Source organism: Varroa jacobsoni, unplaced genomic scaffold, assembly GCF_002532875.2.
Source record: "Varroa jacobsoni isolate VJ856 unplaced genomic scaffold, vjacob_1.0 contig00580, whole genome shotgun sequence".
Taxonomy (NCBI): domain Eukaryota; kingdom Metazoa; phylum Arthropoda; class Arachnida; order Mesostigmata; family Varroidae; genus Varroa; species Varroa jacobsoni.
The window spans coordinates 1-138,896 of record NW_019214493.1 but is presented as its reverse complement, the minus strand read 5'-3'; the positions used below and the strand labels follow the sequence as shown (position 1 = coordinate 138,896).

General features: G+C 40.5%; 7 protein-coding genes, 5 long non-coding RNA genes and 1 other non-coding gene across 22 annotated transcripts; 6 read left to right on the top strand and 7 right to left on the bottom strand.

Annotated features, from left to right (window-relative positions):
- Positions 1-5,393: 5,393 nt before the first annotated feature.
- On the bottom strand, positions 5,394-17,035 carry LOC111271406 (protein RER1). Of its 2 annotated transcripts, none has more exons than XM_022852156.2 (6): positions 16,079-17,035; positions 13,262-13,400; positions 12,774-12,978; positions 12,225-12,442; positions 11,005-11,099; positions 5,394-8,952 (listed from the first exon to the last, which is right to left on the bottom strand). In XM_022852156.2, exons 2-6 carry the CDS (start codon positions 13,331-13,333, stop codon positions 8,811-8,813), a joined length of 732 nt encoding a protein of 243 aa, XP_022707891.1. In that variant the 5' UTR covers positions 13,334-13,400; positions 16,079-17,035; the 3' UTR covers positions 5,394-8,810. The 2 variants fall into 2 exon arrangements, with proteins under 2 accessions (XP_022707891.1, XP_022707892.1); XM_022852157.2 differs by having other exon boundaries at positions 16,259-17,035.
- A 702-nt stretch (positions 17,036-17,737) lies between these two features.
- Positions 17,738-44,963, bottom strand: LOC111271398 (tyrosine-protein phosphatase non-receptor type 11). Of its 2 annotated transcripts, none has more exons than XM_086972906.1 (12): positions 39,722-44,963; positions 28,388-28,452; positions 28,155-28,254; positions 27,610-27,728; positions 27,060-27,238; positions 26,693-26,833; positions 26,225-26,352; positions 25,784-25,930; positions 25,334-25,430; positions 24,882-24,994; positions 24,519-24,687; positions 17,738-23,856 (listed from the first exon to the last, which is right to left on the bottom strand). In XM_086972906.1, exons 1-12 carry the CDS (start codon positions 39,733-39,735, stop codon positions 22,846-22,848), a joined length of 2,283 nt encoding a protein of 760 aa, XP_086829032.1. In that variant the 5' UTR covers positions 39,736-44,963; the 3' UTR covers positions 17,738-22,845. The 2 variants fall into 2 exon arrangements, with proteins under 2 accessions (XP_086829032.1, XP_022707887.1); XM_022852152.2 differs by having other exon boundaries at positions 27,060-27,265; positions 39,722-44,962.
- LOC111271397 (neural cell adhesion molecule L1.1-like) lies at positions 30,594-35,839 on the bottom strand. Its single transcript, XM_022852151.2, has one exon. It carries the CDS (start codon positions 35,042-35,044, stop codon positions 31,352-31,354), a length of 3,693 nt encoding a protein of 1,230 aa, XP_022707886.1. The 5' UTR covers positions 35,045-35,839; the 3' UTR covers positions 30,594-31,351.
- A 7,001-nt stretch (positions 44,964-51,964) lies between the features above and the next one.
- Positions 51,965-53,331, top strand: LOC111271408 (uncharacterized). Its single transcript, XR_002686854.1, has 2 exons — positions 51,965-52,497; positions 53,165-53,331. It is a non-coding gene; the product is annotated as an uncharacterized LOC111271408 (long non-coding RNA).
- A 3,788-nt stretch (positions 53,332-57,119) lies between these two features.
- On the top strand, positions 57,120-59,017 carry LOC147751999 (uncharacterized). Its single transcript, XR_015315304.1, has 2 exons — positions 57,120-58,447; positions 58,797-59,017. It is a non-coding gene; the product is annotated as an uncharacterized LOC147751999 (long non-coding RNA).
- Positions 59,018-68,642: 9,625 nt separating this feature from the next.
- Positions 68,643-69,838, top strand: LOC111271403 (uncharacterized). Its single transcript, XM_022852154.2, has 2 exons — positions 68,643-69,081; positions 69,612-69,838. Exons 1-2 carry the CDS (start codon positions 68,883-68,885, stop codon positions 69,836-69,838), a joined length of 426 nt encoding a protein of 141 aa, XP_022707889.1. The 5' UTR covers positions 68,643-68,882.
- Positions 69,839-73,718: 3,880 nt separating this feature from the next.
- LOC111271402 (uncharacterized) lies at positions 73,719-76,410 on the bottom strand. 2 transcript variants are annotated; one of them, XR_002686851.2, is made up of 2 exons: positions 75,996-76,410; positions 73,719-75,085 (listed from the first exon to the last, which is right to left on the bottom strand). It is a non-coding gene; the product is annotated as an uncharacterized LOC111271402 (long non-coding RNA). The 2 variants fall into 2 exon arrangements; XR_015315309.1 differs by having other exon boundaries at positions 76,104-76,410.
- Positions 76,411-76,519: 109 nt separating this feature from the next.
- LOC111271399 (uncharacterized) lies at positions 76,520-99,254 on the top strand. Its single transcript, XM_022852153.2, has 9 exons — positions 76,520-77,211; positions 90,379-93,034; positions 93,257-93,514; positions 95,018-95,088; positions 95,853-96,033; positions 96,435-96,556; positions 96,753-96,903; positions 97,260-97,550; positions 97,963-99,254. Exons 2-9 carry the CDS (start codon positions 92,893-92,895, stop codon positions 98,421-98,423), a joined length of 1,677 nt encoding a protein of 558 aa, XP_022707888.1. The 5' UTR covers positions 76,520-77,211; positions 90,379-92,892; the 3' UTR covers positions 98,424-99,254.
- LOC111271401 (uncharacterized) lies at positions 79,405-93,357 on the bottom strand. 3 transcript variants are annotated; one of them, XR_015315308.1, is made up of 3 exons: positions 93,230-93,357; positions 80,149-85,574; positions 79,405-79,844 (listed from the first exon to the last, which is right to left on the bottom strand). It is a non-coding gene; the product is annotated as an uncharacterized LOC111271401 (long non-coding RNA). The 3 variants fall into 3 exon arrangements; XR_015315306.1 differs by having other exon boundaries at positions 79,405-85,574; XR_015315307.1 differs by lacking the exon at positions 93,230-93,357 and adding an exon at positions 88,249-88,543 and having other exon boundaries at positions 79,405-85,574.
- On the bottom strand, positions 93,467-103,449 carry LOC111271400 (uncharacterized). Of its 4 annotated transcripts, XR_002686846.2 has the most exons (4): positions 101,378-103,449; positions 99,250-99,583; positions 93,824-93,895; positions 93,489-93,580 (listed from the first exon to the last, which is right to left on the bottom strand). It is a non-coding gene; the product is annotated as an uncharacterized LOC111271400 (long non-coding RNA). The 4 variants fall into 4 exon arrangements; XR_002686843.2 differs by lacking the exon at positions 93,824-93,895 and having other exon boundaries at positions 93,467-93,580; positions 101,378-103,424; XR_002686842.2 differs by lacking the exon at positions 93,824-93,895 and having other exon boundaries at positions 93,474-93,575; positions 101,378-103,428.
- A 1,217-nt stretch (positions 103,450-104,666) lies between these two features.
- TRNAG-GCC (transfer RNA glycine (anticodon GCC)) lies at positions 104,667-104,737 on the top strand. Its single transcript has one exon. It is a non-coding gene; the product is annotated as a tRNA-Gly (tRNA).
- Positions 104,738-105,623: 886 nt separating this feature from the next.
- On the top strand, positions 105,624-116,924 carry LOC111271407 (coatomer subunit beta). Of its 2 annotated transcripts, none has more exons than XM_022852158.2 (17): positions 105,624-106,185; positions 107,246-107,368; positions 108,138-108,313; positions 108,699-108,770; positions 109,410-109,623; positions 110,083-110,290; positions 110,415-110,646; positions 111,001-111,255; positions 111,363-111,605; positions 111,687-112,062; positions 112,199-112,395; positions 112,696-112,968; positions 113,246-113,341; positions 113,551-113,713; positions 114,832-114,965; positions 115,105-115,236; positions 115,428-116,924. In XM_022852158.2, the coding sequence occupies exons 2-17, from the start codon at positions 107,257-107,259 to the stop codon at positions 115,734-115,736; spliced, it is 3,192 nt and encodes a 1,063-aa protein (XP_022707893.1). In that variant the 5' UTR covers positions 105,624-106,185; positions 107,246-107,256; the 3' UTR covers positions 115,737-116,924. The 2 variants fall into 2 exon arrangements, with proteins under 2 accessions (XP_022707893.1, XP_022707894.1); XM_022852159.2 differs by having other exon boundaries at positions 105,630-106,185; positions 112,226-112,395.
- Positions 116,925-117,340: 416 nt separating this feature from the next.
- Sf3b6 (splicing factor 3b subunit 6) lies at positions 117,341-118,671 on the bottom strand. The gene is made up of 3 exons (XM_022852155.2): positions 118,516-118,671; positions 118,097-118,215; positions 117,341-117,690 (listed from the first exon to the last, which is right to left on the bottom strand). Exons 1-3 carry the CDS (start codon positions 118,537-118,539, stop codon positions 117,477-117,479), a joined length of 357 nt encoding a protein of 118 aa, XP_022707890.1. The 5' UTR covers positions 118,540-118,671; the 3' UTR covers positions 117,341-117,476.
- Positions 118,672-138,896: the final 20,225 nt, after the last annotated feature.

The window sequence follows — 138,896 nt, the reverse complement described above, 5'->3', positions numbered from 1 at the left end:
ATAGATCTATATATATTGGGAAGACTGTCGAGTTATTTATTATTGCGCGCACGGGTTGGCCCGCCATTTTCAGTACGGAAAAATAAGCAGCTTTTTCTTTAACGGAACGGTAGAATATATTGCGTCCTTTATGCAATTTGCAACTGATATACAATCTCTTTAAACTGGACGAACACCTTATTATTACCAAATATTTTTTTTGCCTCAAGATGACGGTCTTTGCTATTGTTGGTTTTCACACGGCCTCTAAAAAATCTGAGGAAGATTTCTATGAAACAAAGTCAAAGATTTAAACGGCTCAAAAAATGATCAAAAAGCCATTTTTAATACGCCTTGATCTTTGACATAAAAAAAATTTACGGCCTTTCTAGAGAAGAAAATCTCAATTGTCAATTATGTTATCCAGATAAGTTCCAAGGATTAGACTTTTTGGCAGTTCCTAGGCTTTTTTGCACCTCTTGGACATTTTTGGCCGTTCTGAGACGTTACGTTCTTAGGATTTTTGGCTTCTATCGGCCCAAAACTTAGTCTCGTTGTATGTAGCATATTTGAGCGTAGGGGAATGTACATTTACCAATCGTGCTAAGGATTACCATAAAAAAAAAAAGCTATGAGTGAATTAAAAAATAATATTCTGAAAATAATTAACCAGTAGTTAGGTCCTCAATTCAGGCTGTAATGACAGTGAATAACTATAACTGTAAGGAATGACACTTGTAGTGCATGTAAGAAAATCATTAAAATATCTTTTTTTTTTTTAAATTTAGATACATTCATAAAAACAAAACTATGAAAAAATCCCAATTTGAAGGCTGTGTCCTGTATATTTATGTGGTAGGCTAATCCGACGGAAGTTAGAATACTTTTGATCTACGTACCGTTAACAGACAAAACCTGGCTAGTAAATACCCCGGTCTATTATAAAGTTATGAGTGAAAAACCAGGTGATTTTTTTACTTTAGAAAAAATTATTTCAAAAATAAAAACATCTTTTAGTCTCAAGTATCAAATTTAGCGCTCCAGAAATTCATCGAAGATCGGTTAAGACATCAGGCAAGGAAGCTTTAAGCGGAAGCACTGTACGCGAATGGCGCAAACGTCCCACGAACGGAAATTGGGGTATTGAAAACTAAAGAAACGAAATTTTGCGACCCAAAGGATAAAGACGCATTGCCGCAATTGAGGAGGCTTTTCACGAAAGCAGAGCTTGAAGTCTAAGCTTTTGGCCAATACTGGCACTTCGTATGTGTCATATTATAGAATTATAATCCAGATACTCAAAATGTGACGATCGAACAGCTCGTCTTAATTAAATTAAAGACACGTTATGTATTCGATGTGGAATTCGCGAAACTTTAATCATCAGAAAATCGCCTGGAACTTACGGTGGTCGTAGACGAAACAGTTCGATTTCTACCGCCAACCAGACAGACAGAGACCAGTGGCGTCGCCCGAAGAGAAGCTGAGCTCGAACTTAATGTGATGGTATTATATGCAATGGACATCTGGAATAAGTACTACCATACGACGTTTGCCAAAAATTAATCAATGAATACTGCTTGTTATCTCGAATTTTTCAAAGGACGGTTTCCCGAACGATTGGTACGATAGCAACCTGGTTACCTAACAACTCGGTTATACCTCATTGCCATGTCTCTGTTACCTTCTGGATTGAGCAAAAATATATTCAACGTTAGCCTTAACCTGCTTGTTCTCCTGATCTAAGTGCGCATCATTATAAGGCTTTCTATACCCTAAAAAAATAACTGGTGGGAAAGCGTATATCGCTATCCATTTACTTTGACAAGCCATAAATAAAGAATCTGCATAGAAATCACACGTAGGAACGTGAATGGAAGATATATGACTGTCCAGAACATGCTAGTGTGCTAGAAAAGTGTGCAAAAGATAAAAGAAAGTACCTCTAACATATTAAGCATCATCATTCTAGCACAAGTAGTTCAAAAGTTATTAAGTTTCAAACTACACTAGGTTCGGCTATAACAGCATAACAGATACGTACAATTTTCATCACATCTATCTAAGTAGAAAGAAATATGTAAACAAACACAGTAAAAATGGAGATTTAATGTTACATTTAGGATAAATGTATCCTAGTACCATTTCTATAATCCTATGGTTGTGCTAATGGATTCAATGCAATATTACACGCAAGTGACTATCGGTAAACCATCTTATCCAACGAAACGACAGTTTCTTATGACACGAGTGAATTATGTCGCACATGTCATTATACATTTATATAAAAGGATATTTTCTTAGATTCGGCCCCAACAAGGTTTTCGGATCAAGTCGCAAATTTCTCGCTCATCGCAAAAAGCTCCCTTTAACCAGTCACAACTTGTCGTTGAACATGTCCTATATAATGTATTAACATGTTTGACAATATATATCCACGGAGTTCGAAAACCAAGTTTCTAGCTATTCAAGACAAAAAACATACACAAATGGTTTGTATCAACAAGTTCTTGGAAACTACAATTTCAGAGCAAAGAAGGCCAAGCAGTGTTTCGAACGACGAGCGCCAGTTTTCACTCGACGACTGCCACCTGAAGTCGATGCCTATTCCCTTTTCGTTGTATCCTGTTGGATATATTTGCTTTACTTAATTGGATTTGTCATGAAGTATGTAGTGGTGTTGTTAGAGTTTGAGCCGGCTACCCTGGCGCTTTCAGTCAAAATTTCAACTGTTCAAGCCGACATAAACATAAACGTCAGCGGCAGACAATATTCACGAAGTCAAAGGAAACTGGAATGAGAGAAGTGGAGAACAACATACTGTAAACAACAGTTTTTCACGCGCCATCTGTTAATTCTGCATTATTTTTTAAATTTTTTATAACAGTTTTATGCGAACAATGTTCTTTCTATGTGAACAGACCCTCGGAATAACCTCTTTCAAATATAACGTCAAAAATGTATCCCCTTCTACTTTAGGAATCTAACCGGAGCGGATCTTGCCAAACCTAACTGGAGTTTTTTTTAACTTATTTAACTATGAAACGGCATAGCTGCCACATCTGCAGTTGTCGACCTTGAGAATAGTTCTTCATATTCCTTAAATACATTATTTTTCCTTGATTATTTATCTTGATCTCTTTGATTTTGCTGAAAAACTAAAACTTGCCATCATCCTAACGCACCTTCCTCAAAGACTTCCATGATAGAAGCTCATATAATCGCATGTCCCACAAACCAAACGTTTCGTACTGATCATCTAGTTTGACTACTATGTGCTATTGTAGGTTTTATACGCCGATATTTCAACGTGGTTCTAAACAAAGGTTTATGGTGCATCATCAACCGATAATGGTGGACAGAAAACGCAGAGCAGAGTCCCCGTCGGAGCTTAGTGGGTCTTTGCTTGCTAATGTTAGACACGTTGTGGAACACCGGTGTAGACAGGCTTCGTTTTGTGCTGGAAGCCAGCCAACCGTTTGATAGATTGCCTAACGATGATACCAGAAGTAAAACTCGAAACATAGAAATTCAGCAAAAGTAAATTCGACTTTGGAAGCACGCCATCATCACTAAAATGAAACCCGCGCCATATGCGACGCCTTTGAAGTCACCAGCCCGTCTCCGATACCCTAATAAGTGGCAGGCCGAAAACGGCTACCTATCAGAAGATAACAAATGTTAGAAAGTTATTTATTAAGAACTCCGAGAAATTCACAGGAAGAATTTCTCCCGAGCTAGATATAGCCCAGGGATCTTTGAGGCATATAACGCAAAAATTAGTTTTGAGAATGTATCAGCTGACATTGCTTCATGATTTGCTGTATGCACATTTGTTTTGAATAAAAAAAGATCGCAGAATTATAGTGTGTTTGATACGGTACTTTTTTCGTGCAGTTATGTTAGGTTCTATTCGTTATATATGGAATCACTCCAAACATTTACCATGAGAAATTACTATGGGGTTTATCTAGAAGGGGTCCACGTCATGACTGAGGCCGCTTCAGTTTCCCGCTGAAATTTGTGAAAACAGGGCTTGTAGTGTGGACTGACAGTCCCGATGTAAAATACTATATGCGATCTTTCTTTTCATCGACGGTTGGCTATTTTCATTGCTATTTCTGTTGCTTCAGATAAGAGATAAGGACTTACAATGTATGTACTCCCTATGACCAAAGAAACGTGCAGGATGTGTTGCTTGTTACACTACTTACGCCGGCCACCTCGATCCACGTCTTCTTGTTATGGTTACGGCCTTTGCTGCCACTACTGTGCTACAGTAGGACGAAGAAACCAAGAGACTTTTTAAAAGAAAATCTCTTTAATGGTTAAATTGAGCACGCATCAGTATGAGACTAATATATTAAATATATCGCATAGATGGTGCGATCTGATGAAGCTCATTTCAAATTCTCAGGTGCTCAAAATCGATGATATAATGCCTATTGGGCAACAAAAAATCCTCATCAGAGTAGTGAAGGTTAGAGCAGCAGCTGAATTGGCCGAAATCAATCGCTGTCATTTCACCAGTTGTTGGCTATGTTTCTTTTTCTTGCAGTATTTACGATTTGCACCTGAGTGCGCTACCAGACATCATTCTGTCACCATTTAGACTGCAATACGGTAGCTTGTCTCTTTTTTTCTAACTAGTCGAAGCGCTACTGCGTTGCGCATCAAACGTGTTCAAATTCCTGGACGAAGTTGCCAAATAGATAAATAGATCAACGAGGTTTACTGGAATAGCTGCCGCGATTATCGGATCGCACGTCAATGGACTTTCGCGGCTCCTAGAGTCTGGTTACTGCTAAGCTCTTTGCGTAGAAATCATTGATCGTAGACATGACGCAAGTGTTCGTTTAAATCTAAAAAGCAGACCTTATGTATAATGTATAAATAGTGAAAAGCGTTAAATTGAGTAGTTATAACGCAGTGTCAAGATTGCCCTGCTACAATTATCTTACGCAGTTAAATATGGTTTTTATTCCATTTATTCACGTATCTTTTACTACTGTAACAAATGTAACGTAAAACTCTCCAACTAAGACTTTTGCCTCACCCTATCCATATGCATTTGTGCAATGATGCGCATTAGAGTTCTCCTCGAGTTCAATAAATGACCATTATCAAGAAAAGCAGGCAGTCGTAAATATTTTAATGAATGATAAGCCTAGCTCACTATGGTTAGGTAAACCTTTGTACATTTTGTCAAAAGCTTATTTATGGGCCAATGGTGTTCAATCACAGATTATAAACACCAGACCGCTTAAAAACTTTTCTAAAAATGAACAAATTTGCACTATACTATATACATGAATATATGTACGCTTGTTTTTAATGCAGCCGGATGAGTGCCTTATACTACTCATACATCAGGCACTGTTGAGCATCGAACGCAAGCTAAGCAATAGACGAAATTCAGGTAGAAAAATGTTAATTTATTTCATCTTGTTGCTACCTTTATCTATTTGGTTTCATTATTTTATTACGCTTTTGGTTTTTCATATAGCGTTATCGATCTGGTATACGCATTCTACGGTGCCAGTGTTCTTCTAAAATTTATTTTCTATACATGATTGCGTTTCGGCCGCCCAGTCGTTGGCTCAGCCGAATCAGGAAGTTATTTTTCCTCCTCATACCGCCATGGCCTAGCCATGACCGTTCGAAGACGTCATTTATTTAACGCGGCAATGAATGACCATTTCTTTCCATTATTCGCAGGGCCATACGCCTATTAATAGTATGTGGCCTACAGCACGCGGTGCTCCACCTTTTTCAAAAAAAGTCGCTCCACTAAACCAGTTCTCTTCCGGCGATTCTATGACAACCTTACACATATACGTAACTTCTAGATAAAAAGCCCTGAACTCCGCAGACACAGTGACCATTAGTATTATTCTTAAACTCGTTATCCTCTGATTGATAAAATTTATGTTACTTAAAGCGCAGAGCACGCTTTGCGTGCAATTCGTCCGTATTTGCCTGTGACGTAACCTAAGACCTGGTGCGATATAAATACAATCTGTTGTTCCACTAAAATGTTTTCCTTTAAAGCATAAGACACTTAAATAAGTACAAAATACTTCTATAGCTGTTGCCTGGACGTTATAATCTTTGACTGTTTGGTTTGAAGTAGTTTGTCTGTAACAGAGCATTTTGTGCAAGAATGTTCGTTGTTTGTTAGAATTCGCAGCAGCAGCATAGACCTATTTAGGTCGGTCTAAACAATAATAATTTGTCCGCAGTTTTTCGTCTTATTATTAACCTTCATATGCCTTTATTCACTTTTTATTAATCATCTTCCTATACAATTAGCAAATAATTACTTTACGGAATTTGTGTTAAAAACAGATTGTTTCAGCACTCTAGAAGTAGCGAATTTATGCGGATACTAGGGTGTTCACTAAACTTCTTTGTTATTAATTCATTTGTTAATTATTTGTTTACCTGAATGTTACCAGAATAAATGATCGTGGCTGAATTGCTTACGACGCGCAATAATCACAGTTACAGCGTCTATTTCCTCACCGCCGAAATTTGCGAAGATTCGGCCTGCATTGCGGAGTGTTAGCTAGTCACCGGAATTGCGGTTCAAGGAATTTGCAACCGCAATTTGTACATTTACTAAAAAACATTGTCGCCATCGAGAAACTTGTGACCCGGTATGAGTTTCACGCGCCGTAAATTCCAAACTACCAGGAAATTCGGTCTATCTATGCGCAATGATTAAAACACCGCTCGAAGATCTTTAGTTCAAGAAAGAATAAATCATTTTGATTCGGTAGAGATAAAAAGAACTATGTCAAAGGCAGTGTAGAAAGAACAAGTATGTATGGATTAAAACACGTGCAGCAGCGCGGACCTAAATTTTTGTCGAAATCTCACTACGACAGTGGACACCACGCAAAAGCTAACTGGAGATCTCTCAAGGGCTCAGCTTACTTCGTTTGAATGAGTCTTCCTCCATGAACCGGACAGCAGCGGCTGTCTTAGCCGTTTTGGCCATAATATGTGTGCATTTAATAGAGACATGTGAGATGATGTAGATTTGAATCAAAACGTAGATATCGTTCGGTCTGAAGCAACGTTGTACGGCAGCACCGGAAACGTGGATGGTTTGTATATATATATATATATATATATATATATAGTTTGGCTTCGTCGTTTATCCTCATTCTTATCCTTATTGTCGTCGCCACTAGAAAGGAAATTGCTACAATGACTGCTAAACGCGTTGCTTGACATTAAAGGTCTAGATCGGTCTTAAAAATGCTAACAGTACTTTAATTCAACAATAATATGTGTATGCGCTAAGATACTTCGACACTAATCATTAAACATGGAAACAATGTTCTAATTATTGGACTCACTGGCTCATTCCTCTGTCCTAATTCAGGTCCGTATTATTACCAGAACACACCAAGATGGGATAAATCCCTCAATTCTTGACTTCCTCAGCAAATTCATTGTGCACCATTACTAATTGCGAGTGACCGTAATGAAGTAATAGGAAACTCGTTCTACTGTTGTGGCCTAAAAAATCTGTATCTCGTATATTGGAAACAAGATTCAATATGAGCAGCTCTAATGCAATATGTTACCAATTTGTTGAATATTTCAGTGTTTGTGATTTCTAAGCGCCGGGCATACCCGCAAGAACACGTCATTTGCCTCTCCCTACGAGGCATGTGAAGATCATGATTTTTGCAATTTTATCAACAATTGGAAGTACTATTGGATTTGATATATAAAATTGCTTAGTTGGACTAGTTGTACGACGTTTAATTTGTACCTGCGTGTCCTCTGCCTACCCCTGTAATCTTCTCTGCCGGTTATATGCAGGTTCAGGAAGCTGCAGATGTCCTCTCAGATCGCATTCGAGATTATAAGAGTAGCACATAGTGCCATTTGTTATAACTATTATTATAACTAGTCATAAAGCATTAATGACATTTACCTCTCTCGCCCTCTCCCTCTGGCATATTTATTCCCCTTTTTGATCTCGTATCATCGTTTCATTTTTATATTATTTATTTTTTTTTTTTATTTATCGGCTAAAGACCAGCATCGTTGTCGTTGTATTATTGTCATGGACGACAGTAAGGGACGTGTTGGTAAATAACATGTGAACACATTATTCACAGGTTATGACGCATGCGAATCGTGTCTCTTTTTTGCTAAGACGGACACCTATTTACCCTGCCCTCAGCTTCTCCAAGAAAAAAAATTGACTTTTTTCTTATTTAAAAAATAGTACTACTAGCAGTAATTGTACAACTAACAATAGAGTATGCAGCATGCATACCTGTGGACCATCCGAAGTATGTGATTATCTACGTGTTTGTTTTGTTTAAAAAAGAAAAAGCATAGTAATGCCTTTGCTCAATTAGGCGCAAAATCTTTGTGGTCTGCCATTTCCCCGTCGAATACTTATTTGTGTTGCGCCACTCACGCATTGCATTACCTGCTAAAATAATATTGCACCGCATCGAATCACTGATACAAATAAACGATGTTATTATGGTCAGAAGGTCAAACGCTGCACGCTCTACTTTGCGCCAAATGAACAACTAACCTTATTGAACTATATAACTATATCTATTTGCTTTACTTGTCTTTCTTCCTCCCACAGAAATCTGTTCGAATCACCTCACTATAACAAACTTTATATTTCCCGATTTTTCTTATTCGAACCTTCAGCAAACCGACTTAACAATAATTCACCCTAACAGTAAGAATAGTCTATTATTATTTCAAAAATAATTCTCATAATGTTTCCTATTTTCCCTTTCTTACATTTGTGGTATTGGTCTCTATCAAATTATACTATTATATTAAAGATTCTCATGCTGCCGTTGATGCTGCACTTGTTGTGGCGCGTGTTGTGGCGACCCAGCCTGGATAACTGGGAAGAGGAGAGCAGTGTTGTGTTGTGGGAGAAGGTTTGATGTCCCTCGCGGCCCGGACGAATCGGCACTGAAACAACAATGCACACCCACAACACAGCATCGAATATAATAATTACGGCTACAGCCTACGACGACAATATTGCCACAACACACAGTGTTAAGGGTGGGTAATCGATAGGTAAATCAATGTGGATAATACGCAAAACATTATAGGTTAGTAAGTTTACACGTTCTTATTTTCTATAGAGGCTCTTTACCACAGTAATCGTGACAACGTCAACAAACCACCACGCAATAGCAGCAGTACTAAGCAATGACGAACGGTAGAGACAGAAAATGGCCTAAACAACAAGAGTCCCATAAGAACAGTTGCGTGTAATGGTATAACATAGTGAAATGTGAAGTCGTGGTAATGAAGGAAAAGCGACATTTTACCAAAACTAATGTCTTTGAGTATATATATACCACTAATATGTACAATAAAGGCATGCCAAGGAGGCGTATACAAATGGTGGACTGTACCTATTGAATTCCAAAGATATCAAAATAAAAGGCCGAAAGCTGGTGGGAAGTCTGTCATGTATTCGGCAATAGAGTGTTGACTTACTCGCTGGCTGAGTACCGGTTCCGAAAAAATGATCGAGTATTGAAGAAAGATGTTCATATAGTAGTAACCCTCTGACTATCTGAATTTTTCTCTAAAGTTCTCCAACATCACCGAAAGCGCCTCTCTAGAGTATAGACACCTGATATTTGAAATGATCACCCACTTATCTAATAATTTAAAGAAAGCTAATAACATTCCAATGAAGTAAAGGTAATAATAAAGAGAAGATGCACTTACTAAATAACACAAACTTTATATGTCCAATATATAGACACATGATTATTATTAATATTATTATTCAATCATCATTATTATTATTATTATTACAGTACTGTACAGAACTACTTTCTACTGTCGTTTAATCTTACACCTGATTTGAGGCAATATTTAATGTGGTTCAAGTTTCCGGCACACACTTCACAAACTAAGCATGAAAAGAGTACATCAATACTATCAACTAGCATCAAACAACGTCAACTAGCTCTGACAAAGTGTCTAAGCTAGCTTACAGAACACATACGGATGATAGCTGATCTCAAAAGTCCTCGACAATTGTTATATTCACATTTGATTCTTTATTTAACGGGACCCGGGATCTGTTTGTGCTTTTTTCCTAAAAATTTAGTAAATTCTGAAACTATCGCCTGACTTGCATACGCTTTATTCTGCCGCCGAGATAGCTCAGTAACTGACACAAAAGGTTAGCCCGCAAAAGACACAGCTTATGTTGTTTTTGACAGGTGCTTCACCTTTGACACAGGATCTTGTCCACTTTGTTCACTGCTAATTTTTTGCTCTCTTTTTGCCACTTATGCAGACATTCAGCTCATATTTTTGTATTAAATATAATTTTATATAATATTATCATTAAATGTTTCTTCTTTCTTAGTTTGTTGTAGGTGTCGTACGCACTCGAGCAGTCCATAAAGATTTGCTGCAATACTCGAACCTCGGCCAGTATCAGCAGCAAATGAAAACTCGGGCCATTTCGTCTTTGTTACCAGTACATTGTCCAGCATAATATTATGCTTGTGGCCAAGCTCAATGGGTCTAAGCTTAGAAGAGAAAATCTAGCAATATCCGAGGTATTCTCCGTCATAGGCTTCGGGCGTTTATTTATAACAGATAATAAAGGAAGCGCGGTTTTTTAAAACCCTTGTGACGGTTTCTCACATTTTGTTAAGGTGCCCGCGTCTTTGGATGGGTTGAGTGTAGGACTAAAAACTTCAGTTCATGCAGCGGTCAGTGCATATGGAAGAGATGATGACGTCAGCGGGCAGAAAACCAGTGGTGGACGTTTGGTGCATAATAACAGGTCTGGTTCATGTTGGTGGGAGCAATTTTGAAGTGCTGACGATACAGAGATGGTTTATGGGAGATACCCGCCCCCCTCCCCTCCCCTGGCGCTAAGTCTCACTACTAGTCTCGCCGCGTTTAGTGTTAGTTCAACTTAGGTTTCTCTGTGATGGTTCTATTGTAATTGTTGGTTTTTGTTGCTGTTGTTGACCTCACTTGCTAAGGAAGCTCGTTGCCGACTCTGGCTGCTGACGGGGCTTGTACTTCTGTTTGCCCACCGAGAACGGAATGTAACGATACTTGATCATGTGCTGAAATGAAAAAGTAGAAACCCAAAAAAAGGACAAGGCAGCATTTAGTACTGGATAGCCTAAGTAAAATGTATAAATGAATTAATTGACCAATGTTATCTATATGTCTACAAGTAGCACACATACATATAAATCGATTAAATTTTCATACAAAGATAGAAGTGGATCCGAATAATTTCAAAGATAGATTTTTACAATTTGTTTGTTAGTCTAGTAAGCTAAAGATTAATAAGTCTTATGCATTATATCTAGGAACGCGCTTTATTACGGTTAAAAAAACAATTGGTTTCAGTTCTGTGAAGCATGAGGCTTCAGTAAATTGCAGTTCAGGTTTGTTAAACCGAGCCATTACGCTCATGTCTGGCGGTGGGACTTTCTATAATCAGCTGCTGAATTTATATAACTAGTCATCAAGCAAGCAAATACCCTGGTCAGGGTACGTGAAGGCGACTTAATATCAATATTAGCTTTATTTAAGATAAACCTTATGACGTTTATTGCAGGTTTTGCTAATATGGTAATCAATAATTAAAACGATTTACTACCGTTTTACTATCGGTGACCCGCTTCCCGATGGCGGACTACTGTCCTTCAAGCAGTGGGAATCATTTCAATTTTTTTGCAATTAATAGTCCGTCTATAAAGATAGCTGAAGTTCGCACACTTGAACAGAAACCAGAACAGCATAAAAGATTTTTCCCAATTAAATTACACATTAGTTAGGCTCAATTACTTTAAGAGATATTGCAAATTCTGTCCCCGTATTATCGCAGAGAATAAAGTGTTTGCCTGCTAAACATAGGTACATGTGGTAGTTAAATTTGAATTCGGACATAGACACTTTTTCGCGCTGGTAGAAACCAGCCTCCTGAAATAATGCCAAACGGCTGAAGTACCGAACGCGAAATACGCAAAACACGCATCGCAAATATCTTTCTATTCGTGGTGCGTTATCATGTAGTACATAATCACAACAACCATCGCAAAGCCGGAATTATTGTTCTCATAATATGGACGACTAAAATACAACGCATAATTTGTGGTGCAGGCGAATGAGGTGCAAATATTTATATTTGCATTGCGATAAGTGCAGGTCGACTGCTACACATTGACATTATTGCTTACCTTTATCTGTTTCTTCATTGTCAATACAAATAAGGTGATGAAGTAAAGTAGAAGTATGGGCCAGAACACGGGAATGTTGAACGCCTCGAAGAAGGTACAAAAACTAGCGATGAGTGTCGCCTTCGTTGCCGAATACCAGAAATGAAATTCAGGTAGCCGACGAATAAAAGGACGAAACTCCTCATTGGTTCTTGTTGGTAAGCCCGGATCCCCGTCATCTATTCACGAAATATCAAAGAAACATTGAAGATATAATACTAAATAACTCCATAAATAATTCTATCATCATTGGTCTAAAATACTAAGTCAACGAAGATTAATTGTGCACTGTGTTTTATTGGGTATTATTACTGAGTACTGCCGCAGCTGAATAAATAATTTGTACCTGCGCGCATGTTGCTGGCAACTAAATTGTTTTCTTCTCCAAGCCTTGAGACACTTATAATCCTCCCAATATACACTACAAGATTATGATATACACATAGGACTTTACTGTGGGCTCAAGTCGAGTTGGTCAAGGGGATGAGTGACTTTATGCGGTCCACGTACCGTAGTCATCTGCTAGCGCTGGATCCATTTTAGGTGTAAGAAATGCGATGAACAGATTTAGGTGATAAATTCCTAAAGCGTACGTTACGATGTACCAGCCCTGAAGCAAAAATATGCGCAACAAGAAGGCGACTATCAGGAGGACACAGAAGAACCATCTTCCCACAGCGTATGGTGTTACGAAATCTAGTATACGCTGATACCTCTGAAATAATCGTAATAGCAACGTCAGATTTCAACCTAGGCGAATTAGAGTAAAATCAAAACGAGTACTTATTAGTTGAAACATAGAAATCTTAATGAAAAGAGGAACAAATTGTATATACTACTATACGTACTGGCGATTTCTCCATTCATTTTCACATAGGCATTTAGGTAGAACGACGACTGAAATGAACTTCGGGTGCTTCTATACTGAAAAAAATTACATCTTGCATACGATCACGAAGCGGTGATATACATTATCATGAGTGTGTTTACAATTGTACCTGTGCAAGGCCTCGAAAGAGCAGCGCGACTACTGGAGGCTGGGGCCTCGTAACATCGGCTGTATGTTCCATTCTGTTTCAAATCTGTTGAATTTTTTCACCAGTTGCTACCGTATGTTCTATCCGTTAGATCATACGCCTGTATGAAAGCCACAAAGAAATCAATGATAGCTTCTTAGTGAATAATCCTTTTAAAGTGAATCATTCCTAGCGTATCTGTCTGTATACAATATGTGCCCACTTGTATTTGAGCCAACCTGTTATTATTAGATACACCACAGTTATAACATAAAAAAAAAACAAACATAGCGACTCTTTTTGGATTCTCTTTGTTGCATGGTATAAAATTCAGGATGCTCCCAGAATTTTGCGTGGCAAAATGTGTGCCATTCGCTACTAAAACTAGATTCTGGGAAACCACATGAAAGACTTTTAGAAAGACAACTAACAATGCATACAGATGAAGCAGTTTCTGCAGAGCTTAAAAAACATGTCTTACCTGAGTACTAACGCAGCTTTTGATATGGTGGCAACAAACGTGAACATAAATATTTGTTTTTGATTTAAAAAAAAACTCCAATTTTTAAAAAATCGGTTTTGCGCAATGAAGGTGCATCTGTTTCAGCCTAAAAATAACACACTGCGCTGCTTCAACATTCATTATTAGTATTGTCAGAAAAGAAAATTATGAACGCTTAAATGGATGATCGCGGATTCTGCAACGTACGTGACTTTTCACTTTTGTCTTAAACGATGTGCCATAAGATAAAGCAGATTCCTGCCTGAAAATTAGCGCTCGATTCAAAATAAATGCCTATGAGACCCCGCAATTCTAGAAAATATAAACTAAAAACAATTCTTTTAATGCCAATAAATTTCATCTAATGAGGATATAAGACACATTAATTGATAAATAGTTAACTGTGCAGTTTTACTTTGTCATCACTGAGTCTATGGCAATTCAGCTAGCAAACAAATATGTAATTTACCAAGAAATAAAACATGAACACTTTCAAGGTTCCCTAAGAACGGAAAAACTTTGTAACTATATTATAGATTAGTTCTAGTTATTCCTCTGGTACCATGGAGATAACTTCAGTAATCACATATTTCAGCATTAAGCAAGCTCGGGCGCACAATTTGAAAAATCTATCGTTGGCAGTTGCCGGGATACATTTTAGCCCACTTCAATTGCACTGAAGTAGAACAGCACTAACATTTCAAGTATCCAGAACTGGTCACGCGGCCTGAGTCAGCGACCCACAACTTTTTCAGTCGGAGATTAGATCGCCCAAACAATTGCGCCGGCGGCAAATTTCCGTAAATGATTTTTCTTAGCTTAGTCTCCCTTAACTACATATGGAATCCTACATGGACATCGGATGCTCAAATTTAATGCTTGTTCGAACCAAAGATATATATGAGCAGATAAATCAACCGAATATGCAAAAGAGCTACGTCACAGCTCAGCTTCAAAAACTTCCACACCTTTTAACCCAAATCGCGGAGAGATTTGATTCTGGTGCCATACCTTATTTTCAACTTTATAACGGCAACGCGTTACAAAGAGTACATATTATTCGTTTTCCACCAATGAAGCCTGAAGGAAAAGTACATTTTAATACAGCCACATTTGCAGAAGAATTAATACCACAATGGGAGCCAAAAATAACCAAATATATCAGAAAAATGGTCGTCATCCAATAGCAAGCCAATTAAAATTTACCCACTGTCTGCTGACCCAGCATCACTAGCAAAGTGCTATCAAATCCTGTCGATGCATTCGTTAACGAAACATTTCACACAGCAGCTGATCTACCAACATCCAATAATCTTCAAGAGCTTTTTGAAATCTAATAATCTTAATAACATTATACAAACTGAGAACAGGGTACAGCCAGGCTGCCTATACGGTGCCTGCCAAGGGCTTAAGAACCTGTTCAATCAACTTGGTGGAACACATTTGACAGAATTTCGAACGCGTTTCGAGTTTGTCATGAGTAGAGTCGGATAACAACATAATACGAACGACTGTCACCATAGGGAAAGATGTGGATCCGAATGTTTCGCCCCTATCACTAACCAGCAATCGTAGTACCATAGTCATAAAAATACACAAATAGCAAATGAGCCACAACGGGTGTAGCAGCAACTGAAATCCTACGGGAACAATCACATAAGCCGTCTGGCGTCTACAAAAACGCCACCCAACAATAGCAACGAGCAAGTAACATGCCTATTCCAAAACAGATCAAGCTACAGTAAACCCAAAATAATGCAACCGTGAGACATAACTCTGAGCATGAAACGCTGCTTCGAGGGGACAAAAGTTCGTGTAGGAAATTCTGCCCATATTGCCTGCTATCTGTTTAGCACAAATTTACATACTTGGCATCCGCTATTTCAGCCGGTAATTCTCGTTCTGATTTCCAATAGCGGTCCCCGTGATAGAGCAGTAGCAACCTGTTTTGCCTACTAAAGTTATAGATACATGAGGTAATCCAGGTTTGAAACCTTTCGTAGTCGCAGTTCTTTGTGCTGGAAGGCAGCCGTCTGAAGCGGTGTTTAGAGGCAGTAAAGCTGGGAACTTACAAGTTTCTAGTTACAGAATTCTTGAAAGTGAATGTAAAACTAAGCTCGCATGAGTTTGCGGTTGTGTATGGCACTTAATGACCCAAGCAGGTTGGGCTACAACCTTCAAAGCGAACTTTTTCTTTTGAATTCGTTTGGTACTCCAGATGTTAACATATACTCTTTATCTATCCATAGATACTTCCCGTAGTTTTCTTAATCTTTCTACATCAATGTCATACTTACGTTCTGCGCGCGGTGATCGTAAATGTGTTACGAGGATAAACACGACGTCCACAGCTGATAACACCTTGATATGTTATACTATATTACACTCTTTATATATTCGCTTTTGTTCGAGTCAAGACTGTCCTGTGCTAGCGATAATTAGGGGACAAACATACGCATTCACACACACACGCATACCTCACTAACTGCGCTGACTACCAAACGTTTCTCGGCGAAAAAACGGACCAGTGACATGAATTCCAACTCGAATCAAATTCCAATTCACCATCTGCTTTTGAGAATCACTTGAGCCGACTACACTTGCATAGGGAGTTAACCTCTGATCCAGCACTTAGCGTTTTCTAATTTTTTCGCTGGCTCAAACTTGCCTACACTTGCAGCCAAAAACACTGCTCACCCCCCAAAAGCTTTGGTTTTTGTTTTCTTAAACCAATGGGACAGTCGTTATTTCTATAAGGGTAGCGACAGGCAATGTTTCTGTTCGAGGGATAGACAACTGAACCCGGTTGATTTGCACACCAACCACGGTCGCGGTGCAGCAGCCGGACTGCCACAGGGATAGGGACAACGAAGATAGTCGGAGAAGTCAAGTCGTTCTTCTCTTGAAGTCACTATCTGCGGTAATAGTACTAATACTGATAGTTTTATCTGTAGTTACAACTTCACACGAACGCCAGTCGTTGAATCCGTCAGGGCCAGCCACTTCACTTTTTTTTACTTTCAGTACGATCAGCTGCTTACTTTTGATAGCTGAGACAACACCTAAGGTTATGTGTTGATGTGTACACGGTGACTGGACTTTGGATGTCTGTTGGAGGTTTGTGCTGATGAAGGCACACCACTGGTGAGCAGTAATAGTCGTATACTGATCGAAACACACATATACAGAAAGCCACACTTCATATAGCTAGTTGCTCATTAGTGAGCCACGTACGAGAACCTACTTGACTGACTGCACAAAAGGTAAACAATAAAGGATGAATGCATTCGCCGGTCGAAAGTGCTGCCTGTCTAGGGGCGGGCGGTTGTTACGGGCAGCAAGTTGTCGCAGTAATAACAATCTCAATCAAAACAATGGCTAAGTATACGAGATTTTTTTTCTAAAAAAACACTGTGTAAGGTTGTTAGATGTTTCAAGAACCTCAACGCCTGGATCGACGCGGTACGCTTTTTATTGAAGCTGCAAAATAAGCTGGAAACTTGAAATAGAATACTTGCGATGATTTGTCACAGTATTCTCGATTAATGTGAAAGACTTTAGCGTATTATTTGACCCTGCAATCATTCTTGACTTCAATATATAGCATAGTATTAGCGAATGTATATTTGTTCGTACCTTAGTCTACTGTCTGTATCCAGATCCTGTTCCTGAAAGGAAATTACATGTCAAATAGCACCAAGCCAGCTATAAATCAATCTTTTTATTTCAAAATAATTAGGGCTAGAACAAAGTTCCCATTTATGATGGTATGAACCTTTTTAGCGATACTTTTGAACTTTCTAGAAAACATTAACAACGCCCTGTTGATAGGCTAATGTTCTAATTTTTAATATTTGCTTGATCGGCTGATTTGTATAAAAAAACGTTACCTATGAAAAATCCACCTTGGTTAGCCCTAATAAAAAAACCCTTAAAGGGAGCGAGAAAACGAAATGTCGACACAACAACAACCAGCTGATTTATTATGTTGCTTTTATTCTCTCAACTCTTTTTGTCCATCTTCGCCCAACAATATGCAGTCTCGATACTGGTGCAGGATTTAGCGAAAACACTACTTTCTTCCTATACATCCTATTAGTTTTTTTACTCCTCCACTGTACCTTAGTTTCGTTTATTTCATTTGCATGAACAATATTTTTTAATGGCGGATTTGTATAACTACTATCCACTTATAATCGATATTATGCATTCGCCATCGCTGTTATGATGTATATATACTTACAGTACTTATCCTATCCATAATTTTAGATTACTGTCCGCTTCATAACCTAAAACACATACATTTTTTATTATTTTTAAGTGTTTGTTTTTCCTGTCCCTGCTCTGCATCGCACGTTCGTTGTTTGTAACAAATTTCAGGGTGATTCTTTCTGAGCAAATTTTGAATGTGATCAAAACGACGAAATAACAGACAATCTTTAACGTTTAGGACACAGAAACGAATAATGTTTTCCTAAATCGATAAAAAAGGGGCACACGAGATCGAGCAAGTCGGCTACAAAGATGGTCGATTTGTGAATTTTTCGCCAAAATCTAATCTAAAATGATATCACTATCCAAGCAATGTTTGGACGGATCTAGAAAATCAGGATATGATGTAGACACACATAATTTACCATTTCTCTTAGGTTTACTTAGCATTGCAGGCATAAATTTAAAGAAAGGAAAACCTCTACGTTGCCAACGGGTTATTTAATACACGACTAACATTTTTACACTCGTGCCTCTTACGACACTACCTATGACACTACAGATTAAATATACATAAACAACTGAAAATTGTTTCGTCTTCTAAAAAAGGCACGGGACCTTAATAATGTAACTTAATAATGTATAGAAATATAGTGTCGTAATAAAACCTAGCTTATAAAAAACAGCAGACCGTGTTTGGTCAACGAAATAGGTGTAAGTACAGCGTGGGAAGCACAGCAGCCTGCATCCCTTGTGCGCAAGCTTGTATCACTAAGAAAAATAACACAGCGCAATTTACTGAAATTGAAAGAGGGTCCAGTAAATATCACACCTACCACAATTAAATCTTGTTTCTGATATAATTTTCTAAATCTAATCGAGAACTTTCTCGCACACTCTGTATATTCACCAGTTGAGACTATTATTTCTATTCTTTTTATTATTAACCCGATATTGTTCTAACAAAATTGAAATTGAACAGAACCCTGATGCAGTTTCTACGTATTCAATCAGATAAGCAAAATTTTGTTTTTCTTGCTGCCCACTGGAACTCGCTCGTTCTCGCGGCCCTTAGCCTTGCGCCTGTATTCTGTACAGTAAGTCTGAACCTTCGGTAATTCGTTTTGATATTAATAGTATTAAATTTTACTTTTATTATGATTATATTGTAATAGCATTCCCTCACTCTCTAGACCTGTCTTGCTTGATATTTTATTAAGATCTACTGCTCTTGGCACCAGAAAAGCTGAGTGAAACATCATTGGGGTGTCTTCTATCAGCTGGAAAAACAGTTTCAATAAAATATTTGTGTATACTACGCTACATTATTGTTATTTCTTGTCATGATGCCTCTGCATATATATATATATATATATATATATACAAAGATAGTAAAAATTGTTAAGAAACGTGATCCAACCCCTACTTCTATATATATATATATATATATATATATATATATATATTCACCGCTTTTCCCGTGGAAACACATTGAAGTTAGAGTACAATTTGGATTACGTTTCGTAGCAATTTTTACCATTTTTGTTGCCTTGCATTAGCAGAAACAATGCTGTCTTTTCAGCTTGCATATTTGCAGCTTGTATATTTTTTCTTCTATATAATATTGAAATGGATTCATCAGTAATGTATATATATGGTTGTCAAAATAAGGCCATCGCTAAATTATCCCTGCTCATTACGCATTCGTAGTTGTTAATAAAGCCGTCATCGTTGATTATGAATTGTCGAGAGTTGATCAATTAATGATTGAGTGCCTGTTTCTTTCTGTATATTATCACACTCGAAAGTCGAGATGTAGTTGACCAAAATAGTCGATGTTACCGGGCTCATATTAGACAAATCTTAAGGCTCAGGCAGGTGCATTGCGGGTGTGATTAAAGGTACTATATATATATATATATATATATATATATATATATATGGAGAGAGCGAGAGATAAATTGACGGTTATTAATAATAGTGGTGCTAATAATTCAAACCCATTCCGTTATACATTCTATGGTTTTTGTAAGATTTATATTGTATGAAAAAAAAGATAACATGTAGTACTTTGGGCATTTCATAGGGTGCACATCTGTGGTCAAATAGAATTCATGCCACACTGGCGAGGCGAGCGTTGCACTCCACGGGAAATCTATCGATAGAGTTATTTCAAATAACATCGAGGATTTTTGAACTGCATATTTTTGTAGCCAGTTAATTACATTAGACAAGTGAAATGAGAATAATAGAAAAAAGTTCGTTTTTTTTTTCACTCAGACAATCTGAAAGGCAAACTCAACTTAGACCAATTTGGCGACTTACTCTAGACATACGTATCCGCCTTAGGCCCGTGAAAACAGTGTGAGGGAATTAAGTGGAGGAAAGATAACTCTACATAGCACAGCATCTTCTTGGTAGACAAAAAATCCATAGATTGCCTGGTAATCCGCCACCGCTCGACCGATGCTTTTTCTCATTGCTAACCAGATATTCATCTACATCTAATAGTTAACCCAGCTTATGCTCTAACGTTTTTTTAAACTCATTACCCGTCTTTCCTTCCAAATAATTTGTAGAATTTAATTTCTGACGAAACTACTAGCAGACAACACGCGCGATTTCAATTATTTGATTTCATACCACAGCTGTCGTGTTGGATCTACACATTTTATGATGTATCTCTACATGACATTCAATGTTTAGCGCTACAATATTGTATATTGTACGTAAGAACCAGTTATATTATTATGTTATATATGCATTGTTTCTAATGATGGCTCTATGCTGGTCTGGAAATCGGGCCCGTTTTCGATCCACGTATGCCTAATTTAATTTCGCTCGGTTTCCGACTTACTCTGGAGATGACTCGGGAACAAAGTCAATATGCAGGCCACAGTTCACGGCTAAGATTCTGATCTACACTTATCTTTAAAACAAGCCAGGCGGTCGATTCCGTCTGCGTACGTCGTTGAGACGCCTGGCTGAAGGCCGCTTCGAACTCGGCGTGAGAGACGGATTTATTTGTTATTATTGTTCTGTTTCTTTGTATATGTGTATACTAAGATTCGTTTCTTTTACTTTTACAGATATTCCGTTGTTTCATTTCTATCTATAACTGCAGTCGGTTATGTAGTTTTTATAGAATATAATAGCCAACTTGAATTTATTATTATGCGTTTTCCTCCTAAAGTGAGGAAAGATCGCCTTTAAATATGTGTAGGATGATGTCAACTTTATTTTTTAATAGTAAGTGTTACCCGGCATTGCTCTTATATCAGTACAACTGTCCTCGGCCAGTCTGTCGGTAAGCGATTCAGTGTCGACCTGGTGGGTATACGACCACATCTATTTGTTTCTGCTAGATTATCACCACAACAATAATGATAATAGTTACTCGTCGTTATTTTAATAAAATAGCAATAATAATCATTCTTATATTATCATTATTATCCACTAGTATTTTTTGTACACTTTGTTTCTAAGTATCATCTATCCGGCCCTCTTCTTATTAGTTGTCTATTATTGTTATATGCTTTGAAGCACTCTCACACTTGTGCACAGCGCAATGTCTTTTTTTGCGCTTCTCCTATACACTACTTAAGCCATCGTCAACTGTATGATGACTTTTCATGTACCTTTATGAAAACAGTAAGAACAGCCATGACCTTCCAAAACCATCGTCTAGATTGTGTTTTTGCTTAGCGAAAATCAAAACCTCTCAAAAGCTTGTCTCTTTTTTCAGCACTGCGGTCACTTTCTGTTACTCATCGAGGAAGATCTCCCACAAATAGCGCTAATACATCGTGTTCACTTTTCTTTGTACGCCAGTGGCTATTTGCTAGCACTCCAAATTGCCGTATGTTATTTCGTCACGAGTATTAACCGTTGCGTTCTCTTGTTTATTAGAGACGAGCAAAGATCTTCGACCGCACGCCCCTAGCACCTTCCCCGTTAAGATCTAGCGGACAATGATATCGCAATGATCATTTACTACAATCAATAGTAGACCGTACAGCATAGGCACCAAAAAAGAACTCATCTGGACTTAGCATCCTTTTTAGTAGTACTAGTGTACCGTTATGTTTTAGTATTATTGTTTTTTTATATAGATATATTTTTGTTGTTTTTAATACGCTATACGGAGACGCTGAAAACCTGAGACGGGCGTTGAGATGTCAAAGCACCGGGATGTGTGCTACGTTTCTATACTTAACAGATAAAAGTCTAGGCATGCTCAGCCAATAAGCTCGCAACAAACGCAGCATCCATTTCGATTAGCATTTACAATAATAATGGTAATATTATTAGAACACCGAATAAAAAAGCAAAACCACCACGGGATCGTCCAAATTTCATTTACTCGACATCGTACCAACAGCTTCAATATGCCGTATTGCTTGGAATTATTATGATTACAGTAGTAATAATTATTAAGATCTCACACGTCATCCTTTTCTGGTATTATTTGTTTCTCTCTTATAGAAGTATACGCGTAGTAATAACATTACCAGTAACCACAGTCGCTCTTATGACAGCCATTTTTCTATCTGTATTTAAAGAGAATATACAATTCAACGAAAAACATGCATTAGCTACTATACAACAGCGGCCATCAGTTTAGTTAGTAATAATGGCGTTACTGCCATGAATAATCGTCAGCATCGTTCCCAGCGAATCGCCTTGATGATTTTTCTTTTTTGTAAGCCAGTGATAATCAAGTGATCCCTGGCGTACTGGGTTGACAATAGACATGGCAGAATGCTCTGCGATAATGCGAAGACCATCATAACGTCGCAAGCTTAAGTTTTCACACTTAAGACTTGAAGATCGCCCGCCATAAGACGACAGTCTAACTGCCCGTGGTACTGGTACCGCCCGCTGTTGTCGTGGTCGTCGCGGCTACTTTTGAAATTGGCGCCGCTTCCGTCATAGTGTGCCCTGTCGACGAAGATGACAGCGATTGAAGACCTGCGAGAGGAGACCTTGAAGCTGGTAGGCCGCCAGCGGCCCCGCCAGCTGTAATATTAAGCGGAATGTTCTCGTAGAGAGTAGATGCGGGCATTGATGGAGGTGGAAGAAGCGGTTTATGCCCCACTCCGCCACCTAATAAACAACCGGAACCTGCTAGGGTTCCAGCTCCAACCATGGGGTTCACTGACGTTGAAGACTTTGCTGGCGCCGGTTTAGGCGGAAATGACTGCGTGTCGTAGAGAGGGTTCGTGCGTGGGTTCGATACCACCGTATCAAAAGCTGGCGGTGGGACACCGGGCGATGGTGGTGGATACAAGGGATACAGGGGGTAAATTGGCAACGGCGACAGCGGCGGCGGCATGCCCATCGACCCCAGTGCTGTCGTACCCCCAACAAACGCGGCTGCCACAGGACCCACAGACCCCGCACCGGGAATTCCGCCGACAGGCGGGATTGGGCCGGCATACTTGATGTTGCTGTAGTCCCTGCCCAGCAGGGCGTATTTGTGCTCGGCTGCGAGACGCTGTTGTTGCGTGTCAACGAAATGCTGGACGGCTAGATAGACGAATTTGTACTGTGCTTCCGTCTGTACCATTCCCGAGCGCTGGCGACGAAGCATTCGAATCGTCCGCAGGATATCAATATCCACAGCAAGACCTCGACGTTTCACCTCGTCGACGATTAGATCTATCACAATGAACGTGCCTGTTCGGCCGATACCGGCACTACAGTGCACCACGATTGGACCCGCGCCATTTGTCAAGCTCAAAGATGAGTTGTTCGATGACGAGTTTGTTGACATTGGCACAATAGGTGTAGGCTCGGAGGCGGTAATGGCAGATTCGATGCCGTTCATTGAAGCATTTGCTTCTTCTTGTTTAGCGTTGACCTAAAGAAAAATGAATAGGTAATGGTATAGAAGCAATTAAAAAAGATGTAGTCCAAAAACGGAAGTTTACCATGGCCAACGTTATTGTGTCTTTTGAAGGTGAAAGTGCTTTTGACAGAAAAACCTGTCACTCCAGATTACTGTGGTATATTCATCAAGCAAATTAGGCAGGATATGAATAAATTAATATTACAAGGAAGCAATAGTGTTATAATGTTATTTAATTATTGAATAAAGACATATATTTTAAAACTAATGATAAAAATCTCACTAGCCTTTACATATGGTAAATATACTATTATTGGTTTGCCTTAGCTCCAGTAACTTTTCACCTTTATCTACAGTCACCGGCTAACCACATGAGGTCACCTAGAAACTAGCACATTGTCGAGATTGATGTCCGCACCCAACCTAAGCACCTGTGTACGTTTTTATATGCGAGTGTTTTCTTCGCTCCTTTTTTTACGACACTGTCGCACTTTTAAAATTGCTGTAGAAACAAAGGAGTTTACTGAAACCAACATTTGGTCCCCTATTCCCAACCGCGATCTTGCAACTCGCTTTTGCATTAGAAATTAAAATTAGAAGTTAAGATTGTAAAATTTAGACCGCAGTCTTCTGCACTACGAAACATACATGCTATATGTTACGTATATACCAACCTGTTCTAGGAAATTAAGGACGCATCCCGGGTCGGAGGGAACGCCATGGTCAGGCCAGGCCGTAAAGTGAAAATGGTAGATTCGACGACGCTCCCCGCTCGCTACCTCGGTTAGCTCTAGCTCTCGTAACGTGTAGTCGCCAGTAGACGTTTCGGCTGCAGTCTCTACGCTGAAGAGGAAAACGCAAGTTCTTATTACGATGAAAATCGCGACAAAAGCTCGTTGAGTAAAAGGCTTACGATGCAATTATTAGGTCAAACTGCGAAGCATGCATCGGCAGACTGCGATAACATTTGGTTATTCATGCCGATTTTGGTGTATACCTATGAAATATTATTGACATCTATCCTGAGCTACACCAACCTGTAGCTGCCGTAGTCGACAGGTTCACGTTTTTTTTCTGGCCAATATCGAACACATTTCGATTTTCCACGTTCAGTCTCCTTGGTCGTCATCACCACTACGCGGCAGTTTTCCTATGCGGAAAAAAAGCAAACGTAAGTAACGCCTGGAAAAATCTGTAGGTTCCTTAAGGGAAAATCTATGGTCCGGTACTTATGATTGCGCACAAGTTTTAGCTGACGACTGACGAGGGGCATTTGGTTTCAAAAAATACCCCGGCGTAGCGTGTCACAGCCAAAAACATCTTGAAAAAACTTGGCACCTAAATAAATAAACCTATAGAAATCTCCATTAATAAGATCAAAGGTTTTCCTCGGTTACATTCTAAACAATTACCTCTTAGGCTGTATGCAATTTTTGCTGAAAATCTGGAAATGAGGTAAGCAAACAAAGCAAAAATCTTCACCACTTACCTGCCACACCATTTGCCAAAAATCTTCAATCGTGTTAGCTAAAGGGCCTTGAGTTGCAATATAAACCTTGCACGCTGTTGGATCAGTATCAAATAATCTGCAGTAGACAAACCGATCGGCAAATTCAGGTACGGCAGTCAGTCAGTGAGAACCGAACGTGTTTAGATAAACACGTTTATAGCTACTCACGTACGTTTCTCCATTTTATAGTAAAAACAATTTATTGAAAAGAGCTGGTGAAAGGCGATTATATATATGACGTAAATTTACAAGAAACAATCATTTTTGGATTAATAAGTATGAAACGCTAATCATTAGAAAGCTGATTATTACGGCCTTGCAAAACAGAAGTTCGGAAGTCCAAGAAACAGAAGTTATTGTTGTTCATAGTCGTAATAGTAATTTTCGTTGTTAATAGTCAGGTTTGTTTTCGTAATCTGCTTTACTCACCCCTGTTCATCGACTCGAATGTAATTGGCATTGATGTAACCGTTTGGCTGTCCTGGCCTTTTGAGTATAACCCGAGTATCGTCAAACGGTAGAATGTTTTTATATCGATTGCGAGATCGGTTTTCCGGCTTTTGACCTTCTTTTCGACTGGATGATTCGTTGAACACAAAATTGAAATGAGAACAAAAGAAGCTATGGACAACGATAATCGTGCGAACGTCATAGCATATTCAATAGACAACGGGCCCATACTTGGAGACCTTAGCTCGGTTGCTCAGAACACTAAATGCCTCAGTTATATAAAAATAGACTGCTTTAATATTGAAATTTCTAATCGTTACTACGTATCTATATTTTGTTCGAAGCCACGTTGTTATTTCAATATCACCTGATACGTATAAAAAGCTAAAATGATCATTATTATTATCACTATTATTCTACCTGTACAAATGTTTGCACTCTTGTTGTTGAATTTGTTCAAACTCCTCCCAAAAACCTGCTTTACAATTGCCGCCCCCTCCTGTATTTTCTCGCGATAACTGTTTTACGCGTTCGTCAATGGTTGACGCCTATTTTGGGGACGGAAAATAAAAAACGACGCTTAGTGCTTTGTGTTTGATCTTAGTGCGAGACGCACGTTTCCTCTTGCCATCTTTTTCAATTAAAGCAGCCTTATGGCAGCCCAAAATATATTTTACTCTTTCCGATAGTTAAGTTTCAAAATATAATAAAATGTATATGTAACTTTTATCTATAGCACTAGAACACATTTTGAGCTATCATAAGGTTGCTTTAACATATATGTACATATATTATAAACGACTTCTCATTTAGTAAACTTACATGATATAAAGATATTATCTTGCCCACTAAAGTGAAATCTAAATTCATACTTTCCTAACTTATTACCTGTATTCTCGTCGCATTAAGAGGCTGTTTGAGGTGCACAACCGTTCCGGACGTTTCAACCATAGGATTCTTGCGGTAGAAATCGACCAGCTCCGAAAGTGAACTAAATTTTTCCCCTCCTCCAGCATCATAAGCACCGTTCTGAAAGAGTCAATGATACAAATTACATGAATGGTTTGAATAAATTGAGTAAATTAATTGATTACAGGAGATTTGTACGTAATACAGAGCCCCACACAACAATCCAGAAGCGGTCAGCGTCTTTTCTATGAAGTAGATTTCTACGTTCACGACTTGAATAAATATCTTCACACATTTAATAGAAGATAAACGCATAACCTCAGTAACAACACAGGGTGATGCTTACGAGACAGCGCACAATGAAGTGCGTGACTTTGTCCTCAGTTCGCACACTAAGGACATAGTCTCCAGGTTTCGACTGTGATTCTCGGACAAGGAAGCCGCCGTTTCGAGCTTTGTCAAGTAAGAGGCGTTCGGCATCACGACCTAATAACGGCCCATGAAACCATCGTTCGGTTGTCGGATCTGCGCAGATCAAAGGATAACGCAGTTCTGCAATTGAAATCCAGTAAAAACAGAATAGTCTGATAAGTACCAAAGAAATAACAAATGTCTGCTAAGGATGTGCAGCACTAATTTTCCACGCAACAAGCTCACACTGTTAGTTTACGCTGTGGTGTAAATATCGACCGCAAGTCTGGGTACGGTTACCTCCAGGCGCCCAACATCAATTCACTTGCACTTCAAAATGGCCCAGCGATTTTATGACGTATAGCGTAGACATTACTGACGATGATTTGATGAAGGGGTGTCGCGAACGCAGCACGCAGATAAACGACGTATTCAGCATAAACAGGTACTACTGGCGTGAGTGAAGAGTGCTAAATCATACAAACCAATGACCTCTCCGTTGCGCTCTTTGAGATGGTCTTGATTTTCCATGTAGTACTGGACAAGTTCGGCAAGTGTCGCAAAATTTTCCCCTCCATACAAATCGTAATAGTCACCAGAGTTCCTAGGGACACGAGCAAAAATAAGGAAATGAGTCGGGGTGCACCTTCAAACAATTTCCTGACAATATTTGTAATGCATACATTGGCTATCCTAGCTTTTTACGTACTTTATCGTACCATGCTCGATACACGCGTGTGACCTGTAAGAACTAAGAGATAGTGAGCTTCCTATAACTTTCTAGGCTGTTTGAAATCGAGTCTCATCGATACATATTAGGCACCGACTCAGAGCCCAACGGGAAGCAATGCACTCTATTCAGATCCAGGTGAACACTAGACCTAGCGAATTAGATCATTCAATAATCGGTGATACAACCGCTTCATTGTAACAAAAACAAAAAAACATCGATGCCTCTTTACAAATTTCAAAATTTTAGAAGACTTCCAAAATACGCAGGTCACATCCTGAAAAATCAACAAGGCCGAACCTGATTTTTATGTGTGTCACTTTGCCGTTTCGGCGAACAGAAAGGGTGAAATCGCCTTCTTTCGACTTTGACGGTCGCGCCAGAAACGAGCCGTCCATCCCTGAAACACAAAAAAAAAAACACGTATTGAGCTGCGTCTATTTGCTAGTAAGTTTGTAGTAAATCAATGTTATCAAAAAAATACAGCATTAAAAAAATTGTAACAGTAATAATACCGGTCATTGACAACTTACCCTGTTCGAGAAGAATCCGTTCGGCATCGAACCCCGAGATATTCGGATGGAACCAGCGGCCATGACTGAAATACACAAAATACGACAATGAATGTAATAATTTGCACGTATCAATCTACTCGATAGATAAATATCGTCGTGTAATCAGTCGTCTATATATGGGATATTCGCTATTAAATAAATCCACACACGGTCTACATGTTTGAACTACAACTATTTAGATCACTTGGTTATCATCGAACGTTTTCGGAGTGGTCCAGTGGTAACGTGATCGCATGCGATTCAGGCTCAAGGTGGCGTGCTACCCAAACGAAAAATGTTTAACATAGGTTTGCCTAAGTTAGGTTAGTGTTTATCCAACGTAAAGGTTATATATTACAAAGAATTGTTAAGTTTGCACTGCTCAAGTTTTCTATTTCACATGTAAAGCCACATGACCTTACAAAATTAAGATGAATGTGGGATAAAGGTTAAAGACAGGGTACTCGCATCGTGGACCAGAAGATAATCTTATTAAGCATAAACTTTTTTAAGTGCGGGAACTTCCTTTCCAACGTATATATATATATATTCAACTTTTAAGTTGAACGTATCAATTAGACACCACACGTTTAGAACCTCTGAAACGATAATCATACAATTTAAAGATAATTCATAGAGCTGTAGAGAAAAATCTAGAACAGAAAAGTTTGCTAGTCTCGTGATTGAACAGCTACTAGTGAGATCTATTCACTTATTTGAAGGAGTCTCGACCAATGGGACAGGGTCCTCATTACTATTATGCTGACGTTTTTTTTATTCAGTCAATTATCAACGGAGCATGCTCCCATATCTTACTAAGCAAAAAGGTCGTCCACTACCGACATAGTAGGCTCAGAAAAGGGTGCCAGCAGTTTGAAACAGCTTGGTGAAATGACCTTCCAAAACAGAAGGTGCCCTTACACCCTGCGCTACGTTAGCAGTTAGTCATCCCATTTAGATATATGCATTTTCCGACAAACTATTAGTAACGCACTAATCGAACAGCAGTAAATAGCATGGAATACCGACAAGGGAGACTCAGTTTCCGTCCCGAAACCTAGTGGCATAAAATTCTCTTTGTTGGATATAGTCTATGCGGTTTTAAACGGACTTGGATGTGAGGCGGTGGTGACGGAGCTGTTGGTGTGGTTGGCGTAAGAATCATTAATTTTTTTGTGATGACCTTTATTGAAACGTATCATTTTATATTAACCGAAACATAGATCCACGCAAATAGATACTTTTTTTTTAACCATCATATCAAAAACTAAATGCAAGCAATTTCGTTAAATTAGCCAAAACTCTGGACTAATTGACGATGATATTTTCCGAGCCAAAAATGTATGCCTGCGAACTGATAGGAGTATAGGAATCTCATTTATTCTATTTATAAAGCAAGAAGGATCGATTGCGTCTGGATACCTCGAACTTTCAGAAACTGAGCCAATGGCTGATTCGCAATCGGTGCTGCTAATGACAGCGTTGCGCCCACTAACAATTAGCTTTGTTGTACCTCGTATTTCATTATGTTATGAATGAGTTCCACAGCTGCTGACTATCGATTATTTACAAAGCTAGGTGCAAGCCTTCTCACAAACAAAGAGTACTAATAAATTTCACTTAATAGATCCGGCTATAGCGAAACAAGTTCTCATTGGGGTGAGTGCCTGAAATATCGCGCTTAGGGTATTCCTTGTGGTACATTCTCCTCAAGAGAAGACTACATGGTATATGAGCACCATTCTTGATCAAACATGTTGGTTTAGCGTTGTCGATACACATAAAGCCTAGCCTTCAAGTAAAATCAAGCGTCGTCCTGTATGATACAACTATCCGCAATTAAATACTAGACGTTCATGCTGAGTGAAATTTTTGAGGGAAAACTGCAGTTGCGAAAAAATTTGATTATTATGAAGTCATCTTATCACCCTTCCATGTCGATCGATGTCGCATCCACGGTAGCATCTGTCGATGTTAGATAAAGATAGTACATGAATCACAGACAGAGCGTACAAAATCAAAGTCCTACCTTAAAAAAGAAAACATTTTTATTCCGAAAATTAGCTGATAAAGCTATCTCGCTTTTGTCTTCAGTCATCTAATATATATATATATATATATATATATATATATATATATAGTTGACTGAAGATACGATAGAGAAATAGTGAAAAAGACAAGCAAAGAGGATAAAATTGGATTTATATGAGCCCTGAACCATGAGTAGAAGTTCAGAGCAAATAATCAGTTTGATAGTATATCGCAAGTGAAATTTGATATACATTATTGTAAGAACACCTCAGATGATAAAGGTCAAGGCCGGTGATCGATTTTCAAACGATAAGTTCATTTATAAAAATGGAAATTGATAGTTGGCCTTGCCAACGCATCAAATACTAGTTGACCTTTGTTTCAGAGAAATAATATTAGGTGCAATCCATTTGATGCAGTTACCTAAGGACATAATAATTGCTTTTTATTGGATTTTATTTAGTGTATATTTACAAGAAACAAGTCGACCATTGACCACATATAATATATTATTTCGCTTATAAACACAAACCAATAGAGATATAAGAATGATCGTATCGCCTATCGAACATATAGGCTAACCACACGTTAGAAAAACAATATATTACTTATATAAAAGTGGTCGAAAAGAAAAAAATCCAAATCTCTCTTTTTAGATTGTTTTTGCTTCGTTTCCTGAATTGAGAATTCCCGGCGTATATGAACCGAGAGTGTAGCATATAATTACCGTAAACATGGGACGCATATTAAAAGAACACTTGTTAATTATTCATATACCCTTTAACTATCAATAGTATCATAAATTAAAAAAAGCGACCAATTCACAACTGGAATTGCCCAATAAGTGAGTTCCGAACAATGCTCACAATTTTCACTAGAATCTTTCAAATCCTACCCTAGTTTAATAGCGCTCTAGTTATTATTACTCTCGCTTATTGTTACGAATATATTTTCATCACCATCAAGTAGTTCACCCGTTTGCATACTGTTATTGAGTGTCGTCTGCTTAGTCCCCTCAGGATTATCTTCTTCATGGAAAAATTCCATGCCACTACTTTTACGAAACAGCAAAACCAACGTGATGAACACCATGAGCAAAAGACCTATGGATCCGCCGAACCACAACAGCCATAAGGATGGATCGCTTCGTGGGCGAAGCGTCACGATAGGCGACAATCGGCAAACCCGTTCACTGAAAGTGGAAGCCCCGTTTGAAGTCGAGGCAAAAACAGCTGCACCTATTGCGCGATCATCGACTTCTAGTGGTGGTGGTGACGTCGATGTAGGCGGGACCTCGCTGTCGTCCCAGCCGCGGTCAGTAACAGCCCCTTTTGCTGTGGGACTAAATATCGCTGTGCTAGCTGACGTGAGGTTCACTGCGGTGCCCCCCAGCGCCCTTTCAGAAGTTAGCTGAACTAACCGCACAGAGTAGGTGTGATCTAGTAAAAGTTGAACGCTTGTGTTGCTACGTAGCCACTGCGGCGAAGTTAGCGTTTGCTCTCCGACATCGCTGTTTTCGTTGGCATCAATATCGTAGTCGACGCCCCTGTGCTGATTCTTGTTCTTAACGTTCTTTTCCGCCGAATGCTGGTGGTAGAAAAGTTCAGTATTGGGAGGCGGCTCTAGAAGGCGCGCGACGCCGTTCCTCAATTCTAGCACAGGTGAAACCGGCATCTCCTCGAAGACGACGCTCGGATAGAAGCATACCTCGTCGCCGGAACTTTCCCACGTTCGGTTACACCATCCGGTTGATGGATAAGCGGAGCAGCGGTGCTCGCCGTAATTGCTGCTAGGAGCAGCAGCTGAACTAATGTTCATAGTATTATTCGTAGAAAAATCTGGCCTAAACCAGGCGCGCAAGTGCACACAATATAGCCTCTGATCGTCGAGCTGGTTTAGCAAGTGTTGTTCCTGTTTTAGCTGAACTAAGACCTCGCTCTCAGGTAAAGTTGGCATCGATTGGCCGCTTTGCGCAACGATTTTATCATAAATATTATATTCGTGGATGTTACTGTCGTAGCTGAATTGGCGTATCACAAGAGCTCCACTGAACGCTCCGTCAGCGCAGCCCTCCTCGTCGGCTTTCCACGCCCAACGAAGGCGGACCGATGTTGAGCTTACATGTTCGACGCTAAGATTTGACATTGAAACAGCACAATCATAAACAAATTGTTCGAGACTGGACTCTGCATACTCATTAACGCTCTGTATCGTAAATTCAGTAGTACCGATTTCCGAAATTTGCTCGATTATGTAGCTGAACAAAGGTTCGCTTACAGTAAATGAGGTAGCTTTCCCATCCTTCTTTTGCACAGAGACACTATAGTAGAACTGGGCTCCGTTGCGCTCATGTGGCTGTAGCGGGTTCCAGTTAACGTGAACCAGATTGCCATTTCTTGTTATCCTAATCCCATCAGGGCTTCGTAGAGGCGGATATCCGGTTGAAGCTTTGCAGAGTTCCGTGTGAGTTGAAGAATTCGATCCCGCGCGGTTGTGTGCTATGACTCTAAACGTATAGCTCTCCCTAACTTTTGGCAGCTCAGCTTTAAACTGTAGCATCTTATCGCCGTTATCTGCGTTTGCTTCGACAGAGCCGATCGACTGCCAACTTCTATTCCTCTGTGGCCTGCGCTGAATTTCGTACCACAAAACAGATTCTTCTTGTGCTTTCGATACCCAGCCTAATTTAACTTCGCCCGATCTACACTGCTCATTAAGTTTTGGCACAGACGGCCGTTTCAGGACTCGTAACTCAGCTTCCCATAAATCCGCTCCCAATTTGGTTCCGTTATTCAGTTCACATGAGTATGTTCCCTGTTTCAGGGGTTCTTCGATGTCGTATGTTTCACCTTCGTGAACAAACGTACCATTGACCTTCCACCGGATCTTATTACCAGAGGGATGACGACCCCTCACCACACATCTGAGTTTTAAATGATCCCCTTCTAGTGCTTCGAGTGGTTTAGGTGGCATTTTTTCAAGCTTAGCTGGAAGTACATCTAAAGTAACGTCAAATTCAGCACATACGTCTCCACAGGCATGACAAGTATACACTCCGTTATCCACATGACGAACATTTATGAGCTCGAGGGTGTGATTAAGATTATCCACCTTCAACTGAGATCCGTTATGGGACCACCTCAGGTTAGGCTGTGGATGACCGCGAGCCGTGCACGGAATAGTTACGTTATCTCCTTCCACTGCAATAAAACATCGGTGTTCAGCTATGATTTGAGGCATGGCACTGTACACCATAACTTGTACCTCCCGATAGATGGTGCCATGGACGTTAGTTGCTACACAACGCAAAACTCCTTGGTGGCGTAAATGAGCCTTGTCTACAGCAATTCGATTTTTCTTTTCAATCCTCATCCCAGACGGGAGGACATCTTCTCCATTGAAGCTCCATTCAATTTTAGGCGCTGGAATACCTGTCGCTTCACAATCGACAGAGAATGTGTCACCCTCATTAACATCCTCTCTTTTCGGTAGGTAAATAATTGTAGGTGCTGCCTTAATCGAAAGAATAATACTGCTCGTAAGACCATTACTGGAACAGGTGAGGTGGAAACGTGTCCTTCCCGTTGTGGCCACTGCAGACGAGTCGATTCGAAGTGGCATCGAGCTGTTACCGTGAACAGCTGCTTTCAGAGCACTATCAATATCCCATCGTGGAGCTAGCCAGTCTGGACCAGAGGTCACGCAGAACAGCTCAGCATTTTCGCCCTTTTTCATAACAACCTGTTTGTTGAGGTAAAGCCAACGAGGTTTTGCAGCGCATTCGACGGGCCGTGGGCGAATCTCCAGCGTAACTATTTGAAATACTTTTTTTGTCTCAAGCTGACTAACGACGCAATGCCATACGGATCCGTTATCCTTTTCGACGCTGACAAACGGTATGTGTAAGGTTCCTGTAGGATCCACGACAGAGCAAGGTTTTTCACACGGTTTCCCCGACACTAATTGCCAATGCACTTTCGGCGCTGGGATTCCATCGGGCGTCGGACAATGGAGTGACACAAATTGGCCAGCGAAAAGCGTAAATCGCAAGCGTTTCGGTGCCCCGTCCGGAATTTTTGTGTGCGTCACGTTCCGTACGTGCAGTACATTCGAGCGCGAGACGCCAATTTTGTTCCTAGCTTCACACACGAACTCTCCAATGTGAGAACTTTTTAATGGTGTAAAAGCGAGTTCCATACCATCGCTAAATTTTTTGCGTACGGTGGGGCTCGAGCTGTCCGTGAACCACCAACTTATTTCCGTGTCCTCATCATTAGCGGTCATTTGCTCAACGGGACACCGTATGATCTCATGACGGGGGCGAGCCGAAGAGTCATAGAAGATTACCTGCTCGACTTGGCGATGTATCCTAGGTGGATGTGGAATTATCTGTGAGGTTCCGTCAATTAAACAGGTTTCCGCAGGCACAGCGGTCGGTAATAGTGAAAAAACTTGCGCAAAAATGCATACAAGCAGATTCACGCCAAACCATCTGCCATCACTGCTAGGATGCAACGACATCGTTTCCTTCCAATTACGTGAACTACTTTTCAAAAGCAGACCTAGATTAAGCAAGGACCCACCGACCCAATGTCGAGGGTACATTCAGTTAATTACAACTGATTGAACAACACCATATCAACATACTAGATGGAGCTGAGACAGGAAGACAATAATACCAGCACGCAGCATGGCGGCGAGATTGGCATCCTCCTACACAACGCGGATCGTTATCACATCATGTGTCGGATATCGAGAACGTGTACGATCAAAACAACGTCTACAAGCTTGGTGAGCCGGTAGCGTTTGCTCTAGCTCTCATGTTTCGTAAATGCTGTTATCGTTAGCGATCTTGACACTGCTAGCAGAACTGCACGGGAGACACAAGAAATTGAGAAAGCAAACGCTGTCATTGATGTGTCAGACTCAAAAACGAACCTTAAGTTCGACCACGTGATCATAGCCTGTCTCGCGCTACCGCTACGAATCTAGTCCGTAGTGCCGAACTGGATATAAATGTACATATGTATCAAACGATAAAAAGTGAATATATGCATGCACATATTCGCTTTTTGTCGTTTGATTAGCTACATTTGTCTTGGAGATGGAACGTGCCTCATTACATCCCGTCGGGCATAGCGGGATCCATTAGCGAATCACTCATTGCCTGTACCATTATAATGATTCGCATGTCAAATAATTTGATACACAGAAAAGTACCGTCATAACCACGAAGCAAATATACTTACCCAAAATTCGAAAGAGTGTCGTGCTTCGGTTTGAACAATTCGTTTTTTCGTTAAACCAATATAAAGTGAATGGTTTACTGAATAAATTCTAGACAAATCGCCGGATCGAAGCTGTAGCCAATACATTTCAGTATTTAAAAGACCGTGTCAGCTCCACGCAGCTTTCACATACGTATGCTTTGTATTGTCCATAGAAAACGTACGCACGTAAAACACACTGCTTCGGGCACCTTGGTAAATATAGTACTACCAGGGCAGAGCAGCAGTGTTTACAAAATTTCGAAATTCTATTATAGAAAGGGTACACTGGCAGAGTCGTTAAAAAAACCAGTAATACGCATACATAAGGCTTATTATAAATTACTGTTTGGACCATTATTCGGTACACTTCCTTACAGATCGGCTTTCAACTGTTACTTCTAGCATGAAAATCATAAGCTGAATACTAGATAAAAAATTGTTACCTTGTATTGTGTAACAGTTTTTTTAAGATACTAGATTGAAGGAAGTCATTGAGGAAGAGCTTTTAAGAATAAGTTATAGCTATAACTGAACTATTTAGAACTTCAGTTCTTTCAGTTAATCGAAAGGTAGTTTCTTCGTATTGATTATCATATTGATAAGCTTTATAAACGAATCGGCTTCTAGCTGAAACAGTAAATCAGCACAGTAATCCTCTACTGGTTAGGAATTGATGAACATGGATAACATTGTACGTATTAGAGCGATCAGTGACCATGAACCTTTCAATTATTATTTTCCCTTTAGGCGAAGTGGGTAAGCTCTCAGTCATCACAGTCGGAACGCACATTGTAGTTTTCAACGAATGAAGGTCCGGGAAGATCTGGCTTGCATTGACAACAACACTTCTGTGCAACAAATCGGTCGCCAATTTTTCCCACAGATTCAATCGCTTAAACTCGAGACACAGTTCAGCTGCTTTCCCAGGTTAGGCAAATGTAGTACCCATTCCATGTTCTGCTTACTCGATGTCGTCACCTTGTCAAAACGCATATTTTCAAGTTTTACAAGTTCTCAAATGACCTGAATAAGGTTGTCTATAGTAGTGGGCCGTACAGTTCAAATAAATAAAACTGTTTAGTCCGCAACTGGGTCAAAAAAATCGATTACACGCCTGGCTTTTGTCGACTGACCGCCGGCCTATGATCTGGCCTATGGCGCCACACTTACCTGTCCGTCTTCCTTGGACTCACCATATTTCGGAGCATTTGAACGTGTCTTGTAGCTTGCAAGGGCTTTGAAGCGTATCAAGTTCGGTTGTGTTCCGTTTTTTAAAAACAAAAATCGTTTATGAAATAGCGTGCATTATCTTCTTCCTTAAAAATGAAATCATACTTTCAGAGGTAGCATCAGTGTTGTGGAAGACTTTTTGAAAGCAAGCTATTAGCTAAGACAGTCTCCGTGATAGCGCAGCGAATACCGAGTTCGTCTGCTGAGCTTGGAGACACGTGGTAGTATATGTTTAAATCCGGACATCATTTCGTGCTGGCAGGAACTAACTATCTGAAGTAATACTTAGCGGCTTAAGTACTGGGTGTGAAATACAAAAAACATTTTTATGCGCCGATAGCGAGTGCATCAGTAATATCAATGGTTTGGCGACGAACGAGAAACAATTTTCGTTTTAAGCATACCTGCTTCAAGCTCTAGTCCGTACAACAGTACGGCAATGCCATTCACGCTGAAAAATCACCAAAGCACATTCACAGAGCTTATAGCCACTAAGGAAGACGTTTCAAACGAATCACGTTCATTCATTGTGAAAGATCATTTGGAAGGGGTTTACAGCAAGGACTGTGCCAAGCAGCCAAAATTTCGAGCAAATGCAGGTGCATCAAAAACTGTCTTAGACCACCTTAGCGCACTGAAATCAGAGTCGCAAACAATTTTGTTCGAAATTTGTTTCATTGTATTATAGTAGGCATAAGTATAACATGGGCATAAAAACGCAATAGTCTAAGCAAAATCACTTCAAAAGCGGGCTCAGCCTTAGCAAAGGTGTAAGATTAAAGTAAACAATTAAGAATTATAAACTATAGTTTTCGTTCTGTTTCGCATAGTTTTCACTTTATATCAGTATGAAATGTTGGTTTCTGCCAATATAGACCTAATCTCTAGCAGAAAACCCATCTCCACTTGGATCGCGTTTTTTGCAATTCACATCGATCCTCATGTTGCCTCTACTAACGAATTCATCAGATCTAGTTCCTGTGACTTTTACCCTCCAATAAAAAGATACCTGGGCTAAGCTAGGCCTTATAGTGGTCAAGGACATTTAAAAGCTAATAGATTGCAAAGCTGGTTCTTACTTTAACGACTAGAAAAAACAGACACTACTTTGTAGGAGACACATTGGATTTGAGCGATAAGGCATAGAGAGACTAAGGTAAAAATTATTAATTGAATAAAAAATGAAGGCCAACACGTTGTGATACTGGCATTCATTTATTTATATACAAAGGACTTTTGGCTTATTTTGTTAAACAATCATAGCTGGTTTCATGCAACTCGGGCGTAATGCCTTTCTCGATAGCTGCAAAATCGCTGATAATGATGTGTTGTACCACCAAGCCTTGCCCAAGTGGATGAAACCCGCCATTACGAATAGATTAAACATATAATTTCTCAACACTTTCCAAGTCATTTAAGAAACAAACTACTAAACAATTCAAGGAACAAATCACTAAAAATTTTATTTACCGTTTTTTACGGAATAGCAAAATGGGTGAGACGCCCTTGCCGTACCAAAGTGATAATTTCATTAAATATTCAACACTGGACATTCACAAGCACTGAAGACAAAAGTATTACCCGAATTTCTGTTTCCATATAGTACACTGTTTGATTGGTGCGATACGTAAAACTGCAAGAATGCAGATAGACCTTAAGTAAACCGCATATAATTCACCATACTCAATTTTGTTGAACTTTTGCGTCCAGTTTAAACTCGCCTATAGACGGGTGTCATATGGTGACGTACATTTATTGCAGCTAAACTAACCATGTCGCATGTACAATGCGCTATTGATGAAGACGATAATCCACGTATCGTTATTTAATATTCTTTTCCTGCAGGTTTGTCCACCTCGGTCTATGCAATTCTAGTGGAGGTTTGCTTAGCATCTACAGCTGTTAATCGCTGCTAAACCTTTATACAAAATCGACTCAACCCGATAAGGCAAAGCCTATTGCTCTTTCCAGCTAATGGTAAATACCGCTAGGTAAGTCTTGCCGCAGGGACCGCTTCACGTGAACAATCATTTTTATAAAGTGAGAAACTATCTATATGATTAGTAAGGGATGAATTAATGATAAGCATAATGCGGCACCTTAGATACAAGCCCGGGGGGTCAGCAAGCGGAAAAATCTCCCGTGTATGCCGAAAGGCATGATAGTTCTTTCCAAAAAGTTCAAAAGATCATCTACCCAGTCCGAAGTTGCGCAAATAAAGAAAATACAATATCAGGAGGAGAAACATACACATTTTACACAACTATGAACCAAGCCGCTTCAGTCATTATGTTTTAAGTATGGTCCTAAAGACTGCGCGCAAATATTAACTATCTTTTGACTAGCCGCTTAATTTATCATTAATCGTTTCCTAGATATAGATTAATTTTATCTTGTGATTAAATTTCAACATTTGTTTACTTCCCTTACAAAGTTGTCGTACGTTTCTATGATCATATGCCACAGTCATAACTTCAGCATACAGCTCTGGTATTCATACTGAGTGCTGGATTAATTTATACTTCAATATGATAGAGTTAAATTAGGCGTCATTGCCTTTAAATTTTAAATATATATTTTTGGTAATCGTCACTGTTTAACGTTCGTTGTCCATTAATAAAAAAAACTGTAGGGTTTCGGTCTTCTAAGTAATACAGTACCCCTACTACATCATCCATATCTCCTTGCAATCTGCTTCACAGCTCTGACAATGATTACTGGATATAAATACTTATGTGAACATCCCTCAGCTTAGTTAAACGCATTGTACATGTTCGCTTACCTTCGACTAGCCATATCGTTGTCTTCGTCGTCACCGCCGTCACCGTCGCCGCCGTCGTCGTCGCCGCCGCCGCCGCCGCCGTCGTCGTCGTCGCCTTCGTCGTCGTCGCCTTCGTCGTTGTCGTCGTCGTCGTCGCCTTCGTCGTCGTCTTGGAAAGTTCTCTGCTCTCAACTGTAGCAGCAATTCAATATGCAGGTGCGAAGATCTTTGCGTGTTGTCCTTGCCTACCTCAATCTAATTCTTTTGTCGCCGACCGTTTCTTTATTACTTCTCAGTGACGAACGCAGCTTTGCGGCCTTCTCAGATATGATTCACCTTTTGATATTCTACTTTTGTCAGAATCAACCAATTAAACAATATTATACAGCGTGTTCTCTTCTCTATAGGGACTGACGCTCGAGTACCGCGCAGTATTCAGTCAATGAGTTTGGCAGGCCTGCTGTTGACGGGGCCGAGAAGAGCAGCGTAATGCACACATACCTACGCACACTGTAAACACTTCTATGGACTTCTTTATATATTAGAGGTTTTGAGCTTCCGAGGAGGCGATCGAAATGAAACCATTGCCGTGCAGCACAATCAAACGAAGATACTGACTGGCCAACGATAACAATTCGAACGGCAATATCTTAGTATTTGTAGCACTAACTAAATAATAACAACAGAAACACCACGACTTGACCAGTAGCGACGCGCCATTTTTGAGCCACGGGGCATTCGAAATGGAAACAACCGAAGACGTAGTTCTTCACTGAAAACAGGTGCAGTCTACAGATGACTAGTACAATGCGTTATGAGACGATGAATTAAGTATTTTTGTGTAGTATTGCAGTTGTAGAAGCCACTGTACTTGTAGCGTTGTAGTACATGGCAAAAGTAGACACTACAAACAGGCCATTTTTCACTTTCTATGTCGTATACGCCGCAGTCTATATAGAATCGATTATATCGTATAATTTTCGATAATACGAAGGTACCTGCAAAATTGAGCAATGTGATAATTGACTTACGGCTAACACAGCGAGCTTTTTCACGCCCGTCACGTCTCGAGTAAGAACGGGGTGCCGGGCTCTAACGGCCGTATCGACGACTTCTCTCTGTCTGTTAATATTGTTATAGAGTAGGCTATATCGGCAAATAGTGGCCATGCAGCGTAGTAGTGATTCACGTCGTGAGTTTGTATGTGTAGTTTTTATATGCAGTTTTTGTCGGGGGTTCGAATCAGAGATATAATAACAATTGCATTTGATAGGTACAGTCAAGTTCAGCTGATTAACGAAATCTGCGGCAACAGTTTCAGCCAAGTCTTTTCATCTCTGCAATTCTGTCTCGTAGGATTGAGTCAGCTGCATTAATGTTTTCCTAGTAACGTGGAGAAAATGTCAACATCTGGTGGCATATTTCTGGCTGTCTAGGTTGTATACGAGTGGTATGGCATTGGTCAACATTTCAAGGTCTACTACGACAATCAAAGTCCAAATCCGTGTGTTTTTGATCACGGCCGCATCTTCTTCTATTCTGTGTGCTTCTTCCGTCAAAGTGACCACGACCTTTTCCAACTTTTTGTTCTTCCAAGCAAAATAGCACCTCGTAGGCTTATTCACGCTGCGTACTGTAACGTGGACAGAATAGAGCGGCAGGACAGGATCAAACCATGGTGTGGAGGAACGACAGCCGCTAGGCAGTGCAAGAATTACTTCTCGGGAGGGCAATTAGTGACTAACACGCACGGTTTTGTAGCGATTCCATGATGGTTCGATCCTAGCTTGGCGTTTAGCACGGGGTATGGTCTGCTTTCTTTACTCACACCTAAAGAAGAGTTTCTTTCACTGTCAACTCCCCTTACTAGTTAACTGATACGTACGTACATCGAATAGCTGCAAAAGTAGAGCAAACAGCCGTTATACGTCGAGATATTAGCAGAAACACCGAGTCGTAAGTGGATTGTTGCCCCCCCCCCCCTTCCCGTTTATTAGAGAAGCGACTTCGTACGGACAGGTTACAGTCTCTTCACAGAGACACGGATAGATCAGACAAGTTTTCCTGTTCGCTCTGGCGTTGTTGTATCAATGAGAAACCCTATTGCTATCGGTGCCTATCTCGTATTTGCCACTGGCATTCGCCTTTGTTTTTTTGCGTCGTTGTTGATCCTGTTGCTCCAATCGCAATTTAATTGTTTCTTATTCAATCAAAATGCCGATTGGTACTGGCCATGGTAAGTCGCTGGGCAGATGCTTTCGCGGCGATCTTTTACGTTCCACAAGAACGACAACAACTGTCAACAGGAATAATGGCAATAATAACGCCGCCGATAATACGACGACGCTGGGTACAAGAAATATAACCCTCGGCCACCTCCTCGAATCTCTACTTGGATGTCAAATGCCACCACTGCCCGTATAGTGAAACCCACTATCCACTACACCATCACCAGTCCACTGCCAAATACCGCATCAGATCACTCTAACGGGGAAAAAAACTCTTTCGTCCCAGCACTGAGAGGATTCCAATCATCTTCCGTCGTGGCTACCTGCACTAGTTCCAACACCTGTTATAAATACCACTGTGATGCCACTCCATCGATGCGCTACTCTACAATCTAAAGGTGATGATGACGATTCAACTACGGCTACTGGCAACCCACGAAAGTCTGTCTTTCGTTCTGCTTCGCTTCCCGAATCTTCCCGTGTCCTATTATATTTTCTTCTTTCTAACACCAGTCCCTTCTCATCTAGCCTTCGTTCATTTTGTTGTCTGCGTTTTATCGCTTTACCATACTTCGATGTGTGATCAGATGTTTCCCTTCCGGTTCCGTGCCTTTTCCCTTTGTTGGCGTTGTGACTGTTGCTGGACGCTTTCCTTCTCAGCGGCCGCAGCCAATGTAATGTCACTTCACACGGCACAACACACAATACCGAGGCGAACCATCTGCATCAACGACGACGACGACAACCACAGCAACAACAACAATTCTTATACGGGGTTCTTCTCTACTTTTACTATATTATATAACAATCTAATTGTGAGCGTTTGTGAACACAATCTATGTACGATTGTCGACAGGCCCACAACGACAGAGCGAGACCCAGCCGCCGCCGCCGCCGCCGCCGCCGCCGCCGCCGCCGCCGCTGCTAGGTTTGGCTGCCACTAATCCGACCGACAGCAGCTTTAATAAACCAGTTTATCTATGAGAGCTAATAGAAGTGAGGCTATACAACAGCAGCGACAGCACAAAGTTTATTGGCCGGATTTCGCTGGCGTTGGCGTTGGCCACACGACGGTGGCGATGACGACGACACGAAGCGACAAACCAGCGAAACGGCGGCACGTTCCCGTCTGTACGTCGGCGACTGCTACGCAAGCAGCCGCCCATCACACTGGGACTACCGAGGAGGAAAAGATCGCTGCTACATCCGCCAATACTAGTAGTATTACTGCGGCCTGCTCTCACATGCCAGTGCCAGACACACAGAGCAGCATGCCAACCAGCAGGCCGACGGACGAACGCTGTTCAAAGGTTGAACTGACTTACGCCCTGTCTCGCTGTCGGAGTGTTTGGCTGTTCGACCCCGGCGGCCCGCCGCTTTTCACTCACTGTTTCCTACAGCATCGAGTCTTACAAGACCATTCGTTTGTCGTCAGTAGGACGTCACGGCTGCCGTGTTATGTTCTGTTCTGCTCTGCTCTGCCGTTATCATCACGCAATACACTGCGTAGTTAGCAAGCAGCAGGGGTAACAATAGCGACGGCGGCAGTTGTGGCCACGGTAAGCAGAGTGGTCAGTTGTCGATGTCGTTATCGTCAGTCGCTGGATGGAGAGTTGGTCTGCTAAGATTTTTGTGGATCAGAACAGCACACGACAGAACGGCAACAGCCATAGCACAGTAGTACTGCAGATTTTGCAGCGGCTGTATCGGTCTTCGTGCCCGTATTTTTGTCAGTCGGTATCTGGCATAATAGGTGGCTCGGTAGTCTGTGTCTAGGAATAAGCACATGTGACGGTCTGCCTGTGTCCCGCCTATATGTGGTGTTCGAGTTGTAATATGACGAACAGCCGTGCGAACGCCAGCGGCCGAGGTGGACAAACCGAGCAAAATAAACAAACATACAGACAGACAGGCAGGTCAAGCGATTGGCTACAGGCTAACAGGATTATGGAAAATAACAACAAAAAAGCAGACGACGCTACTGCTGCGGGACCTAACCAGCGCAGTGCGAGGCAACGGATCGGAAAGAGATGTACAGGTTATAGAGAAGAGCGAAACCGCATAGAAAAAATGACGACAATATCGGCGATCTGTTTCTCTGATTTTTCGATTTCAGTGGGGTCAGAACTTCTTTTATGCGTCGAAATTAGAATTGACACTGAGTAGACCTTAATATACATTAATAGTTTCAACACGCATATGCACTTTAACTCTACGTACCTATTATAATTCACATGAATCTATTTATGTTAGTCCTCGATGTTTTCGCTGTACGGAACAGCGGGTCCTACAGCTTTCCCCATCATACATATGGTGCTAATGAATGTTACAAGCATAGGATCATGTTGAGCAGCGAAACACACAGTACATGAATGAATTTCTACTCAATGAAAGAACACTGCGTAGAATTAGAGAGCTGAAAAATTAGAAAGGCTGGTTACGGCAACGACACCGCTGGTACATTAGGCTAGCTCGAGGCAAAAGTTGATAATAGACTCGCACAGTCGTGACGTTGGGTAGTTAAGAGATGCAGCAAAAGCGAGCGTCTGGCTAGCACGATAGTTACTGTTCCGTGAAAAGATCATGTTCGCAAGCTGGTTGATGTCTGGTAAACTTAAAAGGATAGAGTCATAAAAAAGAATGAAAAAGAGAACGAATAACGATATATTGAGAGGTAATAAAGATCTGTTCAAACGCAATAATAACCGTTTACACTTGTAAGCATATTGAAAACGACTCTGTTCATTTTGTCATAATAGTAATAAAAAAAAGGTGACAACTAGGCTATTTTGAAAAATGAAGCTATAAGTGATCCAGAGGCCCACTAATGATTACTTCATATACTGTATGTTATAGATTAAAACATATATGTTGTACTTGAACTGTTATATTGCATGATGCTTCCTGTGCTTGAATTTATAGAGAATTATGCTTCCATAAACTGTTGCGACAACACAAAAAAATGTGGGTGTATATAAAAATATACGAAGCTACTCTAAATCACTAAAAGTACTTTTCATCGTGTAGCCTGACGTACTATACCTGTTAAAGATCAAATCTTCACAATTAATTTACAAATTATACATTTCTCGCTAGGCTAAGTACAAAATACGCATTTATATAGGTCGTTATATAGAGATATGAGTCTGATGATTGTTCCGCAAAGAACGCAATATAATACATATATGCAAACAGAAGCACTAATAGGTTTCCGAAGGGTTTCTGAATGCCACATTTCTTGATGGCACCAGGTACACTGAAGTCAACAGTAATTCTTTAAGATCGTTATGCAATACATACGGTGATAATCAATAATTATATATGATCATACTGTCCCATAATAATCCGGACGACAGCTCTATAGTGAAGTAAACTGGTCCTACCTGCAACTACAATGGGACATATCGACCAGCCCTAATCCTAAAACCTCGTCGCTACAAGGGTTGCACGAAACTGACGTATTTTCATTCGAGATCGAGTCAAGGGGCAACGACTTTCTCGAGGATGGTTATCGTACAGTTGCAATGCTAGGATTATAGATAAAGGCCTATTAATTAAATTAGTGTTATCCGAAAAAAAAATTACTTTTGAATGTTGAATGAAACGTTTGAATGACCAGCTGTTTATACTATAGGCTTTACAAATGGCTGTATCATGTTAATTAGTAATTAACTGCTACTAATTCTGTCAAGGATCTCATTCAGTTGTCCCTTGTTGATAAATAGCAAATTATACTTTTTATCATTTATATCTTAGCAATTTTCTACACAATTTTAAGCGTACTCACTTAATGGGCCTAGAACACTCGAAACGCTCGAAAATGTTTCTCCAAATGACGACTAAAAATGTACGCTTCTATCTTTCGAAATACTTCTAAGCAAGTACTTGGAAAGAGAATAAATTATACCTTCACAACAGGCAGTAGTTTGAGTAGCTAGCCTAGAGAGATGCTTAATTTTTATTGCTGGGTAACTTACTTATTGAAGATCAGAGAGGACTATACACTTTTAACCATGCTTTCCCGTAAACAAATGTATATTCGTACTGTTCCCAATAGAAGCAATATCACCTACGTGATTTGGTCACACGCCACTGGAAAAAAACTGGTTAGAGGGGCTCGACTTTGTCGCGGACAAAGGCACAGACACAGCTATGTTTATCGAATACAACAATATGCTAATTTTTAAAATTTACTTTTTTCTCGAAAAATAAAGAACGATCTTTTCTTTTAGAGAAACACGACAATATTTTCCACGAGTAGGCTTGAAACCGCAGCTTCTTTTGCAGCTAGAAACTACAGGCCGCTTGAACGTACGCTTAAGTTCAGCTTAATATAAACATGATACCGCTTGTGCCATTTCTGGTATTTGCTTTATCAGAGTGCGGTTTTAGCTTTACTTAACCGAAATTCAAATTAGCGTGTGTACGCTAGCTGACGAAGCCCGTGTGATGGACGATTTTTACGAATCATGCGAATAATTCAATTTTTCTTTCCAGCTCACCTAGTTTTTGGGTCAGAATGGAAGACTGGGTTGTGAGCGATCTTTTGAAAGCTCCTTCTGAGAAGTTGCACTTCTCTAGTGCTTGGGCGTTTCCATGCAGTTGGTCGTGGTTTGCTTTCAAAAAATGCCGCTCTCTGATAAGGACGATGTTGGCAGATCTGACGCAACAGTTCGTACGTGATCACTCAACAACAGGGTTTTAGGTTTTGATGTTGTGCGTAGGTGATGGAGGCGCCGAGGAACGTTTAGGATGTGCTTTCGTAGCCGGGGATAAAGAACATAGTTCCGAAAGTGGTAACCTAAGACTCTGAAAAGCCAGTGATGGCTGAGATGGCGATGAAGATCTTATTTCAGCTCAGAAAATAGTACCGTGTTCTGATATCATTCGTAGTGCATGCAAATAGTACATAGTAACAGCAAGCACGTTGATGTAAACAAAGAGAGTATGAACTGGAATACGGTGATCGAATGATTGCAAGTTCTAACAACCTTAAAACCTTGTACGCCAAATGTTAATTTCCATTAAAAGTTATCTAGCTAGATTTTTCACGTTTGGGCAAAAAGATAACAACAATATCATTTCATACACCTGCTTCATTTGTATACCCGTCTTCGAGAAACGCTGGCGAGATATCGAGCTGCCATTGCAAAGCTTTAGGATCATTTGAAGCGGCATTGGGCTTCGCTGAGCATCTTGAGAGATAGACTGGTGCCAACAGGCCTTTGCTGGGTCTGGCAGTGTATCTCCAGGAACGTGTGGTGGCGCTGACGTCTCAGCAGCCTGTTTATGGCGGTCTGTTTTAGAAATGAACTCAGAGAAATATCTACGTCATTTGAAAAGGGTGCATCATTATGCAGAAAAATGCTGGCATAAGTAAATTATAACCGCGATTTGGAGGACAAATGATACTTCAATGAAAAATCAATATTAACCAATAATATGATACACCTGTCGACAGATATGAGGCGCTCTGCTTCTCTTGTCAGCTAATGTGGAGCACCTGAAGTAAAAATAATTAAGCGAGAATATACTCAAGTATATTTTATGCATAACAGATCATGAAGTTCACGGCCGTTCTCTCTATAAATGTCGGCACGTCCAATTGCTAAGAATAGTAATACGCAGATACAATGATGCATTTATAAATACTTAGCTATATATTATGCAAGTCCCCACTATTGAAAACAGTAGGGCGTGGCGCCCGTGATTTGGCCGATTAAATGTCTGGGGCCCAGAGAGCTAAAAGTCTTATGTCCTTAAAGAACCGCCAATGCCATAGACTTCACGTTAATGCGTGTGACAAAACATAAGAGAAAGTAGTGTTCCCGTAGTGATACAAACCAGAAAATCTCGTTAAGGATAGACTCTGGCGATCAACGCATTGTAGAATCGAATAAACACGTGGGTCGGGTTCCCGATTCGTCTAACTACCCTATTTCGAACGTCAGTTCAGTACGAATTACACGTCTAGAACACGAGGCGAAAAACTAAGTGGCTTTCGGCAACGAGACTGAATGTACTATAAGCACAAACAAAGTATACGGGTCACGTCGAATGCGGCGTTGGTGTACCTTCGATGCGTCCGCCATTGACAAACTGAGGCTGCCGCCCGAAGCATCACCGTAGGGTCGGTTGAACGCACACACCATTTTCTTGTACCATTGAAGAGGGTACTTTAACAGCCGCTTCAATTTGCAGAACTTCCGGATCGTTAATCGAGCGAACTGTAACCTCCAATGAGAACATCCTACATAAAAAAACACTGATGAATGATAAAGTAATTTATTGAGACTGCTCGAATAGTAGAATTGCTTCTAGCTTTTTTTTTGCTAGCTAGATTTGATCTAGATTCCAGCTCTACCACGCGACACGTGTATAGGCTTAAGCCAAAGTGATTGTTTTACTTTATGGTACAAGCGAGAGGGCACAGTATGATTGCAAAGGCTTGTATATCGGGCTCTTTAAAGGAAACGATATCCAAGAGAGAAACGTTAGCATCACCGATAGGGTAGTCGTCATTGTTGAAACGCGTGGGTTTAGCATTTGCTGTAACAGTGTGAAAAAAAAGTTACTAACTTATTAACCTACAACATACTGTGCTTACCGTATAGCCAAGAGAATGGATAAGGTCGCGAATTTGACCTACGTAAGCTCTTACACCACACTCCTAAACAAGTGTATATGTTACGGTTGGTGTCATCGGTTTTGCAAAATCAATTTCATCACAATCAATTTCATGTACACTGTTCTATCAGATCTTAGTTGAAATTCATTATTGGTCTATAATTGTATTCGGATATTTAAAAAGGGGGTCTTGAAAACTGAATCAGCGCAACAACGCGTTAATGCTGTTTGCTTCTTTTTGATACTTTTCAGCACCAGGCGTCTATGGACTTGTTTCACTCCTGTGTTACAGCAGGACCATTTGATAAACATAGAAAATAGATTATAAAGGCAAAGAAGAGGTATATATTTTTTTTTATTTGCGGAGCTTTCTTTCACGCTTTTTCCTCTTTTGCTGGGTAAGGCATACTGCTGGCATACTCGAACGACTTCGGCTATGGCTACGGGTCTCAGCACCACCGCAACCTCCTGATCGTCTGCAGTTGGTTGACGCTATATATATGCCGCATTAACGTTATATTATATTTGATATTAAAATGTGCCTTAACGAATGTATTTTTACTATTTAAAGAAGGAAGAATAAATTACTAGCTACATGGATATTTCGTCTTGCTAAATACTGTTACTAAGAAAAAGCGTGAGGGACTTAAAGGGAAATCTTTCTATAAAAAAAAAAAGAAAAAACAATAAATTAATTATTTAGCGTTTTTCATAATCCAATGGTCGGAAATCATTTTCTCCGTTACAATGATCGGTTAGCTTAATACACTATGTTTATGAGGACTTGATATAAATCTCTTGTTAAGAGATCTTTTCTTACGTCATAGCTAAAAAAATTATCAAGTTATTTTACTTTACCAACGAGAAAAAGTGTACTGATTATAAAGTCAGAGCAATCGTTGCTTAGACTCTACTTCAACATACGTAGTTCCAGCCCATAACTCTGACCATGCGAATCGTCTGCCATTTTCTCTGATATTTATCGTAAAAATTAGCGCAAGTTGTCGCATACATTTCTAGATACGGTTTAGTCGTACACGGCAGCGTAGTTTTTCGTCTTGAATATTGCTAGAAGGCCATACCTGCTGTAAAGGGGTGAGAGACCTCGCCTTCGTTCGAAATCGGGCAGAAGCAACCGATGCTTATGACCGTGCATAACGAGCAGAGTATGACTGTCGAACAATCGGCCGTCCCCAATCAGCGCTCCCTTGGCTATCGACTCATCAACGAACTCAATGTGAGATAACCATTTTGAGTCGACCGAAATCGCTTCGCATACACAGGTATTGACAACCGAACAAATTCACTTTATTCGAAAATTAATTAGAAAACATCAAATGGCCTCTGAAAATGTCCTGCCGAGCGGCGAGTAATGTGTGATTTTAAACAGAAGGACTTATGGAGAAAATCGCTGACAGCTATTGTAGGTACGCAAGGGTCAATCAGTTACTTTACTTTCTAATTATCTAATCTCATCGGCGAACCCTATTCACGAAATACAGTGACTTACTAACGCAGCTTCGAAGTTCGACCTAAATAACGTCTACCTTAATCTTAAGAAAAGATCAACAAGTCGAACCTTTAGTGTCCATAAAGAGCAAACTGGACGAATTAGTTGCTCTATTGATTTATTTGCTGATGATCTATTTATTGATTGAAACGTTTTCAAGTCATGTAAGGTTCTAAGCGCTTAGTACCGATGGGGACCCAAAGACACTTTAAAAAAGTGTCGATATTTCACGCAGGTAAATTCACTAACTTCCGTGATATAAAAGCCGATTCTTTTTTTGGGAAGTACCTTCACAACCTTATATATATATATATATATATATATATATATATATATAAACGTGTATATAATGAGAAATCGTCATTGACAGTACTATAACAATTTTTCGTTCGTCTATTCTATTATCACCAAAAAGCAGTCCTAGCAAATCTCAAAAAACTGCTTGACTGCACTTAGCGTAAACAGCGACCACTTTATGAGAGCGCCTTGTGAGTTTCAAGGACGACAGCGTGCCAGTCCATATTTCACTGTTAATAACGATTTCCCTGCTAAAGGATCAGTCGTTACGTTGCATCAACCGAGCATTGAATAAGGCCACTTTTAGTAATAAAAAATTAGAGATGAAATCTATACAAGTTGGCTCGATAGACGAAAATGAAAGAGAAACCGAAAAATTGTTTGGCTAAATACAGGAACTTGAGTTCGGTTATGCCTTTAGCAATGTAAATTAGTTCCGCAAGTGTATGCTTGTAAAAGACAACTTTGAAAGGATATAGACAATACATACGATACAGTCAAAAAAGTAATCCACGTTTATCCTTGGAATCAATTAATCCTAGGTATCGTTTCATCAAGCTTGCGCCATACAATTTGAATCTTTCGTTCTGAACAGATCTGTGCGACAAATTGCACGTTTTAATGAGAACCATGTGATGGAAGTTCTTCAAAAGTTGACGCTGATGAGAGAAAACTCCATAACTAATAGCCGCATGACGTAACGATTGCTGAGATTCAGTGTTCAATGCGTATGGGGCACTTAGTGAAACGCACGTTACTGAGGGGAATGATGCAGTTTTGTGCAGCATTTACTGACAGCAGATGCTGTGATAGTGTGAATGTAATAATAATAGATAACATGATTTTATTACTTTATTATATATTGAAAACTCTGTATGATTGTGGTTCGTATATTGTATATTAAATTGGTGCTGTTGTCGACCCCTTGTGATATCTGCAGTTACCTGTAATACCCCAACAAAATGATCGAGCAGGTCATAACCTTCAATAAAGATGTTAGATTGACGCAGGAAATATTTAGATCGTTTATGAATAATAGTACTTTTTTAACGGCCATTTAAACGGGAACGAAAATGATGTCGTTTGGGGCACATGACAGAATGAAGTTTCAAGGGTTCCATTGAAATGACGCTCCGATTAATTAATGACCCGCTGAAATCGGAACTAGTCCTTCGAAGCATGAAGTCAAGTCATGACAGCGTTTGCTAGCTAGAAATACTCTACAGAAGAAAAAAACCCGCGGAATTGATTAAATGTATCGCCGGTATAGAAATTCCGCGTTCAACTATTCCTCCCACAACGCTATAGACAAGGATCAAAATTATTATGGATCGTGTGCGCTCGAAAACGAATGTCTGACGGTGCTGCTCAGGTATTGGTTTATAGTAGTAAATGATTAATCGTATTTATCTATTTATTTATGATCTTATATGTTGACTAAAAGAATTAAGATCGCTAGTAGTAGAGAGCCAAGCCTCGTTACGTTGAGTCCCGACAACAATGCATGTTGCTATAGAATTTCTGAAGCCATGATTTATACATCGGTAAAGTTCAACGTGAATAGGCACAGGTGTTATAGAGTAAATGCCAACCTACCTGCATTGGCAAACACCACACCGCGTGAATCGAAGCAAATAATACATTGCTTCGAACTACTGCAGTGGCTAGAAAAACGACTGGAGAGAAGGATCTCGCGCTCAAGTTCGCGCCTGATCTATATGTGAACTAGTTTCAACGTGTTGACACGGCATCAAAAGGTTACAGCTGTCCTGAACCGACATGTGGATCATGCACTCGGTCCTGCGATCATTATATCTTGCAGACCTTATCGGATCTAGCTCACTATTGTTCTGTTCTAGTAAAGAATAAACATATTCAGGACGTTCGATCAACATATGTTCATAGCTAATGCGAGTACCTGTGCCGGTAGCTCTATTTTGTTGAGTCCACAGGCCCAAAAGGTGAATGAGAACTTGCTTAGCTATTATCTTTTCGACCGCATCGTTGCCCTCAACAGCACGCATGTCCATAAACAGCTCTCTTCAATGGGGTTTTACACCTCGTGGCAACAATTTTTTGTATCTGCCACCATTTAGAAGCGGAAGAAACGAGCTCACAACGCGCGCTCTGTATATGTACGTAAACATGAACGAATTTTATAAGAGAAGACAGCATCATCTTATCTTCAAAGAGCCAAATGTAATGTTGCGGTAGTGGCAGAACAAGAACGGATTAAAGTACTCGCATAACAAAAATAGTGCAGTAGCTGAATAACCTTACGAAGCTTCGTTATAGTATTTGTGCAATTGTAGGAAAATGTTTTATGTTCTTTGAACGGTTACTAACATATCCCGATTGATAAAACGAAAAGAATAAATTTCTATTATCTATTCAAATAGATATGCTTACCGAGTAGTACGAATCAACGTGTTTCTATAGGTTCAAATCAAATTAAAAAGTGTTAGTGACTGGACAATATTCTGCGGTTGTCGTCTTTGAGTTAGACCTTTGAAGAAGAAAGACAATTTTCTTATAGTCTATGACATCTTGGAATGAATGAAGTGTGTTGATGTTACATGAACCATTGTGTATGTTTTTCATGTACATCTATCTTCTTAAGTAAAGCAGTGAAGATTGGTCATGAAGTCAGACGCTCGCTAAAACGTCAGGTTTCGAATTTAATTCGACTTGACTATGAAGAGTCGTTGCCAATGGCAAATAATGTATAAAACCCTGAAAATTTACTGTTTTTTTTTTTAACCGACGGAACGTTAACCACTGATAAAATATGGTTACCTTCAGGCAAAAACAGGAAGACTGATAATACAGGTAGTCGCTTGATTTGTACCGAAGCGAGATTGATGCGTAATGGGCAAGTTTGTCTACTCAAATCCTTCCAACCCAGGTTCAAGAATATGAATGAAGTTGTGTCATCTCGAAAAGATTCAATAAATTTGTACTTTGCTGTTGCTAAAGTTATTTTTAACATATGAAACAAATGTAGCTTCTACTTAAAGACGAATCATGAGCGGTAATGTCATCTTCGCAGTCAGGGGCCTGACACGCCGATGTTTTGACAAAACGGTGTCATCTGTGGACCGTATTTCCCAGAGTGGCCAGGCGTTCCATTAGAGGTTTCACATTGATATATCATTTCAGTCGCATTACATTAGTAAATACACTTGGATCATTTCATAAATCTGTTTTGAACTCGTTGCAAGAACTGCATTAGTGTATAAGCGGTTAAACATAGAAGCGGCGCACTATTCACTGAGGTAGGGCGCGGGCTTGAAACAGCACGATGTACATACTTTCAGCTTTGTCTGTTCCGGCTTTATTTAAGAATCCTCATACTGAGGTTACATACACGAATTGGTAGGTTGGCCGCTTTCGCAATTTTCAGCTTCTGTAATAGCATAGAGCAGTGCAATCAAGACCTTTACTGCGGCAACATCTGGGTATAAATCTTATATGGGTTACTTTCTTCTTCTGCAAAATTGTTAAGTTTTATATGTGTTAAGGAGTTGTTAAAAACTACTTGTTTCATTACCAAAGTGGAAAGGATTAGACATCTAGATAACGTTGCATTGTCCTCGTGATAGCCTAGTGGGAAACGAATTTTAGGTACGGACTCGGCCACAGACAAACTTCATTTTATGCTGGAAGCGCGCGAACCGTCCGATGGAATTCCAGACGGCGAAACCGGACGTAAAACTCAAAATATGAAGACAATGTTGCGCAATTCCAGTTTATCGCTTTCATTGCATATAACTGTGCAGATTTACATCTTGTCAATATGTATTTTGTTTGCACTTACGAATATGCCAAGTTAAGGTAACTTTGGAAATAGTCCTAAAGAACATGGCTCTGAATCTAATGGGTTCTTCTGCAGTTAAAAATTTTATAGCAACTTTAGTCAAGGTTTTACATTGCCATGGAAAATACTAAAAAAAAAAGAGACGATGACTGTAAACGAGATTTACTGGTTAGCACCTTGAAAAAAATTAGTATATATTCCGTAAAGTAGTGACTATAGATGTCAGCCGTCGGCTAGCTCTAATATGAAAAGGCCTAGCCTTCAAGAGCGAACTGTCAGTCTTGAGAATGAGCGTTCGGGCAAGCAAATAATCATTACAGAAATTGAAAGGTCGTAGATTAGTTCCAATGGGCTACACTTTGTAATAGAATTGTATGGTTCGCACGAGCAAAGCACGTGAAGAACCGAAACAAACGGCAGGTTCAGGAGCCATTTTACGGTCTCAAGGCAGAGCGTGGTTATGTTCAGGCCCAAGTAGCTCTGGTAAATTTGATCTTCTTTTGGTGAAGCCATGCTAGCGTGCGTCAAGAAATTTACCACAGCGATGATGCTACCGTACGTAATTATCGAGTAGCCTTCGGGGGAGACTCCAAGATCCCTTCTTATGTCCTGATAAAACCGTACACTCTGCAAATCAAGGAAGTACCACACTACATGTTAAACGACAGCTTGAAATGATAGAAATAGGTTCAGCCAAGGCAGTCGATTAGTTTTCGGAATATTATAGGCGTCGGGCGTTTTATGCCCGTATCCTTTTTAGTCTGCAAAGTAAGTTTTATTGGCCCAGAACAGAAGTAAAACATTATTATGTACTCCGCGTAGTTTACACCCATAATGGACGACGAAGATCTAAGCGTAATCTTGCAAAGGGGCAATTACGTTTAGTGTATCTCTACAGTGCACATGGAAATGTGCAATCGAGTGTTTTGGGTACTCGTTATGTATTTCAGAAGGGCAGGTGCAACTTGCGGTGCTTTGGCATTTAATCTGATTTGTTAGTCTACTTTATTGAATTTAAATGCTTGTCAGATCGTAGTTTCCCTTTGAACGCTGATGAGAGCGGTGTAAGCTGAGGAAGGTCTATATATATATATATATATATATATATATATATAAAGTTATTTGAATTCGCAGTTAGGGGAAGTTATCAGGCCTTTTGCAGCGAGTTGTCCTATGGCGTTTACCGTGTAAGTGGTCATAGAGAAGGACATTTTCGAATAAAATGACGATAGTCCCAGTGAACTCCTAAAAACGAAACAAGAAAGAAAAAATCATTTTTAGAAAATATGAGAGTTTGTTTGGATACATCCGGTTTGTGTAAGCGTAGCAAACGATATGTGCATTACTTACATAAGAATAAGAATCTTCTTACTTAAGATTATTGCTTATGATATGAGTTGCAGTATTTTCACAGTTTAAGGTAGGTCATCTATTACAGTATTCAACTATAACGAACAATCTCTATAGCTTCGTTTAACCGCGAGGTTAAGTATTCACTGCTAAAAGATGGTCACACATTTTACCTGCTTGAACAAAATCATAGAAAAATTGCAACCGACGCGACCATCGCTGTTTGTCTTACCTGGCCTTAAAAGCTTGAAGCCTAATATCAATGCACGTTTGGTCGATAGTATGCATATATACATACCCCAAATGAGTCCAGAGAAAGTAGGAAATATTCGTACCTTGCTGTGTCTTCCTGTCCAGAAATAGGCATGTGATACCATGCCGTATACGTGCCATACAGACACTGAAATCTGCTATCACGATGCTTCTGCTCTTTTTGCATGAGCTGCTGACATAGTCGCTGCTATCACTATCGTACGCGCCGTCATCGTCATTAGCTCCGTTTTGGAAAATGCTATGTAGGCGTACATGTATCTGCTTACATGGCTGCTGAATAGCTTGTGTCTTACTGTAGGTGGAAGCGACGGGACTCTCTTCATCTGTGTGAACGGTGGAATAATAGAGGATGGGTGTCGGGAGCGGTCAGCGAAACTGATCACCAGAGGGAGATTTATCTTCACAGAAGGAATAGTTTGTAAATCCCTCCTTTTTTGCAGAGAGGAGCAAATGTGTTGGCGAACACGTGATAGCAGGGTTGCCATTATCGTCGGCGTCGCCTGCGTTTGCGTCTGTCGTCTTCATCATCTTCTAGCGACGGCAGACCAACGAGCTGCAAATTGCTGCTAGTGGGTTAATTGTGTGATACGGTTGGCGGTTTGGGTTGGTGTAAAACATGGGTCGAAAAAGGGATGGAAGTCAGGTGTCGTGGGGAAACTCTTTAGCGGGACTAGGCAAGGGTTTCCGGAGCCGTTTTCGTAGAGCAGTCAAAGGACATGAAACCTCGGGGAAAGATGAAACTGAGCAACCGAGCCAATGCGATTGGGTAAAGAAACTTAACAAGGAATGTTGTTCTGGCGTTGGGTCCTCTATTTATGGGGGGAGGGACGTAGTGAGATGCCATGGAACGGGGTAGCATCACTGTGATTCTGACTGCGTTACTTGGCCGCTTCTCGGTCGATGTGAGCTCTGTCTTGTTGTTCCCTTCGTCAAATTTTTCGCTGCTGGTGGCTGCCAACCTGAGTGGCTATGCCGGCCGCCTGTTAGGTGACAGGCGCCGGAAAAGGCAGGGACGTAATGGAAACGAATCGGGCCTAGGATGCGCCAAATTAAATACAGCTATCTGTAGATAGCGCGCGGTAGATTCTCATGCACGGCCGAAGGCAGTGCTAGTAGCGCACGTTAGGGTGAGGTGGGATTAAGGTTGGGCTTAGGGCCTGTTGCAGACCTGCGACTGCTACTCCTGCTGGTTGTTGCCTCCGCACAAGGGCCCTTTCCCTCTTAAGGGCGGCCCTGATTGGATGGGGGCCGCCTGCCCCGCCTGGATGGCTCTCCGCTAGCCAGGGCTTCCGACACTGTTAGCGGAACAGCCCCGACGCCCAATAGCGGCGGGTTCCAACATCCAGCACGCCGGATCTAATAAGGCAATTCACCACAACTGTGCCACAACTGCAGCCGCGCTCTCCTTTGTTCATATTCTCAGTAAAGAATAGACACCCACGATCATCCAAGAAACCGACGGCCATGGCTAGCAGGCAAGGAACCACAGTCTAGATTGCTACTAAGCAAGCAGAGCTAGTCATTTAGAGCTAGTGCTAGTGGGCGCCTTTGCCGCCGCCATCCACACCACCTTCAGTAAGAGCACCAATTTCACTCTTTCGAAAGTGCTGTGGGGGGTACCGGGTTGACGCTGGGTTAAGGGTCCTACCAAGACCGAACGACCGTCTGACAACCTTTAAGTGAAGGACGTCTTCAAGACACACAGACCAGCTAACCGTCTCTGTAGTCTGTGTCTAGGCGAGCGTGGGCTAGCTAACTAGTACCCAAGCTCTGGCAGCGAAAGAAAAGTCGGTGAGCTTTTGCTTTGAACCTGTGCTGTTCTTGTAGTTCGTCTCTCACTTGCCACTTCGATGCCGAAGAGCCATGTATGACTAGAGTTGATCATGCGATTTGTGTTACTAGTTCCTGTGTGCCTTCGCTTCTACTTCCAAGAAAAGAAGAACGTCTGAAAAGGCCAAACGCCTAGACGGCATGTTAAAGGCCCTCCTAAAGCCGACTAAGTCCATGTGATCTTCACCTTAAAAAGAAAAAAGAGGATTCGGTAGACTTCATGATCAAAATGTTTACATGGAAAGGTGGCTAACGGGAAGGACCATTAATCAGGTTGCTGAGGGCGTGTCCTTACCGGAGCCAGCTACGAAGTGTAACTACTGGCAATTTGCGGACGAGTGGATCGGCAGGGCAGCAGCTTTTCTCCATTTTTATTTGTACTGCCTGTACTGTGTGTCCAGCACGTGGAATACTTGTAGTTTACACTGTACATCGATAACCGGAACAATACATCTGACAATGAGAGTCGACTATGCGAAGCAATACATTCGGTAGTAGAAAAAATGCGGTAAATTCAACAACGAAACGGCAGCATCTGTTCGGTTCACGCTGACGATCGGCTTATCGGACATGACAGAGGATGTAACTATAGAATAATAATACGGTTCTACTTAGACTAAAATCTAATTGATCGGTGGGAGTCCCTATAATGATGGTGATTGTATTATAGTGTTGTTAGTTTTAAGGTGTATCATCTTTGTACCGCTGTGTGTTTGATATGTGAGGAACGCGCTTAGAAGCGCTGTCAAACATCCGGCACCTGCCTATGAGCAAAAGCTTCGGAGACGTCTGGGGGCCTAGCCCACGCCCCAGTGGTATGTGCACCAATTCGAGTTATTAAGATCAGCAAGACTGTAGACACAGATTATACACATTCTCACAAATATATGCACAAGCGCACCGCCTAATGATATTAGCACCAGATGGCCTGTTTTGTACGGTCGCATTAACTGGCAATAAAGCTTCTAGCAAACCCCTTTGGTTCATGCATTATCGGAGCGGCTAAATTCATCTAGATAGCAACATTTAGCATAACGATGACGACAGCGGCATCTTCTGAAAAAAAGTGCTCAAAATAACTATTATCTTCTTTCACTTTCTTCAACGATCCATCATTCTTTAACCCAAAAAGATAAAGGTTTCTGACTGCTTTATTTTAAGCAGAACAAACTCTATTCATCGGATGTCAAGACCTTCGCCAACTCGCCAATGGGACGTTTCGTCTTGACACCCGGGCCTGTCGGGATAGCTGGCTACAATCGGGTTACTCAAAAGCGTGTCAGCTGGCCATGTCACAATTAAGGCCAAACTACCCGAGATTAGTTTACGCGTGTAATCCTCATTCACTGAATAAATGCATTTGCCATAAAACTGGTGCCGCTTAACTTGGGAGTGGCGATAATTTATAAATAAACTATATGATAAATTCACGTTTTTATGCCGTTTGGTAAAAGTCGTTTTATCTTAATAAGCAGGCTAATACATTCGTTATGAAACAAACAGCATTAAAACGTAGCTTCTGAAGAAGGTTTCTCGCGCTTCGCCCAGCACGAGGCAACGATGAAGAAGGCGTAGCAGGTGCCTCAGCTAGAAAGAACCAGCGAGACCGGGAAGCCTGTAGTTGTTAACTAAAACGTAAAAAAATTGATAGTGACCTGATCGTGATCTGTCTAGTGGTTGAATACATTGTCAATTCAGGCAAAGTTCTTATTGTGTAGAAACTACGAATTATTTCTCGTTTTGTTGGAATATGTACAGTCGGAACATAAACAGAAACAGATTAGGGTAAAATAAACAAAAAACATATTTAACATCTTCGTATTGTAAGATAAAAGCATTAATTTATTCGAATAAACATTGCGTTAAAAGTCAAGCTGTCATTTCATAATTTAGTCACAAATGACGCAAAACCTCTGTTATACTTGACAGGCATATTATTTTTTAATGCTCGATTCATTTATTTTCTATAGTAGCCTTAAATAGTGAAAAGTGATAAAATATTGTTTTTAATATTAATTACTCTAATTAGCACTTCGTTTCGTAAATCAAGCGTGCTCTCCGAGCATGGAACAATTCCCAAAATTTCGAAAAGTTTCACTTGTAGTGTTTCTATTTTGTCACGAAATCCAACCTACTTACAACGAAATCCGTCTTAAACTACTCTACCAACCAAGTACCTTTACAGGAGATCAAGGTAAGGCCATCGCTTAACTTCGCTGCAAATCGAAGGTCGATGTGTTTGGTAACCTTTAGAAGTAGTTCCTGGCTCGGGCGTTTCGAAACGTTTAGCTTAGGTATGGTTATTTGGAAAGTTTTTGCATAAGTCCTGGGTTCTTCGAGCTTTACCTTTGGTGCTACTGCCCCTGAATATTTCTACGGTCAGCCTAAAAAAATTCACCTAAAGAGCATAAACTCTGCTAAAACTCATTATACTCTTTCAAACTGAAATTGACTAACCTAGACTAAGACACCTTTATAATTATTCTTGAAAATGATTTATGCATTCAATAAAATTCCCCTGTAGCCTTCCACCTATTGTTATCAAATACTTGATTCGTACATTTAGTATCAGATACTGGAAACATGGACGGCTGACATCAGTAGAAAAACTGATATCGTCTTCCAAACGAAGAAAAAAACAGGTTCGCTTTGCACAGTGCAATCTGATGCATATCTAAATGTTTGTCTACCGGTAATTGAAATTAGTTATCAACTCGATTCTTTAAGCCGCTGAACGTAGATCTTACCCTTCAGATTCAGTACACTCTTCGTATTTCACTGGTATCCTTTGTCCTACAGACTGAAAGAAAGTTTTTGTGCAAAGGTAAACCTTCAAATCGCAAAGCCAATGTTATTTGCTAAATAGCACGAAATCATAGGTCTACCTTGTAATAATTACTCCAATGTTTATACCGTTTGCAATGCTGCCCATGACATAGTATAGGATTTCAACAGTGGAGGCCTGTATATGCTAAACACCACAATTTTTCAATTCCAAGGATGCTGGATCTTCGACAAGTTAAACATTTTTAAAGTAGCATAAGATCTACCTTCTGGTTATAAAATTGAAAATTTCAATAGGCATCTGGCTTCCATTGAGCTTACGATGTCGAAGGAAAGTCAATATGTAAAAACCCTAGCTTGCTTTTAGAGGGTACGTACGCGTGCAGCTTCACATTGAATGAACAAGGTTGCACAAACGATTCTAATTTAGCCAGTCTGTATCTGTAACAATAAATATTTTTTTAAGTAAATGAACCATTTTAGGAGAGATACAGGGCAATCACGAAAAAGTATTGTTTTTAAGCCTGAACTTGTCTAGCAACGTACTCTGAATGAGCGAATTTTCAATTTTCAGGTTAGGTCGTATGGAAGAAGCCTTTTTAGTATACATTCAAATAAGTATATTCAATATTTGTCCTATGTGACGGATTTTTTAGAGATCATGCAGCATGAGGGCCCCCTCCGGCAGCAGCAGTCTAGCAACGGACCGACAGGTGATTTCGACAAAATGTCACATAAGGTGGTTCGAGAAACTTTATGTTACCTTGATCATTGTGGCCGCTTTTACACTTGATCAGTTAAAAATGTAACATGGACAAAAATGTACTAACATGTATTCATATCGATCCAAGGTTTATTTGTATCATAACATTTGGCCTGGATCGAATACTATAGGATGTTTCCAAACGTTGTTAATAGTGATCTTGTCACACATATGGATCATAAAGGTTTCTATCGTACACCCCTATTCTATCAACTAACAGGCAGAACGGGTTTATATGCGGAGAAGGAGAAGACCAGCTGTAGTCTGTTCAACCAACAGCCTTCAATATCCCTACAGCCTGACACCATACCATCTAGTATTAGCGTGTCTGGATTAAACGCTAAGCTGTCTTCTGTCGTCTACCTAAAACCAGCTAGACAATGATTTTCACCGAACGTAAATTAGCGACTATATAGCGACGATTTTTTCGACAGGCGCGACAGAAAATCATGGAAAACGTGCCTAATAAAGATCTTCTCTAGGTGCTTCATTGAATGCACCACAATTGGCAATTTGGTATCTAGTCGAATTAGCATTAGGAAAAGTATCTATAAGCTCTACTGTACGACAAACACCTGACAAACGACAAAAACGATCGTCGAAATTGATCCGTCGAATGTCAGTGCTAGTATTCAATGGTTAAGCTGGTACCTATGCCGTATGGGCAATATCTTTTGAACTTTTGCCCAAGATAACGCTCTATCTCATACGTGGTACTCATGTCGTAAAGCAAACATATGACAAACAACATCGGTGTCCTCGTTAAGTTGTGCTAATGCCTCTGAATTCTGTATTGTAATAATGTTATATAGTATTTGTGGCTCATGCTTGGGGATTTTTTTTCACGGAAAATGAAAATCTGTATAACATAGTCAGTTCGATGTATTATTTGTATACTTGTGCCGTAAGTTGCATTTATTGCATTACTTAATAACCAGGTGAGTTCACTGATATTGATAGGTTCCGCCTATTATTGGTAATATCGATCGACTTGGCTTTGTTTATTATTGTTGGATTCATCTGGAGCCAATTTAAATCGACCACCATATTCATATTCGTTATTTGCTTGCTTCTGCTTTTCAAGCCCAAGAATAGTGGATGTCTATCTGTGAGTTCAGTACGGAAAGCTTCTTTCATGCTTTAACAAATCGTCTACTTCAAACCCCCATCTTCGAAAGCCGAAAATTCAGCGTAGCGCCAAGCGTACCTTGACTGACTGATATAAACGTACATAGTGCTTGCTTGTAAAAAGTGTCGCTTCTCTGTTAGTACAAATGGTCAATGTTAAACTTCTGGAAGGCATCCAAGATGAACGTACTTCGTTCTCCTCGGACGGAAATGGCTGTGCTCAACGACTTAATAAAGTATATGCAATAAGCACAGCTGGCTATTTGCCGACATCTAGATGACTCATACCATAGCAAATATAGACACATTGTTTTTCACACGAAACATTGTGACAACTATTTTCAAAATCATTAATCACAAGCTAGGATCTAGTTATTCGAGACTTTAACGTTTGTGAACCCTGTAGTGCAGCTGAATGTAGAAGCTTTACGCTTCTTCGGTCAGCGTTGTATGTGTACTTCAGAGTCAGCAGAATAGCGCCATGATTGATTTTCGATAATAATAATAACAATATAAGGAGAGAATGTCTACGCAGTTGTGACTAGTTAGTTTGTTTATATTTAATTACAGACTGTGAAATTCGAAGAACCGTGCGAGGATAAAAGGTACGAAAAAGATATTGAGGGTCAAATAATTCACATAGACGTTTTGTCCATTCTTCAAAAACAACAGTTCCGCTATATTTCGTTTTATTATTACATGAGAAAATTCGGTCTGCATTGCCACACTTATAAGGCTAAGCTGACTTATGTGTCTGTCCTTCCACATTTCAATAAACGTGTTTTCATGAAATTCATTTTAAAAGATTGAATAAACATTGCATTTGACGGGATTCTCGCAAATATATCACTAAAATACTTTCAGTTCTTCAGGAAATCACCCACATTTAGAAACGCTTTGGAGGACAAAGTTCTCACGTTAAACTAAGCAGAAAAAAATATATATACCTGTCGTCGAGACAATTCTATGGATTTATATATATATATATATATATATATATATATATATATATGCGTAGAATTGCCTTAACGACTGGTTGCGTTTAATTATATACGCGCAGGCCATAAGATACATGAGAAAATTTGTCTCCGACAAATACCAGACCAGGCAGAGTTTCGAAATATTCGGTACAGAACACGTCTATTTGCTATGTTTTAAAATACGTTAGCTTTGCGTAAGACGAATTATTGCATTGTACTAGGACATAACAGATCTGTTAAGCCGAATTTTGGCTATTAAGGCTATAATGTAGCTTATGTTCAGGGAGCGCAGAACCAGCTTGTATCTGTCCGCTTCAACTCGGGGCTGCTCAGTATCTGAACTTACTCGTTCACTCCGAGCCCCATAACATTTTTTGGTCCATCTAATTAACTCTACCATATTTTGATCAGACTAGTTCATAGCCGTTAGTTCTTCTACAGCTCTTAAAACGTTGCTATCCTTTATCTTTTTTGGGGTAGAAAGCTATTTGGTATCCACCTGAGACCACGAAACGACGCTGGCAAACGTGCCGACAGCTCTTAATGAATATAAAATTCCCTTTTGGGTTAGGCCGTTTTTAAAGTGTTGCATTATTATGGATCACATACCCAAATTTCGCGTGTTTGCCTTGCTTGTTGGGAAAAGTATTGCTTTTATCATTCTCTCGGATCTACCCGGTAAATCATTTTTACGGCGGAACTACCTCATCGACCTGAGATGTCTTTTCTACCGCTTGTTTTGTAAATCAGCACAGCACTAGCTATTTGTTTGCATGGGTAGCGCCACTGCGGTTCGCCGCCGTGACAACAATTGAGCGAACACAATATAAGTCTCCTATCACTTGCCTGGTCGGGGGTTCCCCTCTTTTCTTTATTTCTGATTTCTGTTCTGAGCAGCCCTGGCGTTACGACTACTAAACTTGTTTGTTTAGTGCACTAAGGAACGTCTATGTTGCCCGCATGAACACCTTTTATCGATTACTAAACCCCTGGCATGAGACAAAGCGGTGCATCCATAAGGGTTTATCACTGTTACGCAGTTGTCATGCCGACGACCTGAATAACTATTTACTATTATTGAAAAAGTATCGAAAAGGATAAATCGAATACTACAAAATAACACAGGTAGAATTTCCAAAAAACCAAATCAGATTGTTGGAGAATTTTACCTTTACATACTTGTGGTAATCGAAAAGAAGTCTCATAACATATATATAGTTGATACTTACCTAGGCGACAAACAGCACTCGCATTGTAAAGCATTGCGTTACAATATTTCAATGCAAAAATCTGAGGTGTTGTCGGGCTCGTTGATGCCTCGATTATTTTCTAATAGTTAATCACTGTATGTGCGTATCACACACGTCTTGATTAGGAACATGTGTATAGTGCGCCGTTGGCTATGGAGAATTTTGCGCCTGTATTTGAGGGCAAGCGATTATCTCATATATATATATATATATATATGCACCAGTGAGCCCAAACTGTGTAGATGAAGGTACTAGAAGTGGAAGAACCTTAGAGTTGCCATACGGTCGTGGCTTCGATGTTAGTGTGGTTGAGGCAAACGCTGGCTATCATGCGTTAATACGTGTCTGATACGATGATAATTGCTCAGTAGAATAGAGTTCTTCGGCTGACCACTCTAAGACACACTGAAATAGGTTTCACTCGGCGGAGAACAGTACAACCCATTTCGCAAATCTGTGAAGCTGTACTGAAAGAGATCTTGATGTATTTTTGAAAATGTATTCTCTCAACTTTAACTATCACGTCTTTCTCTCCCATGATAGGTTTCAATCGTTTGGTTGCTGGCCAGCCTGCTCAGAAGCGCCCGTCATAGTATACTTCAAAGGCTAAACGCAACACATTATTATTACTATTATTAAAGCTAGGAAGATTTTTAAAAAAGGATTGATAACAAGGCAAATTGATAACTGTAGTTCATACAGTTAGGATCAATTTTTCGTATGTGGTCAATGACTTAGAAGATTTAAGTGATACAGCATGTGATTCTCGAAATTGATATAACCAATTTTTCAAATACGGATAACCTTCATCGGTCGCGCACAGACAAGTCCTGTCATTGTGGTTTATATGCCGGTATTAACAGACATAGAAATCATTTATAGTTTCTACGCTAAAAAACGATATTAGTCATTCCTGATTTACATTATTCGCATATTTCTATGGAGATAAGTCTTCATCAGGGCCTACATGGCTATTGTTTATTGAACAATTACTTTTCATATTTGATTTGACCGGTTCCCGCTTGGGTTTTGCAAAGCGAGAGATAGAAGCCTGAAGTATATAGCTATGTAACGAAACTATGGTCATAGTGAACCTAAATATTGGATGGGCCAGTTGTGCAAATAGGCTACGGAATCCGATCATACAAATAATTTCAAATGTAAATTAAGCCTATCCCGAAACCAGTTGCAACAGCAGCTATTGGGCTGAACTAGTTGAATGTCATATTGTAGTGGTTAAAAAAACTTTAAGGACACCTCGTTACCCACTCCGATTGATAGCAATGTCCATGATATGCTGAAGGCTTTAGAGCCCAAATTATTCGTGCATCAAAGTTAAAGCTATTCCAGTAACTGCTTTCGCTAATGTCAACTTTAGTGACAATGCACAGATTGGGAGTAATCAGCAAGCCAGTGAAGCCGTAACACCTGAGATTTGTAGTCTCTCAGACCTCTCAGTTAACCTGTACAAATTATTATCTTCTTGCATTTTCAAGTTCTGCCGCTAGGTTATACGTTACCCCTGTCATAACGTCTCGATTCTACTGTATTTCGTAACGTTAGCACCCAGTTTAAGATGGTCTCAAGTGGCCTACGTTAAACGTGTGCCGACTTGATAAGCAAAACGAGAACCTTACCAATGTGATAATAAACAGAACAAAAATAGTAATTTTATCGGTTTCTTAAGTTTGAAGGACGAGAATCCTGCAAAGCTTACCTATGTGGTTGGCTGAAAGCATCGGTCGCACAGAAAGAGTTGCTTTCAGCGACCGATTTCCCATTTCATTTTAGCAGGATTTAGCAGGTTCACCCTGAGATAAATCTACAGTTGTCGCTGGCCATTTTCATTCATCTCTGTCGTCATCAATTGAGACTTGGAACGCACTCCGGAACGGATGAGAAGTCGTAAATAAGTTCAAGTGTAGCGGAATTGAAGTAGCAAATTTCAGCACTCGCTCAGGTTGATCTGCCAGCTACTGAACACAGTTCGAACAAACGGATTCTTCTGAAGAACTGATGTCACAACGGCAATCTGCTGTGGGCTATGTAATCTTAAGCAAATTACGTACGGGGTAAAAGGATAATGCTTTTATTAGTTTTTGAATTCGATTGGTAGCTAAGTTCAAGACTTGACTTTGTTCGAAAATACTAGCCTAAGGAGTACATCGTTCGAAAGAGAGGGGCATCAATTGTTGTCAGTTGTATGCTCTGAAACGATCGAATAGGTTCTGTTTAATTTTAAAGCTCAATACTTGAATTTGATGGAAAAGATAGAAACTAACAATACGATTATGGTCCTGTTACTGACCGGAAATGGACATGTCCGACTTGAAGTTCCCAACCTGCGCCTGTCAAGCTATTACTGCGATACAAATGAGAGCATCGCTGGCAGTTTGATTCTCATCAGGGCTAACTGCTTGGCTTTAAGTCACTGATATAATTTCAGAGCGATTGAATCCCGCTTACTTCCTACGCAGAATTAGTCCTTGCTCTTTAGTCCACATTGTATTGTCTAGTATTACCTTATGTTTTCTTGCCAATAGCTAACGTTAGATCAGATCAGACATGGCTCATCTGGTCAGGACAGACGAACAGAATTTGTCATTAAGCTATCGAGTCATTGGGTGCCAAGCCAGACGTTTGATTTTCGACGCTAACAAACGTGTGTTATTTGGTATACACACAAAAACTGAGGAGGAAGCGCTAAAGTAGTTCGCATGGATACTGGCTAACATAAAGTTTCAAAGGGTGGCATCAAGATTTTACGATTTAGAAGATCATACATGTAGCAAAGGTTCAGTACCTAAACTGTGGCAATCGACTCTATCAGTTAGTACGCAATGTTGATCGTTAACATCATTGTAATAGTGCTCAGTGCCCAATTAATATAGGCCACCCTGTTCTCTTGAACATTTCCCCAAACATATTCAGCAGAGGTAAAGCAGCTGTCGTTAGCGGTTGTTTTTAATCCCGGATAGGCAGAGCTGTACATTAAACTATAGCGAGGTATTGAAAATTGAAGGGGTTTTGGCTTTAGGTTGACATTTAGCGATTGCAGGAGCGCGAGCCTATTGACATAAACAATAGGAAGCTTAGTAATAATTAGCCATCCACAATTACTGCATGCTTACGCTAAACATCGGTACGCAACTAACTGCACAGCTCAGAACGGTATTTTAAAAAAGGACGCTGTTTGGGGGGGGGGGAGGGGTCGAGTTCCCGATATAGAATACGAGTAAATTTCTGGTTGAAGGCATTTATGATTCAAGAGAACAGTAGCTTCAATTCAGACTTAGTTGATCTGAATAATAGTACCATTCATTTTGCAGCTCAAAAACTACCTTTACCTCTTTCCCATCTCGCCGTATACGTCCAATGCATCAATCTGCCACGAGCACCTATATCCAATATGTTCCATTTTTGCACGGAGAAATTATCATTATCAAGCTATTAATAAAAAAAGTAGGTAATTTTCGTTCTCATTACACTGATCTCACTACGCCTACATCTTGGTTGTGGGTCCGCTACCGGCGTTAAGCATTAGTTCAGACGGCTTTAGAAATAACTTCAGACAGCTACAGCTATACCTATCGTAGCTTCTACTTATGTATCGGTGTGATTACAGGGACTATTGCAGACGTTACGAACGCAGGGAGCGAACATCAGGGACGGCGAGCCTAAAGGAGCGTTTGAGGCAGGCCAGAGAACTTCAAAAGAGAATGCAAAATGGCTGACTCTCCACACCGCAAGGACTGTCGATAAGAACCAAATGCCGATGTGGCCTGACCTGACCTTATGCCATCGGGCAAAGTCAAAGCCAGACGCGGGCCAGCAGGGTCGGAAACCAAATCGGCGATGAAAAAATTTAGACAACATAAAACACAAAGGAACAATGGAACTTAAAATCACCTATGCACTGTACGACATGCTAGTCTCTTGATCTTCCCTTGTCCAACAAACTTCGACAAAGAACCATATCAACAACCGTTTTTGGCAACAAGCTTTGTTTAACGTTTACTGTTTATGATATAGTACAAATGATAAGACTAAACAAATATTACAATTGGTATTATAGGCGAGGTGCTCTCGGTAAAGAAGTTCTGCATAAGCACATGCAGATCGTCTAGGTGAGGTGTCGATAAAGTGGTCTCAAATGTCTTTTGCGGATATCATCATAAGGCACTCGAGGAAAAAGCTGAGAGCTTAGTAAAGAGAAGTATAGCCCTCGCTGAACGCTGAGACCAGACTCGGCTAGCTCTTTTTTTGTCTATCTGCTACGTTAAAAAAATTCTTATGAGTCGTGGATACCGGATACAAGAGCCGCTTAAGAACCAGAAAACTGGCGATGATTAATATGCCTAGGGACGACTGGTCTTCTGGGACCAGTAAAAAGGGACATCAGCATAAGAACATCCCCAAGAATCTGCGCCTTCGTCCTGATTCAATTTCTTCTCGGCTTGACGGTCAGGGGGGTCTAGGTGGACTAACACGGAGAAGTGCACTTGCCGATAGGCCCACGTCCCTAACACCTTCTTCCAACGATGGTGACCCTCCAATATAATACTTTATATATGTTTATTACTTTATATATATATATTTTATTTTAACTCATTACCTGAATTACAGAGCAGTCTTTCGGAAAGTTCAAGACGTACTAAGTAGAGCAATTTAACTAGAAAGTAATATCTATTATATATAATTATATTATATAATTAGTATTATACGTTAACATATGCTTCGGCATTTCCGAAACATAGCGTAAGAAAAGCTCTATTGCTTGCAACTAGAGTCAGCCGCGTAAACGGTAGAAATTTTACATTTGCAAACAAATATTTCAATGTCGCAATGCAGTCTGATCTGAGGACCCGTTTTCTTCTTCATTCATTCGTTCAGTATCTGCGTTTTACTACCACTTTTCTGTCAGACGAACTTGTGTTGGCTAACTTATTAAGACAAATGGCCCATATCAGTATTTTCAACATCCTTTTCTCACGAGATAATTTTTGCTCAACATCTTTTTTCGGTTCACTGGACCACCGGGCTTTTCGATTCATCTACGCGCACATTCACTTAGGAAGTACAGAGCACTCGGCGCCCCTTGGCCCGGCCGTAGATGGTGTTGTAGTTGCAGGGGGCGGCAGTTGCTGTTCGGCCCGGCGAGTCCAGCGTCACGGCTCGTTCCACTTCATGAAGCACTCCCGCAAACCTCATGCGACCGCAGCAGTGCTCCGTAAGCTCAGGACGCGCGCCCAACTATGGACCTACAAGTACCCCCATGTGAGTGATCATATTTGTGTTTGACCCGAGCTTAGTATAGTACAAAGACTGGGGAAAAAGGAAGAGAAAATAGGCTTACATTTAAGTAGGGTGTCTGCCTGCACTAAAAAAAATAAGCTTACAATCAGAAAGAACATAGGTTTACAGTTGGAACCGGATCTATTTCAGTCGCAAACCGATAATTTGTCCCAAATAAACACTTTTTATTTAGCCGTAGAATGCAGTCTCATCCGAAGGGTAAATCTACTCCAATCCCATTTGCCTAAATCCTTTCCTGAAGCAACCATAACTTTTAATAAATTTTATTGCGAGATTCGCCGCTGTAGGGCACCAAGAGAACTGAAAAATATATTGCAACTTAAATTTTGGACTTAGACAATGAGGCCAGTTACCGTTCAGCGGTTGAGTTATCGCTTTATGTTATTTGCTAATGCGGAACTTGTAAATGTATAATAAAACGGGTACAACAAGCGAAAAAATAGAATCCAGCGTAACTTAAATAATACGTTATGCCTACATGAATACATTTTTACCGTTGATCTTTTGCGAACCACAAGACATATTTAGAAACTTGCGTTCACAGTTCGGTAGCTAAACCTCAGGCCTCGACGAACTGTTGCTCACAGGATTCACCTCATATCGCGTCTATACACAATTAATACGACATGAACCACTGAAACGAACTCAGAATAACCAGTTTGTCTGTCCAACTTTGCCCTAATTATTTTGACAACGACGATGTGGTGTACAGAATCAATTCAACTTAATGTATCAGAGTAAAAACAATAGAACAACTTAGAATTTCGTAAAAATACTACACTATGGAAATCCTTCGTATAAATAACGTTATTTCATAGGTAAATATTATAGAAATGGAGACTTAATTACTTTCTATATTCATTTGAATAGTTTTTCTAATCATTCTTATTCGGCTATGCCGCGGACGTGCTTCCAACCGGACGCCAAAAAATAGCCGTTACGCATTTCTGTTGGATCAGCGTATGGTAGCGTTAGATCTGTGAGGATTATTAGTTGATTAGAAGTATTTATCAACAATACTGGTTGTACCACTATTAAATATGGCTGATACTTTTTTTTTTTTTTTTGATAAGCTCGGTTTTGTGCAATTCGTGAAGTTATCGATTTTTTTTCAGTAACGACATCATATCTATTCCGTCCACATACAGCATGCATGTATGTATACCTTAACACTAGTAAAAACAATCTACAATTATGGTAATGATAAACTGGCCGTCAATAATATTACTGCTGAGAATACGGACATTAGTCCCACATTTAATTTTTTTTGTTGGATCTATGCTAATAGCCAGAAACATGTTGACACAGCGTCGAACAGCGGAAATCAATAAAAAATAAAAAAACAACTATTTTCATTTGTTGATTTATGGCTAAATTGCCGACGACAGAGAAACGCTAGAATCGGCCATAGCAAACTGTGAGATACATCGGCGCTAAGCCTTATTCCGCGTGTCGACGCATAGCGCTAAAAATAATTGCGCTGCCTTACAAATCTTATCTACAGCGTATTAAAAAATCGTACAGCCATCTAGGTGAGGGTGAAAAAAACCTTTGGCATAAACTAGTTATGTAGTTTTTGTTTGCTCGTCGATAGACTGCAATTTAGTTAAGTTCACTGTATTTAAGTTCAATAAACAAGTTTACAAGTTAAAAAAGCTGGAGACATGCTTTCTAGAAAACTAAGTGTTACTTTTAAACGCGATTTAATGCCGTTCGAATCCGCACTTTTCGAAAATGGACTTCAATGCCATTTTTCATCATCCTTTCTCGAAGCTCCATCGATCTGGTCGGGGGTCCGAGATTGGACTGGTAGTTCTTTCGCAAACGATGTACTAAACAGAACGAACGGGTACTATATAACTGCTTCATGTATAGTACGTCGGTGATCGTGGAACGTTTCCAGTATCCGTTGCAACAAATAGAAGGCTGTATCTGTCTCGTTCAATTTATTCTTCGTTCGTCCTGGCTATAAATTCAATTTACACAGCCATGGTACAAAAAAACACAATGGCTTATAAATAAAAAAAAATCGAATTAATTCTATGGAACTTTTTGTTACGCCGCGGGTGGTATGCTACGGTATAGAATATGTCTAGTTGGTCTAGATGGGTGTCTTTTGGGGCTTTTTTGATCGTTACACCTTTTTGTTTATATGAAAAACATCGCTTGTATAGAATGTGACAGAACTATATCCAACCAAATTTGTCGATAACAATGAAAGCTAACATTCTAAGTAATTTTAACAAAATGCCAAATTAAGTTAAAACCTCTTTCTGCATAAACTAATGTAATTAGCATTTTTAGAGTCTACAGCTGTTCGCCTTCTTAATAATATACGGACGATCGATGATCGATAGGAATCACATGATCAAATGGACCTACAAACAATTTATCGGCCGCAGCTAATGTTTTTCCTTTGTCAGAAAAAGAAGATTTCCTTCGCGACAGGCTACGCATATGCAACAGAGGTTATTTCTGTCTAGGACTACTTTCAGAATTTCAATAAGTCTGCCTTCGTTGGTCCGCACGGCTATCTAATGAACCATATCGTCAGAAGAGTACAGACTCCTTCGTGAGATACCCTCAATGATGATATTAAAGAGAAAACGTTCAATACAGCCGATTTTTCGTTTGGCAACCACAAGTATTTTCATTAACGTATCCATAATAAGGCAAATCACCACTGTTAAATTTGACTATTAGTATATTGATTATTACGAACAAATTTACCGAATTTCAATAATCTATTTACCTACCCAGCGGTAAGTTAGACAACGCCTGTCTCCATATGACGACATTTTCTAAACTAGCCACAGAACTTGCCCAAGCTTCTTTCTTTGCCGGTAGCGATTTGCGAACAAGACAATTAGTAACGCGGCAGAGCCGCTGACTAAATAACAGTTTATTTCTATTCGCGGCCTGTGGGGGAATAAGGGGTTCCTCGCCTTCATCACCATATGCGGGCTTACGTTTACCGCCGCGTCAAGACACTACAGCTAAAGACACTGAAGCCGTGTCGCCGCAGCTGCCTCTCGCCGCGAACTGGCGGGTTAAATTAGAGCGGTGAGAAAATGTCGAACTATTTTCGTCGAACAAAATTAATTAGTCAACGGTAGTGCCAGAGTTTTTTTTAAACTAGTTACAAAATTCGAGTCTCCTACTTCTGCAAGAAGGGTAAGGTATGATGGCGGGTCTGCGGTAAGGATGTCCAAGGAGGTTAACAACATTGCCGACAGCGTTAAGCTAGGTTCTCCAAATTCCCTTTGCCTAAAGAGAACTAAATGCTAAATCGAAGACAGTACCGCTCTGCAAAACATATTTAACCTGAAGTAAGGCTCTGCTCTGTGAGTCTAAGTTCGCCATTCCCAATCAAGAATGGTTCTAGCTTTTTCCGTTTTGGGGTGTTGGGGTTACGTTAATGAATAGTACTAAGATTTTGATCGTTGGTGGTGCTCGTCGAAAAATACTTCTCGAGCGCACTGGAACCGCGGCACTTTACCTGTAGGTTGACACTTTGCGAAATAAATTTTATTAGATATGAATCGCTACGCAAAAGAAATGCTCAAATGCCGTTTCTGCCTCTAAGGAACTGATGGGGCATAAAGAGGGGCCGGGTAAGGCTGTTCCTCAGAGGACGCACGAATTTTTTTTATTACCTATACTTCAACCTTTCTAACAGACCAGGATAAATTGACTTTTGCTAATTGTACAGACCTATAAAATCCAAAACTCGGCAATAGTGGCTTGGAAGTTATACGTGTTCGCGTAGAAACGAGCTTGATTTCCATGTTCAAAAACACCGTGATTTTTACCTTAATTAGTACTTATAAATCTACAATCAATCGAACAAACGAATCCTCCCGTGTCTGGCTTGTCTTTTTCGTTAAATAAATATTATCAAAACATTTATTACCCAAACTTTGTCCAACGCCGTAACTTTTATTAAAGATACTTTATTCAGCAACGCATAATAGCCATCGTTAAAACAGGGAACCAACTTAACGCTAGGCATAATACGAAGCTTTGCTTAATAATGGCTGCTACAGGGATGAGATTTATCTTACGAGGCATTACTACTAGTGGCATTTCGTTACAAACAGGTGTGTGCTATGTCTACTATAAATGACAGCTGGCTCTTGATAATAAAAAAGCTCGTTTTGTGACAGCGTTCCGCCGATATAGGGAGAGCAAAAACAGAATCTGGTCTGTGTGGACGTATGCCGAGGCTCGATCGTATCTTCTGTTCTGTCTTCTGTTGATTTCTACTGAAGTCTTGCTCCAATGATATAGAAATAAATGTCTTCATACAGATTGATGTGTGTAAACAATGTTCTCACGACGGAGATCGACGTCTTAGCTCCAAAAAATCATCGCTAAGTGCACCTCAATTTGTACAACTCTTCCTGGTAAATATGACCAGTCGGCTTTAATTCAGTTATGGATCGTCGTCCCCGTGATTCTTAAACGAAGATTCGCGTTACGTAAATAAAAGTGGTAACAAACAATTTTGCTAAGCTCAATTTCTTCGACGATAACTTTCACGCTGATGACAAACCATCATAACGAAGTCTTGCTTCGTTTCAATCACAGTTCCGTATCGACATCTGAAAGAACTCCCATGCCTGCTTTGAGAGTTTGTCACAAACCGGGCTTTGACTTCGTTCGTATTGCATAATGCTTAAGGTGGTCACAGTTCGCATCTCCACTTCCAGTGCATTTTATCCATGGCTTGCGATAGCCGCTGGCGTCATCTCTCATCAGCAGCCTGATTGGCGGCAGCAGTAAAACTTTGAAGAACCTCTTTAGTCGCCTTTAGTCTGAATGGAAATTTACCAATTGCATCGGAAAGAATTGCTTTGGTTGGTAGAGTCTCGAAAGAGTCGTCGTCGTCGTTCTCGGGATAATCCAATTGCGAATACATGGGGTATTCTCGACTCAGACGTGCGTTCCGCCCAACGCATAGTCAAATATGATAGGCTGGCGCTGTTTTCGGGGAAGCCATTTTGCTAGTTGTTGTGCAGTCGGCTGTACGTATGAATATACGTCGTTGCGGGCAAGGACGAACTAGCGATTTTGAGAATTGTCTACCCTGCGATTCGGTTAATCGCCATTGCAGGAGACGATGATGATCTATTACCCATTCATTGCGTGGCTGACCCGCGTTGTTTTTTGCCAACGTACCACATAGCGGCATCCATATGCTTTCTCGTATGGAACGACAGAAAGCCCTCCCTGAAAAAAAGTCGTAGTGACAGTCCAGGATTTCCTTGACATGTTTCTCAGAAAATCGTGGAAATTGCATGTAGACGCACATCGTGCTGCCGTACGTGACGCCAAATGACGGAGGTTTTTGCATCAGTAAAATTGACAAGTTGATGGAAATCTGATTGTTTTTTAGTTTTACTTCGTTCGATTCCAGAGAGTGCGTTGGCATTTACTGAGGAATCAATCTTAGGAGGCAATATTGTACTCTGCTTGATTGATGTTCAACAAGTTTACTGGAAAACTTCGTTCAACTTAGCGTACGAATAACCTGCGTTCAAGGTTTCATTACATGGGACTGGACTCCTGGTAGGTGTGCCAATTGAAACCAATGTCAAGCGGAAGGGTGCCCAGTTTAAGCAATATGAATCGTATTAACTTCTGAGGCAACATATTTAACACACTCTATATCATTTTCATTCTAGTGAATAGGCAATCTTTGCACTTTAGCACGGCTTCTGCTAATAGCTGAATGGTAACGTTTCAGGTCTATTCAAACGCCCGTTGAAACACAATTCTTCAGTGGGGTGGACCGATGTCTTTATCGAAGTTGGCAAGTTTAATTTTACAGTATATTTTTGTCAACGAACTGTTCCAGTGCCCCAACGTCGTGTGTTTTTTCTCTATTTCTATTCTATATTTCTAAATATATATATATTTTTTAATCTTTAAATAATCCTTGTCTTTTATGTAAAAATGTGTCCGTTGTTTGCTATGGCTATTTGCTATTTTCTAGGCAACACGGACACAATCGTGATAACAGTCTACCTAGCTGGAAAGCAAGATAGTGAACCTATTCCTAAACCGGCTGCACCGCCCTAACCTAGTATATTTGTGCATCCCACTTCTCATAGTTGTCGCTAACTAGACCCGATCGTACCAGACCTGACGTTGCTGCTAGCGTCGTTGACGCTGAGAAAAGATTTCCCTCAACATTTCGAGCTAGTCCATATCTGGATACCGAAAGACAGTTACCACCAATTCGTACCTAACAGCAAACTCATTCTGACCAAACGAATGATGACGCCTCCTTGACACTATCGGAGGCATCAAACACACAGTCACAACGGACTACGCCGACGTTGATACTCCATGGCGTCAAGCGGTAACACTCAGACGAAAAAGTCCTCGACGCTGCCGTCTCTACTGGTACTGGAACGGCTTCTTACGCGCGTCGTCCGCCGCTATGGCCGTCGTCAATTGTCGCTGCAGCTGTAGCTGTAGCTGTCGTCTGACAGCTTCGACGCCGCGATTGCGGTAGCTCGCACCATGCACCGGGCGGTGGTGGCGGTGGTGGTTCGCGAACTGGCGTCACGATGACCCCCCTTTGCTTCGCCTGGGCTTCTCGTGGCGCCCTCGCCGTGCCATCGCGCGCCCGATCGTAGTAGACCTTTCTCACTCTTTTCTATTTGGCCGGCTCATGATCTATACGGCGTCAGGCCGGTAGAATGGCAGCACCCAAGCAAATCAGCAACAACTGAAGTTGCTTTAACATCGGCAGCAGCGCCACTGGCTGATATAGCTTATCGGAGGGGGCGGTCACCAATACCTCATCAACGTCGGGCTTCGTTGGGACATTTAGATCCACCCCCTAATACCATAGCTATCAGCACTGTGCTCTGCTGCGGTTCGGCTGGCTTTCCTGTGCTTAGATAGTCGCGTTCGTATTTAACGTGTTCGCTAGGGTGAAAAACCGCTTTGAAACTTCCAGTTTCCTTACAAAATGGCGAGTCAACAGGTTTGGGTGGAGGCGTGATCTCCGGAGGGTCGGGAGTCCGGAGGGATCGCGCCGGAGATCGCTCTCCTGCAATGAGCAGTAAATGGCCCGCTTTTTCAAAGCTCTTGAGTTTGACGAGATATTGAAGATTTGAATGCATCGTAGGATGTACCGACAGCGAACTAGTGAGAAAGAGAGAAAAAAGGATACTCAAAGTGTTGTGGTGGTGCAAACTCGTCAACGTAGGAAATTGTGCAGTCCCTGGATTATGGTAACAGGTTGCTGAGAGCGTCTCCTATGAATTCCTTACCAGCTTTGGTCTGCCTGTCATGTTGAACGATTCGCTTTCGTGAACGATCCGCATTAGGTCGAGATCAAGGTAATTCTCACCTTTAAGAAGACATCTCCACTATGAAATATCATCACTACATCTCTAGCATTTTTATTTGCTATAGTCGACACTATTGAACACTCTCTCCATTAAATACCTTTTGTAACCGGATGGGCAAATGCAACGCATCTAAATATACGCCTGTGCTTTGATTTACAATACCAAATCAGAAGCTACCTCCGAAAGAGTCACAAAATTATCTTACGATTCTAAGCCAGTTAACGACAAATAAACATTTAATGGAGAGATTTGATTCTCTCGGAACGTAACCGAACATTTCGTAAAGACGTCATCGAATAATCTTCATGCGTCTGTGTGTCTTGTCAGGTCATCGAGGGTGCTTTTATTTTTTTAACATAATAATCGTATTCAATGAAAATTAGATGTGAATTTCTTATCGCACAGGGAAGAGCCTTCTGTTACAGGGAAAAAAAAAACGATACTCAGTTATAATTATTTTTGGAAATAGTTTTAACTTTTATGTCCCCCAAAAGGACATCTTTTTCGTTGGAAAGAAGGAAATCAGCCTTTTATCTAAAATGGATTTAGGGAGCTTTCTATTTGAATCGCCCCCTTTCTACCTCGTTAGCAAGATCTGCCCTCATTTGTCACCCCAGTTGCCAATGGTCTGATGCAAAATACAAGAGTTACTGAAAGTACCTGGGCAACCTGAAAAAAATTACATTTTTAAAGATGCATACTCTTGTGCTTTGATAATGCATAGATAGAAGCAGTTATCTCCAGGTGGCACCTGATCGTACGATGATAACTAGGACAAACGATAAACTACTTCAGCGACAATGAAAACATCATAATGGGTCTCCGTTATATGTTATATAAACTAACGATTTTTCCAGAGGGAAACGTTAGAATAAAAACAAAATGAATACGTATAGCAACGTGGAGACGCCACCCATTATATAAAATACCGAAAACAATTTATGATCCTAATTTATGATACGAGCCGCCAGCGAACATAAATCCAAGAAGTACATTTGTTACGTAGCAGACTGATTAGATGGCAAGGCGTTCCATTCCCTACGCTACTTTGGAGCACATCGCGGACGATCCGTGTATTCCTGGCCATGCGTAAAAACGTTAGTGTCAAACTATTAATAATTCAACGATTTCAATTAACGGATAGGTGAGGTAGAAGCCGGTACAAATTGCTTGTCTGCCACGTACTAGTTCGACTTAACAACTATGGATTCTCTATGTTTGTTGAAGTCAGTGCATGAGATGTATTCTAATAAACTTTAGGCGCCTTGCGAATTGTCTCTGCACTGAAGTGAGAATTAAATAGAAAAAAAAATAGGATATTAGGGCAGTTGTTACTATTGTCCTATTATCAATCGTAGGGAGGAAAATGCGTACCGTTAGAACAAGCGCGATGTCGATTTATTACGGTGGCTGGCAGATTGTTCGAAACAAATAGAATTTGGCTACAGAAAACTAGATTCTCACATCATTAGCCGATCGCTCATTATACGGCCAATTACTGCGTGTTTCGTTTCTAATATTTGCAAGCTTGTTAAGTAACCTATTTCGTATTCTGAGCGTTCCTAGTCTAACAGGAACATGGCTGACCCTGGAGCATCTAGAGATAATTTTCAGTAATTACCTCCGTTTACTTATCGACTTCATAGCTTTGATTTACTTATTTTCAAGGAACAACAGAGGATATATTACTTTACTATTAAAAACCGCATACTAAGTCTGCCATCTGCTTTCGGCGAAACCGATTCGGTCTTATTGAATCGACAGTCAATGTTTTTTCAATGATAATTCATAAATAAGGTTAATCCAAATAGATTTACTCCGCTACATCTCTGTTCTATAATACATTGAACTAAAACAATATTTCTGTCTAATTTGTTATTCTACAGCGTAGATAAATCTATACGAAAATAGCAATATCCCTTGCGTTGTTCTTTACCCCACTAAGTTTAGTTAAAAATATATTAAGAGCTAAACACAAACCCCTGAATACACGAAAGAATTTAAAAAAAACTGAGCTTTTTCCACTGGGCTGGGGCTCTTTCATTTACGAAGGGCCTAGACGATCTGGACGATGTCATACGTATACTGTGTAAAGTTGGACCGAAATGTATTTTGGCAACTATTCCGCAAGCGAAACCATTTTTTAAAATTACCTGTAAATGTGAACGGCCAATAAAAATCTACTACTACTTAATTTATTAACATTTAATATATTGATCGGATTGTAATGTATCACATTTAAAGTAATTTAGAAATATATACAGAAATAGAATAGCGCAGGCAAGCCAAACTTAATAAGTAAAAGTCATACACAATTTCGATAAGGATTCTTAGATTTTTGGTACAATTTTAACTCCCCGTCCTCTGTCTCAGGGGCCCCCTGTATTCGTGGAGGTACAGTATTTAATGCGGAAACGATGAGTTTTCCTGCGTGGTGCGTTCGTCCTTTAGCCGCATCGACCGCTTTCGATAAGCATGGAACCCAATCAAATATGTTCTTTCCAGTAGTGCCAACGGGAAGTGACCACTGCATAGGAGCGTCACAATATCTTTGCGCGACATTCTGACGGCTCAATGTCCTGTTTAAGCGTCTACTTCGACCTGTTAAAATGGCTCGTTTCCTGAAAGTCAGCCAAATATGCTCGTATTCATGTAGAAACTAATTCTAGCAGCTCTTTTTTTCTTTTTTGCTAATGTTACTTCGTATTAATAATATACTGTTATTAGCAATGAGACACGTGTGATGATTGTAGAGGCTAACAAATCGCATGTGAGCTTGATATGAAATGCCTGCTCATTCAGTAGAAAACGGGGTCCGCTATCTAATCTGTTATAACAGTTATATTGAAATATATCTGGCACAATTCAGTAGCGATAGAGCTGGTGTTGAAAGCTGATGTAGACGAAAACTTTTCGATCACTGACTCCCGGCTGCTCCTTCTACGACAGGTTTCAGGATCGTTGTTTCACATTGGTTCAGAAAGCTGGGCTCAATACAAGTAATCCTGAGTGGCCGAACAGAATACAGAATTATGATTTTATCTTTTGATTTTTTTTTTCGGAAAATCCAATTTATCAGTTGTAGGACAAGAGCGGATCCTTATAAACAGGGGCTTCAAGTGTTTGATATTTACTGTATTATATACGAAGACAATACCGAAATATACTTTGACTAAAATTACGAGATAACACGTTGAACCCGGAGAAATTTTCGTCAACGTTTTGCTTTTTCTCTATCTACGAAAATGTAATTTTCACCGAACTCTAACAGCTTAAAAAAGTATCATCTCAATCTTTCTTTCACTCATCTCAAAGTCAAAGATACTAGATTTTACGAAGTCCTCAAAGGCAACGGTAATTTTCTCTCGATGCTAATTACTCTCGTTGGATCCGTTCGTCATATTTCGTGCACACTTCTTCCATTTTTCGACACATATATATTCATATGCGCACATATAGGTGTTAACTGTTTACCCGAATCCCTCAATAAGCGTCTGCTCTCGAAACACGCTAGCGAAATCGAACCCTTGTTGATTTTCAAAGCTAACTTCTTTCTACATTTGCAGTCGCATAAAATCATGCGCACAGAATTCGTGTAATATTCTATATAATAGAAGTATTTTACGTTGTGCGTGTTGTCTTGATGGCAGAAACGCCTCTACCGACAAGATAACGTCTTAATAAGATGTTGTAGGTCAACTGGGTTACAGCGAAAGCACCTTACCATCGACGTGGCTGGCCACACAGATGACATGCCTCCATTTGCATGAGTATGACATTGCTGAAAAGGTCAGCTTCAGCCATCTTCAGCTGAAGTACCCACTAGCCACAGCTCCCGTTGATAGCAGTGTATATTTCCGCCACTCAAAATCAGTGCTGTGCCAACACTACTGCCAAAATAAATAATGCCACTGAAAAACGTACGTACTCGCATTTGTGTACTGAAGAAAGATAATTTGGCTATTTTGGACATCTTCGTTCAATCGTTCGTTGAATTCGAAATCTGACGTCACGAGGCCAGTTAATCTCAGGTACAATAGTGGTATTCGCTGACTTCAAGTCTGCCGAATCCCACAGAAAAGACGCATAGAGATCCGAATTTACGGCGACTATTTCTCGCACGTGATAAATGTTCATCTCCGCTGCAATCACCCTCTGCGTTCGGCGGCGGCCGCCGCCTAAACGCGCTAATGGACCTGCGTATTCTTAAATTATATTGGAAAAATAAGAGGACGACAATTTCGACAACTGCATACCACCGATCTGCATATGTTCTTATTTTAATCTTTGAAAATATCGAATTCTTATCAAGGCGACGCCGACTAATGGTCTTCCGAACGAGCGTAGTTTACTGCAATAAAAGGCATGACAAAAACTTTGAGAGGACAGATTTGAACTTCGGGATATAAATGGACAAGTTTTTCAGAGAAAAACAAACATGAATTAGTGGCATCATCTGAGCATTGTTGCCTGAAACGATATTGTAATTAGCATTGTACTTCGTAGATTTCAGCTGTTCCACGGCAGTTGGGTAGACGGACGGCGAAAAGCGAGGGGCCATCAGTAATATAAAAGGTTCGAGTTGAAAGAAGCGATACGTCTTGCATGGTCATCATCTAAATAAAAGTGAACTAAAACATTTCTCTGTATGGTTGTTCGTGCCCTCAAACGGCACCTCCTAGCGCTTCAGTGAAGCATAGAAGGTGTCAAATTGTATACAGTGTCACAAACCCACCGAGGTGATTTAAGAAGCTTTAAACGGATCCGACACAAACGTGGCAGAAAGAAGTTTATGGCCAAACGTCTGTCACTACAGCAGTTGGTTACAGTTACCACTGTTTACTGAGTTAGCCGGTTTTACTGAGTAGCTCACAGGAAAAAGCTGACAAACATGTTTCCGAAATGAAAATGTCGTTTTGGTCAAACGATTTACTCAAATAAATGCGTCTCATTAGTATTCGCTTCTGTTTTACTATAGTCTACTTCTATCCTTGCCAGCTCAAAGCTGCGTGAGCAGGATTTGCGTAAATCTGCCCGATGTCGACACGCTCCAACAAAAACAACATAAAACCTGATAATGAGTAATTAGCTAACATACACACGGTGACTGACAAACATGTTAGGTGAAATGATGATTCAGTGTTCATTTAGTCCGCGCTTCTAATTAGCGAGCGTGTTTTTTTCGTGAAAGTCCGATATAAACCAACGACGTACATTAGGCCATTATTGTTGCTCGCTGTTAACAACTGCTATTAGCATCGAAATCTTTCATCCGAGAAGACAGGTACCACAGACGGTACCTGTCTTCTCGTAACTGGTACCGTAATAACTCACCCACAAGTTTCTTTTTTGTGATCAATCTCCCGGTTATGGTTAATGGACACCTATAGCAACAACGTACTAGTAATAGTCGTGGATAAATATTATTAGGGCAAGCTCTACGTCATCGGCCATCGAGCAGTATTCGCTCTGTAACAGTATAGTGGGCAGGGGTAGCATACCAATGTCAATTATAGCGCACCACTACGACAAGCGTTACGACGTGCAAATCAATTATTATAACAGCTCAGCCTAGTAAATCTTGAACACTTCGCCGTTTTCCGGTGGCGATATGCCGCAAATGATGATGGTTCGCAGCTCAGCGTTACTGCTATTGCTGCTGCTGGCGGCTGTGGATTTAGCGGACGCGGCCGTTTTTCTACCGTTCAAGGCAGTAGCGACGTAAGTCACAGCAGCCACAGCAGCAGCAGCAGCAGCAGCAACAACAACAACAACAGTAGCAGTTGTTAACACTTTCACGGTGGCCATTGGGATCTGAATTGCGTTGCAGCGGAGGTTGATGGAACTATTTAGGGACGAATGGATGTTGGATGACATCATTCGGGATTGTAACTAACGTAAGGTTCCTGTCAGACCACAGACGAAGTGCCAATTGTTCAACGAAACGGTAATGGAAACGATGAGAGGTGAATCGAACTGTCGCCTGAGACAATGGTGGCAGCGGCCACGGTTACTCGATGGAAACTGCCTGGTTCTGCCTTTTATCGGTCATCATGGCTAACCAGTTCGACCTGTCATAGTCTGAAAGTCGACAACACGAACCAGATACTATCAACGGGATTTATTGCCTATAAATGAACCTGAGTTATACCAGCTGTACTGTCTGAAGAATGTAGACAGTAACTTAACGACTTTCCTGCGATGGGATTTCGGGCTGGGCTTTGTAGCCTTAAATAAGCATTGTTTGCTATAGCTATTCATATATCGAAACACCTCGTATCGCTTGTTGATTAAATCAGAAACGGGAATTCACCGCAATAAAAAACTATTCCAACCACATCAACAATCGACGATTTTTATTAGTGTTTGCCTAGACAATGTATTTTTCTAGTTACATGTCAGTGATAATCTGCGGTGGATTTTCTGGATGTTTTAGGGGGTGTAAAAGATAATGAGGAATTACGTCTTACAGCTTGTGCAACGTCTGTTTTCATCGAAGATGCTGAGTTGAGCACTTAATGCTAGAAAAACAGATAACCCCAACCAAGTGTGAAAAAGTTAGAGTATTTATCAGTTGTTATTTATTATTGCTGCCTAAACGGACCAATGATAAAATGGCCACTAGGACCAGCTTATTTTTCTAAACAATGACCTTCGCCGCTCGAATTCTGTTCAGAAATTAAACACTTAACAGCAAACGTTTGATATTAACTTCAACATCGTTAAGGGTTTCGTGCTAGTCAATTTAACAGGTAACAAACAAGTATTTCTGGATGCTGATCATGCGTTATCTACTCCATGTGCTCGAGACAGTCTAGCGTTTTCAAGCAGTAGTCGTTTAGTTAACTCAATCGTACGCAGTACGCCATCGAGAGCTATGTATACAATTATACGAACAGGTAGCTGGCGTATAACACCTTATAGGACGCGTCAGTAGCGACCTACAATCATTCACTGTGCCTGCGTCATCTAATTGTCAGGCCACTATTAGCCCGCGGCCAGTCAACAAACGAATTCGAAACAGCTCAACAGTGCCGGTCTGATTTCTATAAAGTTATGACCGTACGACGAATCGACCAGGTTATGTTACTTGAAGTCTTGAAGGACTGCCTAAGCCCGTTTGCATTTAATCTCTACTAATTTGTGTGACTGCCGCAAGACGTAAACATAGCCAAGATCAACTGTATAATCCTGAAGAAGAAAGAAACAGACCTGGGAAACAACTAAAATGACGTGCGATAATCCCGCAGATAACTAACGTATGATAGGTCCGGGATGTGACGGTTAACGAAATGTTTCGCCCGTTAACTGTGTCAGTGAATGTTTTACTATTATAACCAATGATGATGACGACGACGACGACGCCGCCGCCGCCGCCGATAATGAATTGAAGAGGATACCGACTGGAACGAGTTTATTGACTTTAATCGGTAGAAAGATCGTCGATACGATAGTCACAAATACGTCCCCGTCAAGATATGCGCAGCGAAGTTGGTAGCACATTGGGTCCTTAACCCTTTGCTCCGTATAGCCTACTGTTACAAGGACAAACATAGCCATACTGTATGTATATACACACTGCACCTTTAAACTTGGTTAAAAGCTAAGTAGTATAGTTTTACGTTATCACTTACCTGAATGGGGAGAGGTATTTTATCGGCGATCAGTGATAGAAAAATGCTATAAATAATAGAATGTTTAGAAATTAAAAAAACACAGGAAATAATATGATTTTTATTCTATAGTAAACCAATTCAAGCAACGGCTACCACGACTTGCTCGCAACACAATTTCCTATTAGGAAATTCTCTGAACAGCCATGATAGGTAGGCCACATCGAGCCCACGGCGGACGTAGAACATCTACGAATTTTGGTTACTACTAATTGATACGGATTAGAATTCGAGTTTCACAACTGAAAAATGATATGCCGTAAACGAGTATCATTCAAGACCAACACGCCATTTTATCGCTTTACTGTTCACAGGGTAACTTACCATTGTCGTGAAAGGCATTAGGTGGTCATTAGACGCTATATCAGCTGAGAGTGAGCGCGAGTTACTGTGAAGTATAATCCGTTTTTTATGTACGTATTCTAAGTTGCGCTGAGCCAGGCACTATTCAATTTAGAACGTCCATTGAACTAGGCTAAATCTGGCGAATGTATAATTAAACAAAAGACTTGCCTAAATTGTGATGAATTTCTTCTATAGAACAATACACAACATAGTCAAACATTCTCATCGCAGACGAGTCTTGTCTTCATTTCTTCTCTGTTTCTAGCCGGCGCTCCCCCGACAACTTTACCCCGAAATCCGGTTCAGTTCAACCGTTAGGTTCAATTTTTTAATCTGCAAGATTAGCAAGAAAAGATGTTATTGTATAACTTAAATAACGTTAAATTATATGAACATAGTTTTCTGTATATGCAAGAACACGGGCGTCATCGGACTTTCGATCCCGACGCATAGTTATAAAGAAATATTACTAGAGAACCCGCGAGATTCGTATACTAATAGATTTGTGTGTAATATTTCCATAATTATCAGCCGCGACACAGCTATTACCATAGTTATGTATGTACGAGTGCGTACACGTTTCTGCAAATTGGTTTGTTTCTACCTTACAAAACAACAACAACACCAATTTGACCGAGACGTGTTAGGTCGAGGGGTAGCGTCGACTTGTCCTCAATTTCGAACGTAATTTCGGTACGCGATCATATCGCACCATAATAAATTATAACGCAGTGCGCAATGATAAGAATATCCGTGCATCAATGCCTGCAGAGGCACCAAATTTCGAAATTGTGACTTGATTTACTAGTTTATTATGATGACACATCGTATCATCATTATCCTGTGAATCTATTTCGTTTTCTGTTAGCGTAAAGCCCAACCCAATGTGCACCTGTTTGATTGTGCTAAATACTAAACGAAACATATCTCCCAGAAGGCAGTATGTTTATTATGTATGTATGTAAGTATGTAATATTAATATGATGTGTAAATCTGCCATCACTGACTTGTCAGATGGCGTTTGCTTAAAATTGGTCGTTTTTATGAGCATTCATATCAGGTCCTTGTTGATTGTAGTTCTAGCAGCATCCCGCAAAATCGGCTGTTACATTTCGGCGAGTTGAGTTCCGCGTACCGATTCTCACTAAAAAAAAAACTCAAGCTTTCAAGGGGTATAACTGTGAAGTTCATGACAAACGACCAGTTATAGCACTTTGGCGTTTCTAAATCGACATTTTAGTGAAAAAAAAAATCTTCAAAATGAGTTAAATAGTGAGTTTAAATTAGATTTCTAATATTCTTTTTCATATAGGATTCGAGTAATACATTTACGTAGTAATCGGTCAACGCCGGCGCAAGTTAGTTTCATGTGAAACGAGGCCTCGTTGGACTTTCTCTTCCCCAAATCAATACTTGCTGATCTCGAATCCATTCTCTGAAACAATCCTAATCTTCACTTTATAGTACTAAATGTGACAGGATCAATCACCCAGAATAGTCCCAGTTAGATTTTTCATGTTTTTACAGGAAATCGGCTTCAAGCAGCGGTTATTCCCCCTTGGCAAGTTTAGTAAACTCGGTCTTACTGAATTCTCTCAGTTCTCTCGATTCTCAGTGAATTTGTCCCTTAGCAGTCTTTCAGATCGCATTATTCCAATCCGTATTTAAGAACACGCCTGAACACTCAAATATCAAAAGTACGTAGCTGCTCGCTAATAGCATTATGGATAGGATTATAGCAAAATGTTTACTTAAGCCGTTTTAAGTAAGAAAACACACTCCTTAAGTAGAAAAAATAATCAAATTTTCATAACCCTTTGTTCAGATAGCAATATTAAAATTTTTAGCATAAATATTCTTTGAGGATAAAATTTTTTAACTTAGAGTTAATGAACTCTGATAAGCATACATCGCAAGAAGTCTAACTACGCTAACTCGATGTAGTACACACTAGGTTAGGTCGAAAATTCGATCCAAACCTTATTCTTCATGGACAAACTAAAATTATACATCTAATAGATTTATGAAACACCAAAATTACTAGATCCGATTTATTTGAGATCTTGAAATCGACCGAAAGGATCCAAAGGGTGTGCCGTTTGCACTCGTAGACCAAATTTTTCATATCGAGAGCCAATAAACTATATAACAGCAGGTTGATCCTCAACCTCGATTAGCGCCCTGATGCAGTAGACAATGGTGGATACAGACGCATGAACTGATATGCATACGTGCGGTAAACCCTCCAATGCTTTCGTCGTTCCGAAATTATATTACTATTGTTGTTATTAAAAAAATGTAAGTGATTTTATCAAAAAAGAGCAATCACCATACTGCAGATATTATGACCTGCATTTGCATCGTGACATGCGAGACCGGCACTTGCCACAATGTCTTGTACATACTGACACACATGTTTATAATCAGGACAAATATGAATTTAGACCGCTGTCTATACGACCGTCGGTGATATGGCCATGTAGCCATTACTGTGCATGTTTTTCGCCGAGTTTGTATTTATAGATGCATTTTTTTAACAAACAGTATGAGCATTCCGTACACAAATAAATGATGTCAGTTTACAACTGGGGATAAAACTGATGTTATTTTAAACTTCCGTAAGACATAAGCTGAGTAGAACGTACACGATATCATGTGGATTACATATATATACATTTTTACAGTGTTCCTATAATATTCCGCATTATACAGGCAAAGAAGCGAACACGCTTAACTATACTACCAATCTGTGGCTTCGCCGCATCGCAAGTCTACTATAGATTTCATATTGTACGTTTAGTGTTAATCAATCGTCAATCTCATTAATAGTTAAAACGTCTATGACTCGTGGTGGGTTTGCCCTTCACATAACACGTATATGTCCCCATCTTCATTTGATAAAAAATAAGGTTGGACGAAAACATCGTGTACAATTCACAAAGGGAAGAGATCATGCGAATATCAATACGTAAAAAGCTACGCAAGCCTTGTAGACTAACGTTAATACCTGTCCTTTGAATAGCTATGCCCTCCATCTTTATTCGGATGTATTTGCTGCTGGAAGCTGCAAACTGTTTCGCTAAAGATCGCCGGCAACGTTTGCCCGAAAGCCGGCCCCTGTGATTTATTGCGGTAGAAAAAAGATGTCGACCTTGGACTCACCGCGCGAGCTGTGGATGATGTTCCTAACACAAAATACATTTGAAATGTATTCGAAGTATCACAAAGTGGATCTTCCTCTCAATTCAATCATTATGTGATGAGGTTCTTCTCGAATAAACGCTGGAAAAACTGCGCTTACAGCGGCAACAAATTAATCTATTAATGGTTAATATATTAATAGGAATCATGACGATATTCAATATAGTCATTTGTAAAATATAATTCAACGAGTTTAGTGAGGGGAAGGAACGTTCAAATTATATATTCTGTGATATCATCTAGCGTACGTCGCTGTATTAATTGGTGGTCAGAAATTCGTAAATGTTAGGCAATTTTAAAAAATATCTATAAAAATGAAAGATTACGAGGGGAAAATTTATAGATCATTGTTAATCTTGGTAATCGATATCGTCAACTTAGTCGTGATCATTTGCCTATTTAAGAGTATTGTTTTTCGTTTTTCTAGAACGTTTTATATAATGCCAGCAGACATTTAGGACACAGCAACAGTGAGGCACAGCTTCCATGCACGCGCCATTATTACCGCCTACCGTAAGCAGGTTGCTAAAAATTATGCCTATTAACATTTTGTAAAACCTATACGCTTTGGGCATTAGTGAATGGTTCATATCAGACGTTCCTTGTTCAAAGTAGACGTATTTTCATACGATACGCCCTTTTCAACAGTACTCTATTACATCTAAGTAAAAAATACAGGATTTTTGACCGGATCTCCGAAGTTCATTCTTACATCAGGACAAGGAACTTCCTTCAATTACTGACTAGGCTACCATGGCATTATTGACGAATTCTATAACATTGTATCCGTCAGATGAAAGGGTTGCAATACCGATAGTTTTGAGACGTTTACGAAAATTTCGAACTACAGCTGTACAATAATTATGATTAGAGTGATTATTACATAGTCATTTGTATGTTTGTTAGTCAGTAGATCGATTTTGTTGAAATTAATTCCGGTATATATGAAATCTTGCTTGATATAATCCAAACCGTAGCTCCAGCAGAGATTATTAGGTGCTTCCGGTATTGTTATATGTTTTGATTATTTTAGCTAATGGCTTAGTGTCAATATTATTTAAGCTCATGACAAAATTCATGCGAAAAAACAATAGTTATTTGTAAGGTCATAAGGTTCCGATAAAGTAGAACGGGAACGCCACGATTCGTCCACTATCTTGCTCGTAAATTATTTCTTGTTCTTACCCGAAAAAAGTAAGACAGAAATCTGGTCTTCAAATAAACGGAAATCGGAAGCTGACGGAGGGAAAGATAGGATTTATGTACATGGATGTCTTTGGCAGTAGAGACAAAGTATAGGTACTATTTAAAGAATGCGCGCGCATCCCATAAACCATTTTGAGCTAGATTTATAAATTCGTAACGAATGCGGAGGATGAACCTCTTCTAGCTATTATAGTAACAAAAAAAAACAAGTCTTAGACGTATTTTGTACGGTTTCGTGCACTTTGTCAATAATAAACATTGCAACCATGGTTATATGTCGCCTCTGTTGTCAAAATTTATGGTTCATTGGAAACATTGTTAATTCTAGATGCAGGGAATAGATGAATCAATTCCTCTAACAGTAGAAATCATAACTGTGTTGCTGTGCTGAAAAGGGTATTATTTTACCGTCGTCATTTTTATTGTTTTTATTATTGTAAAAATCCAATTATTCTATTTATTTAATTTCCTTCGTTAAATTTAATTTTTTTTTTAAATTCTTAAGCTTTCTTCATAAACATTTAGCCTGTACATACCGGCCTTGCACCAATAGCCTGAACGTTTATAATAGTTTTAACTATGACATTTTACAATAGCTGTATCAGAAAAATGTTTTTAACTTTTTGTTGAACTTGTTTTTTGTTTGTATCTAATTTTTTGTTCGGATCTTTGGTTTTATTTCTCTATTGTCGCGTGCATTCGTGCCTGTGTATTGACGCGCAATGCATAGAAATCGAACAAACCCTCTTTTCAGTGGAATGCCCTCAGTCAATTGAAACCTACACAACCTCAGCATGTGCAAGGTGCCCAGCATACAATCACTTCATGGAGGTGACGGGTCAAATTCAAGCGGCAGTACGACGAAAAGGGCAAACTCTGACGGGTCGCTCGGTAACGTGCCACCGGCGGAGAACGGAACCCACGTACAGATAAAACAGGTCAAAACGAAAAATGTCAGGTTTCATGAAAAAATGGAGCCAGGAGCGCCATTTCCATCGGATGTGAGTTATTTTAAATTGGGTGGTGTCGTGTAAAAATTGCAATATAATCTGCTGATTTTCTATTCTAGTTAGATCGCATCGTCATTTTTCTAGCAGACTAAGAAGTTCATTATACATGATAAAATACGTACACATTAATTCAGCTTAAATTGCTTAACAGTCGTAGTACTAAATGTATGTTAGCTGGATCTATAAGAGAGCATGTAAACATGCTGCAGGCTTATTGTTCGGTCGTAAAAATTTGAAAATGATCAGAAAATGTTTCAGTTATATAAATAAACCTTGCATAATCTATGGGACTTTAAATCAACTTGACTCAAATAGCTAGCATTATTTTCGAAAAAATCGCATAGACGGGCATTCCTCTTGTGTCACTGACAATGAAAAAGACTATCCTGATGATTACCATATTAATATTGCGATCCGTATTGTTTTGCATTTTCACATTCATACCCTGGGGCTTTAAGGGTTGCAAGCTTCTACGAACATAGGTAAATTGGGGTGGTTTAACAACTTTCGTCATTTCAGATGCTATATGGCATCGGCGTCTTCTGTATAAGTCGTTCATATCAATCAAGTATTGTCTATCTAGTATTGTCAACGGTTGGTAACAACCTATGCTCGTCACACCAACAAAAAATTGATTGGTTCATTAACGAGCCGCACATTTTCATCGTCGTCAAACCGAATCGCCCTCTATCGCCTCTTGCGGTACCTCTGCGTTAGCAATTTTCATTGCAAACATTATGTGGACCTATTTCGTCCACTCGTCGCTTTATATTTCCGCTATCGTTTTGTTACCTATATAAATAAGCGAACTTTTCTGTGTCTCCTCCTGATAAACCGACAGGGTCCTTAGACAAGGTTAAGCGCTAGAACGACATAGTTAAGGGACAGAACCATCAGTTGTGTTGCTATTTTTACCAAGATACGGAAGGAAGCAGCGCGAGAAATTTTCTGCCTCACTCAGCCTTCATCTTCCCTTTATGCCACTATGGCTTTTATGTCGCATGCGCTGTTGTCACTTGCCAGTGTTCATTGCTCTTTTTTAATGTGCGTCTTTCTGACTAAGCACAGTCTTGCCTGTAACACTACATGTTAATAACAGATTCGACTTCGCACCATTTTTGGCTATAGCAAGCTACAGACCTCTTAGGCTTAAGGGGAAAACTTTTTCTATAGGACGATGGGTCTTCTTCGCACCACGTCAGCTTTCTATTTGCACTCATATAATAGTGGTACTGCAAATGCGAAACGACGAAATACACTGGACAGCTTTTAGCTATTACTCAGTTCATGAACCATGTTGTTTTTCTGTGAGTAGGACTATGGTTAAAAAGACCGTGTCGACATGATTCTTCAGGAAATAACAGTACATTGTAATAACGATGAAAGTGATAACCGTCAACTCCACCCTTCATACTTTACTTCTAAGAAACAAAAAAGAAAGAAAAGGCCTTCTGTATATCGAATTCTGCAGTATTCTTTCCTACGTAGTTCAGCCGACTCCTCTGATTATTGCGGTAATTAGTAAGATACTATGGATGCGTATGATCAGATTTTTCCAAAACAATTATTTAGCCAAATGCCATTGATATATTTGACAAAATATATCGAAAGGACAGCTATAGTTTTGGTTTGTTTCAAGCATATAACCTAGCGTTGTCTTTTAGGAGTGCCTATTATATTGAAATGTTAACATTCTATTAGACTATCAGAATTTAAATTAATTGAAATAAAAAGAGGCGTAATCAGCTATTAGTAATTCTTCATTTGATTGATATTCTAAAGCCACAACAGCGTTCCTTGACAGACCAAAGAAAATCTCTCATGAAAACTAGAAATGTTTGATATATTTTTCTCCAAAACAAAAAATGCTTGCCTCTATTACAACAACTGTATACAACACTCACACGTCAGACGATTTATAGGGAGCATCAAAATCCTTCAAATACGTTTATTCAGATCCATTTAATTGAACTTCATCAAATGCTTGACACGCAATACTAACACTAGTAGTGTAACATTAAAGGCTTTGATCTACGGTTGTGTCGCACTTCATTGTGTTATTACGTACTCCTTCAATAACTTTCTGAATGTATTTTTCTTTGTTGACCGCTTTTATCTGTGGGTCTGGCTGGGTAACTCTCGCGGGTTGGTTCCTTCGGAAACCGGATCGTTGCCTAAATGGCCTGCCATGCATTTGACATACTCATTCCAATTTGCCGCGGCAGGCGATTGCAATGAGCAAGAAAGAGGTGTTGGCGCTGTTGGTCGTGTTCATCATGTTCGTGGTCCTGGGGGGAGCTGTTTTCATGGCCGTCGAAGGACCTCACGAAGTCGAAAGGCGAAAAGAACTCGCAGAACTCAAGAAGAAACTTTTTGGTAGGGTATGAGCCCAAAAATGAACTTCGATTGTTTAAAGAGTTAGCCAAAACAGTGCTTGTTGCAAAATTTTTTCAGCTGTAACTCTTTTTCATTTTATTGCTAAGGTATTGTTCATATTAAAATAATTTAATGTAATTTTGGTCCGCTAAAAGCCCTCATTGCATATCGATTGGCTAATCTATGTGAGCTTACCTTTTTCTATTAACTTTTTTTATACAGACAAACTTAACAAGCTGCATCATCCGGACTTCACTCGAGAAGAGATGGTATCCATGATTCAGAACTTGACAAATGCACGAATGCGCAATCTAATCGATATGACTGGCAAGGAGACGAACGTCAACTGGAACTTCTATAATTCATTCTTTTTCGCTATTACCGTTGTCACCACTATAGGATACGGCCATGTCTCGCCTTCGACCGTTGCAGGAAGACTGTTCTGTGTCGCATACGCGATGCTAGGCGTCCCTCTCACTGGTAGGTGGACAGATCGGAACCGTTATACATAGCGAAGTTCAGCCTGAGCCTGTAAGTCAGACTGATCTGCAAAAAACGCCAAACGTTTCTGTTAATATAATAAAGAGAAAGTATCTGTGAATGATAAGCTCTACATAGAAGACATCGTTATATTTGCGATCTTTGTAGTTTGCTCTTAGTATAACTCTTTATGTTTGACAAAAATTATTCATACGAAATTGTCTTTCGGATTAATTAAAACTGTGTGAATAAAACGCTTTACTTGGGGTACGTGAAATTCACAACAGTCAGAAAATACTGGGTTCTTACGCCATCCTGCTCTATCATCCGTACTTGAACTCTGTTTTGATTTACACTTAACTAAAGGGAAGATCTCTTCGCCTGTAAGGCAAACGACAGAGGAGACCACTCAAATTTAATTCTATATTTTAGCCCAGTTGAATCAGAGAAGCACTGGTTCGAATTACTTGAAACAAGTGTCGATCTTGAGCAGTCTCTCCATTATTTTTTCTATAAATTAAGAAATGTTAGCTTTGTCTAAATTTGATTCAACTTAGCAATCAGATTTTAGCTCAAATCTGATCAAAGTGATGGATATTACGAGAAAATATAAGGTGTCCTGCTTTCGCGTCAGCAAACATCTGCAACAGATTTTCATCCTATGGCGTTATAAAGGAAACGTACATATCAGTTAATATAGAAAATTTACAGTTGTTGGAAGACTAAACCACTAAGAGTTTGGATCTTGTGCGGTCTCTGCACAGCCCACATTGAAACGAAAGTATAAAGACGAGTATTTAGATAATGAAAACATCATTTCGATATGAAGCCTTCCTTTTTAGACTTGGGAATATCTCGAGGTGGAAACTTCTCGTTGCGCTGTGTTATTCGCGTTCCGACTTGAAGTGAGGACGACCCCAAACGAATATTTTCGTCACGATTTGTTTACTGTCAATGGCATAAAACCATTAACAATTTGAAGAAGTCAAGACCATAATATCGGCGAAGTCTTCAAACGTAAAGGTGTTACGTCATTATGAATGACAGAGGTAGTTCGAAACGAGGTCAAACGATAACGTAAAACCAAACTCTTTATTTTTTTATCTCACACTGGTGTTTTTAAGCTGGATTTTTCGCAAGTCGTTCAATTTCCGCCATGAAAAGGTTCGTGTATCTAAAATAATTCATGAAACGATGACAGGTATGAAACTTTGTCGAGAGAAGTTAACTTTTAACTAAAGTTCGACTGTTGTATAGTAAACAGTTTACTAGTGTCGAAGTGAATATTATGACTCTTTGAAATATTTATAAGTAAAACATGCCCTAGACATGTAACTAAATGAGTAGTGAAACTATGACCGGACTGGGTAGTACGCCCACCCAGTTTGTTGAGACTAACGATTGAGTTTCTGCGATGAAACAAGTGCTTCACAAAGCCGCTAATGACCGTCTTATCGAAAATTAAATAGATTTCTCTGTTTATCTAAATCGATTTCTTTTCAGGCATCCTGCTCGCTGCCATTGGTGATCATTTTAGCAAACATCTTGTTAAGAGAATAAATGCTGCCCGAAGGGTATGTTCAAGTCTATATTTTTAGAAGAAATCGCAGAAAATCTTTAATCGTTTGAGAGCGTGATGAATATAAATCGAGCTCGAACAATATAGTTTTTGGTGCAGAAATACCAAAAAGCTTATGCAAGCTCTCATCACTTTGTTTATACCTTTAGAACTATTTTTTTTTGGTTAGGCTGTTTCCGAGTGACCAATGTGAGTGAAAGAAAAGAATCAGTTGCTCATTATGCAGTGATTATTACAAATAGCTTAAAATGGTATTCGTCTGAAGTAGGTTTTGTTCGTCTATGAATTACAAAAAGTGAAATGGTTTCATTTCATCAGGGTGCCGACCATTAGTGGTTTTGCGCTAACTTCTCGGGATAGGAACACGGCAGAGTCAAGAAAGGCTTGCCAGCTGCTGCCTATCCGAAAATAGAAATTCAATCCTTAACTTAGCATTTACTTTACAACTGTAGAGGGTCACCTAGTGTTGCGTTCAGTTGCAGTGTCCTACATTGTAATAATAAAATGACATCGACTACAGGCTTTTCAGGACGGTGTGTGTCACTAGTCTGAACTGATCTTATAAAGTGTGCTAGCTCATTCAGTAGAAGACATTTTCATTTAGATACCGTTTTACTATGCTTCCAATTGGACGGCTAGACGTAACCACTTCTGCAAACGTAATCATTTGTGCAATAGGTTATACTACAATAGTATCCTCGTCTTCGAAGTAATTCATTGTCACTTTCGCTGTTCTCACTTCGATTACCGTCCGCGCAGGTGTATACATCGAAGATAGCGCTAGCTGTGAACGCGGCGACGTTTCTCGTGCCATGGTTAATCGTCTTCCTAATCTTACCCGCCGGATTGTTCATGTACATCGAAGAATGGACCTACCTCGAGGCTCTATACTATTGCTTTATCTCACTCGCTACTATCGGCTTTGGGGATTACGTTGCTGGTACGAATAATATACATTTTGAAATCCTTTCTTTTATTTTGGCCTCCCATTAGAACTTGTCGTTCTCAATCTGAGTGCATTGTCTTGAAGACAAGCGCTCGTATCGATTGCTGCGTTGCGTGAAACGACCAACGAGAATAATTAACTGAGAATAAAGAAGAAATTAGTCAGCAAAACGCTCTTACAGTCACGCCCATTGCTATGCTAGGTTATAGTACAACCGCCTTAGGAGAGAGCAGCCACTTAAGTCGGCAGACGAAATATCGCTAGGTGATTATACTATTACTGTGAGGTACTCAGGGGTAACAGCAGCAGCGCATAGAGATGGCGATGTAAGATACATATGTGAGATATCCATAAAAGCCAATTGTAATGTAGAACCCCGTAAACCATAACTTCAGGTAATTTCGAAGGTGACTATATATGGATATATAAGGCAGCCGTTGTCTTGTGGATTATCTTTGGCCTGGGTTACCTCGCGATGATTCTCAACTACATCAGTAGAGCAATGCGTTCAAAAAAGGTAGGGTACCAAAAGGTAAAAATGAAGTCTGCAACAATGGAATACGTTGGTATGAGCATTGATCTTCCATAAAAACGCTAATGACAGTTACCTTCTAGGTACACAACCTCAACAGTAGGAAGTATACATAAAGTTTTGTATTATTTAGTTCTTGTACCTTGATCAGTGCTTTTAATCGGCCAGTTAATCTATTCAGGTGCGTCGGATAGAGCATCGGCTCTCCTCAAGCTTCCAAAGTACCCAGCAGAAGCTCGGAGCCCGGCTGGATGAGATGCAAAAAATTCTACAGGAGTTTGCCGTTAAACAGCGCAAAACTCGCCCGTCACCGAAGAAGAGCCGCTCCTTCGGTACGTAGCGTTACTGCTCACGATTCCGTTCACGAAAGCTGCGTAGAGCTTTTTGACTCTTAATTTCAGCCTAACGTCGAGGTAAATTAAGATTCCTGAAGAGTTCAAACCCGCACAATAGTATATTTATATTCCAGTCACAAACATTAAGGATCGATGAATTTCACAACATCTTTTTATGATTCCGACAATATGTAGGTTAGTATCCGCGTATGGTGTGGAGGTGACCCGGAAAGCAATGTGGGGACTCGAGATTCGACAACTATCGTTAACAAATATCTATACAGTATTGTGTGTCTAAATCAATTCAATTTTGCATAGATCGAGTACATATCTTCGTTCATCGTTTTCAATAGGTAACATGGTGGAGGAATCCGAACGCGAGGGGGGCTGCGGTACTTACAAGGCAGTTCTGAGCGGTCGGCCGGGCTCACGAGTGACAATCGTTGAGCATCCCAACTCCGAAAGAAGCGAGAGCGGCGACATAGAGCGATTGCTTACGCTCGTCGAAGTGCTCAAGGAGGAATCGTCCCAGAATCTCTTCCGTACTAAGCAGCTGCTCGAGGATACCGAACGGGATTTGCTGTCGTTTTGCCGGGAGGATTCGGCAAGCTCAGCGGGTGGCATCGCGCTCAGCCACATTCCAAGTGAGCTCTCCCTTTTGGCTTTGTTCACTTCGTTCTTTGTATGGAGGTCTTGTTATTTCATGGACCATTGCACTACACTTCCGTTGCGCAAAGCGCAGTGCAGCCGGAGGTCAGACTAGTTCCGACAAGTGACAAATGACCGAGCTACGGTTTTCACTTTTCCGTTCTGTGGCCTGCGTTATGATCTAAGTCAAATTGTACTTTAAACGTAATTGAAAGCATCTGCCATCACGATACGCCCATGACGCATGTGTACATATATATTTATATAACAATGTACACTAATATCCAGTAAGTGCTTCTGTTTTATCTAGGAACTTCCCTCAATGTCAGACTGTTCTCAAGAATTTCCTTTGATTTTCCGTTTCGCTCTGTATGTCTCTCTGTGTGATCATCTGTTGTTCATCGACAGGCACCACTAACAGGCGACACTCACTGCCGGTCCTGCTTACACCATCTCCGCCCACATCGGGCGATTCGCTTAGCGGCGACGTAGGCCCATCCGTAGGCGCAGGCGCGATCGGCTCGAGCACCGGAAACACTAACCTGATGTCGCCCCGTGCAGAGTTTGCCTCCTCGCCCGGGAACGCCTCGCTACTCGGCCGCTCGTTCCAGTCGTTCCTGTACCGTAAGAGACCAGACATCCTCGACTTAGAATCGGGTGGTGGCCAAAAGAACAACAGCAATGCGAGCCATAGGATGGCCAGCAACAGGGGCAATAGCCATCACTCAGATGGAAGTGCGGTTGGGTCGTGTGGGCCGGCGCCCAGACATCGGGACAGCAACCTAAACCGATTCGACCGCGTGAATGGGTTTGACCAGCTTGACGAGCTAGGTGCACTCGATGCCGATTTGGAGAGCAGTCGCATGTAGGGCGACGGCGGCAACTTCGGGCCAGACCTCGACGATGCTGCCAGCCCCACGGATGGAGGCTCGCCTCTGTCGATGATCGAGTTGCCTTCTGCAGGCCTTCGGCTATTCACGCCAACGAGACCGGTACCAAGGTGCCCGCCAGTACTGGACCAAAGGGCGACCCGATCCCGATCAAGATCACCAGTACAACGACCGCCGCGTACCACAGCAGCTGCTTGCACAGTTCGGAGGGTCCGCTCACTTCAACGGCCGACACCATCTCCGACAAGCCTGCTTTTTCAAGAAGCTGGTGCTATGGGTGGTGCAGTATCATACGCCTCCCATTCACAACGCGCGCGTCGCTCGCTGGCCACCGAATTTCTTAGTATGGCGACACTGCTTCCGCCTGAGAGCGAAGTGTAGACCCAACGAAAAGGAAGTGACGAATAGTGACTATGATTAGCTTAGATCATTTTTGTGTTAATCCTCAATTCCATGAATTGAAGCTTGAGGCAGAGAAAACGCGACAACCCAAAACAACAACATCAGACAGGCAGAATACCGTACGAGAAGGAATCGAGGCAGAACTGCTCACTATGACGACAGGATCCTCGAGACGATGCGTGATTGGATTAGTCACAAGCACAACGTAAATATAGTCTAATGCACTACAATTCAATGGTAACAACAGCAGCAAAATCCAATGGAATAATGCATGATAACATACTGGTTGTGTACAATACATAGGAAAACAAGCTGTAAACAGAAATTCAAAAAGATACAGTAATGAAACGAGGTATATATTTATAAGAAAAACCAAACATGAATCATAAACAGGCACCAATACCCTGTATCATCTACAAATATGACGTTACGTGGGGCTCATGGGACTGCTCATCAAATAAGCGCTTGCTAGAATGGCTATTGATAGCATACAGATCCAAAGACATTAAGTCAGCCATCGACCGATAGCGTCGATGGGAAAAGAAGCCGACGCTACGCAATTTCGTGGTTCAATACAAAGAGAAGTAGCGCCTGATACGGCACGCGCCTGAATTTTTCAATCAGACTGTGTTTTCAAGATGAATCGAGTGCTAGGTTATTGCGCCTCAGTGTTGGCAGGGGCTCGTCGTTTCACATAGATGAGTTCTTGTCGACAACACTTTCGGCGAAAGATCACCCTGAAAAAAAGCCAAACCTTTCACAATTAGTTTGCTGAGTTGATACAAGTCTATACGCAACGGCTGTCGTATTAAAAGACCACTCTGTAAACGGAGTTTTCTTCGATATCATTACGTACGTTAGATTCTTCATATTCGTATATTGTGGCAGGTACTAGCGGCGCAGATACGTTTGTCACACATTGACTGGGGCGGCTTGGTTAGATTTGAATACTCTACATCGTCTGTTCGAAACGAAATTTACCTTTGCAGTCCGTGCAGATATATACCTATAATCAATAATAATAATGATATAAGAATACCTCCGTAAAATTGAATGTCTGATGTTGCACAGATATTAGCGGTGTGGCTGAGAATGTCACCGAGACACTGGACTGCTGTCTGATTCATTGTGAAGTTTATTTTTTCAGCCTGATTAACATCCTCTCACTAAATGTGTTACTTTACTGACTACGTTTGTCTACATTAAACCTTACGTCCGGAACCCTAGGTAGAACACAAAATTCGGTTGGGTTGTCCTTTACGGCCAACAGAGAATTTCTTAGATACCAAATATTCAATTCAGCTTTCAGAATTGTTGGCAAAAACCTTGTCACAGGCTGAATCCATTAGCTAACTCTTTTAAGGTTCGAAACAATGCCCTAGTCACTCTGATTTTGGACGGCTTATGTGACCTATACAGCGGCTGGTGCTCAAGATATTTTTTACGCTGCATTACCACCTCGTAGGAGTCTATCCATAACCTATTGCGATCGATCTGCGCTCACGACTGAACTCAGTGACTTTGCAATTCTTCCTAGTGGCACGTTAACTCTTGAGCACCTCAAGTACCCTTCGTTAAGTGTGCTCATGTGAGGCGCAATGCAAGTTCGTGCGTAATACTGACCAGAGCAAAATTGTATGAAAAGTTTCCTCAACTAGTACATAAACAAAACAAACATTTTTGGTTCGATTTCGTGGAGCTGATTTTTTCGGCGTAACTGCGAGGAAAACCAGTTAAAAAAACGTTATCCTGATAAGTCTTATCAGTGCCAGCGAATGCAATGTACATAGGACACCTAATGCAAAGCATATATTTTATTTTTTAGAATGCATCTACCAACGCACAGAACAAAGGCAACAATTAAGTAGGAATATAAAGAACAACATCAGTAGAAGCTTCCATACTCAACACGAATAACGACGATAGCTAAAAGAAGGACTGTAGTGGCCGTTGAACGAAGTCGTAAACAAATACCTATACAGTTAACGTTTTCTTACCGATAACAACAACACTAGCAACTGATTCGCATATGAAGGTTTAAAAAAAAAGAGCCCATGAGGCAGGCTTCTGTCTAATAGAGGACAGAATATATATTGTAGGCATCATTGTTAATACGATGAATTCTGATGCCTCACCATGGAACGACAATTAAATTTTATTTTTTCTTTGACAATATCAAGTCTCAATTTTTTTAATGAAGAGTTCATAACAATTTAAGCAACCAGTATCGGATATCTATCAGAGAAAACACTATGATGAGTTATAAATTCGTAGCATAAAGGCCAAAGTGAACATTGCGAGGGTCTACAGAAAGCATCGATTATACACATACGACATTATAGGATTTTGAGGAAAATTCAAATCAGAAAACCCCATTTTTTGCTTTCTGTCCAATTTCCAATTTATACTTTCTAGTCAGTCAGCCGCAAGAGAAACGTGTTTCGTGGCCATTGAAAACAAAACGAATTTATAACACACATTCATTTACACCACTTTACCGACTTGCACCGATGAATCCCTAAAATACTCACTTGAGCCTCGTATTGGAGCAGAAACGATTTACTGACTGACTGACTGACTGATTGCAAAACTTTATTTAAAAACTCCAATACGAACGAACGGCCGGCCCGCCGGCCGGCAGTCGATGATAGTCAATAAAACAAGTTTTAGCCGTCGTCTGCTTAAGGAGATAACTGGCACCGGAACATACAGCTCTGTGAAAACATCATGATACATCAACACGCGAATCACCATACATAGCAACAAATAAAAACAACGAGAACAAGCTAACTGAAACTACAAGATAAGCAATAAGATAAGAGCGCACGCAGCGAGAAAAGTACTACCAATGCGGAAAAGAAAAGGACCGAAGATATAATGACGGTCCTTCACAAAGTTTATCGAAATCGATCCAAGCGAGAATAGTGCTACCATTGAAATACGCTAAACGGAGTAAAGTGAGAAAAATATCTATTCAAGTATAGTTAGTACACCTGTAGTGTCACCTTAAAAAGTTCATAGGTAGATGAATGCCTCGAAAAGATCATTACTATGTTCAACTGGCTCAGCGCATTCTAATTAAAATAAGCCAATGGGCTATTGAATGCGGCAAAATTTTCAGATTTAACATTCGAATAAAGGGTTACTGCTACCAGTTATTTTTAATAGGGCTGTACACGACAAACGCAAAATCGTCAAAAATCAGAAGACAAAAATTAAAAAAAAACCTTTAGATATTACATTTTAACTGACAGTAGGATCATGCAGGCGAACGTCAAGAAATTCAACAATTAGCATTCTAAACGGGGCGTATTTGTGTGGTAAAAACGAAAAACAAAAAACTTAGAAAACATCGAGAGCACGTAATTATATTTATTTACCTTTTAGAAAACAAAATACCGCCAGTACATAACACATGCCATTTCTTACATGGTAAAACCGTACATAGCTAACTGTGAAAGTGAATTAATATGGTAGTCAGAAGTTACCATGATATGCAACTTCAGTTAAATAATTACGATCATGCCGATTGCAACTAAACTACTAGATCTATCTATCTGTTTATCTACCTATATTTCTGTCCGTAAGGAAGATCACCAGGGCATCGAGACAGGACACAAGCGAGGTGGGATCGACAAATGAAACATCACCAATGAATAAACTAATCCATATGGATGTTAGTTACCGTGGTGACAACAAAAGCACGACACTAATAACAGTACATGGGAAACTCGTTGAAAATGGTCCCATTATATGTAGTAAGCTCCACGGCAACTGGCTGTCAAGAACGAACAGCTCACGCGAGCCAACCGTTTATAACCCTGATATTCATATAAATGTGTATGTAATTTGTAACAGGAAGATCTAATATAACAAAACGAGATGGAAATATTCAACGTAAATGATGAGATGACGCTAACGATAGGAAGCACAAGATAACCTTTGCATTATAATCACTATTAATATTACTACTATCTTTTATTAGGGTTGCTATTACCACTTACTAACAACGATGCTAAGATACTAACGAAAACAACCGATCACAAGATGAAAGGACGATAACAAAAATGACGATTCAATATAATGAGAAATTACTGGTGTTAATTTATTTTATCGACATCGAGAAGAGAGAATAATGAATATGTAATTATAATAACTGAGAATTACTATAGACATAGTGATCTTCTTATACATATATATATAATGCTTTAGTGCGTATATATACGCATTAAAGCATTATAGATTATGACAACAGTGGCAGTAGAGCGATTACGAGAAAAAGGGCGCGTGCAAAGGTAAGGAAGTGATGAAGCTCAATAAAACCTATTTCCATTGAAAGTCAGTTGGTGTTTTGATTTGACTATTTAGTGGTAATATATTTTAACAATTTAAGACCTCATAGGGCTCTCAGCCGGTGCTAAAATGACTACCACTAGGACCGAGTTTATGTAGGGAAGGTCGATGGTCAAATAGTTCATTATCCGAATAGCGAAAGCTTCATTGATGCAACGATTCCTACGTGCCTTGTATTCTTTTCATTTGAGTGCTACGTATCCTAGTGCATGACGTAAGTGTGGGCGTGCTAGGTCCTATTTCAATACTACATATTCTATGACCTCTGAACCCATTCCACAGCTAACGTAATGTGCCTGAAGATTAAATTCACAGTGAGAACACAGTTTTCCACGATGTAGACATACTGCTGCACAGTATTACACATTAAATATTAATAATGACACAAACAAATTTTAACATCATACATATATACAAGTAACCTTGGTAATTAACAAAACTTTGGTAGTCGCATGTTTACTAGACTAAAAAGCTTGAGTTGAAAGCTCGGGAAAACAAACAGTCCGCACCAAGAGTTAAACAACGAGCACCCGGCTTCGCTGCCAATGCTTTCATAATGGAAACCCAATTTCTTTTTCCATATCCTTCTTTAATAGAACCAGATTTGTTCATATGTATAATTTTGGGCTGTGTTAAATAAATGAATAGTAATTGTCCTTTAAGTTCGATGATGCTTTGTTTAATGTTGGCTAGCTATTAAAGATGTCTGTCGTTTAGGGTTTTAGTTTCCGGATAGTCCTGATTCGGTAGCAACTTTAGCTTATTATACCAGAAGATACAATTTTACCTTAATCTTCCTGTTTTTCAAACGTCTTCCATTTCACTTCAATTCTTCAGCCAGAATTCCTGATTCTACAGGGTATTCAGACGTCGCTAAAATCCACCGTCCTGGCGACATTCGGTTCCTTCTAAAGAGTCCTGTTACCCCCTTGATAAGCTGAAGTTAGTACTCCATGAGGCTCCTAGTTGTATTTTAATTTGAATTAAGGCTTCTATATCTCATAAATTAGGTCCACCAAGACTGGGTAATAAATAGTTGTCCAACTAATCTAAAACTTGTCTTCTTCATGAGTTGTTCTTATTTAAATGTATATTCTTACTTAAGATATATTCGGTTTCCTGTACTTGCCCTAATCCTTTTGAATTTGTTATTAAACGCATGTTGAACAACTGCTCTGTTTTTAAAAGAAGTATACCAGCGTAATTAAAATCGGCCCCACTGAGGCACTTCTGTTAGGAATGCCAACAGGTTGTTGCGTGTTTGCTTCGATAGATTAACCCAATAAACGAGTTCAACCATTGTTTTTCTTAACCTAGTATGTTAAGTGGAAAGATATTTTTCTAATGTCGTGGTGAAGCCGACTAATGAGAGAAACACTATCAGCTTCTGTTTTTTTCATACGACACAATTTCTTTAACTGCCTATACTTATTCTTAGTTATGGGACACACAGTGCCACTACCCGCAGCGTCGGTGGTTCAGTGGTAGAATACTCGCCTGCCACGCGGGTGGCCCGGGTTCGATTCCCGGCCGACGCAAGAGTGTAGTTTTATCTGGTCTCACATTTCTTGTGGTCATTTTTACTGTGATCGTCGCCTCTGTGACGCAACAGGTTAGCGCGTGCGGCTCTTAAGGTAGAGGCCTGTGGCTCGCGGGATGCTCGTATCTCTAAAACCAATATGCCGCACAGCCGCAGAAAAAATCCTGAGCTGCTAACTGTGAGCGAAATCGACTATACCTCAATACATTGCGTTCCACAGTAGAACTTAAAATTTGACTGCTGTAAAAATATGTCTTGAACTTTGCATCGAGCACCTGCCTGCCTAATTCCTTTGTGCAAGACCTAGGTACCAACCCATTACAGTTTTACTATTATTACGTCATCTTAGTATCGTACTTTTATATCATTTGAACAGCTAACGATTTTTGTTCGAATCCATTCACACTGCTTGTAATCATCTTTTTTTTGTTTCAGTTCAGTCTGATATACGTTGTTTTTACCGCATCTAAGTGGTAAGACAAATCCCATCAATTTATACTTTTTCTATTAGTCAGAACCTTCGACCAAACGATTACATACATAACTACTTCTAGCAACATACTACACAACTCCTTTCTCTGCGAATCGCTTGTCTATTCCATAAAAGCGGCCAGACATGATACTTCTTATATTACACATCAGCTGATACTGTTTCAATACATAATAACAACAGCCACAACTACGTATACAATAGTATGTAACCTACAGATAGATGATTCAAGCGTAGTTGGATGTCATAAGTTCCATCTGTCTTCAATATTTAATCTGCGTTGTCCATTAGTACGGACCGGTGACGACGGTAAAGCAGACGACGCAATTTTAGTTAACGGGACCCCATGTGCTCATGCTTCCATTCTCCCAGCTGGCACTTTCGAGTTACGAGCCGCCAAAGGGGAAAGAAGGCTTGTTGTGATTGCGCTGTCGATCATATGTTCTGGTCAGAGCGGCTCGGAACCAGCTCTGCTACGGGTACTCAGTGCCTGCAGTCCACTACCTGCCTATTCGTTTTCTGCCATAGTTACGGCTGATGTGTCTGCTGCGCCTTGTTGTAAATGCACCCCATCCTAGCTGTTGTGGGCGATGTTCAATTTTAATTCGAAACAAAGCAGTCGCAGAAGCAGGTAAAAGTGCATTCGTTACGAAGTCCGCCGCTAAACTGGCCAGAATCATTTTCTGCTGCTGACAAGAAAAGCTTCAGGTGTAATAGCAATTCGACCAGACTGATGAGCGGATGCACCATCATAGAATTGGTTACAACAATGGTTGTAGCAACATTACACCGTACAAACAATGCTGAGGTGTGATCGAGTATTGGCGGCTATTCAGAAACGGATCGATTCGATTTTTCGAAGGAAGATGTATACCCTGTGGATAGAACAGTGAAACAAAAATCACTGCAGCACTGCCGTTCATACAATTGGTCGAAAACAAAGCGCTGACGAGCAAGTAAGAAACCTTCAAGCAATAAAGAAGTAGGCTTTCTATTTTGCCCATGTATCTAGACCTTAGTAATTAATAAGAAATTTTGTTGATTTACTCTCACGCGTGCCGTTTGAATTGTTTGTTTCTATCGGGTAAGTCAAACTGGCCGTTGACTGAAAGCGGAACATCCCGAATGTAGGCAGTGAAATAGATGTTTGTGTGCGCCCCAATATTAGTTGGAGTTTAGACATGGAGAATAGGAACGTAACTTAATTACTAGAGAGTGACACCCCCACGTGGCATTGGATTAGGCATCTGATTTAACTTGTATATAACTTGGTTACTTGATTACTTATGGTACTGCACACACGATAAATATGGACAGAGCTAACATTCTGTAATCGACAAAAAGGAAAAACGTCAATACTGAGCCTTGTGTCAGCGAGAAACCTCATACGAAAAACTGCCAAATGCGTACTGTTGATCTGCACAGAAAATCTAGTATCGGTACAGTATTATTTTGTAATATATATATATTTATTCTGTTTGTTGTTTGTTTTGTGCTTATGCTTAGTGTTAAGATCAAATAACGAAGTTTTGAACATGTCTGCTTTCATTTAAACCACGGGTTAATCGTTAAAGTAACTCTAGACTTCAAAAGTCGCATATTGTGTTGTATTATTATTATCTCCACTCTAAATAAAAGAAGAACATCAACGATTTCAAATATACTAATCGAGCCTCACTGCTTAAGAACTTCTAGGTTCCGTGCTAGCACGATATGCTTGATAACATTGATTCCGGCTGCTCACGTCAACACTCACTGTCATCCCAAATACTCAGTGAATCGTTCCGATATGTGTGACAACTTAAACTGACAAGTTCAAGTCAGCTCAGCACAGTTCTTAAAAAACTTCTGTCCTACATGAAGCATAAGCTTCTTGCTTACATAGCTACTATCGCCAGTTTGTATCGTAGTTTTGTTTATATAATCCAATGTTTTCCATAGGGCTTAGTTGGATGACTTAAAAGATCTATGCCAGATCTATGAGAACTTTTTTGGTATCCGTCGTTTTCTGTATAGGGAATCAAAATATGGGATGGTTGGCGCCAGACTCCCCGGTGCCAGAAGGCCCATGCTTTACTTTGCTGGCACGTACGAACGATCTCGGCTGCGTTAATGATGTTCGACTTCGTTTAGACTTGGGTAAGTAAATGGATTTATACCCAGTTAGACAAGCGACATATAACCTGAATGATTTTTTCACGTAAAATTATCTGATCTATGAAAAATTTACGACGGACATTCGGAAACAAAAACGGATGCTTCTAAACTTGAACGAAGTTGACGCAAGTAAGTATAAATGCAGCAGAACCAATCGAACGTTGACTTTTTACGGTAGCCGTTGTATTGAGCCATTCGACCCATGTGGAATGTCAATGGTTTATTTACAATGGGTGCGAACTCGACGAAAATGTAGCTGCAGAGAAAAACAGCAAAGGTGAAAACTCGATGTGCCTTTGTTACTGCTTCAACAGTACCGTTCCAGGCTGCAAAACTAGCCAGTGCCTAATCGTGAGTTTTAGGTGTACAGCTTAACGTCATTATTATATTGAGAATAATTTCGTCACTGTGGATACTTCGTCGAACAAATTGGTTGACAGAAACGAACACACGCTCATCATAAGCAACATTTTTCGCCTCTCTCTATTTTTCTCTAGACTGTAGAAGAAGTAGATTTTTTAAACACTTTCGAACTTTAGCAACTCCATCTATGTGTTCAATTTCCAATTCAGCATTTAAAAAAATAGTATACATTCTATCTATGCAAGTTTGGCTGTAAGAATGTGAGGCTAGGTTTCTGAAATTACTGTGGGATCGGGCTTTTTTATTATTACTATATTATAACCACTATTGGATGAGTTTATGTCACCATAAGCTCATGTTTAGCACGAATTTTCTATTTACATTTTAGAAAAGGGTGATATCGCCACAAAAATTCGAGCACTGGAAACGCTTGTTCGGCTTTGTGTGCTCGAGCCTACGCGTCTGTCCAGTGCTGCCGGTCGACCGACCTTAATGGCTGTAATTCGTTTTCTACTTCCACTACAAGACCATTCCATAAAGCGTATGCTTCTTCTCTTCTGGGAGGTAATTCTATAACTTGAGTTTATAGAGAACGAGGGCTTATAGGGCACACGAAAATCGAAATTATAGTAAAAAAATATAGCGTAATCAGAGGTACTGGTTTACTTCGATTAGAAGCAAACATAATATAGATATACCGCCCTAGATATATTTTGAAATTTCAAAATGGCCATACTTAATTAATTTAGACAGCCTAAAAGTAAATAATAGAAAGTCTGATGTTGTGTTACGTTGCCTCATGCTTGAAAGAACAAATGTTGTTTATAGAGTTAGGTACGCCCATGTTCAGGATATTGCGCACAAGGTATTTATGTATAGAATATGCATATTGTTTTGCCGTAAGATGAACGTGTTTCAACGCTTACTTGTTTGTATTATCCGTGATCAGGTTGTACCGAAGACAGACGGCAAGGGAGAGCTCCTGCAGGAAATGATCCTTGTCTGCGATTCCTTTCGCCGGGTATGTTTTTTCAGAATAAGAGGGTTTCAAAATCAAAAAGTTCAAAATGACCAAACAGTAGCTCTATAAGACCTCTGCAGGCTCACACTCACTAATCGATGTTTAAAACATATGAAGATCATTTGACTGCGCCTATAGCGTGGCTAATAGGACATCGAACGCCCATAGCTATAAGATTCAAGGATTCGATCCTTAGCTAAGTCTCAATCACATCTTGAATTTGGTTCTTAATATTAGCTCACCTTGCAATTATATTCTGTCACTTACAGTATGGGTAAATACCGCCACAGTTTTCACCTATCATATATTTTAAATGGTCTCTACTTCGCGTGCTACAGGTGACGCCTCTAACGTGCAAATAGCGATGAAGCGTTAACGTGCTTTCAGAAAAGTCTTCAAAAAACATTATTATTATGTTAATGTGCATTTTTCCAAACTGATAGGCACTTCAATAGGCAATTTCTATCGTAGGATTATCGTATATATGCAACACTATATACGCATGCATCGAATTAAGCAGTAGATAAATCGAGACGTAGCAATATGTAGGTACTTGTTGCATAATCGTATCGACGATCAGTATCCTGGTATTGCCGTTGTAGTGCTGCCTTCCTACATTAATATCTTTTATGGGTACAGGACCTAGAGCATCCTAATGAGTTCATCCGCGGAGCCACACTCCGCCTGCTGACAAAGCTACCTTGGAACGGCGAACTTTTTGAACCTCTGTATCCCTGCGTAGCCAAGTGTCTTACGCATCGACATCCATATGTACGACGGAATGCTGCCCTTTGTCTTTACAGTATGGGTAGGAAGTGTCGTGAACTGCAGGTCGACGTAATTAATGCCCTTGGTATGTTGATCTGATGAAGCTACTATGAAGTATGTGAAGTAGGCATTAGCGATGTGCAGCCTTAGTATCGCTGAAGTTTAGTAAATTTATGCTATACACGAGTCCCGCGATTCCTCGTTTTTCTTTTTTTTTTTTTTTTATATAAATCATATAAAATTTCTAAATTCATCAGTTTATTCGTTTATCTATATGTCTGATCACTTGTTACGAATGTCGTCTATTACTCTCTAAATAAATATCGTTGATTTCCTATTATTTCGACGACAGCTGATCAATAAAGTAATAAAGGCACAGCTCCCATTTAGACAGTCAACTTTCGATCTCAACGTGCAGTTGCGTCCACTGCTTCGTCAGAGGCGTTCAGGTAGTCACACAGCGAAATAGTCATCCCGTACTAATATATGTTGTTATGCTTCTTTTTTGTTGATCTTTAAACGTCATCAATGTCGGCGTACCTAGACGTATTTTTATCAACGGATCAAGATCCTTCTGCAAAAAGAAACGCGTTTCTGGCCTTGTGTGAACTGAGCGAGCCTCGGGCTCTCCGTTACGTCGAAGAGACGGACTGGAGCAGCTTCGATGCTCTTGAACGAAGCGGCAGGAATTTGCTTCAGGGTCCCGCTATACAGCTGATATATCGAACGGGACTAAAGCAGCCACAGGAAAGGTAACACTATATATTCATACCTGTTTGTTCATCTCGCTACATCTGTAACTGTTTTCCGCACCTCACTTTGTGTATATAGGTTTGTATACGGTCATTTAACTGTGTCTATGAAAAATGTTTGCAGTTGGAGATTCATTCAGTCGGTGTTTCATCTTCTACAAAGTCCAATTGCGTCGGTGCGCTTTGAAGCATCCCGAGCTTTATTTGCTTTGACATCGGCAAGCACAGCTCTACGCACGTCAGGCCAGGCACTTGTTGATCTAGCCATATCGCAAACTGATAACACCGCCAAAATTGTGCTCCTAGATACGCTCGATCAGCTGCGACGGAAACATCCGCAGCCTCTTGAATTTCTTGTAAGTAGCCCGTTTTCTGATTAAGCATAGTGATTATCCACTATCATATGGATCTGACTCTGATAATAACAGCTATAGTAATAATAACGTGGCCAAATATAATCAACCAAGCCAATAATAACAGTTAATTAAGGCTTAGATAACAAATTGAAGTAACGTAGTTAGAACGAATCATTCATTTTGCTTAGGTAATGAAATCGTCTTCCGACAGCAGAGCTATTCACATTTGATTTTAGCACTCCGTGGCGCTCAGAAAGAAACCCGACGTTTCTGTTCCTATACAACTAACGAATTCTGTGGGTTTTTGGTTGTTGCTTTTGTTTTACTCATACCTTTATTTGTCTGTATTCATAGGCTGTAGATCTTATCCGTGTAGTGGCAGGCGCTAGTGATATTGAAGTATGCCGCCGTGCACTCGAGCTCGCGGTTTTGTTGACAACGGAACGTAGCGCATCCGACCTAGTAGAATTGCTCAAGCGGGAACTTCGACGACTTCAGACATCACCACATCAGCAGGCAGATAGCGTTCAAGTTAGCGAAGCAGTACTCACTGCTCTACAGAATTGTCTAGCATCGTTTCCACGAACGACTCCAAGCGTTATCACCTGTGTGAGTACATGCATCTGAAATTGACGTTTACATATATATACATATTTATAAGTTAATCCTGAATTATCATCTCGCAAATGCTCGTACCTATTCTGTTGTTTTTCAAGTTGACTGAATTGGTGTCGTCCGAAAGCGAATCTGTTTGTATCAGCGCTGTACGGATACTTCGTGAAACACTGATTCGCTTTCCGGAATATGCACCACGGGCTGTAGGCCTCGTGTTGCAACATTTCCCGCTATTACGCGAGCCAGCGGCGATACGTCACGTAAGCTGGCTTCTTGGAGAATTCTGCGAACGTCCGGAACATGTCAGAGATTTCATCGAGCAAGTCACAAACAGTTTAACCGAGGTAATGGTGATCCATCATCTCTTATACCCGAAATGACTAAATGACTGACAGCAAGGTCAAAGATGCTTTTATTTTTTTCAGCTTCCCAAAGAGGCTGCTGTCGAAATGGAGCAACGTGAATGTAACGGAACGGGCAGTGATTCAGAAAACGGTACTAACAGCAATAAAGCTTCTGGAGCAGCAAAGCTCTGTTCGCAAAGCAGTTCGAGAACTGATCGCGGCGCCTCTGAAAAGAAATCTTTGCCCGTCGTAACGGCCGATGGAACGTACGCAACCCAATCAGCTTTTATAATGGCAAACTCGATTGACAACGGCACATCATCACCTTGGGGTCACAAGGTACTGCTATCGCATATGATCAAAGGAAATTTCTTTATCGGTACCTGTGTGTGTGGCGCCGTAACGAAAGCCGCGTGTCGATTTGTTACGACTAAGGGAACCTCAGTCGAACAGGACAGTGAGTATTGTTTCGGTACGCGTTTTGTCTAGCAATCTGTTAGATATATTATATATATATATATATATATATATATACGCTTTAAAACATCCCTAAAATATAGAGAACCATTTTTTAAAGTGATGCGTATCTTCAGCTCACGCTCTTGCTAACTTGATCTCAGCTACTCAGAAGGATGGACTGGTCGTTAACAGACACGAAATCGTTGCTCGCGCATTGCGTGTAATCGTTTTTTGTCTGGCTCTGGCGGACTCAAGCATGTTCAAGGGACCTGCTACAACAGACGATCGACTTCGTATGATGCTATGCATTCGATTGTTGTTACTAGCACAGGTAAGCAATTTGTTAAGATACAGTTCCTCTGTATTGTTTCTATGCGCCTAAAGTACAACCAGTGATGGATGCTAGATTTTCGCAGCTGATGTCTAGTTAGCGACACGAAAATTAAGTACGTGAAGTTTCCTATGGAGGGATTCTGTTCGATCTATAAATAGGTATTTTAACATTCGGAGGTGTATACTTGTTTGACAAATGCCAAGGTAAATATAGGCAAATGGAAAGTACATTACGAATAAAGTACATTATGAGAAATAAAGGTTTGTGACATTGTTTGAGTAACTTTCTGTATGGCAGGCCGGGGGTGACAACGTGCATAGTGGCCTTGGTGGCGGGCAGTCGACTCGTCAAGCCCTCAACTCTTTTGTGACATCAACTGAACGAAGGCGGGAGCTTTGTCGGCGAAAAAAAACACAAAAATTGGGGGCCCGAGGCCCTATGTATCTTACGGAACAACACAATTCAATAAGATCGTCTAATGGATACGAAGAGGCGGATGCTCCTCTATTATTTGACCAGCTATCTGGAGGCAATCGCCTACATGGAGGACCAAACACTATCGACAAACAAGTAATCATTTGAACTTTGCTTGTTGTTTAACAGAACAAAACGGTTACGAAAAAGCTTAATTTGACAAGCTTGTGTTGCTTTTTGCTCGCAATTAGAATTTACGCTTATCTAAATTTCTACTGCTTTCTCCATAAAGGCAATAAAGCCTAAGATTTAAAGCAGTCATAACATGCCTCGAGAAGTTACGTGCTATATCAGCTTATACAATGACAGAACAGGTGTACGTAAGGGTAGACCATCATATGCATTTACATTATCTACTCTTTTATATTTTCAGGATATCTTTTCCGAATCACTTCAGAAAGCACTGAGTGGAAACATCTCATCGGCTGTAAAAGACGGTGACATTTTGGCGAACTCACTTCTAGCGAAGGTACATAATAGGCCCATGGAACTCTTCGCATCGCTGACTATTGAGCCGTTGTTAGCGACTCCACATGATTGATGAATGTTTTATCTAAGTCTCAATGAGGTAACGAGCATTGCCCATTCACCAATAGATCTTCGGTATGTTCCGTAACTACCTTCTGGTTAGCAACGTCTGGTCAGCCTTGTAATTAACTTGTGTCCTTGCCCTCACAGGTAACTCAGTTGACAGGACGAAGCGATCCCCTCTACGCCGAGTGTTATGTACACGTGACTGCGCACGCTATTGACCTTGACGTCTTTGTCTTTAACCAGACAGATGACACGCTGCAAAACTGCACTCTTGAACTAACCACCCTAGGGCGTCTAACGGGAAAACGTAAGTATTTAGTATGGACCATAATAATTATACGTATAATATGATGGTTATAGTTAACGGAGGACTCTTGACTTACACTGTATAATCTTTGTCAAAATATTGCTTTATATAACCAACATCAATTATGAAAGTATGGTTCGAGTTTTACAACTGTGCACAAAGCATTCATATATATTAAAACGAATGGGTGACAGGGCGGCAAAGGAAGCGGTAAGAATAAAGCATAAATGGCAAGCAAGCGTGAAAGCATTTCGGGTCAGATTAGACTTGTTATGGTTATGATGGGATGTCTAAAGCGAATAACAAACGCGAAACACGAAACGTAGAAATAACACCTATAATTTAACGACAACTAAGCATGCTAATAAACATGCGTACGGCGGTAGTTCAAAAAAAAAAACTAGAAGCAGAAATGTAATGAAAAACTAGCCCAAAAAAGTGACAATGAATTCGGCTGCCCTAAAGAATTATACATAAATTATGTAGTCTATTTGCAAATAGTGGGAACGGTAAATTAAAAACGAAAGTTGATGACGAAATACATGAACATAATTGAAGAGAAATATAAGGAAGATATAACTATAAAAAGTAGAGTGTATGCTATGCAAGATAAAGGCTTAGAACATGCCATAATACATTATACAAATTTAAAAGTACGGAACGGATGTAAAATCGAATAAAACAATAGAAGTAAGCGCAGATAGGCAATCAAAAACAAAGTAATCTGATGAAAAAAGAGTAATACTTTACGCAAAATAAGATTAAAAATAAATATTTTTTATACTTTACATAAAGTAAGGGTGTAATTCTGAATTAAGTCACAAATGATAAGCATTCTAGGAAAAATGGTTGCAGTGATAATACTGGTGCGGGTGGTGATACTTCGATACAAATTAATAACGGTAATTCAAATATGAACAGAAGGAAGCCACAAGCGTGTGTTATATATAAATACACCTACCTGCCTTATAAATATCTGTAACGGATGGTAACTACAGGCATATGTATGTGTAAATAACGCATATATTGCACTGTCGAAGATTTTGCTTAATTTGATTCCGCTCTTCTACCGGATTTTATGGCATCGTCAACAAACCTCATGCCTTATTTCTCCATAGGCGACATGAAGCTCATAGACAGACCTGGTCCTGTAGTGATTGGACCCCATGACTTCGTCACTCTACGCACAACGATCAAAGTTACCGCTACAGACAACGGGCTCATTTTCGGAAATATATCCTACGATGTTAAGGTAGATTAGGCTCTCTATTATAGTCGCTTATATTTATCTGCATTATTCCATTAATAAACATTCAAGTTATGCACGCCTACAAAAATACAAACATCCCTGCATTGTCTTTGTTCTTCTTCGTATACGTATTCGGTAACAGGGATCGACATCGGATACTCATGTGGTAGTCTTGAATGATATCCGAATCAACATCGTCGACTTTTTGGTTCCTGACGATACCTCCCAGGAAGATTTCCGCAACACGTGGGCAGGTCTTGAATGGGAAAACAAAGTATGCAACGCGAAAATCGCATTTTGAGTCTATTTTTTCTCAAATTTTTCAACGAAATTATCTATTAGAAATTACGATTTATGATAGGAAGAAGTCTCATTATACTACGATGCTGATCTACTATACAATTATAAAGGGTACCAGTAGTGCTTAATAGTAGCAAGTGTCTAATAGGTAAATTTTTTTTACAGGTAATCGTTTCATCCCCGATCCGCGATCTGGATGCGTATCTCGACCTACTTATACGAAAGACAAATATGGCGTGCCTTACCCATGGCGATTCGAGACTCAACAGACAAACTTCGATGTCGAATTTCCTAATGGCTAATTTGTCAGCAAAGTCACTCTTCAATGAAAACGTCTTGGCAAACGTTTGTTTGGAACGCGATCCTATCGAGGGTGAACTAACGGGCCATGTTCGAGTGCGTGCAAGATCTCAAGGGTTAGCATGGTGCCTTGGCGACAAAATCTCTGAGTTGCAGAAGTGCACAAAGAATTAAACTCAACGGGAGTAATGGAAGTGATAGCAATAGCGTTGGTCCTAGGAGTGTAGCCTTTGTAGATGGGTGTTCAAGTAAATAACCAGTCACGCGATATATTACATCAAATAATAAAAAGGTTGCTTTCAGGTTGAAGAGAAAGAGATTCACAAGCGCGCATTGTGAATATGTAACTGCGAGCTTTTTTCTCCATATTTTTCTAGCAGCTTGCTGACTACTCCGTAGAAGTTGACTCAGAAGAACTCGAAAAAGAGATACTAGCACAACGATAGTGAAAAAAAATAAGTCTAGACTTTATAACGTAAACACAAAGTGGCTACGAAGAGTCTGGACATAAGATAGCATTTGGCATCTTATATTAATGGGTGAGATTACGTTGACACAACGGCATTTCCCGATGCTTGGCAGTAAAGAGCAAATCAATATCCTTAGAAGTAACTGTCAACGAAGCTCAATCAACGGATCAATCTCAGGATGTCTGTTCCAAAATTGGATACATATCTGTACAGACACTATCATTGAGTGAATGATACAATGCTTATTATTGTTGTTCCACATCGGATGTACAGACCTTTGCGGAAAGCGCGACGACTATAACATTTCTGTCGCTATGTGAAAGTATTACTTTTGAACGTGTATCTAACCGCTTACTGTTCGCGGCTATTCCATTAGATGGACAACCGCCTATCAACAATTACTTGTCCAAGTTGTAATTCCAAATGCAATTTTTTTGTTGTGGTACACAGTTTTGTATACATTTACGACAATAAAAGTTGTAATGAGAGAACTTTGCATTTCCGAAAATTCTGTTAATGGAAAAAGTGTCCGAACAAGTAAAAAGATTTAGGACTTATTATTTTCATAATACTTTCGTAACAACCTTTCAGTGCAGTTAATGTGTGAAACACTATATATAACCTAGCGTTTTTGTTGAGTCGTGTGGCCAACAGGTTGCACTCAGCACTCCATAATGGATCTGTAGAAGGTGAACGACTGCTGTAACAAGGCAAAAGTGGTTCCATAGTGCACATAAATGGTGGCAAAAATTACAGAGAATTAATATAAATATCAACCAATACATAATGAAACATACAGACAGAGTAGACTAGAGAGATGCTGTCAATGGATTAAGATACAAGATATTTGTATATAGCGCTGAAAATTAATAAATTTTTCTATATTCCTTGATAGGTAGTGTTTTTTTGTTTTGTTAATAACATTAGCTACTGCATGTATGCGAATGATATCATGAAACTATAGACCCTGGTTCGAAAGACATCCCGAAAGAAAATTCAAGGATTTCCACGTGTTACAAACGCATCCCTACCTACTTCTCGAAACAACCTCAATTTTTGGAAGTACACTTCACTGTGCGGGGTAGCTTTATATTTAATGAACAGTACTGGCTCTTAGACAAGTTTCGGCACTTACGAAATAGAAATAAAATTTGAGGTCTGGTTTTTTAAGCACAGTACGAATAGTACAATAACGTTAAAAACGGTTAGTAAATATTTTTCTACGCGCTACTTCAGTAGATGCCTTTTCGAACGAAAAAAACACCTGTTTGGTATTATTATCTGCTAACACAATAGGAGCAAAAGACATTCTCTCTACCAATATCGAATACGCTTTATTTATAGAGTGTTTATATTGTTACACATACTTAATATATACAACATTTTACATGTATACGACGCATGGGTATTTTGTTGCTGAACGATAATTTATACGCGTGGTCAACTAGTCCATACCATATTTTCTTTTTATATTGTCCATTTCTTCTTTTTTCTTATCGACGTCAACCTTTTTGAATGCCTTATTAGGCTGATAATAAAGCACTACCAGGTAACGGTTGCACACGTTGAAGCCAGAAAGATGTTCGCAAGCGTTTTTCGCGTCGAATATGTCTTCGTACACAACAAACGCCGTTCCTCGAGTTTCAGCAGTGTTTCCCCTGCAGCGTTAAAGCACCACGCTCAGATTAGATAAAAAGCAATGAAACCAAATGAAAAAACACAAGCAATGTTTTAACTTGCATCTTCAGCTTCGAACTTCGAGGTTCGTTAGAATATATTTATGCAAAAGGAAGTATGAGAACAGCTTTTTACTATGTTCTTCTTAAGAGTTAATTTCTGACAGCGGGCAAAATTATTTAATTCCTAAACATTTTTTTTTACAGAAGCTTTTAGAATACAGTGCTTCGCTCCATTGACGCTTCCAAAATGATTAAAAAAGAAATTCGCATGTTGAACAGGCCTTCGTATTTCGATCAGGTGTGCTGTTTGCCAACTAGCCACAAAAGTAGTTTTCTATAAACAAACTTTTTTTCAGATACGGTAATTCTAAAAACTTGAACTTACACTCGAATTTGGCGAATACCGCCGTATTTCCCAAAAATATCATACATTTCCTCGGTAGAAATTTTATACGGAAGATTGCGCACATACAGAATGCGATTGACCTCAGGGGCCAATCGAGTCTGGAAAATTAACAAAAGCAGGAGGTTAGCAGAGTGAATACCTTTGAGCTACCACAGTAATGCTTAACACTTGTACCTAATTTATTGTCACATTTGGTGGCCGCACTCGTAACAAAATGGTGACAAAAACAGATCTGATCGTTGCGAAAATTGGGTACACAAATGGTTTGCGAGAAACACAGTACGAAGACAACTAATGCTTTTGGGAGTAATCGTTTCCCTGCTTAAAGTCGCCTTAAGCTGCAAAGATGCATAATAACATATTTATAATAGATTTATGACTTATAAATGAAAACTCACTCCGGGTTTTCTTGCGAGAGCCATAGTGTCGAGTCTACAATTTCGCTATGATTCTTCGTAATAGGTTCTGTTTATGTTGTTATTATTATTATTATTATTGGCTGAGCAGACGACTTACAATGTTCGACATTTGGCATTCATTACTCGAAAAATTTTTGGTTGAATGAATGAATTCTTTCAATCATTTGGCACAAAATACATCTGGTGAGCTTGTTCTTAGTCGCTGAAACTCGCCGGCTGGTTAGTGTAACATCAAAAAACAAATGCGATCACAAACTAATAATCAAATAAGGATATTTCATTATGGTGTAATAACAAAACTACAATAGTACATTTTATTGTGAAACTAAAAAAATAGAATTAGAAAATAAGAAATGTGACCTTAACGCCAACACTGAACATCTCATTTCCGCGGCATAACGAGAATAATTGTATACTAATAAATAGAATGGTACATATAAGATAGCCACAAGGTATAACATGTATGGCTGAAGTCCTATTGGCAACTGGCTCACCTAGCAGACAAAGAAGACATTTTCGTACAAAAAATAGATTAATAACAGGAAATTTAAGCAGAAAAACATTAGCAAATAGTATCTTATCTCCTATGCAGTTTTTTTTTTTTAAAGTTATTGGACTAAAACATGCCTGCATCATTACTTTAATGATGGATTTGAGCGCGACCCTAAATACGGCTAGAGAGTATGTTAACACCTAGCCAAACAAATCAAAGTTATTCTTACTATTTTTCTTTATTACTGAACACCTTATTTCATGTTAGCCGTACATAAGCGCGTTTTGGCTCACCTATTAACTCTTACTTGGAATTGAGTAAGTCTAGGGAATAGAGCTGCTAGGCGAAACAGTTTATCTTGTTATTGCTCATCATTTTGCACCAGGCAGCACGTCGTCGTCATCTTTTAGGTTTCATATTGAAAAAGTGCCTCATTCCCTCGTAGTGGCTAACGATTACGCGTTCTGTGCCAATATTAGAAGCAGTCCACACCACAGTGGGAGGGAGTAACGCTGAAATAGTAAACAGTTAATATAGCCACGCTTTAATGTTTGTGTCATATTGGATAAAATATTATTAATTAAACAGAGTCAAAATGTTTTTTTTAATGTCTCTATAATGTAAAGCGTCTTTTTCATGCCAACGTCCTGATATACCATAAGGTAGATCCTCCGCACCGGCAGAATTTTTGTAGCGGTTGTTGTTGTAGATTGTTGCAGCGGAAAGTTGCATCCGTCATTGAAAATGAAGCGACATGATGAAAATCCATTAACTGATCCTGTATCTCATAAATGTTGGTCCGTAGCTTGAAGTTGATTTGAAAACAAGTGATATTTATGATCTGTGGTTTTTCGTTCACAATGCTAAATGATCCGACAACAAATGCGACGCTGTATGTTAAGCGCTTCATCAACCTAACAACGTAGGAGAAAATCGATCGCGATGAAACGGTAGCCAATGCTTCAAATGCAACGGAAATGGCAGTTCGAACACTATTTGTTTCCTTCGACAATCAAAGTTGTCTTTTGGGATACCCGTTACAATTTTTTTAAGCAGAATTTTCCTCCTATTAAAATAAAGGATTTCTTCCCATTTCATCATACAAATTCGCCACCAAGCTTGTCTTCCATTCAACATTTTGTACCGTAAGCGTTACTCGATATACGCGGTAGTACACTTTAGTATAAAAACTTTTGTTCTCTTATTATGGCAGGTATTCTATTTCTCATCCGATTTTTCCAACCAATGCTATCATCTTCGACCTGGTTGCCTTCCTTGTAGGGGAAATCATCAAGCGTATGATGTAGAATACACGACTTGTCGGCGTATCCGCAGACTTCTCGTTACGTCCACGTTCTCACCTGTGCTCTTTGCAACGCAACGCTACAAAGTTGTTGCAAGTTGAGTAGTAAAGACAGTATACATCTAGGTTCAACTCAGGAGTCTAAACGCTTCGAATTTTACGTTTTACTACGTTCAGGCATTGGTTGAGATAACTGGCCCCATCTAGCAATGAAGCAATGTGTCCAATGGCACGAATCGTCAGGTTCGTTGGACAAGATACTTTATTGGTTTGGCTTTCAATCGAACCTAATCTAGTTGGTTCGAGGTGTTTTCAATTCGAAAACGTCGACGTCAATAACGCCGATTACGCAGCACTGCCTAATTACCTCTCCCTTTTTTCCGTTTCTCTTCATCCCAACATGGACTGTCTGCGCCTATGTCTTCGCCAGCCGCAAGATACTCTTTCCCATCAGCTGATCGGGCCGCCAGCGGCGGCCGCGTTGGTCTGCGTTACTTTGCCGCCAGTCGTATTTGGCTTCAACTCTATGCTCGTGGTTGTGGCGCTGCGATCAGTGCGTTGTGGGAGTTGTTTTTTTTCGCGCCTGGGAGCGGGCTCTCTGCTCTACGTTCAGCAGCCGCCGTGGAAGAATGCTTGATACCTTCTAGAACTAGACAGCCGTAACAGCAGCAGCAGCAGCAGCAGCAAATCAATGAGTGACAAGCTACAGGCACAGTGTGAGGATTTAGCCGTGGGCGAATAATATAACGCCGGTCGTATGTGTTTGTGCGTCACTGTATCTGACTGCCGCCATCGGTGTTGACGACCCTCTCTCTTGTCTCTCTATCCGATGCGCTGATGTTATAGTGTGGCCTCAGTTGTGCGCAAGTGGCTGGAAAACGACCGTGAACAGGGTAGTGGACTGTGACTGTGGCGAAGGACAACGCCACTGCTGTTGAGGGGCGACAAAACATTTTCAAAGCAGTTTCCGACTCAGTCTTGTCAGCCAACCAGGCCAGCGCGGGTTTGCAGCTGCGTCCATTGACTCACTGCGTTGGCCCGTGTATTTGATCGTACACACAAACAGCGACGGTCTGATATCTGTGTGGTGTATCTGGCCGTAGAAGTGACGAAGATCTCTACTGCTTTCGGCTGAGTGGTGAGTTTGTATACGACTGCTGGAATGATTACTACTGCTACGACGACCGATAGAAACAAATCCCATTGCAGTAGACTGGACGACGTCTGACGGGATGTTGCCGTTGTTTCCGTGGTGTCACTGTTGCTGGTGTTAGTATATGATTGCAACGGTAATGTGTGCGTGTGTACGACAGGAAGTCGACGAACAGAAAATCGCATTGGATAAGAGGGCCGTGAAATTTCGAAAGAACAACAGCAATTATTGTTAGAGACTGCGGCAAGGAAACGAAACGGTGTGTGTCTCTGATCGTTTTAGTTGTTTACCAAACGTCATGTATCGTTTGTTTTCCCCCTCTGTTTGCCTCTCTGTGTGTATGCGTACATGTTGTATCGGTAGGGATGTTTTGAATGAGACATAATTGGCCGTAATCGCGTGTCATGATTCGCCATGATAGCTCCGCGCAGAAGATGAACTCGGCAAGCTCATCGGCACGAGTGGTCGCTCTATCGGGGGTCTGGGAAGCGACAGTCTGTGCAAGTTGACACAGTCAAACGAAGATGAAAAACGTACGTTACTGCATTTGTCGATGTTTTTTTGACGAAAAAACGTGACGTCCTTGTTCTTGACAACAGCGCAGTACGGTATGGTGCGGTTTCGAAACGGTATATATTAGCCGGCTGCAGAAGACTAAACGACGGACCGTTGATGATGCTGCTGCTGTTGGTGTTCGTCATCATTATCGTTGGCTTCATGAATTTTTTTATTGCTGCCCCAGCGAATCGGTTCGTCGTTTGTGAACTCGTCACGTTTAGAGTCTACTAGCCATTGGTGTCCCGATAAGCTGTCGATGTCATACGAATGCGCTGGTCCAGCTGTGTTCGTTACGACTTTGTTGTGAATTACTTCAGGTCAACGGCGCGGCAGCGCCTGGTTCCTCTGTTCTAACGTATGCGGCTATGCGTGGTAACTTACTCTGCAATGACTTATATTCCTGGGATGTGACAGCTTCCTTTATTTAATTTATCAGCAATGATCTATTAGGCCAATTTTTCCTATAATTCATAAAATCTGCTAGCTTAGGATAGATCGTTTTATGTATGTGGCACCTATAGATTTAATCAATCGCTGCCATGGATGTCCATTAGTTGAAGTCGCGGATTCGACCCTGATGCGCACCCTCTACAATGCCGACTTCATTAGATGTTGGCTACTCGATAGATGCAAGCGAAATCGCTATTGAGACAATGACTTCGTTATCCGCCGAGGATATGATGAACTATGGGTTCATAGTCACTAGAAAAGAGACAGCTTGTCTGGAACTGTTTATTTATTTTTATCTCTTCATTGAGCAGAAACTTCCAGCTTTGGTTAGTCTGTTCTCACGATATATAACTTAATATTTGCTGTCGTAGCTGTTAAATGCGTTCGGCAATCGACGGCAATATGGCTCTAGAGGGCCTATTCAGACATTCATGTGTGTACGTTTTCAGCTGTTACTACGAAATAGTACGGTACGTGCACTAGCCGGGCCATAACAGAGTCGCACGGAAAGATAAGTAGAATCTAGGCGTACCGCGTGGCCGATGCCACACTCCGTCGCATTGTTGCTCATGCTTCGGTGCCAGGCACCAAACCCTCGAAACAGCTGAAAGTGTAGACCACTGACTTCGACAGTAACACGGTTATGCCGCTGACTAAAGCTCATGACCTATACTAGTCGGCATTTATCGCCACCAGACGTTGCGATTGGCACGGGAAGTACCAAAAGGTTGCCACTGACGATGCCAGCAATAACTGTAGTGGGGCATTAAGTGGTTGACGAGCGCTGTGTAGCGGGCTGCATTGTCGCCTGGTAATGTTTCCAGCGTTAAAAACTGACTTCGTCGTGGTGAAGGTCGTTGCCCGGTATCCGCAGCAGCGGTTCGGCCAGCGAACTCTGCTCATTGGTGCCTGATTCCAAACAAAGTTAACGTACATTAATGCTGTCTGTGTCGACGACCTGTTGGGCTTGGTGAGTTGGTTTGCTTTTTAACCTGATTACTGTATACACAGGTGTTTAGCAGTAAGTCGTATGTCTATACGGCAGCCAACTGTGCGCTAATGGATCAGTTGTATCTCAACTACATAATGATGACGGTACGAAACGCTTTGATGCATAGTGTAAACACGCAGGTAGCAGTAGGTGGATCCGATGGCACTGCTGACTCGACGCGAATCCGAATGAATGAAAAAGCGACACCATTACGGCGATATATAGATAAACCAACCGGCTGGTAACAGTCAGAAAACAGCGACAGCTCTCAGCGCGACATTGATAAATGGAATCACACTTCCTTCGTTCCTCTTTTTCCTCGGCTCATCCTTGCTACCAATTCATCATGATAGTGAAGACAGAAGACGTAGTGCACATGATGCCATATAAATGTCACTACTATTGTGAACTTTGCATAGCGCTGGTTAGGATACCGGCGATGAGTGCAACTCCCGTTCGTGTTGTTATCGTGATTGACATTTCTCGTAACGAAGTCAGCATATTTTGTAAAAAAAAAAAAAAAAAAGCAGAAAAAAAGAGAAAAAAAGCTGTCTCTTGTCAAACCGAAAGGAACCACGAGGCGCTAGCTGAATGGTAATCGCCGCTGCTGATGCCGCTATCGCCATATATCAAATAGGCCTGTCTACGATCCTTGGGCGACATGTCTGATCAAATAGGGGTGCTGAAAACAAAGATCATATCAATTGAAGGCACCATAGCTGCATATTGGGGAGCATTTACCGTTGTGTTAACGGTATGTTCATAAATCACATCTATTCAAGCTAATTCTTCACTTCCTGCTGTTCAATACGAATCGTAAACAACAGTGCCAACAGCAGTATAACAGTGGATGTGACATCACAGAAGACACATCATTCTGACTAGCGACCGACTCGCTGTCAAGTGACAAGATGCACAAAGACAGATGGGCATCAAAAAGTCATTAGTAGGCAGCGAGGGCTAGCTTCTGCTTGTCTGCTGCTTAGAGCAGTACTTTATGATTGGTTTTACCCTTGGCTTGCCATCTGGTAAGCGATGGTAACGTTTTTCTCTAGTCCGGTTAAAGATAAGATATCAAGTCCAATACACTGATGGAAAGCTACGTATCCAAACTACAGTCCCCACTTTAAATCCCCGCCAGTGTTATGTCTTCGTGGTACAATTATGGCTGCTAGAGCAATTTCTTATAAACCAATGGCGGAGGTGCATGTCCCAGTGTCGTTACGTGCTTTGAATCCGCCGCGTGTCGAGCAGCGTGACGGTAATAAAACCAACTAAAACCAGCGACAAGCTACGACAATAGCTCAATAATATTCGCTACTGTAGCCTTTTCTCATATTTTAGAACGCAGATACTGTGTGTTATAGATCATTCTAGTTAGAGTCAATATGGTTAGTGCGCATTAGGCTAACGACCCGCGAAACTTTTGAGCGTTGAATCACGGCTAAGACTGGCTGGGTAGTATTGAGGTTTTCATGAGTATTTGTGTCTTTGTATGTATGTTTGTGCATAGCTTGTAAACATAGTCGATCAATCAGACGGTACTGATTTCACTAATGTGCAATATAATAAGCTGCTAAGCCCTTGATGTCTACACAATGAGCTGGCTGCACGAACAGCGACTTCGTTAGTAAATAGAAGGAACCTACTGCCAAGTAGTCCAATATTGTCTATTTTACCCAGTTAAACAAATATAGTTGGAAGCCTAGAATCCGTTGCCAAAATGGCAATCATGGGTATTGTCAACAAATGAAGTATCAGCACTGCCTTTATTGGCGTTAGCATGCAGATTGCTACCATAGAGTGTTATTAATTTCTAATAGTCGTACCATTATTATCAAACTGTTCTATCGTTCAATGTTTTTGTTACTAATATCATTACGAGACCGAACATCGCTTTAAATGATCCCGTTAATGTAGGTCCTTATCCTAAACGGAGAAAAGTATTTCTTGGAAATTTATTGGCATAGTAATCGAACAAACTACGCGTGAAGTCCTTCACAGTTTCTGATACGTACGGGGTTGGATTGGGCCCGTGGAATAGATGTGATTCCTTGAAGTCGTTCATACTTTATCGCTGTCCGAACAAAATCTACAAACGAAGACACTAACATTAACAACAGCAGTAGCTCCTTTGAGCCATCTTTATCTGCTCCTTCTTCACAGCAGAACTTCGTGTGAAGGCCCTACTATTGGTCTGGTCGGCTACGCCAGTGACTCGAAGGTCACTGTAACACGGGGACCGCAAGCCGTTAAATCTACTCACTAACATCACCCCTCTAAGCTAATCCGCGTATTCTCTATGACGACGCCACTCCTGCCACCGTGTTACGAATCAGTCTGTTGCGGCCAACTCGGTCGGCTGTGGCCGTCGCTCAGCTGTAGCCCCCCGCTTTTACCATCAGTAGCATCGAATAAAAGCAGTGTTGTATTGTACTCACGACATCGGCGTGTCTGTCGTATTATGTCGCAGGCAAGAAGTATAGCCACTTCAAGCTATATTAGGCCATATGTGGCAAAACACAGCAAATCAAGGCACTACAGCGGCAGGACACAGCCTGCTGCTAGGCCAAGTTGACTCATAATGGTATATGTAACCCAAAATATGCAGCTGATCTATGCCTGTCGACTGCGTTGTAGACGGTCGAAGAGAATCTATCGCGGTGAAAGCTGCCGTTTGCGACGACGAAAAGGAAACGTTTTAGTCAGTTGATCTTCTATAGTTGATGTAAAGTAGTTGTTTCATTGCCTGCCTGTTTTGCGTTTGAAAGAGCCAGCTATAGACTGTAAAAGCAGACGCGCTTTCTCGAATGACACGCTCGAGCAGGGTCTTAAAATGGTGGTAATTAAGACGGCTGGTGTAAAGGTGTGGTGTGATGAACGAATGCAGCAAAAGATAATGGCTGAAACAGTTGATTCCATCTTGAAAAGTGATTAGTCGTCGAAAAAAAACTTGAGAAGTTAGTTAAACCGCAAACTATGCAAACAGATAAACCGACCGTCAGATTATCAAGCAGGTCGAAAAAACAGGCCCCAATAGAAAGATTGGGGAGCGACCCCTACACTTACTTAACTGAGCATAATTGCGTTGTGCTCCATCTGCGTACGTTTCCTCAATACGCACCTAATATTTGCGGTAGTGAAATGTTCTGATAATGTATTTATTACAACTATATAACGATGAACAACTTAAGATAGGTCAATCCTCCTATTGCGGGCTTGGCCTGACAGAATGACGATGGAGGCTATTCTGCAGTATCGGTTTTCTCAGCGAATCAACAAGTGTTCTCTATCTATGATGGGTATCGCCTGTGAGATAATGCAACGGCTGAGAATTGGCCCGCTCTGGGGTATGTCATCTCAGCATATCGACTGCTGTGCATCTTATAACTTTGAGTAATCGAACCTCCTTAAGCGTATTTCATACACTATATTTCTTGGCGTCTCGTTATAACTTCAGCGAATCGAAAATGACCCATCAGTTGTGGGTTTTGCATATGTTAATATATCATTTGGCTGGCTAAGACATCCGACCCTCCAGTTTACGTATATATGATAATCGTAAATTCGTGTAGTTGTTATGTCTGTAGACGTTTTTCATTTTCGAGTAGCGCGAAACAAACTAATCAATGGATATTCTTATTCCTGATCTCGCTTTTACGTTACGTTTGCGTTTATGGAGGATCCATCATCTGGTCAATGACAGTTAGTTACAGCCATCGTAAGTGCAGCGCCGCTGCTCAACTTCCAGGCTAATACTGTTACCAGTTTACTGTCTATAAAATCCGATTAATCTCCTAAAAGTAAGCATCCGTTTTTACGATGCTACACTAGTGCAATCAGGGGTATCGTTGATTATCTGATAGTGACAACAACGGTCCATGGTCATGTCCGCATTTCGCAGTGACGTTAATGTCTGCCTGTATGCGAACGCCACTGACTAATTTTACTAGAATGTCTGGTTAACGCTGGGGGCATTTTCGGCCTTCGAGTACAAGGCACGACCTGACCGCGTGACGAGTTAATGTTCTTCAGTGAAAAGGCTTCGTGCTGGTGTAATGTTACTGATGTTGATCAATAGTCGCGTAGACTCGCGAGAAAATAATACTTTGCCTCGCAGCTACAAGGCGACGTAACAGCCGTCAACAACAGCATTACCATAGCCATTAGCATTGGCGACAACATCAAATAGACCACTGTATTAACAATGGAATTGGGTTGTCCATGAAAATACGACAGTTATAGACAATCAAGTTTGCCACGAGTTCATGCGAAACGCACCTCGCCTTTACGTTTATTTTTATGGGAATGCACTTGCGTGTATGTTTGAACAGTGCCAGAGACGTACACATACACACATAAACCTATACTCTAGCTAGAATGCTCGGTGGAAAAGGAACTCAAGTCACGTCCTGTTGAATCTTGTTATATAACTCCTTCTCGACAAACGACGCAATCGCTAGCCTGTAAGGTAGCAGGACGTTCGCTGTCTGGGTGCAATTTCAAGTCCTTAAATTTTGTTGAACGATGGTCGATATTAAAGCTTTGATCTTTCGGCGTCGTTGCATGGAGGTGAACTGCTTTGAGGCATTTCGATTACAACAGTAGCACGAGCTGGCCTCGCGTCAGTGGTAGCGTCTTGGCCCTGGCAACAAACCAGCATCTTTAATCCTGGCGGCCATCTTGCCCAATCAGGTCAATAAAGGTCGCGCTGTAGGAGCGCGTAAAGGAGAAAACGAGATGACAGCAGCACCAACAGCAGCAGTTTGTTAATCTGATAGCCGGCCGGTCGGTCGATGGCGATATGACTGCGGAAATACGCAAAAATCTATGGGGAAGCTTTACAAGACTGGAGCGTTTGGCGGTCGATGATTGTTGTTTGCTCGTGACAATTCCATAAAGACGGTGAGTGTTGCGGTGGCGACTTGGATAGATACGACTCTGTAAAGCTCATGGTAATACTTACCCCAGCATTTGCCAGTGATGACTATTAACGCAACTATTCTTGCTAGAGATCAGGGGAGATGGCCCAGCTCGGTCTGGTCTAAACTGAGCTAATCCGGCATTTCAGCTGAATCCTCAGTTTATGTATTTTTGATGGGCCGTTGTCGTTTGGTGCTGTTCTCAGACATTCGTTCGAATGCGATGAATTGAAGCCGTGTTCATGAATGTATATGTGATACGTAATGTTTACAACGCTGCAACCATCGTCGATTATTAAAGCCGATCACCGTAGCGGTCGAATTAGGGAAAGGGAGGTTCCTGGCCTTGTTAGACAAGCGTTTAACGCCTAACAGTGGAAGCGTAATACTCATAGTGATCTTTTAGCTTTCCAATATCGACGTCGCTGCGACAGTTACTGTTAATGCGGCTGCGTATTTCGTGATGCGTAAAAGCGATGGAATTGGCTGGCACCGAGGCAACCGCAGCCGGTGGGTTCTTTAAGTGATGCCCCAGAGCTCTGATGGGACCTGTCGTGTTTTAGTCTGGCACATGACGATGGCAACTACAAAAATATGGCTGTTGTCGTAGTGGCGTGCCTTAGAACCATCCTCTGAAGTCTATCGGTGCTGCTGCTACTACTGAAATTTCTACTGAAATCAGCTACTTCGCAAAGTAACTCTTTTCAGTGAATTGTCAAGTGTGGCACGATACTCTGGGCCGTCTTTTCCGCTTTTTGACGCGATCATTTATGACGATCTTGACAAGTTCGATGAGCGCGATTGTGCTGTACGAACACATTAGAACTTAACTTTCTCTTTTTACGAAACACGGACAGACATTAGTTGACTAGACAGCTTCACTATGTATGCTATATTCAGCCGTAATTATCCGCACGTAATCGTTGCAGTTGTCGTAACCTGCCCCAAAGAGGCTTTAATAGTTTCATAGTCCGTGGTGGTCTGTGGCAGAACCGATAAGTCGCGCGATCAGGACGAAACGCGAAATGGTCTCGTTGCTATCCACGTCGCCGCGTCTTGATGGGCGCGATCAGCAGTCTGGTTGCCACCGATGGCCGCCATCGCAACGGCAACCGAATAATGACGGTCACTGTAAATAGAGCCGTAACTAACAGTGAATTTAACCAAGCAGAAATAACGGCGATCCGCTCTCATTAGATGCGCACTCGTGTGAAGAAACTCGTTGTCAGCATAAGCCGTAAAGGCAATCTTGTACACAAGTTCTGTTCCGCGCCATTTGCTAATATTTTTCCGTTTATGTTCACACTCGCAGGATAACGAGGATAAAAGCGTACGTTGTATTTCGCTGAATCCATTTCATGTCTAACTTCAAAACCAATGCATATATAACACGATAGCATTTACCCTAAGGGCAAGCGGTCTTTTGACCATCAAGTTCGCTTTTTCTCTATTAAATATATTCATGGTCGACCCGATGCACACACCGTCACGTAAATACGAGTGTGCTGTTTCAGACTGACATTTGCGGTGGCTATGATGATAACAGGACCGACCACTGTTAGGTTTACTCGCTTCAGAGGAAGGTGGTAACCGATTCATCTATTGCATTAATGATAAATTATTTAAAGCTACAGTCGCACTGTTGTTGACGACAACCCTGTATGGACATGTAAATGTACGGCAAAATAATTTTAAAACAGAATAAGTTTGATATAAGGATATGTCGCGTCATAATGGGGACAGATATTTGAATAGTGCTTATCGCACGGCCTGTTCAGGGTACCATTTTGCAAGAGCTTTTGTTAGATGTGTCTGCAATTCTACTCGATCACGGCCTTAGTTTAGCGGCAGAAAGCGCTCATAGGGTCAGGTCATAGCATTTCGTGTAATAATCAAAATCAACTGAATTTCAACGTTCTCAGTGTTACTCACGATGGACAAGACATCATGCGTCCTACCCCCTATTTCAGGAAGTTCGTTAACCGAACAGCTTACTTAGTGATTTTCAACACTTCCCTAACACCAGCGATAGTCGGCTGCTGTCTGTGTCAAATACTATATGGCCAGGCGTCTTTCCGCAAGACGACGCGTTTGCTCGTACAAGCAAATTGGTACGGAGAAGGATGGGCCTATATGTAGTCGCGTTCTGCCACAACAGTGCAGACGCCTAACAGGCTATATTTGAATCCGCGGGATCGTTCTGTATAGAGTGTGATCAAGCGTTAAGGTAACACGGCAATATCGAATCGTTCGTTGTTGCTGTCGAAAAGATGATCAAAACGGCGGGTATAGTCTTTCTCTGAAGTTTACTTGCAAGCAAAAAGTACCAAAGGACCTCTGAGTTGAAGCAGTGCTAGTTACTGGGTGGACATGACCCTTTGTTTCAATGTTGGAGATACCTGCAGAAAAACGGTGTCTAAAGATCTGTTTCTTAAATGTAGCTTATGAGCAAGCGACATTAGAAGCGTCCTCGGATATCCCTGTATATATAATTATGTCGTTCGTCGTCGAGTACGAGAAACAGTAACCTCGGTATTTTTAATGGCGCTATTTCATGGCAGTGCAATACTTTGTAATGTTTCCTCTTGATTTACAAATGAATTTGTATTGCTTAGAATCTAAAATCGTTCACTCGGGTACCGCCACTCCGGCTATTAACAGACGAGCTGTGCAGTGGGTCATAGAAAATCAAAGAATTTAAATGTCTACAAGTATGAATGCCATTTTGGGACCGAAGCGATAATCTGCCGTATATAAGCTTTCTATTTGGTGCACTACTACTAGAAACATTACACTGTCAAAAAGTAAGGAAGACAATGAACATTCTGTGTATTGGGTAGCCAAAAATAAATCAGTCACTAATTTTGGGCAACGGCCACGTTTCAAGAATCGCAAAAATCAATAAAATTCAAGATTTACAGTTGGAGGCTTAGAACCGTAATGTCTATTTACTAGACGTTAGTCGTACAGATGATTATCATTTTTCCAAACTTCGACAACTTCTTAGCGGCGAAATTCAGCATGTTCAAATTTTAACATGACGCTAAAATTTACCTCCAAGGCCATCGTGCCCCGGACTTCTACAGCAATGGAACAAACAGAAATGACAGAAGGTCACGATAGTAGTAGCGCGTACTTCGACTGGAAGTAAAAAAAACCAAAAAGAACTACGAAAGTTCAAAGTATGCAACTTCTAACTATTTTGCATTTCACACTAACTGCATGTACCATCCGCCATCGCGGAGACGAGATTTTTGTTGAATATAACCGAGAGCATTTGTAATACTGACACATCAACTACAGTTTCATCAATTTCAGCATTAAAGCAGAATTAGGACATCTTTAAAACATGTCATCTGACGGATGATAATTCTAGTTATTAATTGCGCAGTTTTGTTTTGCAAGTTCGACTGAACTTTGTAGCCATTCTGGAAGCTCCGACTTCATATTTAAATAAACGAATGATCCGACATTAGGAATCTTTGCTACTAAAAGTCGATCCTGGCCAGTATTGTACTTTTTGCCTCATTTGGCTAACCAATACCGTGAGATGAAGTCCTTCCATGCGCTGACCCAGTTGTTGTGCTGTATTTAGACGGTATTGTTTATAGTGAAGCTGGTATGCCGTTATCTGTCTGAGTATTGCCTGAGTCTGAACTATTTTCAATGATCACATGCTGCTGTGTACACACCTATGTAAATTGCTTCTTGCTCCTAGCTACCATTTGAGCTGAACGGTCCTTCCGCGTTTTATTCTGTGAACAGTTATTTTATCCACGTCTGTCCACTTCATTAACAACCGTTATTATACCATCATTGTCTTTGCACCGCTACACGTGGTGCTTTGTTGTTATTATTATAGTGAGGCATTACAGTTTACGACTGCTGATGAGGCCACCACCTCATACCTCTGTATGTCTATTATTATCTCTGCGTTTCTGCGTGAACAAAACGTATCTGTGTTAAATGTTTTTATGTGCTAGCTATTTTAGCTGCCGTTTCAGCCACAACGAACCGTAGCCAATTCAAGCCCGAGTTAAGTAGCGATCAAAACACCATCGACAGTTTCGTTTATCGTGAACGCGCGGCCTATATATATATATATATATATATATATATATACATAGTATCTCAAAAAAGCACTATTCTGTTGTCGTTGCTTGATGCGAACGGCGGACGAAACGGCGCCAACGACGATTGCAGGCGGGTGTACCTGCGTCTGCAAGGCTCAGAGGATCGGCTACTAGCGTCGTAACTGTTACTAATGGCTAGAGTGAACCACATAAGCGGCATCGCTACATACGGTCGTAGATAGCATTAGCAAACTGTTCGCGCTGTTCCACTTGTGACGGTTACGACCACGATGGCAAATGTATTTGTTGATGTCGATACAGATTGCTCTGTTGGTATAGGCTGCGAGGTCGCAATGCTGTACGTAATGTTGCGCCTTCTCTTTCCTTGACGAACTGCTAGAATGTAAACAACAACAATATGCACATAGCGTACCACTATCGTGGCCAAACGCGGTGGCAACAGCTTCAACACTACGGTTTTTTTTTGTTATAGAATGCTGTGGCCGACACCGCATTCGCCCACGGTGGCAGACAGGTCAACTGTGGTAGCAGTGACAGGGCAAAAAAAATAGCTGAGGCTTATCGTTGCTGCCAAACCCGAGCCGGCCAAACTCAGACATGCTCAACTGCGCCATGTTGATGTCGTGCTCCGTGATGTGCTGTCGCAGCCAATCAGACGTCTAAGTCCGGGCTACGAAACGGAGCAAACAACTCGTCTATGGTTAACCAGCAGTGCTGACGAACATCGCCATCGTAGTGAAGACACTACGTAACGTGTTAGTTTTCGTTGTTCAAGGGTAGCATGACGGTAATAGTCCTGGTACCTTTGCTGATATTTATACACTGCCAACACCTACGAAGAGAAGGCTTCTTCAAAGTTTAGGCTAGAGGTCGCTTGAAAGCTACTTACGGTGGCGCTGTTGTCGTGCTTAGCTGCTATACGCTGGTAGCTTCTGTCAACAGGCTTGTTCCAAATGCGTATGCGACATTCATTGACCGACAAATAGATAGCTATCTCTAAATAAGCTCTAAATGACTGGTTTATTTTTTGTGGGTTTGTTTCGAGCATTGCAACGAGTCATGGCTGCGGGTCCGAGGCCAAAGGCCGACACACAGCAAACGCCTAGACAAGCTCTCGTGCTTCGTCAGTGCTTTCGGCTGTCTAATTTATTCACCATATAATGTCTGCTAATCGATGCGGTAGTGACCCTTGCATTATCATAGTTGCTTTTGTCCGCCCTAGCAACAACCAACGGGGCCTGTCGTGACTTGCTGTTGCTATCCTTGATTCATTCTTCTTTAAGGGCACATGACGTCTGAGAAGTCGCTGGCACTAGCGTATGCGTATAGAGATTAGTGTACAATCTACCGGGCATTGTCTTAGCCGCGAAGTGAAGGGTGGCACGGCAATAAGATCGCTCGTTTTGTTCTCCCTCGTGAGAGCGATAGGGTAATGGTTGTTGACACAAAAGCGTACACAGAAAACTACGCTTCTACGGTGGTTCCATTGCAACACATTCTGCCGTTTAGTAGGTTGAAAGGTATTCGTGACCGGTTGTGACTTTTGGTCAAAGCTAGTTAGTCACTATGGTAGTTCACTTTGTGCGTCGTATCGATCAGCCATTACGTTCACATTGCACAAATGTCACCGTGATGCTACGGTACGTACCTATTCTTGTTCTAACACTCGTATGGGTCACAGACAGGTCGACTGTTGCTTGCAGAAAGTATGCGCTTACCTAGGCCACTCGCGCGTTCTGCGATCATGTGCGGGCTCATCTGTTTACCGTTACGAGTAGCTTAATTAATGTTTCTCTGACGGTATTGGAATAGATGATACTGTAGCTAACTGGGGTAATCCCAAACAAAGACAGCAGAGTGGCCGCTGCAAGGATGACAGCCAATAAATGCCAAACAGCGCAATGATCATATGTACTAACAGGAGATTAAGTTACAAGAAATATTGTTTACGTTTGGTGCTATTGGGTACCTCATCAATGTTCAAATGTGATGTCGGCATAGAAAAATTTTACATGGAATTGTGATTTGACAAAGATATTTCATCAACGAAAAACCAAAGGTAGAAAAAAGAGCCATTGCAGCATAAGATAGCAAACTGAAACCAATTGAAGGCTAATTACTTTGTTAGAAAACGTTGGTTTGGAAACAAAGTAACTGAAAACTAAAACGTGATTATAGTCAAATGAAGATACGATGAATTATTACAGCAACGATGAACACGTACGATGCATTTATATTTTCTTTATTATTCTTTCTTTTCTTTTTTCTTTTTCTTATTAACTACATTGCAACGACTAACAAATCAACGACAACGGGTCTGACGGAAAAAAGAGCAATGAGCAAAGACTACCTACCTAATAGATGTCGATGTCATCGTGTTTGATTTATGTAAGCGTACGGAGTACGCTTAAAGTTGAAAGAAGCGTAAAGAAATGAAAGAAGTCATTGGTTAGGGTCAACGATGCGAGGTAAATACACCAATCGGAACGAGAACGAGTCACGGTTGGAATTAACGGAAACATCGTTGGACCATTTTCCAAGTTATTTCATTTAGCTCGTTCTCACTTGGTTCGGTTGGTATTCTATGCCACGTCTCCGACCTAAGTAGATGAACAACGTTGATATTTACCAGGCGGGACCGCTAGTTAGTTCCTGTAGGCGGTCTTGCATTACTGGGCCGTTCAGTTATGCGTGCGATTTTTTTGTATGAAAAAGGTTCAAGTAGAAAAATCCATAGAGAAAACGTTCAACGAGTCAATTTTTGCGTAAATCCATCCAACTTGCTTACTTCGTAAAGCAGTGCGATGATGAAGGGTCGGGCCAGCAAATATCAATTGATCATATGCGCGATACCATGCGGGCAGCGTATGAACGAACAAAATCCGGCCCGGTCAACGTCAAAGATAACGATGTTAATGGCTAGACTCTGAGAAATGGATCCGATCTTCAGTGTTAGCTTTATTCAAAAATGTTATGTCCGTTCGTGCAGGAACATGAATTTATGGACCGATACGATCCATGAATGGTGTTCGTTTACGATCAAGCAATTGTCATATTACTGAACACGTAGAAAAGACAAGCAAGAATATGGTTATCATTTTATATTTCATTCCTTAATTGAAGGTGCTTTTAACAGACCACCCGCTCTTTTACACTGGGCTAAAATCTATAAATGTCTAAAGGTATAAGTCTACGTTATGTATTTTACATTTAAAGGACTAATTCGTATCGTGATTTAAGCATATAGATTTGTCATGTGTGTAGAGAGTATGACCGCTGTTTTCATGAAGTCGTGGAGTAATTTTCCAGGATCTTATATCCCAACCATCTACATGCTTGTTCTAAGTTTTATCTATTTTCTCATTTCAGCATCCTTTTTCTGACTAATTTATCTTCTGGCGGATATTTAATCAGTCGAAAAATTCGCTTCCATATAGCAGCGCAAAATGGCCGCGGTGTATCTGGTTGCCATCTTTTGGACGTTGGGAGGTGCCATTATCACGTTTATGTTAGCAGCCTTCATCTGGGTAGGGCTTCTCGTGGTACTCAGAGACACAACTAAGAAAGAAGATAAAAAATCAATGCTGACGTTGGCACTTGGCAGTGAGGAAATTTGCAGTCGTGTGGCCACATGTATCACTCCATGTCCCCGTCTTAATACCCATGTATCCACCTGCCCTGTCGAGGATATACTCAGGTATATCACAAACGGGAATAGGGTATGTATACAAGCTATGCAGGGGACTCGTTGCATGGAGTTCGAATTTAACATTTCTATGACACGGTTGATAGTAATCATAACGACGAATATACGATAGGATACGATAATAAAGCTGAATCGGGAAATGTGTAGATATCGTACGGCCTCACACAGGCCAACACAGTGACAGATTTTTCGTAAGGCTAATGGTGAGCAGAAGTGCAGCCGAGACACCACGCTGTTAGCCTTCCGATTTCGAAACAGCAAGCCTATATCTCAACCGTAAACGTACTAAAAATCTCATAATAATATATAAAATAGATAAATGTTACTCGCAGGCGCTAAATAGTGCCAAATAGTACAGTTTGTTGACATGAAAAAAAAATATAGATTCGGCTGTCTACCGTTGCCGGCGCTGCTAATCAACCGAGCTAGTTGATAACCTAAATTTTAGATAACTTAAAAATACGATTTTTTGAACCACAAACTAATCGGTAAAGGTGAAAACTGCGATATAAACCAGGCCGATATGCTGACGAGACGAAAACTTTACCACATTTTTACATTGTCCTGGACAGAAATATAACATTGTCTCGTGGCCCTGCTTTCAGATAATTCTGTTCATCGTGAGGAAAGAGACATCAGGCGAAGTTGAAAAGTTGATACAATACATTCAGACTCAGGTGGACCTACTATATGCTAGTAAGCCAGTCCAGAATAGGCAGCTTTATTACTCTCTGAGGTAAGGTCATCATTGGAAACGGAATGAATCATTTCTTAATTTGTTAGAGTATTATTAGACAGCTAGTGTGAAAGTGCAGCTGCAAATATCTCAGTGTTTGGCAGTTTAGCAAAAAAGAAAAGGCCTATGCGTGCTATACCTAGTGACATTTGTTTTTAAACAATCGCAGCCGACCTAAAAAAAAAAACAGCAAAATTTTATAGTCCCACTCATAATAGTATATCGAATAGATTTGTCCAATAGGTTGATTCGATTACGTTGTAGTATCGGAACATCAGTAAAAGGTGCTTTTGATATCAAGTGCGTATACCATCGTTATTAAGTGTTAATTTAGTGTTATTAAACAAACTAGAAAAATAACACCAAGAAGATACATCAGCTGCACTATATACATATATACGCTTTGTAGGCTACTGTGACGATATATCACAGTTTCCCATATAATAATACAATAAAACATAATAACAGTGTTTAAGCATCAAGTGATACTTTTTGACGAATCCATAAAATGAGACTATCTCTGTCGATTCATGTCTGCGATTTCTAAATTTGATTTTCTACTTAAACAATATCAAATATAAACATACGCGCCCCAATTAGCTGTTCGGATCGTCCCGAACACATAACAAATCTACTTTGTAATTTCATTTTTCAGATACGCTGTTTTCGGTATCGGTGACACTTCGGAGGCTCGCGACGATTTCAACCGTCTTGCGATGAAGATCGATATCAACCTGAGACTTCTTGGTGCCACTCGCGTCGTTCCGCTAAGGCTGTATGACTCGACAACCAGCCCCGTTACGGTCGAAGAAGAGTTCAACGAGTGGTTTTTGGACCTTGCCCCGGAAGCTGAAATCTCTGGGTAATTATTATAGCCACAGCGGTTTGCATAAGCCATAATGTGTCCCTTTTTCACACTCGACGCCAATTATTATTATAATTATTTCCAGGTCGTATAAAGCAAGTAACTTGAGATATAGTAAGTAATGCTAATGGACTTGGGTATGCTATGTTATGTGTGTACTTCTCTGGAAAGTCTATGCTATTTATATTATAGCAAAAAATGTGTTCTTGACTGATCTTCTTGATTGAAAAAGTTTATTGAAAGATGCTTAAAAACGCTATTGTTTGTATATGCACTTGTTTGGAGCCCACGCCAAATACTGTGGTCGGAAAAATCTACACCTAACCGTTTACTGCTCGTCTATCTTGTATGGTATAATGACTATTTAAAGGACCTGTGCATTTTCCGTTTTGCTGTTCTCCGATTTCAGAACTCATTCGGAAATTGCGGCTGTAGGCTGTGATAAAGTAAAACCAAAAGGAATTCTCTCCAAAAAAGAAGAACATCACGCGAGCGATGATGAAGAAGACGAAGGATTCGAGTTCGAACCTTCAATAGACGGCTCTCAAGCGCCTGTAAGAAAAATGAAGGCACCAATACCCATCCTCAGGAACCCAAATCCAAGACCCCCCACACCTGAAAAGGACGCGAAGGAAAAGAGTAGTCCTAGCCCGGATAAGCATGTTCCTGACAGTCCACCTCCAACCGGGAAGGAGGCTTCCGATAAGGAAAGTCACACCGCTCCGACTAGCCCAGATGTCAGTACCAGTCCAACGAGCAATCTAAGCCCTCGAAGCCGCCCTAGCGATTCTCAATCCGACAAAGGTTCAAGCTTCGTCAGCCCTAAGGCTAATAAGGGTGAAAGCCGTAGCCCTCAGAGCAGCCCCAAAAGTAGCCCCAAGATCAAAAGCAAAGCCAGCCCGAAAAGTACCAACAAAAGCAAGCCCAGGAATCAAGCTAGCCCTCAAAGTAGTCCTAAGGGTCCTAAAAGTAAGAGTGACACCAGCTCGAGAGCGGGCGGAAAACTCCATGGAAGTGGGGTGGTGGCCGATGAACCTTTTAATTCTGACGATGACTGGGAAGTTATGGAAGTTCCGACTGATATGTAAC

What these genes read in the sequence shown, in the direction of transcription:
- Sf3b6 (XM_022852155.2), bottom strand. Translation starts at nt 118,539, where the DNA reads ATGGCTCTCGCAAGAAAACCCGGA. An exon ending in CTCTCGCAAGAAAACCCGGA is followed by an intron (nt 118,216 to 118,515) that starts GTGAGTTTTCAT and finishes TTAATTTTCCAG; the next exon opens with ACTCGATTGGCCCCTGAGGT. An exon ending in GGTATTCGCCAAATTCGAGT is followed by an intron (nt 117,691 to 118,096) that starts GTAAGTTCAAGT and finishes TTAACGCTGCAG; the next exon opens with GGGAAACACTGCTGAAACTC.
- LOC111271403 (XM_022852154.2), top strand. Translation starts at nt 68,883, where the DNA reads ATGATTAATATGCCTAGGGACGACTGGTCTTCTGGGACCAGTAAAAAG. An exon ending in AACACCTTCTTCCAACGATG is followed by an intron (nt 69,082 to 69,611) that starts GTGACCCTCCAA and finishes ACATTCACTTAG; the next exon opens with GAAGTACAGAGCACTCGGCG.
- LOC111271406 (XM_022852156.2), bottom strand. Translation starts at nt 13,333, where the DNA reads ATGGAACATACAGCCGATGTTACGAGGCCCCAGCCTCCAGTAGTCGCG. An exon ending in AGCGCTAGCAGATGACTACG is followed by an intron (nt 12,443 to 12,773) that starts GTACGTGGACCG and finishes TTTCGTGAATAG; the next exon opens with ATGACGGGGATCCGGGCTTA. An exon ending in GCAACGAGCTTCCTTAGCAA is followed by an intron (nt 8,953 to 11,004) that starts GTGAGGTCAACA and finishes TTGTTGTTTCAG; the next exon opens with TGCCGATTCGTCCGGGCCGC.
- LOC111271407 (XM_022852158.2), top strand. Translation starts at nt 107,257, where the DNA reads ATGGGATGGTTGGCGCCAGACTCCCCGGTGCCAGAAGGCCCATGCTTT. An exon ending in TCGACTTCGTTTAGACTTGG is followed by an intron (nt 107,369 to 108,137) that starts GTAAGTAAATGG and finishes TTTACATTTTAG; the next exon opens with AAAAGGGTGATATCGCCACA. An exon ending in GATTGTTGTTACTAGCACAG is followed by an intron (nt 112,396 to 112,695) that starts GTAAGCAATTTG and finishes TCTGTATGGCAG; the next exon opens with GCCGGGGGTGACAACGTGCA.
- LOC111271399 (XM_022852153.2), top strand. Translation starts at nt 92,893, where the DNA reads ATGAGCAAGAAAGAGGTGTTGGCGCTGTTGGTCGTGTTCATCATGTTC. An exon ending in CTTTGGGGATTACGTTGCTG is followed by an intron (nt 96,034 to 96,434) that starts GTACGAATAATA and finishes CCATAACTTCAG; the next exon opens with GTAATTTCGAAGGTGACTAT. An exon ending in GAAGAAGAGCCGCTCCTTCG is followed by an intron (nt 96,904 to 97,259) that starts GTACGTAGCGTT and finishes CGTTTTCAATAG; the next exon opens with GTAACATGGTGGAGGAATCC.
- LOC111271398 (XM_022852152.2), bottom strand. An exon ending in GCGCAACGGAGAGGTCATTG is followed by an intron (nt 27,266 to 27,609) that starts GTTTGTATGATT and finishes TTTCAATTGCAG; the next exon opens with AACTGCGTTATCCTTTGATC. An exon ending in ACTTCATTGTGCGCTGTCTC is followed by an intron (nt 26,834 to 27,059) that starts GTAAGCATCACC and finishes TGACTCTTTCAG; the next exon opens with AACGGTGCTTATGATGCTGG.
- LOC111271397 (XM_022852151.2), bottom strand. Translation starts at nt 35,044, where the DNA reads ATGTACCCTCGACATTGGGTCGGTGGGTCCTTGCTTAATCTAGGTCTG.